Source organism: Haliotis cracherodii, unplaced genomic scaffold (assembly GCF_022045235.1).
Source record: "Haliotis cracherodii isolate W230 unplaced genomic scaffold, xgHalCrac1.p SCAF_7, whole genome shotgun sequence".
In the NCBI taxonomy this organism is placed as follows: domain Eukaryota; kingdom Metazoa; phylum Mollusca; class Gastropoda; order Lepetellida; family Haliotidae; genus Haliotis; species Haliotis cracherodii.
In genome coordinates, this window is record NW_027266330.1 from 26,762,290 (window position 1) to 26,906,468 (window position 144,179).

Sequence of the window (144,179 nt, forward strand, 5' to 3'; positions counted from 1 at the left end):
ATTGATGTCAAGCTGAGAGAAATTCTTAGGGAAAGAGAAAAGTAGTGAGGGGGGACAGACAGGTGATGCCACCCCTGAAACAAAGCTGTGACAAATGGGTCCTGGTTGTTCATAATAGAATGGAAGTACAATTCCTTGATGATGGGGATGTTTGCCTTCACTGTGTGATGTGTGTGGTGATGTCTGAGGCAGGCCAGAGTAGCTACACCCAATACTGACGTACAAGTGCACTTACCATTCACCTGGTTACCATGGTTACATGGCCATGTTCCGCATCCTACACATTTGTTGCACAACAAACAGTTGTGTTTATTGGATACATTTCAACAGCAGTACATCCAGACAAAGTACCATTTACAAACAAGTTATTTTTGTGTCAGAAAAAAACCCATATTTTTTATCTTAGGCATATCCTTAGAAAAGCATTGCAATCTTGCCAAGAGAAAGTCATGACATACTAAATGGGATATACAGTCAAGTCTTGTTAATCCGACACTCGTGAGTCCAACAATTGGCTTTCTCCGACATTAATGATGGGAACCGATTAAATTAGTGCCATTTAGACCCGTTAATCCAACAGACTCACACTCCGACTCTGATGCACCTAATTTGCAACGAATTACCGAAATCACTCATTAATCTGTTTCATTATACTTTGAAATAATGCCTTAAATAAGAAAAACAGGAACAATCACTTGCTTAGATTGCCTCAATCTCAAATTTAGAAGTTGCATGATTAGTGAATTATTCCACTAACATAACAAAATTAATATTTCATTTTATATTTTTTAATACAATATGATTATATTGTTATCTATTGTGTAGTTGTCCGATTTTCGATCACAAACGTTAATACTACCTAATTTCGTCTATCCGACATACACGTTAATCTGACATAATCAGATGCAACCATCCATATCGAGTTTAAGGGACTTGACTACATTTTCATCAATATTCCACTTTGTCTCAACTTTGTTATTCAGGAGTTTTCTGCAAACGCCAGGGGGGCACGGGTGGCCAAGTCGTCCAAGGCACCGCGATTCGCTGTGCAGAGTTGCGTCCCTTGGGCACGCCAGAAACCTATGATTGTGGGTTCGAGTCCCGGTTCGCCCCAATTATGTTTCTAGGTTTGTCAGCACCATACCCGTGCTCGTGGGTTTCACCGAAGTGGTAAACGTCTGAGACCTACATCACTTCGGGCTTTCCTCCCACATTAAGCCAACACGCCGAGATATAACTGTAATACTGTTAAAAGCGGCGTTAAACCCAACTCACTTACACCACTTCTGCAAACGCCATTACAATCACATGTTAAATAAGGATCACAAGATTAATCTATTTTGATACTTAGATAGTTGAATATATGTAGTTAGCTTTGCATTGCAGCACCAAAATAGCCATTTGAAAACCAGAGCACATGCTGTCATGCTTAGTCAGGGTATCAAGGTTCACACTTTTATATATAGCCTTACAGTTTTTTGTACATTTAAGTAATATTTTAACCAAAGTTGTATGTGTCACAGTGAGATATAATGCCACTAATATTTATTTTTTATTACAAAATCAAGGTTAACATGATTGAAAGTAACTTACAATGTAAAACAATGTAAAGGTCAAATTATTTATCAAATATCCACATATTTTCTATGGGATGTTGCATAAATTCATCCGTCAAAAACCATTATTATCTATTTTTACTGTTTGATGTCAAATATTACATGAATCAAACTGTGATGTGGAAGAGGGGTCTCTATTGTTGAATTGTTGGTTGTATTGTTCCCATGAGAGGCACCAATAAACAGTTACATGTAGAACTTGTTGTCTTTTTTTATATAGAAACATATCCAGAACTGCAGATGTTTCATGTGTAATGAGGGGCGGTCACGTAGCCTACTGGTTAAAGCGTTCACTCATCACGCCGAAGATCCAGATTCGATTCCCGACATGGGTACAATGTGTGAAGCCCATTTCTGGTGTCCCACACCGTGATATTGCTGGAATATTGCTAAAAGCTGCGTAAAACCATACTCACTCACTCACTCGTGTGTAATGAGGGGCAGTCGGGTAGCCTGGTGGGTAAAGCATTTGCTCGTCATGCCGAAGATCCGGATTCGATTCCAGACATGGGTACAATGTGTGAAGCCCATTTCTGGTGTCCCCTGCTGTGATATTGCTGGAATATTGCTAAAAGCGGCGTAAAACCATACACACTCACTCATGTTGAATGACAATGGCACAGGTCCTAAGACAGCTTGATGACTTGTTTGTCCACACATGACCTTCGTAATGAACTCAAGCTGGAGGTCAGGGAGTGGATGGGTCACTTTCAGGCTTGTTGCTATTTGCAGTGCAGTTGCATCCATGGCACAATTCTCTCATAACAGAGAAAGTTTGGTCCCGGAGAAATGTGTAACTGTCAAACGTGTAAATTATAATTAAAATGTTTCTTAAAGGGCATTGGCACATCACTATTAATTCTGCGCATCAGTTGTTTATTTTGCAACAGTACTATACTAATATATCTGGAAGCCTTCAGGTCAAGCTCGATGATGACCTTGACAGGGTTTTCGTTGCCCTTGTTAAGAGTGTGAGTGTGAGTGAGTCGCTTTTAGCAATATTCCAGCAATATCATGGCTGGGGACACCAGAAATGGGCTTCACACATTGTACCCATGTCGGGATTCCAACCCGCTTCTTCGGCATGATGAGCGAACGCTTTAAGCACTGGGCTACCCGACCGCCCCCACCTTGTTAAGAACCAGGTTATGAATGTCATGTACTTTTGCATCACTATTCAATGTCATTCCAACTGCATACTGGGAAACTGCTGGAAAAGTATCGTCGACGGCACACAGGTCCTTTGTTTTACACAGTACATGAAGCACAAGATGAGAGATTCCATAGGTTCCAACTTCCAATGCGCAACAAGGAGGATCTGTGAGGTTCCATACCAGTTTCTCCTAGCTGTCTGGAACATTGTCTTTGTTTGTTTGTTTGTTGCTTAACGCCGCACTCAGCAATATTCCAGCTATATGACCGCATTCTGTAAGTAATCGAGTCTGGACCAGACGATCCTGTGATTGACATCATGAGCATCGATCCACGGAATTGGGATATGATGACATGCATCATCCAAGTCAGTGAGCCTGACCATCTGATCCCATTAGTCACCTCTTACGACAAGCATAGTCACCTTTTACGGCAAGCATGGTTTGCTGAAGACCTATTCTACCCCGGATCTTCAGGGCCGTTCATAACCTATAAACCATGATGAAAACAAGTAAACAATTTTATTGTAACAGATGGTTTATTCTGAAGTTTATAGTGAAACATGGATAAAGGAAAAACTCTTTGGAGGGTAGCACTGATATCTATTCTGTAATAAATATGAGCCTGTGTGATACAACCATGAATGTCCCATGGCACTCCGACACAACAACACTTGAATACCTATGACTTCATCGTCAGAAAAGAACAAGTAATTTGAGCGGACGACAACTTCCCTATTTTCACTTTTGTGACATTTTGATGCTGATACCAGCCATTTTATCAAGCATGTGCTGGTATCTGCTACAGTGTAATTAGAGGGAGGGTGAAAAACCCTACTTTCAACAGCCAGGGGCTGTTCCATCGTCTTGTCCAAATAGACTCACAATTCGGAACTTACCACACTTACAATCCTGCCATAATGCACATGAATCAAAATCCCACAAAACCTGCAATGTGAATCACTTCCTAAAACACTTGCCTTCAAATGTGTGTTATGTACTAATATTTTCAGTCATCAAACTTCTAGGTACTTATCGGGGGCACGGGTGGCCCAGTCGTCTAAGGCGCCGCGATTCGCTGTGCAGAGTTGCGTCCCTTAGGCACGCCAGAAACCTATGATTGTGGGTTCGAATCCCGGTTCGCCCCGATTATGTTTCTAGGTTTTTCGGCACCATACCCATGCGCGTGGGTTTCACCGAAGTGGTAAACGTCTGAGACCTGCATCACTTCGGGCTTTCCTCCCACATTAAGCTGACACGCCGCGATACAACTGAAATACTGATAAAAGCGGCATTAAACCCAACTCACTCACTCACTCTAGGTACTTATCGGGTTGGAATCATGGAGAGGGTACAGATGTTTTTTCCAACTCGAAAAGTATAGATGTTGCATGATCTAAAATATAGGTACCGTATTCGACATAATAAGCGCCCGTGGCGATATTTGCTAATATATTGGCTAGTGAACAATCTAGTTAGCATCCCTTCCAATTGATCAATGTACACAACACTTATTTATTCGTGTCGAATACACACTCCTGTGTTATATGGACCCTTAATTATGGGCAATTAAATTCTGGAAAAATATTTCTGTTGTATATAAACATTTCAGGCTGTCAGCATTAACCACGAAATTTACAATCTTTCAACTGTTTTTTTTCATCAAAATAATATTCAAATAACAGCCCCCTATTTCTAATTTTGAGACCGCCCTGGGTGCTTATTACATCAAATACGGTACTTGTATAAAAAGGCGAGTGTCTTCATTGACATCTTCATCTCTTCATTGACATTATGGCAGGGTTATCAGTGCGGTTAGTTCCAAAATGGGAATCCATTAGGAAAACACTATGGGTAAGGCCATGAGGTAAGGTGGGGTGAAATGGGGTTTAACGTCGCGTCCAAGATTATTGCACTTATATAGTCCGGACTGATGCCGATTTATAGTGCTAGCCCACTGAGATACCATGCCGCAGTTTAACATGAATACCCCACTTAGACACAGTATACTGGCTCCGAGCCGACCAGTCTTTGTTTCAGCCCCTTAATGCCGAGCGCCAGACAGGGTAACAACAAGTACCATCTTTTAACATCTTTTGGTAAGACGCTGCCTGGGATCAAGGTATAACACAGAGAAGAACCTACACACTTCAAGGAATCAGGAGATATCTGTCCCGAGAATAGTGCTCCACCTCGACAAGTGAGTGAGTGAGTATGGTTTTATGCCGCTTTTAGCAATCTTTCAGCAATATCACAGCAGGTTACACCAGAAATGGGCTTCACACATTGTACCCATGTCAGGATCTGAACACTTTAACCACTAGACTACCCAACCGCCCTTACCATAAGAAAGAAAATGAGGAAACATTTATCATGTTTATGGAATGTTACCCTGTAAACATGTCAAGTCAACCTGGTATTCAAATGACTATGTTATATTTCATGAAAACTTCAACTAAACAATCCCTAAGATGCACATGTGACAATATCAGAAAGTTATTTCTCTCCATCTTTCTACCCATGTAGGTAATATAACAAAGTGTCTAATACCAAAATATATCAGTAGAAAAATGTAATGAAAGTATGTAAGTGTTGGACAAACTGACCTTGAGCAATACATAATTGTGCAAAAGACCATGCGTATAGAGACATATGAATTGCCATGTGCATCAATCTAACTTTCAGAGAGAATGTGTAACGCTTAGGCTAAAATACATAATAGTCTTGGTTCTCAGGCACAGCCTGCATCATCATTAAGTAGGCCGCATTTTTCGGGGGGTTTTCCCCATTTAAAAAACACAAACAAAATCCTAATCCTAAAAAACATACGACCCAAAATAGCATGCAGTTACTTCCCTTTACATGTGCACTACTTTACTGCACATCTTGTGTTATGGTCATGGCAGCAATAGGAGTTTGTATGCTTGTTCATGTAGGTAGGCCCTTTCCCAGGTTGATGGTACACTGTGTATTTGGTTACATACTAGTTTGAACAAGCAAAAACACCAAAAAACACCAAAAAACACCTCGCGCCCAAGTATATTTTCAAAAGTCATTGCCTGAGAAACAATTCTTTTATTTTTATAAGCCTTCATACCATAACAGGGTTAATGTTAACCATTGTTCATTCTGAGCTTGTGACGTACCGAGAAGACTCTGACAATCACAACCTTAAAGACAAGATCCGTTTTTTGAGGTCACTTTACACATACACATCTTCAAATATGACATCACCGAGGTCCTCCTCGTCACTGCCCTGTGGAATCTCGATTATGTTGGGTTTGCCATTATGATCCTCCAGAGATTCAGGATCACTGATGGATTTACTGTTGTGATCGTCCAGACATTCTGGGTCATTGATGGGTTTGCCGTTGTGATCCTCTACAGATTCTGGGTCAAAGATGGGTTTGCCGTTGTGATTCTCCACAGATTCAGGGTGAGGATTGGATATTGGTGAAACTTTAGTCTTAGGTTTATATTTTTCTGAATTTTTCTTTTTGTGACTTTTATGTTTATGTTTTTTATGCTTTTTGGACTTTTTGTGTTTTGTTTTAGAATCACTACGATGGGACTTGCTTGTTTCTGAATCACTATCACTGGAGCTATCTGTGTTTTTAGCTTTATTTGTTCCGTTTGATTCAAATGCTGACTGGCCATTACTGGAAGATCTAACATTTTCCATGGAATGTGACGGTGATCTCGACCTGTGACTTTTTGATCGTGACGTCCTTTTACTTGATCTTGATGGAGATCTAGAATCTGATTTGTAATGTCTCTTAGTGTTTGCTTCTGGTGAGACTGGAGACCTTGACTTACGAAGTTTTGACCTTCTTGATTGTGGTGACCTTGAGCCAGACCTGTGTCTGATTGATCTAGATGGGGATCTAGATTTGCGACTTCTTGACCTTGACCTCTTTCGACGTGACCTTGATGGAGACCTTGATCTGGATCGGTTTCCTCTTTTAGATTTTGGTGACCTTGACCGTGACCTTGACCTGTCATGCCTTCTACTTTTGTATCTATTGTCATAACTATGATCCCGACCATCATGATCAAACCTGTCTCTGTGTGAATAACGATCCCTTCTGTCAGACCCATACCGATGACGGCTATCCCTTCTGTCTGAACTTCGATGGTCTCTCTCAGACATTTCATAGTCTTTATCCGCCAGCCAGAATTCATTCCCAGGGTTCCTGAATACATGGAGGAAGTTGCAAGATTTTCCCTTTGGACACCTCTTGACAAAAGCCAGACCTGAGGATGAATAGTATATATTCAGTATATATTCCAGTATATATTCATACCAAATAAATGTAAATGTGATATATTTCGTTTTTTTGTTTGTTGAAGGCTGCAGTCAGCAATATTCAAACTATAACACACAAACTATGTCCCACTATCCTGGTGTGACGACAAATAAATCATTAAGTAACTAAGCCTAAGCACCCGATCCAGTTGATCGCCTCTTACGAGTGAGTGAGTAAATATTGCTTTAAGACGATCCAGCAGAATTGCAGCTATTCAAGACTATGCCTCTTACAACAAACATACCTTACTGGGGAGCAATTTTAACCAGGAATCCCTGATGAGGTGAGGTGAGGTGAGGCGGGGTGGGGTGGATTGGGGTGGGGTGGGGTGGGGTGGGGTGGGGTGGGGTGGGGTGGAGTTGGGTTGGGTTGGGTTGGGTGGGGTGGGTTCGGGTAGGGTAGGGTTGGGTGGGTTGGGTTCGGGTAGGGTTGGGTTGGGTTGGGTTGGGTTGGGTTGAGTTGGGTGGGGTTGGGTGGGGTGGGGTGGGGTTAGGTTTGGTTTGGGTGGGGTTTGATATCACCTTCAAGATTATTGCACTTACTGTGTGTGAGTGTGTCTGCTTGTAGTGGTGCGGACATGCCAGTTTGCATAGTGCTAGCCCTCTGAGATACCATACTGTAGTTTAACATGATTACCCCACTCAGCCACAATATACAGAATTCAAGCCGACCAGTCCTTGTGTTAGTCCCTTACTGCGAGCACCGGGCAAGGTAATGGAGCACATGATCTGTACAGCTCCACACAACAAATGCTGGGGAACACTGTGTATCAAGGGTACCCCACAGCTGAAACTGGGGACTATTCTACTATGTCAAATCTAACAAATCAGTGTCTTGTACAGTCACAGTTGAATTGTGAGTAACACTGGTTGAATTTGAACAGGTCACTACTCACGCAAGAACGTAGGTGTTTTATGTGTCTTTATGGTGAAAAATCAAAATGCCATAGCCGTAAAATTGCTAGATAGAGTTTGTTACATGTGTTACATAGCAAAGTAGTTGGGACTATTGAAATAGTTATGTTATGGCCATTGATATGTTAATTCTGTGTTGTTTTGTCTGGCCCAAAACACCTGTTTTGTTTGCTTGTTTGTTTGTTGTTTAACGTCACACTCAATATTTCAGCTATATACCGGCTGTCTGTAAATAATAAAGTCTGGACCAGACAATCCAGTGATTGACATCACAAGCATCAATCCACGCAATTGGGATACCATGATGTGCATCAAGCAAGTCAGCGAGCCTGACCACCCGATCCTGTTAGTCGCCTCTTACGACAAGCATGGTCGCCTTTTACGGCAAGCTTGGGTTGCTAAAGACCAACTGTAACCGGAATCTTCACAGGTCATTAATTCCGTGTTCATCATAACCACGCTCTACTGTAATGACTATCTTGTACGACATGCTGACTGACATACCACATATCGCTGACTTCCACTTGGCAATGTTGATGAAGATACAAGATATCTGACGGCCTCCGTACCACCGGCCATTGAACTTGACAAAGGCCTTCTGAGCATCATCCTCGCTAGGAAATTAACAGCAGTTATCAAGTGATACAATACTACTATACTAACGATCAAAACATTTGTCAGAGCTTGTGTTCAACACAGCTAATGTCCAAAAAATGTAACAAACCAAAAATATATCGAAAACATAGTAAACTGCCTTACCAATTACCATTTTCAACATGTTCCTAATTGTTTCAGCATGTTCAGCAACAGCTTAACAATGGCAGACAAGACAAATTCCTGCTGAAACTACTTAAATTTCATATCTTGCTGTGTTATTCTTGAGTTGCTCAAGTCTACATTGAACAAAGTCATCAATATTTACCACTTAGTCACAGGAGCTGGTGCAGACACACCAAGCATCATGATGGGGACAAATCTGGGATTCAAACCCACCCACTGAGCCTTGTTCCACAGTTGGTTGGTTGGTTTGTTGCTTAACGTCTCACTCAGCAATATTCCAGCTATATGACGGCGGTCTGTAAAATAATCAAGTCTGGACCAGACAATCCAGCGATTGACATCATGAGCATCGATCCACGCAATTGGGATCAATGACATGTATCAACAACCAAGTCAGCGAGCCTGACCACCCGATCCCGTTAGTCGCCTTTTACGACAAGCATAGTCGCCTTTTACGGCAAGTATTGGTTGCTGAAGACCTATTCTACCCGGGAATCTTCAGGGGTCCAGCAATATCATGGCGGGGGACACCAGAAATGGGCTTCACACATCGTACCCATGTCGGAGAAATGGACTGTCAAAGGAGCTGGACAAGCAGCACCTACCGTCTGTACTGGACATAGACATTCCCCCGCAGATGTGGCTCGCAGTTGCAGCTGACCTTGAACTGTATGACCCGACCCATACTGCGGAACTCCGGCAGCACGTCGTTGTAGAACTCCATGAAGTTCTCATACAGCTCACTGTCATCATACTCCAGAGCCAGATCTGTGGAGAAAAGCAGCGGATTATTGTCTAAGTAGACACAATTTATGGTTGGTCGGTTGGTTGGTTGGTTTGTTGTTTAACGCCGCACTCAGCAATATTCCAGCTATATGACGGCGGTCTGTAAATAATCGAGTCTGGACCAGACAATCCAGTGATTGATAGCATTGGGATCAATGACATGTATCAACCAAGTCAGCGAGCCACAATTTATGGATAACAACTTCTTTAACTACTGTAAAGGCGACATTTCAGTATAGATCCTTACAAGGTTGTCAAGCAATTCTGTGCCCTCAAGATTTGTTTGTTGTTCAGCGCTGCACTCAGCAATATTACAGCTGGACCAGACAATCCAGTGATTGATATCATGAGCATCGATCTACGCAATTGGGATACAATGACATCCAACAAAACAAGTCAGTGAGCCTGACCCCCCAGATCCTTTTTGTCACGTCTTATGACAACCATAGTCATCTGTTACAGTTGCTGAAGACCTATTCTAACCCGATTTTCAAGATCTTCGTGCCTTAAGAGAGTTGAGACTATCACAAGGCTATCGACAAAGCTTCCCATGTTATACCTATGAACAGAACAAATGAGAACTCTCACCTGTGTCATTCTCATCCACCAAGCTCTGCTCCAGGCGGAAGTTGGCGAACATCCCGGGCAGCATAATGGTACAGCTGGACTCAGGGTATGTGTGTGACCGCGAGCACCTGGGGCAACAACACACACATAACTCCAGGATTATGAACAATCAGTTACCATTGTCTTGGTATTGTGATGACTAATTTGTGTCTTATTTTTTTTCTGTGATGTAGTTGCTGAGTGTCTGTCTGGAGAGCTGCTTTTAGCAATATTCCAGCAATATCACGGTAGGGGACACCAGAAATGGGCTTACCCTGCTTGGCTCTTGGGATAATGGGGCTAATACAAGGACTCAAACTGCGGCATGGTATTTCAGTGGGTTAGCACTATAAAACGGGCATTGATGATGATGATGGTTTGTTGTTTAACTCCGCACTCAGCAATATTCCAGCTATATGATGGCGGTTTGTAAATAATTCAGTCTGGACCAGACAATCCAGTGATTGATACCATGAGCATCGATCCACGCAATTGGGATCGATGATATGCATTAACCAAGTCAGCGAGCCTGACCACCCGATCCCGATAGTCGCCTTTTACGGCAAGCATGGGTTTGCTGAAGACCTATTCTACCCAGACGTAAAACGGGCATTAGTCCAGACTTGTACAAGCATGCACTTGCACGCACATACACACAGAGACATCTCCAAGTCTACATAAATCTACAGTAATCATTCCACAAGCCAATCTGCAAGTCTACATTAATCTACAGTCTCCAAGTCTACATAAATCTGCAGCAATCACTCCACAAGCCAGTCTGCAAGTCTACATTAATCTACAGTCTCCAAGTCTACATAAATCTGCAGCAATCACTCCACAAGCCAGTCTGCAAGTCTACATAAATCTGCACCAATCACTCCACAAGCCAATCAGCAAGCCTACATCATCTACGGCAGTCATTAACCAGTCAACATCTTCACTAATCATTCTCTAAGTAACTCGCAATCCTCTCCCATCAAATGTCTTCTCTGTAGCAAGCTGTACCGTTCAGCAAATCTGCAAGCCCCTGTCTTCATGAAGAAGGGGCACTCGTCCCGGTCCTTGCCGTACATCATGGGGGCTATAGGGTTGTGCCAGGCATCCTGGAACACAATACACCAGACTTGTCTCAGAAAATGTAGCAACAATGAACAAATAGATATAGTTCCTTATTGATTATACACAAAATTACACAGAAAAAAATAACACTAGTTGCAATATACCGGTAGATACCAACTGAAACAATATGCAACCAAGTTAAAATATTTGTCACAAATCTTTGTCTGCCTTATATCCTATTAGTGTAGGAGTGAGGGAGTGAGTATGGTTTTATGCCGCTTTTAGCAATTATTCCAGCAATATCATGGCGGGGGACACCAGAAATGGGCTTCACACATTGTACCCATGTCGGGAATCGAACCTGGGTCTTCGGCGTGACGAGCGAACGCTTTAACCACTAGGCTACCCGACCGCCCCCTATTAGTGTAGGAAGTATGGCTGTTAATATGGTAAAGCAGACTTAATATGGTTTCAAAATAATCTGTAATAATGTGTCATAAGAGAACAATTTGATAGTCTTCAACTTCATACACCAAATTTAATTATAACAAACACCCAGCAGCACCTGCAACCTCTGACCCATGCTTTGTGAGTGAGTGAGTGAGTATGATTTTACGCCGCTTTCAGCAATATTCCAGCAATATCACGGCGGGGGACACCAGAAATGGGCTTCACACATTGTACCCATGTCGGGAATCGAACCCGGGTCTCCTGCGTGACGAGCGAACGCTTTAACCACAAGGCTACCCGACCGCCCCGACCCATGCTTTGTAACACACACTTTTTCAAGTCTTGGCCTCAACCATTTGTTCTTTTTTGTAGCCACCAGAAAAAGAAAATGAAACTGAATGTGTAAGATCCCAATGGTTTCGGGTTCAAGTAGCATGTTACCTTGTTGTCACTGGCTGTCGCTTGTTGAAGTAGTTGAGCCTGTGGACACCACACACCACGGACAGTGAAACAGAGAGCATGTCATGTCTACATGATACCAGTGTTAAGTCAACTTTCAGCAATGTTTTTTTGTATTGTTTGTTTGTTGTTTAACGTCGCACCCAGCCATATTCCAGCTATATGACTGCGTTCTGTAAATAATCGAGTCTGGGCCAGACAATCCAGTGATTAATATCATGATAATCGATCCAAGCAATTGAGACAATCCAGTGATTGACATTACGAGCACCGATCCACACAACTGGGATATGATGACATGCATCAACCATGTCAGCGAGCCTGGCCATCCGATCCTGTTAGTCGCCAGTTGAGACATGTACAGTCCCATCTTAAGACAAGCATGGGTTGCTGAAGACCGATCTCATTAATGGCAGGTATAATTGGCATCTATCATGGTTGGAGGCGCCAAGATGTCAGGCACTGAACTGTTACACTGATGCCAATGATGGTTGATGAGCTTAATGGGTCAATACGATAATTGATGATCAACAGTAATTACAAAGATTCACATCTATCTGAAGGATCTAACTGTTAGTGCCTTGGAAAAGTTACTGCCAAAACGTGTTTGGAAAACACTTCAAATTTCACTGAAAATTGAATTATAAAAAAAAAGAAGAACTTAATGATGTAATGAACGGTGAACAGTGTTTCCCCCTGTCAGCAATATGACAGCTACATCGTGGAGATATGTCCTGAGCATCAATACTATCATGCACCAAACAATCCAGTGGTCGAAAGTGTGAGCAAAATACCATCTGTTATATCACTAAATGACCCACAATCAGCCATGATGGAGCTGAGTGGTCAGGTCGGCGAGCACTGAAGACATCAACTGTGACCACCCAAATCTGATCGGGGTCAGCTGATACAAGCAGGGTGTGCAGGGGGCGACACTGCCCCCCCCCCCCCCCGAATCCCCACAGTGTCATGGAACATTGTGAGACACAACAAAGTCAACATATGATAAAAGATACAACATTCTTGAGAAGAACTTGAGAGAGATGTGTCCCTGTATAAATGTACTGACGTTAAGGAAATGTTGAAAGCATCTGACACAGAACTACTTCAATATCATGAACATGTATTCATTTTCACACGGTGCTCCACTAAGGATACTCTGGTAGTGAACCCGGGGTTCAGGGACCGTATCACAACACGTGATGACCAAGTATCCGTTCGTGCATACCACTGTGAACGTTTGTATCGGATCCTACACCATGCTACACAGTAAAATAAACATCAATTTCATAAAAAAACATTTTGTGTCAATCTTAATGAAGATTTTGCAAAAGCCCATTTATAACAAGGGTTAGTTTTAAGTAGAATGAGGTGAGGTGAGGTGAAATTGGGTTTAACGTCGCGTCCAAGATTATTGCACTTATATAGCGACGTGCATGCACGTGTATGTGTGTGTGTGGCTGCTTGTACTAGTCCGGACTGATGCCGATTTATAGTGCTAGCTCACTGAGATACCATGCCGCAGTTTAACATGAATACCCCACTCAGACACAGTATACTGACTCCGAGCCGACCAGTCCTTGTTTTAGCCCCTTAATGCCGAGCGCCAGACAGGGTAACAACAAGTACAATCTTTTAACGTCTTTTTGTATGACGCGGCCCGGGATCGAACCCTGGACCTTCCGCTCTCCGGGCGGACGCTCTACCACAGGACCACGGAGGCGGTCTTTAAGTAGAATGACAAAGTTTTCAGATTTAGAAAAACTTCAATAATTGTTCTGAAAATTATTGAAAGGTTTGTGTGTATGAGATAATGCGTTTCTCTTTTCAACAATTTAAAATGTTTGACTTTGTGACGACAAAAGTTCTAAACAGTATATTAAATACTGAAATAGATGTTGTATGCTGGTAACCTAGCCTGGCAAATCTGTTACCCAAATAAACTGATTTGAAAAAATATTTTATTTGATAGACTTTTCGACATTTATATAATATTTCGATTAGTTCTCAATTTGAGTGTGTCTAGAAGACCCTTGTCATACCTCCTTCTTTCACTCCCATTCTAACAGTGGCATAAGAGACATCAGTTAGGCGTAATGCCTTCAAAAGCTGCTTATTGTTTTGCATAACACAAGAGGATAACCGTGGCGATGTACTGTGTGTAGGATATAGAAAGTCCACCAGGGTTTCGCTCCACGTCACCTGTTTCTCCTTCTTCTCTCTATCTATCTTTTCCCTTTCCTCTTCTTCCTCCTTCTCCTTCTTCTGTCGCTCCTCCCACTCCTCACGGATCTTTTGCTGTTGGAAGAATTATGTGAAAAGGAAATATGTCATCAAGAAAAAGACAATTTCAAATATGACACAATAACACAATCACACAGGTAATATGATATTTTCTGTTACTGACCCAGAACTTGCCCCCATTCCACTGAGCAATCGTAGCGTGAAGATGATTGCAATCTCATAGCTTAACATTGACATGGCACGAAGATCGCTAGGTGGAGAGGGGTCCTGGGCCTCAATCTGGAAACTACACAAACTAACCTAGTGCAAAGACTGCCATAAGTACCATAATAAACATATTAAAACATCAGATTTGAAAAAGCTGTATGACAATCATTTAAAAGTGTGACACGAGACTCTGATCAAGCACTTCAACATCCTGTGAATTATCAGCAATAGAAACTAACCGCTTAAGTCCACTAGTCCTTCTGATATTAACATATAGTAAAACCCTTAATAATGGCAAATTTCCACTAGTCCTTATGATACCTTAACTACTGGGCAGTTTGGCAAGGACTACAGGATGTGCCAATTTCTAAAGCTGATTATACCTCCACTTCCAGTCTCCGCTCTACTTCCTTCTTCTCTCTCTCCTTATTGGCCAGCCATTCTTCTTCTGCTTCCTTCTCTCGTTCCAGCCACAGCTGATGCTGCCGTTGCCTCTCCTCCTCCTGGGCCTGTAGTGCTGCCTCGTCCTCCGACTCACTCAAAGATCCAACTGTAACAAACACCCTTCATTAGCCACACGACCCGTGAAGATCCGGGTTAGAATAGGTCTTCAGCAACCCATGTTTGCCGTAAAAGTCGACTCTGCTTGTCGTAAGAGGCGACTAACAGGATCGGGTGGTCAGACTCGCAGACTTGGTTGATGCATGTCATCGTATCCCAATTTCGTGGATCAATGCTCATGATGTCAATCACTGGATTGTCTGGTCCAGACTCAATTAAATACAGACCGCCGTCATATAGCTTGAATATTGCTGAGTGCGGCGTTTGACAACAAACAAACAAAAATCATTAGCCCCACACAAGTCCTGTCCATAACTCAGCCTCACAAACTTACCAATGTGTCCATTGTATTTATTAAGTTCATGTAGCAATTAAAACATGAAAGATATGGAAAGCATGTTCAGCAACATTCAAGATGCAAGGATTTCAAGCTGAATCACAGACAGGGACACCAAGATTTGGTTTCACACCAAGTTGGGAATCAAACCGGGTCTTCAGTGTGATCAGTTGACGCTTCAACCACTGGTCTACATTACCATACCATCATAGAGCTGGAATTATGCGGAGTGCTGTGTTAGTGAATAAACAAAAAGTGCCTTCAATTTAGTGACGCTAGAATATGTAAAAGTTTCAGAAAGGCTCATATTAGAATACACTGAGACCTTGTTGACTCCATCCATTTGATACTGTCCTCAAAGTTGCGACCTAAATTTCAAATTGTCTACTGTCTAAAAATTCAGAGTAGCCAAATGGCTACCACATATGTAAACACAAAAGTAAAGAACAGCTGATCTTCGAAAACATGTCTGCTAATAATTACACTTGCGAATAATTCCTCCTTAAGTCGACAATAAACCGAAATACATTAATATTAATGCAATTAGTATTTTATTTTAGTTGACAATGCTCATCGGATAAGCAAGGATATACCTAGTAACATAATTGCATCCCTGTTCGAGTCAAAAATAACAAACATCAAGTACAGTATCCACTAATATACAATTCCAAAATTAGTGCTATGACTTGTACATATTATAATAGTTATTTGATAAAAGATGATTTCAAATGCTTTTGGCTACCTACAATATTGGCTTGACTTCTTGATCTTACCACTTGCTACCTGGAATAAAAATACTGGTAGCCATACGGCTACTTGACCAAAAATTAAACTTTGAGGCCTGTGATACAGTGCTGAAGATTGTGTAGCTTTATCATGTTTATCGTCCCTGAAAGTTGTTAAGAAGGTCACAAGAACATTGAGTTCACAACGTTCCACCTTTACGTCATGCAGAACATTGGTTAGTGAGAAATATTTTTTATGTGTATACCTTTGTCATGTGATTTCTGCTGATCTTCCTCTTGTCGCTTTGCTCGTCTTTTCTGTTTGCGCATCATGGCTTTCCACTTTCTGTGACTGTAAACATGGTAAACACAAGACAAATGGAAAAAACCACATACCTAAATCTTGTTTAGATTTTTCAAAGCCTGCTTATATTCATTAGACTTAGAGTCAGGCAGTACACTAGACAGCAACGCCTTTTCACAATAAAAATCATAACGTTGGTTGGTTGGTTTGTTGTTTAACGCCTCACTCAGCAATATTCCAGCTATATGACGGCGGTCTGTAAATAATCGAGTCTGAACCAGACAAGCCAGTGATTAATATCATGAGCATCGATCTATGCAATTGGGATCGATGACATGCATCAACCAAGTCAGCGAGTCTGACCACCCGATCCTGTTAGTTGCCTCTTCCGACAAGCACAGTCGCCTTTTACGGCAAGCATGGGTTGCTGAAGACCTATTCTACCCAGGATCTTCATGGGTCACAAAATGAAGATCCTAGTTCAAAATATTTCATTGCTATGAAATATTGCCAATAAGACATCCACTATTTGAACTCTCACCCCCATGACTATAATTTGTACCCAAATTGAAATCAAATAATTTACAAAGATGTTGAAGTGCACTGTAAATTCTAAAGTGAACCTTGACACACTTTTAGTGATACATGAAAAAACTTATGTCATTTGATGAATGAATGAGGGGCACATATCTACATCTACATCACAGGAGCGAGTAAATCATCCAAGTCTGGGCAAACCGGTGATTGACACAATGAGCACCAATAACCATCATCATGCACGGCGATAGTAAATAGCCAAGTCACAGAGCTCAACCACCAGGTAGTGTGTGGGTTCGAACAGGAACCCCTGGTGTCCCCTGCTGTGATATTGCTAAAAGCGGCGTACTCAGTGACTGTAGTCAAATCCGTGGTTCATAAATGATCAACGGGTTATGAAATGAGCCAGGAATACAAAACGACCTATGGGACACACACTAAAAAGCTACAATATGACCAAGGAATACGAAAATATTTGATGTAGAAAATACTGGGATATGAACATGATGAAAAGACCTGATACCATTAACACTAGATCTAGGCTATCTGCCATCTAAAACAGCCGAATTAACAGTCACAGAAGAATCTTCTGATAGTTCTAAATATTACATAAGTTCTAGGCTACCCCATCTCAAAAAGTCAATTGCCTGTCACTACTCTGTTCAAAATTAGAATTTCAAGTGCGTCATCAACATCACCGGAGCATGTATAGGCCTAACCAAAAAGCATTTTTAAAGGGGAAGTGTACACGCAAAAATCACTTTCTTTCTTTTTCTAAACAAAACGCAATTTTAGAATTAGTTAGTATCTGTGTTTGAAAATATACACTCATTTTTTTTCACAGTGAAAGTAGGAAGCTCACAATAGTGTGAAAGTGATATGCCGTTATGAGGCCTTCGTTTTACGAGCGAAATAGGCCTGAGTTATCCCCCTTAGATTATGACGTAATTGGTGCCAATTCAACTGGGTCCCTGTCTATTCTCAACGCAAAAGATATCAAGGACCAGTTTGCGGTAAAACAACATGGTCTACGACACATTCCGGCGCAGTGGTGTCTCAGCATAACACAATTCTGGCTGGCATCTGAGATGCTAGAATCACAAAACTGTACCTACCCCACGTGAAGCGGCTCTAACAAAGCATGATGACGTCATAATGTTTATCAATTGGCACCAATGACGTCATATTGCAAGGGGCATAAGCCATGGTGTTTTTGTTATGGAAATAGAACACTTGGTAAATGTGAAAAATATGAATCGTTTTAGTGCCAAAAATATGTTAATTAAATATGATGTTTTTATATTTTTGTCTATGACACTTCTATGTTAACACTTTTAATGTGGAAAAAGTACAAGAAAAAATGGTTCATTTCCGTGTGAACTTGCCCTTTAACAATATTCTAACATTTCACTGCATCACTCTATCCTAATTTCTAAGAAGTTCCATTAGCATTTGACGATGTATTCCAGTGATCGTTACCAGACACAAGAGCATGATAAGGACAAACTGTCAAGCATATACCTCATCTTCTGAGTTGGACAGATTTCTGTTGTCTTATCGTTTCTGTTTACTAATGCCATGCTGAAAATTTGTTGCCTAACTGTAGCACTTCCGTTTAGGAAGTATCGTTACACACGCGAGTACACAAGGACTGATGACGTTTAGCACAAGAATAGGTCGAGTGACGTTTCTGACATTCACAACCAAAACAAAGTAGACAGCTGATAGATAGTACTATAATTAGCACTGTACACGGAGCCTGGAGACGGTAAGAAATGCGTAGATAATATACTGCATTGTTTGTTTACGCATGTATCGTTATTCCTATCCATTTCGAACTGTTTGTGGCCGAGAGGGCGCCAGGTAAATTAGAAGCTTATTGAAGTTATTGTCTCAAATATTTCTATGGTCACAGGTCGCTGACCTTATCAATCACACGGACGTTCCGAACAAAATTCGAAATATATTCGGTCAGCAATGTCAGGATCGAAAACACGGATAGCAAATTGTCAGCAGTTACGACCAATTAAATGCATGTGTTGATCTTTCGAATTTGAATAATGTTGAAATGTCAGAATTCTTTGTTACAGAAACAAAGAAATAATATCTGTTGACTCAGTTTCAGTTGCTGAGTATTTACGCTTCGAAATCCAATGTTAATTATTAAATAGCTTGACTGTCCTGTATCATGTTTACTGATTGGTGACGTTAATTCTGATATACCATGATTAACAATGTTTTATTAGCGTTTTTGTTTCATATTTATATAGCCATCCTGTCACTGCAATCAACAGCTGACCTGTAGGCCATTTGGCCTAGTTAACAATCAGGTCTGTTATGTGGACAAGACATTTGTCAGGAAGGTTTAACAGAAACTATGTAACAACCATCAAATTTTAACTGATAGTATCAGCTTAAGTTAGACAATACATGATTTAATACCAAGGATTATCATGTGGGATATATTTGAATTAATTATGATATGTAATTCATATATAGTCCTAACTACATGTACTGGAGTGTATTGATTTAAAATGGTGCATTGCAGTTACCAGTTCATGTGGTCGATATGCTTGTGTCATTTCACTTATGTACTGAAGCATATGTGGTCATATTTGTGTTTGATCATGTTCCTATGAAAACCTATTATTCTGGAAGGTAAAAACATTCTAACATGCGTAACTTAACTTTGTTAAACATGTTAAAGGTTGACTGACCCATGGGGATTCCAGGGAAGAATATAGCTCCCTAGCAACCTATGCTCGTAAGAGGTGACTAAATGGATCGGATGGTCAGACTCACTGAATTGATGCTCATGATGTCAATCACTGGATTATGTACATGCCACTGTCTTATCACTACAAATTTGCTGAGTGCAGTGTTAACAACAAACAAACATAATATAGGAAGACTATTCTTGATGGCCTTGTGCCCATTTCAAGGTTTACTCTAGGTCTAGATGTTGTAATTAGTATCTTGTGTGAAACTGTAACTTGTATCTGTGGAATCAGGATCATCATTATTTGTTGGATTAATGTAGATCTCGCAGCAGACATATATCAGCCTTCAAAATTAACAATGATTGTGGGTGGGGGGTGTCCTTGAGGTCCCTGTTATAGTATTTGAATCTAGGGAACCCCTAAATCTTCAATATTTAACTTCAATTTATGATAAGGACCCCTTGACTATCCTACATAATTTAAAACACTATATGTTATCATGATTATGGCATTTGTACAACTTGAATCACTTTTAGACTGACATTTTGCCCAATACGAGTCCCTTTTAATTTACCATGTGGGGAGACTGGTTTACAATAGGCCCCAAACAACCTATGCAATGCTGTACGAGGCAAGAATAAGAATCGGGTGGTCAGACTCAGAGACTTGGTTGATTACGTCTTCATCGTACCCCGACAATATGGGACATTGCTCAATCACTGGTTTGTCTGGTCTAGACTCAATTATGTACAGCTTGCTTTCATATTCCTGAAATATGTCTGAGTGTTGGCATGGCGTTAATCAACAACCAAACAAACAAAAAACAGTCATGTAGGGGAAGGGAAGAGATGTTTGTGGGGAACATCATCAGAAATAGGACAGGTAACATGGTAAAGGACAGGAAGAATTATTGTTATTGTTAAGGTAATTGTTAAATGGGTGCATCTTTTTGCACTGAGTTATATTATAAAATGGTTAAAACAATGTAAAATTGTTTTTTTCTTCTGATAACCATGATAACAAACTACTACACCTATTTTGCATACTGGTGCACACATGGACAAGCAATTTTGGAGGATAAAAAAAGCATACATTTTGTTCACTCTATGATAAATACCTTCATTTCATTTCAATAAATCAATTAATTAATGTCTTATCCTGCATCATGATGTTTACTGATTGTTCATGCTGCTTTAAAATAAGACCTGTCGGCATGTAGTGAATATAGGTATAATATATTATTGCAGTGTGTAAATAATCGAGTCTCGACCAGACAATCCAGTGATTGATACCATGAGCATAAGTCCATACATATGGATACATTACATGCATCAACCAAGTCAGCGAGCCTGACCACCTGATCCTGTTAGTTGCCTCTTACGACAAGCATAGTCACCTTTCATGGCAAGCATGGTTTGCTGAAGACCTGTTCTACCCCAGATCTTCAGGGGTTCATATTTGTTAATGCAAAGCAGGTGAAAGGGCACATGACGAGGCTAAAGCATGGGGCTGATATCCTGGGGACAGCTTTTACAAATATTGATGAATTTGAACAAGTTCAACTTTTCATGTGTCAGCCGAGGTCAAGAACTGCATTGACAACCATTTTGACTTTTTTACATTTACCTTTAGAACCTTCGGTTATGGGTGGTTAGTGGGTGGGTGTGGCCACGTCACAACCAGGAATAGATGTCCACTCCATGTTTTTCAATAAAACGTCTCAAGTGAAAAGGGCTTTAGGTATTTATGTTTGTGGGGTCTGTATGGGATTTTGAAGATGGGTTGACTGGGTTGTGTCCAGCCAGGGCTCGATTTAAGGAAGTCAGGTGCATGTTGACAACCCAGCTGCACCAGACAAAATCAGGTTGCACAACCCAGTTGTCACCAGATGAAACCAGGTTGCACAACCGAGCTGCACCAGACTAAACCAGGTTGCACAACCGAGCTACACCAGACAAAATCAGGTTGCACAACCCAGCTGCACCAGACAAAACCAGGTTGCACAACCCAGCTGCACCAGACAAAACCAGGTTGCACCCTGGTCCCATAAATTTATCAAAGTTGAAACATCGGCTGGTCTGCTGCCTGGGTCACTTTAATTAATTACGTATTGCTGCAAAACGTAATATGAGCAAGTACACAATCTCGAAGTACCCACATGATATCAAGTCTATAAATCATAGCAAGTTACACATAACAGGAATTAGTGATGTAGTATGATAATAAACTTCAGAGGTATTGAATGTGTTCAAAGATCAGTGTCGTGTTGACAATTAAGGGGCAGAAGTATTGCAATAGTCTCTTGGTTTGTTTTGTAGTATGTATGAGTTAAGATAATCCATACATTAACTATATCCTGGAAATTGATTGTGAATAACATGTGATACAAGAGATTTGATTCAGCTTTGAATCAATGTGCTAATTAAGATAATCCATTTCTTAAGATCACTTCGTCTGGTCTCTGTCTGATGACGTCGAACAACTCGGGATGCAAAGTCCACCCTCCCACCTAGGCGAGGGGAAACTACCGGTCTTTGTCTTCCCATCCAGCCTCGCATTCTACTCCGACGACCAGGCTACACACAAACAGGTGCTCACCCTCTACAACCCGTACGATGCTGCTCTCAAGTTCAAAGGTACTGGGTGATAACACAAGGTGGTTGTGTAGGCTAATTCCTTTTATCATAGCACGTCTAAGTGGTATGTACATTCAGTAGGCAGCACAAGGGGTTGACAATTTCAAGCCATAGGTTTATAACTAAGTAAGGATAAGAATTTATGGATGAACAACTTCTTTATTACAATTAAGAGCGACGTTTCGGTGTAGGTTCTAACACCGTTATCAAGCAACTCTAAATTCAACAGACATTGATGGAAAGCACCAAGTTCGGTCCAGCCGTCTCGGAAGTGATTGGAACAGACTGTGTTGTTTTGAGCTGCAGTCAGCCATATTTTGTCTGTTTTGCTGCAGTCTGTTAACAGTCTTGCTAGGCAGACCAGAGGTGGATAGCATGAGCAACAATCCTCACCATCGGGGTGTGACATCCTATCTGTCCTGTAGTCCCGTCTCTCACATAAGAATTTTCTGCACTGATAGTTCTGAACTGTCTTCGAATTATTCAGAAATTATAACACCAGCTGTTAACTCCGTCATCACTCTTTTAAATGTGGATTTTTTGTTTTTAACCACAAACCACATCGTATCCCAATTGATCGTTGCTCATTCACCCTTCATTAGCCACACGACCCGTGAAGATCCGGGGTAGAATAGGTCTTCAGCAACCCATGCTTGCCGTAAAAGGTGACTATACTTGTTGTAAGAGGCGACTAACGGGATCAGGTGGTCAGGCTCGCAGACTTGGTTGATGCATGTCACCGTATCCCAATTGCATGGATCGATGCTCTTGATGTCAATCACTGGATTGTCTGGTCCAGACTCGATTACTTACAGACCACAATCATATAGCTAGAATATTGCTGAGTGCAGCTTTAAACAACAAACAAATCAAGCTAGTTTGCTAAAGACCACAACATACCAGTACCACAGAAGCAATCATAGACATATTATAAATTTAGAAGATCGAATCAATATATTGCCCTGTTATTAATGTTCGTAAGTTCCGATGGACTGTCAGAGTCCTGTGTCAGCATGTGTTCATCATGTATATGACAAGGGAGATTATGTTTCAGTATTTATTAATCCCTGCTGACAAGGATGTCGATGTGAGTTATCTGGGACATAGTTATGGTAGATGAGTTATGGTGTATGACGTTTCCATATTTGTAAAATGTGGTCAGTGACATTCGTGTTGATTGCAGTAAATGTTTCAAAACCGATGTTGTTGTTTCTTTTTATTTGATAACAAATTCCATCCATTTTAGCTATAATAACGGTAACGCTCTTTTTCAGGGCATTATCATTTGCAGAAGCTCTCGGTCTTTTCAACTGCCCTCCTTCGTCGGGCAGTTAATGGAAGACCTCAGGCTTCTACAAATGATACTGCCCTGAAAAATAGCGTTACCCTTATAGTACATAGTGCAGATGAGGCCTTTGAGCTTTGTGAGGCGTTGTATAACTACTGATACCAAACCTACATACAGGAAGTTAATGTTTAGCAGTAAGCAGCAAATGTTCGTGTGCTACAGTAGTTAGTGTTATCGACATGGGCAGATTTCAGTTACAATTGCTCTGGTTTCATTTGGATGGGTCTTCCTAACGCCCTTTCAATACAAATTGCAGTCATCGACTTTATGAAATAAATAACCATTGCTACATCAGTGTCAAATTTTCAACTGATGTACGTTAGATACTTGCTATCTGCAGGCAGATAAGCCATGACCAAATGGATGGCAAGTGTTGTTTTCTGTGGTGAGTTTTATTGGCATCAGAACCCGGACAATTTGACCCAATAAGTTGAATACAAGGCCAAGTACCTGAGGAAAGGTATCAATGATATATTTTTATGTTTATTCTTTGAAACAATGAATCTCCATTTCTATTTATTTCAAAATCATAATTCATGCAAATAGTATGTTATAAATCATATATAGTATATGATAAATGAATATATTTGTGTATTTAGAAATGTAGATTGTGAACAGTCTCTGGTCTTAGATCATGTAGATAGGTGTGTGGGGAGTAGTGTATACATGTGTATACTCAATATGAGTGTTATATTCAGCGCTCCAGGTAAGCTGTGTATTTGAGTCAAATATTTCCCATAATTCACCATAACCCAATTTATTTTGAGTTGCATGCGTACAAATTCGCATTAACTATTTTTAAAATACCACTTGGTGTATTCTTCCTGGAGGCAGTTGCCCTAGAGCTGTTTACTGTTTTATCTTCTGTACCAATCTGCCCAAAAATGTTTTCTTTCAGTCCTGACCTGCTTGAGAGTTATTATTATTTCATTGATAATTACTGACTTAGTAAGAACTAGGTGTGAGGTTGCAGAAACATTTATCCTATATTATATAGGTCCTGTTTTCATGATTGCTTTCCCTTTTCAGTCTTGTCGACGGCACCAAGGAAGTACACTGTAGTTGACTCTGAGGGAACCATCCGTCCACGGTGCTGTGTTGATATGTACGTACATTGTGGTACAGCTTTGTCTTGAAACATGAAGAATACAGTATGGCTCAAAAGCAATGTCCTTTGAACAGCTTAACCTGCAAATGAGTCAAAATATATATACTCATGATAATGCTCTGTACCTGGCTGATGCTGCAAATGTTTGAGACTGAATTTTCTGCCTTCTCATTGTCCATCTTTACCATGGTAACCTTATTAACAAATGTAAATGTTTCTGTGACTGTGAATTACTAATTAAGTATCGATATTCATAAATTTGTGTCAATTTAGTGGCAACATTAAAGATCAACATTGCAATATATGATGGTATCTCTGGTTCAGTTCCTGTTGTGTTGACAGCTGGTAAGAGGGCTGGGATGAGTCCAAATTTATCCACCCTCCTATTACCTTACCCTACCTAGGTACCCACTGCAGGCCTTAAGAGTTGGGAACAAGATGTCTGATTCGGAACTGTTTTACTGCATCCCTGGCAAAAAGTATTTAGATACATGTATCAAACGATCAGATCATGCGTATGCTGAAGTCGACTGAAGCTATATCTTTACTCAAACATATACAAGTCAAAGGAATATGTGCATTGTCAGAAAGAATTGCGAAAAATGACGACTTGTAGTGTAACCACTCAGCTACACAGACTGCTACAGTGAGTTTTTGTCATTAAACAATATATCATGTGACTAACCACGGGTCCTGGTAGTTCTGTGGTACCCAGGTCCTACTTAGGACCCAGCCGGCCCGAATACCCGAGTTGCCCATTCCAGCCCTAGTTGTCATATGTTTTACTTGTGTTTCCGGGGGTAGAACAGGTCTTCAGCAACCCATGCTTGCTGTAAAAGGTGACTATGCTTGTCGTAAGAGGTGATTAATGGGATCGGGTGGTCAAGCTCGCTGACTTGGTTGATGCATGTCATCGTGTCCCAATTGGATCGATGCTCATGATGTCAATCACGGGACTGTCTGGTCTGTATTTACAAACCTCTGTCACATAGCTGGAATATTGCTGAGTGTGGTGTTTAACAACAAACAAACAAACAAACAAACACTTGTCTTTCCCATAGCAACATCTGTCTGTATACATGTCCTGGGTATGCCCCTGTCATGTAGGCTGTACTACATCAGTCTGTGATCCTTGAAGATTCCGGGAGGGAATAGGTCTTCAGCAACCCATGCTTGCCGTAAAAGGTGACTTTGCTTGTCGTAAAAGGCAACTAACGGGATTGGGTGGTCAGGCTCGCTGACTTGGTTGATTCATGTCATCGATCCCAATTGCATAGATCGATGCTCATGATATCAATCACTGGATTGTCTGGCCCAGACTCCACTATTTACAGGCTGTCATATAGCTGGAATATTGCTGAGTGCGGCGTTAAACAACAAACCAACCAACCAACCAACATCAGTCTGTACACTGATGTATGTCAAGTAAGATATGCATGATATCACATGTACTGTCACTAGCAACAGCTTGTCTCTGTGGGCAGTGGGCATTCATGCATACCATGATACTAATAGTTTTTGTTAATGACAAGAGACATTATGAACTGAATAGGAGTGTGTGCTGTAATGTTATTGGCTGAAAAATATGATTCAAATCCTAGAACTCTCCTGGACTATTCACTGTGCATAAATACTTTTCTTGATCAGCATCTTTCTTCCTCATTTCTAAATTTGAAACCACCTGCCATTTGGGAACACATTAAGTCGCTGTTAAATTTAATTGGATCAGTATATATCAGGACAACTTCAATTTTAGTGGGCTCTTTTTTTGCACATTCTGCTATTCTGTGTTATATTTCTCATCATGATTTTTTAGTCAATTTTGAATAATTATGTATTTTCCTAGCTGTATTAAAGTCTTGGGATACATTTCAGTGATTATTTGTTCCAGTTACCATGGTTACACCTGAACTTTTTTTTCACAGGATATGTACTGAATGATCTCTATGATTTTATGGTCACCTTGCTGTGTTGGTGTAAATTCAGACCCACAGCAGCATGTCATATGTTGTTTCTTGAGATTCTTGATCGCCTCCGTGGTCTAGTAAATAGAGCGTCTGCCTGGAGAGTGGAAGGTCTGCGGTTTGATCCCCTGCGACTTCACACCAAAAGACGTTTGGCATGGTATCTCAGTGGACGAGCACTATAAAATCGGCTTTAGTCCGGACTAGTACACGCTCACTCACTCACGTGCATGCACGTCGCTATATAAGAGCACAAATCTTGAACGAGACGGTAAACCCCATTTCACCTCACCTCATGAGATTCTATGCACCCCACATGACACCTAGATCCATGGTTGATGGAAAATTGAAAATCTAACCTTGCCATGTTTGAGATAGAAAAGCTTTGTTGTTGCAAGAACAGGTTTTTAATTCATAGATTATAGCACAGTTTGCTACATATGTATGTGGTGAGTACTGATTTTGCTGTGTCTCTGCGCACCTCTGTAACAGTTGTCTCCCTTTGATTGCAGAGTCATCCGCCACATTGATATTTGCATAAACAATGAGGGGGTCAAGGACAAGTTCCGTATTCAAGTTTCGGAATACGGCCAAAAGAAAATGCTTGGTATGATTAACTTGATTGTTTGTTTGTTCTTAAACACCACACAAAGCAATATTTAAGCTATATGACGGCGGCCTGCAAATAATTGAGTCTGGAATAGACAATCAAGTGTTCGATATCGGGAGCATCGATCCATGCAATTGAGATACGATGACATGCATCAACCAAGTCTGTCACCTCTAACGACAAGCATAGTCACCTTTTACAGCAAGCAGGGGTTGCTGAAGACCTATTCTATCCCGGAACATCTGTATTAAGTTACTCTCAATGATCATGGGGACTAGTGAGTAGTTGAGTTTTCAGGTCTGAACGTGCCCAGTTCCTCATGCTTGTAAGAGATGAGATGATTCAGTGAATGTTGATTAACATCTTTTTTAACAATATTCCTGCTGTAAATAATTTGAATATCAGCCAGTGGTTGAGAGCATGAGCAACTATCAGCTAGCCAAGTCACAAGACTCACGCATTGTCACCCAACTGATCCTCATAAGTCTGGTCCTACAACAATCTCATTAGAATCAGATCTTAGTTCTCGATACCGCTTAACAAAGATCTGAGGACATCCAAATACGGGTCATGTCAGAATGGAATGACCATTCAGAAGGCACTATTTTCAAATTGGCGACCACGCTTCGAAACATATTTTGACAAATTCTTGATTACAAATTTGAAACCTGAACAAAAGAATATTCTGGAATGGCTAATAGATGGTCTAGTTTGTATGGATACAGTCGTTAAACCCGTAACTATTGTTCGGAGTTAAATTTTTCGAGGCTGCATGATCAGAAATCACATTCCGACTGTCACTTTCATAATCTGGTAAGTGATGATCTGATTGGTCGGATGAAGGTCGTTCTGACGTGACCTGTAATGGGATGTCCTCAGATCTTTGTTTAACGGTAGCGAGAACTGAGGTCTGATTTTAATGAGATCGGGTCCTACAACTAACATGGGGACGGGACGTCCCGTCATCTCAGGCACTGCAAGTCTCTATGCAGAGTTACATCCCTTGGGCGTGCTAGAAACTATGATTGTGAGTTTCAATCCTGGTTCACCCAGATTTTGTTTCTAGGTTTGTCTGCACCACTTGTGTCATATCACTGGAATACTGTTCAAAGCAGCGTTAAACCTAACTCACTCACTCACCATAACAAACAGTTATTGACAGTGAACGTGATATAGACAGTGAACGTGATATTTACAATGAACGTGTTATCTACAGATAATGTGATATACAGTGAACATGTTATTGACAGTGAACGTGTTATTGATAGTGAACGTGTTATTGATAGTGAACGTGTTATTGACAGTGAACATGTTATTAACAGTGAACGTGTTATTGATAGTGAATGTGATATTGACAGTGAACATGTTATTGATAGTGAAAATGTTATTGACAGTGAATGTGTTATTAATAGTAAACATGATATTGACAGTGAACATGTTATTGACAGTGATTGTGTTATTGACAGTGAACGTCTTATTGACAGTGAACATGTTATTGATAGTGAACATGTTATTGACAGTGAACATGTTATTGACAGTGAACGTGTTATTGACAGTGAGTGTGTTCTTGACAGCGAGTGTGTTATTAACAGTGCATGTTGTGTGTCGTACAGGGAGGAAGGATGTCTCCTCCATGCTGCTGCCGAGGAAGGACAGTGTTGTGCCCCCGGATGAAGACTTCCAGTCTCTCCCGTCTCACACAACAGAGGGCGCTGACAGTCAACAGTCCCTCTCATCACGACATGGACATGGTCAGTATGCTGCACAGATAAATACTATAGTTCATGCAAGTAACATCTGATGATTGAGACCACTGGCCAGTCAATCAGTGGAGAACCCATGTGTGTCTATTGTTCCCTTTTGTTAGCACATGCATAACACAGTCTCTTAAGGTGCAAAATACACCTAACAAGATGACCACATTACTACTTTAGTCTTGAGACAACAAATAAGACTTGTATGTCACAGAACCTTTCTCCACGCTGCAAACATGTTCTATTCAGAATGGCCAACTCTAGAGTTGACTGTTGTCATTGTTACGTAAGTTAGAACTATTTCAGTTGGGTTGGTGGAGGTGCTATGTTTACCACTGCAGAAATGTTTTTATTATATCTGATAAAAATATGTTGCTTCTTACTCCAAAATAAACAGCTAACGTCTTTGAGGGGAATGACACTTTGCTTTAACACTCAGAATATTAAAGGGCAAGTTCACACGGAAATGAACCATTTTTTCTTGTACTTTTTCCACATTAAAAGTGTTAACATAGAAGTGTCATAGACAAAAATATAAAAACATCATATTTAATTAACATATTTTTTGCACTAAAACGATTCATATTTTTCACATTTACCAAGTGTTATATTTCCATAAAAAAACACCATGGCTTATGCCCCTTGCAACATGACGTCATTGGTGCCAATTGATAAACATTATGATGTCATCATGCTTTGTTAGAGCCGCTTCACGTGGTGTAGGTACAGTTTTGTGATTCTAGCATCTCAGATGCCAGCCAGAATTGTGTTATGCTGAGACACCACTGCGCCGGAGTGTGACCATGTTGTTTTACCGCAAACTGGTCCTTGATATCTTTTGCGTTGAGAATAGACAGGGACCCAGTTGAATTGGCACCAATTACATCATAATCTAAGGGGGATAACTCAGGCCTATTTCGCTTGTAAAACGAAGGCCTCATAACGGCATATCACTTTCACACTATTGTGAGCTTCCTACTTTCACTGTGAAAAAAAATGAGTGTATATTTTCAAACACAGATACTAACTAATTCTAAAATTGCGTTTTGTTTAGAAAAAGAAAGAAAGTGATTTTTGCGTGTACACTCCCCCTTTAAGGCTAAAAAAACCAAAAGTCTTGTACCGCCCCGCGTTTTGTTTTTATTTCCATTCACAAAAAAATAATCTTTAAATATTCAGTGTCCGGAACACACCACCCTTGCAGTTAATTGCTACAATCCTTAGGAACAAAATGATTTCCCCAAAATTATTGTAAACAAAATTTGGATACATGCTAGCTTGAACCCCTCCCCCCCAAAAAAAACAAAAACAACCCGCCTCTCTGCTCAATAATTTCAAAAGCCATTGCCTGAGAACCAATTCTATTATTATATTTTAAGCCGAATGTTGATTGTGCTGCATATTGAGTTATGTGCCTGTTTCCTCCAGCGAGACCGGCGGGCTCGGGGCCGGGCTTCATAGTGATCTGTGCCGCTATTGCCTGCATTGTGGCCCTAGCCATGCCCTCCCAGGGAGAGAAAGAATCACGCCTGCCTGAATACCTTCATGTGTCTCAGCAACAAAAGCTGATAGCTGCATATATACTAGGTGAGTAGTCACATATATACTGGTTAAATACCTGCATATACTAGGTGAGTAGTCACATATATACTGGTTAAATACCTGCATATACTGGGTGAATAGTCACATATATACTGGTTAAATACCTGCATATACTAGATGAGTAGTCACATATATACTGGTTAAATACCTGCATATATACTAGGTGAGTAGTCACATATATATATACTGGTTAAATACCTGCATATATACTAGGTGAGTAGTCACATATATACTGGTTAAATACCTGCATATACTAGGTGAGTAGTCACATATATACTGGTTAAATACCTGCATATACTAGATGAGTAGTCACATATATACTGGTTAAATACCTGCATATATACTAGGTGAGTAGTCACATATATACTGGTTAAATACCTGCATATACTAGGTGAGTAGTCACATAAATACTGGTTAAATACCTGCTTATACTAGGTGAATAGTCATCTATATATACTGGTTAAATACCTGCATATATACTAGGTGAGTAGTCACATATATACTGGTTAAATACCTGCATATCCTAGGTGAGTAGTCACATATATACTGGTTAAATACCTGCATATACTAGGTGAGTAGTCACATACATATACTTGTTAAATACCTGCATATATACTAGGTGAGTAGTCACATATATACTGGTTAAATACCTGCATATACATATGTGAGTAGTCACATATATACTGGTTAAATACCTGCATATACTAGGTGAGTAGTTACATATATACTGGTTAAATAGCCGCATATACTAGCTGATTAGTCATACATATACTGGTTAAATACCTGCATATACTCGGTGATTAGTTACTTATATACTGGTTAAATACCTTCATATGTACTAGGTCAGGTGGGAAGCTGCACATATACTGTAAATCTGAAAAAGTTTTGGGCCATAAAATTATTGCGAGTAACTAACAATAGCCTTTAGTTGCAACCTGAAAGTTTTGCGACACCCTGTTGAAGAGATAACCAAAGATTAAAGCTACTTTTGCCTGTGTTATTTGTTATGAGTAGGAAGCGGCATGATGAAAAGGTAACAGTGTCTGTCAGTGCTATTTATTTAACTATAAGTGAATGTGTTCTGGTTGACAAGGAAGGTTGTAGGGTGTTTTTCCAACACACCCAGCAAACAGACACTTATTCACATGCTTTATATTCTGTGTCAAGTTGCAAGATCAATTAATTATGAAAAGTGCAATTAACAGATTTGAGAAGGACGCTCACCTTGCCTGTACTATTTCTTTTTGACACATAATAATTATGTCAACAAGAAACATACAAGGATCCTTTGATCTTAGTCTTCCTGTAGACACCAACTGGCATGTCAAGTCATGAAAGTATATCTTTATTTTCCTGCAGGTTTAGTTACCATGGTGATCCTGTAGACACCAACTGGCTTGTCAAGTCATAAAAAGTATATTTTTATTTTCCTGCAGGTTTAGTTACCATGGTGATCCTGCGGGTATGACGCTGGCTGAAGTAGGAGCGGTCGTCCCTGCATATCTCACCCCTACATCTCCACACTTCCCCGCCCCTCACGTCTTTCAGTTCATTCTTTTAATTAGTTCACACAGATCAACTTGTAAGTTTTATGGTTTGATATATATGAATGCTTGTGTAAGTTGTGCTCTCAACTGTGTGCAATAAAGATCAATGTGACGTTTCATGCCAATAGTTTGTATGAGTATTATTTAGAGGACATTAACTGAGAACTACGACAACCTTGATTTGCTACTTCAGTTCAGCATCATCTCAGGGGCGGTTGGGTAGCCAAGTGGTTAAAGTGTTTTTTCGTCATGCCAAAGACCCGGTTCGATTCTCGACATGGGTACAATGTATGAAGCCAATTTCTGGTGTCCCCGGTCGTGATATTGCTGGAAAATTGCTAAAAGTGGCGTAAAACAATACTTATTTACTCACTACTTCAGCCAATTCGATCTGTAGGGCCATGGGGATGTATATTTAGCTTATGCAGTGACAAGTACTTCTCCAGAAATCAAAATCAGAGCTCCGGATAAGTTGCCTGTTTGCATCGAGTGTGGAATCAACTTTGATGTAATCCTCTATGACATTCACAATATTGCTAAAATATTGCCAAGAGCAGCTTAAAACCAAAATGACTCGCACACTTTGTTTCTAAGATCCTTGTCTAAAATGGAGTAAGGTTTGCAAAATATCAAAATCAGAAACCCATTTTGCCTACCGGCTGTTCACTGTAGTGGTATAATTCTTCATATTTGATCATGTTAATAAGAGTCCATACACGATGTTGAGAGTAAAATATTGACCATGTGATTGTGAGTGAGTGAGGGAGTATGGTTTTACGCTGCTTTTAGCAATATTCCAGCAATATCGAGCGAGGAACGCGAGAAATGGGCTTCACACATTGTGCCCACGTCGGGAATCAAACACGGGTCGTCGGCGTGATGAGCGAATGCTTTAACCACTAGGCTACCCTACCGCCCCAACAAGTTATTGTTAAAAATGAGACTTGAAATACAACACAACCAACAAAACATATCTGAACTATTACAGTTTCATCTTCTAATTGTATGTTACTTGTTTGGGTTTGACGACCAACATCAGCATCCTCGACTGTCCAGTGTCTTGCATCTCCCACCATTATTATAATCAGTAAATGTGATACACTGGATCATCAAGGATGCTGTTATAGTTACTTTACGACAAACGCTTACCCAGAAATGTATTAAACAGTCACTGTGGTGTAATGGATAGAGCATTTGCCCGGGGAGCGGAGGGTCAGAGGGGGGAGACTATACTATATAGACTCTCTGGTCAGTGGTTCCATGCCTGGACACATCATACCGCAAGACATATAAAAATGGTACTTGTTCTTACCCTGCCTGGTTCATTTCCCCCTACACAACGCTATATATATGTGCAATAATCTACCAGACATTACAGTGCCATAGCCAGCCGGGGGGGGGGGGGGATTTTTTACAGAAAACATTTTTCCTTGTGAAAGTTAACTTGAATAAAAAATTAATAATCTTTTTTGCCGTGATATAACTGGAATAATGTTAAAAGCGGCGTTTAACCCAACTCACTCACTCTCTTTATCCTCAAACACTAATGTATTGATGGTTGGCAGTTGTGGTTTAAACATATTTAGCTTCACAAAAATGTGTAAATGAATTGGTAAACAAGCAAAATGCTTGTTAAGACAGCTCCATTACACATAAGACATGATACAGTTAATACATCAGTGAAGGTTAAATGTAACAAATAAATTATACATGCCAAGCTAGATGTGTTGGCAGTTAAAACACAGGCCCTTGTGTCATTACTTAAATATTTCTATATCAATTAAAATCACAAGTGTTAGAAATGCACTATCCTATATAAGGACATAAGAGGATTGTGCATTTCAGACACTTGTGATATTAATTAATCTAGAAATATGTAAGCAATGTGAGTTGAAACTGTAAACACTTATATTATTTCTGTAGTCATAAGAACTTGGATTCATTACTATACTTCAGTGTAGCATCTTCTCATGCTGATTCTCTGACTAAGACATTCAGATTAAAATATGTGTTATTTTAAATATAATGTCAGATTTGCAATTAACAAAAATGTAAAAACGTAATTGTATTTTCGTTGTAATTTATTGTAAAATCATTATAGTATAACCATTTGAGCATTAAAAAAAAGTGTTAATCACACCTTAATTCTTATTGGTGCTTTTTTCACATGTTGTAATTAGAATTTCCCTCCCAGCTGTTACCAGAGACGAATCTGATATATTTCCCAATCAATATTGTAACACTCCAGTGAACACTGGTGATCTTTTTCGCCCAGAAAACACATTTCCACAGGGCTTTTATAAAGATGTTTGGGGGTGCCTTTTGGGAGCAGAATAATTGTGATCCATCATCAAACTCACTTGTAAGCTTGTGTTTCTCCCCCCCCCCCGTCCCTCCAGTGGGCTGACATAAACACTAAAACAAGTAACATTTGATTGGTCAATAGAACAAACAATCTCAGGCTTCAACTGTTTGTTCCACGGACTCTTGTTTGTTAAACTTAGTTTACCAAAAGATTTTGATTTGAGGACATTGTAACCGCATTGTGTGACATTAATTACGTCAATTGGAATGTTGCTGCACGCTGGAAAGTGAGGAATTATTCGTAAACATGCACATAGCATCCATTTGCTCTGTATTAAAAAAGCAGAGAAAAGAAGCTAGAGAAATAATAATGTTTTTTGCTTATTAAATATTTTTAGGCAAAAATTTCATTTAAAAAAAACATTTGGTCTGGAAGAAATAAAAATATAATTGAAAAACAATATTTTCTAAATGGGTAATTAAATGTTACAGTCGATTGGATAAGCACCAAAACAACATAATGCAGTTTTACAAATATTATGAATACAGCAAACAAATCCTGATCAAACACAATCTGCTTTCAGTTTTAAACCAGTATATAAATGTAACAATTATTAAACATATACCCTCTTTTATAGATGGGCTACAGTCTGCAAACAGAATATATATTCCTTTCAGTAAAATATATTAACTCCCTTAATTCTTTTTTCTCTTGGAAGATAGATTTAATAATGTACAGATCTAAATTGGACAGGTCACTGCAAAAGGTTTAGATTTATATTCTCAATATAGACCAGACCACACCCTCAACATATTTCAGAGGCATGATCTAATTCTACAGTTGACTTTTTGTAAAAGATAAATACCGGGTAAATAAATAATTGTGTTACATTCACATGGGGCCTAGCAAAGTCTGAGTGAAGTAGTATTCACCCACATAATAGATTAACTTATGGTTATCAATAATTCCAACTCTAGCCATTTATATCGAGAATCCATAAAAAAAGGCCTCAAGTAGACAGTTGAATCTAAATGCTGGGCAGAGTAGACAAAGTAATTCCACTTGTAAGTAGACTAGACGGTAGACCTGTCTGGCTGAAAGCGTTAAGCTTGCGGCGCGTACAAAACATAAGAACGAGTATATACTTGGTTACGTCTCTTGTCAAAACTCCCTTTAGGGTCAACATGCAAACTTCGAACACTGCGTTGTACTTTATCAAGGGAAGTAACTGTGTTAAGAAAATAATATGTGTGTTGTGCGCATGTCCGTACTAAGTTGTGACGTCATTCGGCCTTGTCACTAGGGAGATAACCAGTAATTTCTGAGCTCCGTTCCAGTGCGTGAATAGACTATCGTTGTAAGGAGCTTGAATTTCCTTATAGAACTCGGACCATTTCACACGGTGTAAGGAGTTTAAATAAAGACACGTTTCCGGAGCTCTCTATACTGGAAAACATGGTCAGTCGTAAACCTTTTCAAATTGAAATATGATGGCATTCCCAAAGACACAAACAAAAGTATAAACGTTACTACATATGGGGTTGGAGGGCAAATTTCAAGATTCTTGTAATGGCCGCGCCCACACTGGTGGCAGCGATGTGTCACGCACTGGAAAGGAGCTTGTATGGAGCTGATGCAAGGGAACCTACTCTTACTTTCTTATTAGCTCCAATTATCTCCCTTAGACCATTAATTGCTTTGATGGCGCGGCACGGCTTGCCGCCTTCACAATTCCACGACTGGTCGTGTCACAGGGTAAATCTTTCAACAACGTTTACAAAACGTCTATATTAGAGCACGTACCACTATATTGAGTCATTGTTCGTTATTTCTGTACATCTATTGGGATCATGCGATATTATATGTCACACAATCAGACCAACCGGAAATATCCTTGGCGTCTGATGCGTTCTTTGCAAAAATGATTCATCTTTCAGAATATTCTGGTTACTGGCTTACGCAAAAAAACAAATTTGCAAAACCCCACATCAGATTAGATGTAACATCAAAACGTTAACGTCATAATGTATTGTTTATAATGGCAAGTATTGGCATGGGACACATGCATGAAGTGTATTTTAGGATTGACTGGTCTAAAGCCATGCATTTAGTAGCAGTAAGTTGGCCTATCTGTAGATGTATCTGGTGGGGCCTTTACACAGGATGACGACCTTTGTGCTTCCCGCATGCGACCATAAAATTTGCCAGGTCGTCGTTGGAGGCTCAAAGGAGGCAGAAGGGTTTGTACACAGGAGGTTCAGACTTCGCCATGGACGCCACGCCACGACCCCACGGCAACCCTTGAGACGCCAAGGCAATGCTTCTGCTATCGCGAGAGCCCTTGCCTCGGCGTGTATAAGAGACCTGGCTGGTATTAGAGACCCTGCGTGTATTAGAGGAAATATAGATAAGTTTTACAGTTTATATGGGGTGATCGATCGGCAGCCATTTTCTATGAATCGATATGTAGGCTATCTATGTACTCATGCGCACGTTTTTTGTGTGAAAAGGCTTAATATATTTGAAAGGTGTTTCCGTAGCAAAAAAGGAAACCCCTTTTTAACCAATCAGAATCAAGCATTCATCGATGTCATAGTTGAATATGAGTTAACAATAAAGAATATTGTCAAGAATGTTACATTGGGATTGAATTTAAATGTACATTGTGGAGGTAGCATTTAACATATTGCGAATTGATTGTCATAGAGTATTAACCAAGTGTTACATAAAAAGAAAATGCTACAATTAAAAAAGAATGAATATTTTTTAACACAATCGCAGCAGCATCCTGAAGGGGGACAAACATGCACTGCATGGAGTACAGGGGATATACTCTGCAGCAGCATCCTGAAGGGGGACAAACATGCACTGCACAGAGTACAGGGGACATACTCTGCAGCAGCATCCTGAAGGGGGACAAACATGCACTGCATGGAGTACAGGGGACACACTCTACAGCAGCATCCTGAAGGGGGACAAACATGCACTGCATGGAGTACAGGGGACATACTCTGCAGCAGCATCCTGAAGGGGGACAAACATGCACTGCATGGAGTACAGGGGACATATACTCTGCAGCAGCATCCTGAAGGGGGACAAACATGCACTGCATGGAGTACAGGGGACATATACTCTGCAGCAGCATCCTGAAGGGGGACAAACATGCACTGCATGGAGTACAGGGGATATACTCTGCAGCAGCATCCTGAAGGGGGACAAACATGCACTGCATGGAGTACAGGGGACACACTCTACAGCAGCATCCTGAAGGGGGACAAACATGCACTGCATGGAGTACAGGGGACATATACTCTGCAGCAGCATCCTGAAGGGGGACAAACATGCACTGCATGGAACATCGGGGACATACTCTGCAGCAGCATCCTGAAGGGGAACAAACATGCACTGCATGGTGTACAGGGGATATACTCTACAGCAGCATCCTGAAGGGGGACAAACATGCACTGCATGGAGTACAGGGGACATACTCTGCAGCAGCATCCTGAAGGGGAACAAACATGCACTGCATGGAGTACAGGGGAAATACTCTGCAGCAGCATCCTGAAGGGGAACAAACATGCACTGCATGGAGTACAGGGGACATACTCTATAGCAGCATCCTGAAGGGGGACAAACATGCACTGCATGGAGTACAGGGGACATACTCTGCAGCAGCATCCTGAAGGGGGACAAACATGCACTGCATGGAGTACAGGGAACATACTCTGCAGCAGCATCCTGAACGGGAACAAACATACACTGCATGGAGTACAGGGGACATACTCTGCAGCAGCATCCTGAAGGGGGACAAACATGCACTGCATGGAGTACAGGGGAAATACTCTGCAGCAGCATCCTGAAGGGGGACAAACATGCACTGCATGGAGTACAGGGGACATACTCTGCTGAAGCATCCTGAAGGGGAACAAACATGCACTGCATGGAGTACAGGGGACACACTCTGCAGCAGCATCCTGAAGAGGGACAAACATGCACTGCATGGAGTACAGGGGAAATACTCTGCAGCAGCATCCTGAAGAGGGACAAACATGCACTGCATGGAGTACAGGGGACACACTCTGCAGCAGCATCCTGAAGGGGAACAAACATGCACTAGAGGGAGTACAGGGGACATACTCTGCAGCAGCATCCTGAAGGGGAACAAACATGCACTGCATGGAGTACAGGGGACATACTCTGCTGAAGCATCCTGAAGGGGAACAAACATGCACTGCATGGAGTACAGGGGACATACTCTGCAGCAGCATCCTGAAGGGGGACAAACATGCACTGCATGGAGTACAGGGGACACACTCTGCAGCAGCATCCTGAAGGGGAACAAACATGCACTGGAGGGAGTACAGGGGACACACTCTGCAGCAGCATCCTGAAGAGGAACAAACATGCACTGGAGGGAGTACAGGGGAAATACTCTGCAGCAGCATCCTGAAGGGGAACAAACATGCACTGGAGGGAGTACAGGGGACATACTCTGCAGCAGCATCCTGAATGGGAACAAACATGCACTGCATGGAGTACAGGGGACACACTCTGCAGCAGCATCCTGAAGGGGAACAAACATGCACTGGAGGGAGTACAGGGGACATACTCTGCAGCAGCATCCTGAAGGGGAACAAACATGCACTGGAGGGAGTACAGGGGACACACTCTGCAGCAGCATCCTGAAGAGGAACAAACATGCACTGGAGGGAGTACAGGGGACATACTCTGCAGCAGCATCCTGAAGGGGAACAAACATGCACTGCATGGAGTACAGGGGACATACTCTGCTGAAGCATCCTGAAGGGGAACAAACATGCACTGGAGGGAGTACAGGGGACATACTCTGCAGCAGCATCCTGAATGGGAACAAACATGCACTGCATGGAGTACAGGGGACATACTCTGCAGCAGCATCCTGAAGGGGAACAAACATGCACTGGAGGGAGTACAGGGGACATACTCTGCAGCAGCATCCTGAAGGGGGACAAACATGCACTGCATGGAGTACAGGGGACACACTCTGCAGCAGCATCCTGAAGGGGAACAAACATGCACTGGAGGGAGTACAGGGGACATACTCTGCAGCAGCATCCTGAAGGGGAACAAACATGCACTGGAGGGAGTACAGGGGACACACTCTGCAGCAGCATCCTGAAGAGGAACAAACATGCACTGGAGGGAGTACAGGGGACATACTCTGCAGCAGCATCCTGAATGGGAACAAACATGCACTGCATGGAGTACAGGGGACATACTCTGCAGCAGCATCCTGAAGGGGAACAAACATGCACTGCATGGAGTACAGGGGACATACTCTATAGCAGCATCCTGAATGGGGACAATCATGCACATGGTACATGGGACAAAGAAACAATGTCACGTGTCTTTGTAACAATCAAATATTTTAAAATCAAGTAAGTTCGTTTCAGGTGTTTCCCATAAGTGTCAAGTTTCATTGGTCAGATGAGATAGCACACGTGACATGTATTTTCATTATGTACACAGTTCTTTAAAATTAATCCACTGAATTAGATAAAAATGAGTAATCAGTCCACGTATTATCGGTTAATCCGTACTTACATAAATTAGGAATTTATCGTGCGCTTTCCGACATATGCGTATTTCGCGCACGGTTAATCCTTTGAGCAATGTTGCTTTTATATCGGCACGTCACGCCCAGATATAGGTATATTCCGTCTGCCTTAGTAAATCTACACCGACAGACAGACAGACAGACAGATTGTAAGCCACCCGCTGAGGGTTACGAGAGACTTAAAATATATCACTGTATATACAGCATAAATATATTAGTGTAAAAGGGACATATAAAAAGAATGAAAAATTAAAATAACTTTATCAATATTACATAAGACTAGGAAGTTGGGATAGCTAAAACTGACCTTTTCGTATAAACTTTCACATACATCCTTTCTAATCTTCTAAACTTTCAATCCAGCCATACATGACATTCATTCTCAATACTCTTTTACACTGAAAACACACTCTTTCATTCACATTCATGTTCGTATATCTTGGAGCGTTTACATTTCTAAAGTGTACAATCTTGGATTTGTCACTTTTAATAAGGATATTATTACCTACACACCAAGTATTCACAACATGTAATAGACGATTCAAATCATCTGCTGATTCTGAAGGGGAATAAGATCATGAGCATCAGCTAATGCTGCAATAGTAAATCATCAACACAAATACCAATATCAGTTTCAATTAGCTTGTCAAACAAATCATTGATAAAAAAAAGTTAAACAGAATTGGCGAGAGTAAACATCCTTGTTTTAAACCCCGATTAACATTAAACCAGGGTGTAAGCATACCATTTATACGTACACTGCATTTCACATTATCATATAAAGATTGAAGTGCTAGGAACATTTTCCCTTTCACACTAATGTTACATAATTTCTCCCACAGCACACATTTGGTAATGCTATCATACGCTTTAATGATGCCTTTTCTAAAACATGTTCTTGTTTCAATAAAATAACAAACAGGGTGAATATGATCCGTAGTTGATCTACGCTTCCGGAACCCAGTTTGCGCATCATTAAGAGCTCCTGTACTTTCAGCCCAAGATTACAGACGGTTGTTTAAAATATTACAATATAATTTGTACATAGGATTGATGAGGGTCAAACCTCTTTACGATAATGGATCCGACGGATCTAAAGTAGAACACTTTGGTATGGGGTTAATAATGCCCTTTAATCATTATGCAGGGATTTTCCCTGTGCTAAAGCAGATATTAAAAATATTGTGCATAGCCAAAATAACATTTTGTGATTTACGACATTCCATCGGGATACCGTCAACACCAGGAGCCTTGCCACAGTGGCTTCTATGAACCGCTCTAGTTACTTCAAAGAGAGTAAGTTTAGCGTCGAACAACAAATGGATGTCACCAGTGTCACTGTCAGTTGCGTTTGCGTGCAAATCGACTCACGTCAGCTTGTGAGACCCAGCGGGCAGTGTTAGACAGCAGGAAAGAGCATTCACATTCCCTCGATAATGACACATGGCTTCTGTATAGCATCTTCTTATGGTTATTCAAAGTCTGAGACAATCAGAAAACTACATGATTCTCAGAAACTGACAAATTTTCAATTGACAAAAATGTCAAAATAGTTTTATTTTCAAAACACAATATTTTCATATTAAAAACTAAACAATTTAGCAGTACAAAACCCTGAAAATCAAACCTTAATTCTTATTGGCCTCTTTGTTTCTACAGTTTAGAAATATAATCATAATTAGAATGTCCCTCCTAGCTCTTACCACAGACAAATCTGATATATTTTCCAATCAATATTGTAACAACGCCTCCAATGAACACTAGTGATCTTTTTTGTCCAGAAAATACATTTCCACAGGGCTGTCGTAAAGATGTTTAGTTGTGCCTTTGAGGGGGGGGGGGGGGGGGGGGATTTATAATACCCTTTATCATTTCTGAATACCCCAATACATGTAGTGAATCCTACTGTGCATTATATGTGTTCCCGTGTTTGTCAGAAGGGAGGGAACCTGTTGTAGCCTTATGGGTGTGAGTGAGTGAGACACCGCTTTTAGGAATATTCCAGCAATATCACGGCGGGGACACCAGGTATGGCTTTGTTCAAATTTATTTTAAAGGCTCGAAATTTCGATTTGTTTCTAGTTACTTCGATTATTTTCTCTTTATTTCGAAGATGTATAGTTATTTGAAGTTTATTAAAAAAGAATCGAAATTTTAAAAGAAATTGAAATTACGAGAAAGTTATTAAAATTATGTATATATATAAATTGACGAGAAAAAGCCTCGAAATTTCGAGAAAATAATTGAAATAACGTGAAAATAATCGAACCAACGAGAATAAAACAAATTTTCGAGGGTGAGAGAGAGAGAGGTTTTCTTCAATAGAAATTCTTCATTTAGTCATATTGTCACTTTCAAAAACAGATATTGTTTTATAAAAAAGATAAACTATATATAAACATAGTTTCATAAAATTGCAAGCAATATTAATTATTGTTATATGGTCTCCGACAATAAATACTGATCCATCACCTCTTAGAAAGATAAGTAGTTATAGACGGCAAATTATTTAGTTGCAGTTTAATATTTGTTTGCGTATTTGTTGGTTATATTTGCTCGCGAAGTTGTATCCATTTTCTATACATTTAGCCGTTTCTATGCCTTGCCCTCCCACAAAACTGCAAATTGGAACTAAGAAGTACACAGATCCAGGTTAGAATAGGTCTTCGGCAACCCATGCTTGTCGTAAGAGGCGACTAACGGGATCGGGTGGTCAGGTTCGTTGACGTGGTTGATGCATGGCATCGTATCCCAGTTGGGTAGATCGATGTTCATGATATCAGTCACTGGATTGTCTGGTCCACACTCGATTACTTACAGACCGCCGTCATATAGCTGGAGTGCGGTGTTAAACAAAACAAAGATGTAAACAATCTGCAAGCGTTGAACGATAGAATACATTACGTCCCCATAGATCTAGGAAGGCTGCGTTAAACTCCGGCCTGTGCCGGATCTAAAATGCGATAGCTCACCATTGAAATAGAAATATCAGTAGACGCTGTGGCTCGATTGACAATGTCAGTCAAGAAAAGAGAGGAGCTTGATAAAGACTAGACATCTACAATGACATATTTCTCAGCGTGTATAAAGTAGATGAGTGAGTGAGTAAAGTTTTACGCCGCTTTTAGCAATATCACGTCGGGGGACCCCAGAAATGGGCTTCACACATTGTACCCATGTCGGGAAGCGAACCCGGGTCTTCGGCGTGACGAGGGATACCTTTAAGCACTAGGCTACCCGACCGCCCCCTATAAAGTAGGGAAATATTTCCTGAAACTGGATTTTCTATACAAACACCTCCATAGAAATGCGTGTGTATGAAATGTTCTACAGGATTATTTCTAACTTACATGAAAGGTTCGTTTACAATTTTGCAGTTGTAGTTAAAATTCGAATCCAAGGTTTATGTTGAAAGTGTAGCGTCTAAATGCGAAAAATGCCAGAAGTAAAAGAAAACATTAATATGTCTTATAGTGAAACAATACTGTAGTCGTGGTATATACCTACTTCTGGGAGAGGAATTCCAGGTGCAGCATGCAGACAGCTGAAGTCATGACTTGTAAGTTTGAACAGGATTTTATCACCTGCCCCCTTGGCTCAGTGGAGAAAAAGTGGGTTGCCATATTAAACATGATATGTGAGACTGCAAGTTCGATTGTGAAGTTGTGAAACAAGTTGTGACTTTTAACCAATGAAAATTCAACATTACATGCATATTAAAAGGCTGCTTAGGCAAGTCAACTGTGCAACCTCAAAGCAGGTCTTACAATTCAAATGTAAAACATCTCAGCAGGTTTCACACGAAAGTAGTACCCCTTACAAGGTTGCATGGGGTGGCAAGAAACCTACAACAATATGGGCAAAAGTGGCAGTAGGTTCATAAGCAAACATTAGATGTTTCTAAAACTTCTTAAAAACTAGGCCTGTCTAAATCCTTAACAAGTCTCCCAAACAGCAGCCCGTGTCCATATGAGATGCAGGGACATGAAGAAGCCTTTAGCGTCGAACAACAAATGGATGTCACCAGTGTCACTGTCAGTTGCGTTTGCGTGCAAATCGACTCACGTCAGCTTGTGAGACCCAGCGGGCAGTGTTAGACAGCAGGAAAGAGCATTTACATTCCCTCGATAATGACACATGGCTTCTGTATAGCATCTTCTTATGATTATTCAAAGTCTGAGACAATCAGAAAACTACATGATTCTCAGAAACTGACAAATTTTCAATTGACAAAAATGTCAAAATAGTTTTATTTTCAAAACACAATATTTTCATATTAAAAACTAAACATTTTAGCAGTACAAAACCCTGAAAATCAAACCTTAATTCCAGCAATATCACGGCGGGGACACCAGGTATGGCTTTGTTCAAATTTATTTTAAAGGCTCGAAATTTCGATTTGTTTCTAGTTACTTCGATTATTTTCTCTTTATTTCGAAGATGTATTGTTATTTGAAGTATATTAAAAAAGAATCGAAATTTTAAAAGAAATTGAAATTACGAGAAAGTTATTAAAATTATGTATATATATAAATTGACGAGAAAAAGCCTCGAAATTTCGAGAAAATAATTGAAATAACGTGAAAATAATCGAACCAACGAGAATAAAACAAATTTTCGAGGGTGAGAGAGAGAGAGGTTTTCTTCAATAGAAATTCTTCATTTAGTCATATTGTCACTTTCAAAAACAGATATTGTTTTATAAAAAAGATAAACTATATATAAACATAGTTTCATAAAATTGCAAGCAATATTAATTATTGTTATATGGTCTCCGACAATAAATACTGATCCATCACCTCTTAGAAAGATAAGTAGTTATAGACGGCAAATTATTTAGTTGCAGTTTAATATTTGTTTGCGTATTTGTTGGTTATATTTGCTCGCGAAGTTGTATCCATTTTCTATACATTTAGCCGTTTCTATGCCTTGCCCTCCCACAAAACTGCAAATTGGAACTAAGAAGTACACAGATCCAGGTTAGAATAGGTCTTCGGCAACCCATGCTTGTCGTAAGAGGCGACTAACGGGATCGGGTGGTCAGGTTCGTTGACGTGGTTGATGCATGGCATCGTATCCCAGTTGGGTAGATCGATGTTCATGATATCAGTCACTGGATTGTCTGGTCCACACTCGATTACTTACAGACCGCCGTCATATAGCTGGAGTGCGGTGTTAAACAAAACAAAGATGTAAACAATCTGCAAGCGTTGAACGATAGAATACATTACGTCCCCATAGATCTAGGAAGGCTGCGTTAAACTCCGGCCTGTGCCGGATCTAAAATGCGATAGCTCACCATTGAAATAGAAATATCGGTAGACGCTGTGGCTCGATTGACAATGTCAGTCAAGAAAAGAGAGGAGCTTGATAAAGACTAGACATCTACAATGACATATTTCTCAGCGTGTATAAAGTAGGTGAGTGAGTGAGTAAAGTTTTACGCCGCTTTTAGCAATATCACGTCGGGGGACCCCAGAAATGGGCTTCACACATTGTACCCATGTCGGGAAGCGAACCCGGGTCTTCGGCGTGACGAGGGATACCTTTAAGCACTAGGCTACCCGACCGCCCCCTATAAAGTAGGGAAATATTTCCTGAAACTGGATTTTCTATACAAACACCTCCATAGAAATGCGTGTGTATGAAATGTTCTACAGGATTATTTCTAACTTACATGAAAGGTTCGTTTACAATTTTGCAGTTGTAGTTAAAATTCGAATCCAAGGTTTATGTTGAAAGTGCAGCGTCTAAATGCGAAAAATGCCAGAAGTAAAAGAAAACATTAATATGTCTTATAGTGAAACAATACTGTAGTCGTGGTATATACCTACTTCTGGGAGAGGAATTCCAGGTGCAGCATGCAGACAGCTGAAGTCATGACTTGTAAGTTTGAACAGGATTTTATCACCTGCCCCCTTGGCTCAGTGGAGAAAAAGTGGGTTGCCATATTAAACATGATATGTGAGACTGCAAGTTCGATTGTGAAGTTGTGAAACAAGTTGTGACTTTTAACCAGTGAAAATTCAACATTACATGCATATTAAAAGGCTGCTTAGGCAAGTCAACTGTGCAACCTCAAAGCAGGTTTTACAATTCAAATGCAAAACATCTCAGCAGGTTTCACACGAAAGTAGTACCCCTTACAAGGTTGCATGGGATGGCAAGAAACCTACAACAATATGGGCAAAAGTGGCAGTAGGTTCATAAGCAAACATTAGATGTTTCTAAAACTTCTTAAAAACTAGGCCTGTCTAAATCCTTAACAAGTCTCCCAAACAGCAGCCCGTGTCCATATGAGATGCAGGGACATGAAGAAGCCTTTAAACGCCGTTACACAGAATAAAGAAGTTCTTATCCAGAACAAGCTTGATGCCTGCACGTTAGGGGTGGTCTCTTCTCTTGGTCTGAACTATGTGAAATCTATTGATATACCTCATGCTCCCTGGGCAACGATATTCAGAGGTCGAGGGCGGCCGGCTGCTACCTACAGAAACAATGCAGGGGGGGGGGGGGGGGGGGGGTCTTCTCAGGTGACGACTTGTTCACCTACTACATGTCGACATTGTCATGAAAGGAATGGGTGATATTCCATTTAATGATTATAATTATACTTTGTCTATAAACAAATGAATCTACCCCGACTGCGCCCAGGGGCTTCCACGACATGTCTCCCCCTCGGGAGTCACGGCTCAGGCCGTAGGAAGCCCTTCCTTATATGTTAATGTATTACTATCCCTTGTTCTCCCTCCATCAAAGCCGTGAGGACCCGGGATAGAATGGGTCTTCAGCAAACCATGCTTGTCTCACCGTGAAGATCCGGGGAAGAATAGGTCTTCAGAATAGGTCACGCTTGCCTTAAAAGGCGAATATGCTTGTCGTAAGAGGCGACTATCGTGATCGGGTGGTCAGGCTTGCGGACTTGCTTGATGCTTGTCATCGTATCCAAATTGTGTATATCGAAACATTTACCGGTCGTACCGGTCATACTAAATTCAAGGATATTTAAATCCGTGCCATATATGGGCAGCGTTTGCAATTGATTCACACAGGTTAGTAAACATGTGAAAACACTGAGCATATTTATACTCCTCTGTAATGTATGACAAAATGACTTGAATGTTGGTTTATTTCATTCCCACGGAATATGTGCAAATTGGCGGCCAAACGTTTTTTTTATGTGGACCTCGTATCACGCATTCATTACCTATTATTAACACATTTGGGAAAGATTGTGCCTTCTTGCACTGTTCGCTGACATAGTGACATTCACATCTCCTGTGGTGGGCTTGTAACAAACATATGATAACCTGTACCCACGCTGAGGTCTGTGTTCATAAACGGCACCATAAGCTGACACCGACTGTAATGGTTTACTTGTTATTAAGTTAAGCAACATTAATAATCTAAACGATATTGATCCCGGCTTTGGGCACTTCAAACACAGGTTACGTTCTTACTCGTGTACCACTTTTTTTAAACCAAATATTAATGAAATCATATTTGTCATGTTTTCTCTATGAGGATACCGGTCACGTCATTTAACCGGGGCGTGCAATATAGTTTGTTTCGGTTTAAAGACACACATTCAAGTATTCATTTTTTTATTCATCCACGCTGGGTTGAATAAACGGGCATTGATGAACTGTTTGACTTCATGCACCATATAACGTTTTACATAAACGATAGCTGTGCTATAAAAAGCCTCGAGCCTCGAGACCCGGCCTTTTCATTCAGTTCGATCCCTTCACACTTCGAGCTGTAGGCAAGCATGCAGTCACGTGGTGCTGGGTTCAGTTATATCCAAGTCACTGATAGGTTGACGTAAGGTGTCCAGTGCAAGCCCAACAACGTACAACTTGGGACGGATTTCCTACTAACATGACACTTGAAGATCTCATCGAAGATATTGGGTCCTTTGGGCGTTTCCAGATCCTGATAACTCTGATGGTTGGTTCCCCAAAGATGTTATTTGGGTGGAGCATGGTTATCCCCGTGGTGGCCGGGGTGGTCCCTGACTGGTGGTGCGTGCCGGAGGGTCAGGATCTCAACACCACCATGGGGAACTCGTCGGTGTACAAGCAGTGTCCCGTCGCCAACACTACCTGTATCAGGGTGTACTCGGATTCCATGGTAACAGCTGTCTCACAGGTACGTAAGGTCTAATGGGGTGAATGTGTGAACATGATTTATGTTAAATGTGAACCATTTATTTTAATCCCTTTTACTCCTCTCCCAACTGAAACGATGCCTAGATTATTCCCTGATTAACTTAATGCTAGTTCCCGGTGTTAACCAATACTACTTCATCCATCTATCCATCCATCCACATCCGTCCATCCATCCATCAAATCAATTTATTCATTCGGGGAGCTAATGGCCCACTTGTGTGAAGCGAGGCAACTCGCAGCCCAAATCCTATGATCGTTAGTTGGATTTCAGGAATCGCCCTGAACATGATTCATTGTTGTCAGTATCACCCGGGCGTTCATCGGTATCAAGGGGGCACGGGTGGCCCAGTCGTCTAAGGCGCCGCGATTCGCTGTGCAGAGTTGCGTCTCTTGGGCATGCCAGAAACCTATGTTTGCGGGTTCGAATCCCAGTTCGCCCCGATTATGTTTCTAGGTTTGTCAGCACCATACCCGTGCTCGTGGGTTTCACCGAAGTGGTTAACGTCTAAGACCTGCATCACTTCGGGCTTTCCTCCCACATTAAGCTGACACGCCGTGATATAACTGGAATAGTGTTAAAAGCGGCGTTAAAGCCAACTCAATCACTCACTCACTCATGGGTATCAAAAACTCATAAACGTATAAGAGATATAACATTGGGCTTTCCTCCAAATATCAGCAGACGTACCGTGACATAACCGAAAAACCGTGGAATGAAACTCAAATCACCCATCCAGTTTTAAGTTACCCATATTATATGAAAACTCGTATTACCTCACAAGGTTATGGTAGTGACTGTAAATGTAAAAGTTTAGTCAATTATTAATTTATTTTTTAGCATTAGGATTTGAGTTTGCTTTTAATAAGTTGCTTTGAGGATGCATATCAAGATACGTTCTCATCCCCACGGCTGTTGCACAAAGCCCTTTGTATCAACATTCTTGATCTGCCTGATATTATTCCAGACAGCTTTTTCACCACACGCTATGTATGTCCTTCCAGTGGGACCTTGTCTGTGAGAAGGGACAGGTCAGCAAGACCATCATATCCCTCCAGATGACCGGTGTCATGGTGGGCGTGGCCTTGGCGGGACAGATCTCGGACACATTTGGACGAAAGAAAATCTTCTTCCTGAACATTGGACTTCATTCAGTCTTTTGTTTCATCGGAGCACTTTCTGTATCCTGGCAGATGTACGCCGCCGTACGTTTCCTGGTTGGCATGACTATTGGGGCCTTTTTAGGAACTAGCATCCCCCATTTGATGGAGTTCATGGGTTGCAAATGGAGAGCGGTTGTGACTGCTTTACCGTTTTGGCCTGTCGGTGTGACCTTGTTTGCCTGCTTTGGATATCTGATTCCTAACTGGAGATACCTTCATGTCGCCAGTGGAGTTTTATCTGCACCATATTTATTAGGATGGTTGTAAGTATAATGTTATTAATTGTTAAATGCTCTGTCCTGGGTAACAACTCATGCTTGCACATTTGACTTACCACATCTACATTGCTGTACACTACGATCTATGTTTACATGTTAAAAGTAAACTGAGACATTATCGCACCATGCAAGAACACAGTATTTCTCACATTTATGCATGCCATGTAATAAACGTGAAATTCTAGGTCCATATGTCAAACGTTTGAAATATACGTATCATTGACATCAACCTCGCACATATTGCGCGGGACTAAAATAAAGTAAAAGCGAGAGAATGTGTTCACGAATCACTATCAAATAGTTATGATGTTCCCGAAAAGGCGAGCGTATCCTGCCCCACCAGTGGCACCTGTGACACACACACACACGCAAAGGAAAGTCAATTGTTCACCTGAATAAACACATATGATACAAGCCAAAGAAGGGAAATGATCGGACATCATTTTTGTCATTCATGCGTCAAATTTGGAAATTTGAAAGTTTTACAATGTCGTAACCTTCATCAAACAACTTCTGAGTAAGAGTCGTATGACGCATTTTGAAATTTTGGAAGAAAGAGCATTCTCGAATGTATCCAAAAGTTTTCACAACTGCACTCGAGCATGCTATTTCTATCAAAATTACATGCCCTGTCTACCAAGGTGTTAAAGAGCGTTGTACGACTCTTGTTCAAAAGTTGTTTGATAATGGTTACAACACTGAAGGCCTCAGTAAAGCTTTCAAAATGTTTTACGGTAGACATGTGGAGAACAAATTTGACGCTTCAGTGACAAAATGATGTCGGATGCAATCCTATATTTTGACTTGTACCATATGTTCCCGTCATAGTGATTCATAACACATAATCAGCGTTTATTTATGAATAGTTTCCTCAAGCCTCTCTATAACATCTGTGTGAAATTTGGGGATCAGGCATTTAGGCAAGAAGTGGGCATCTCCATTGTCTCCAATTAATGGCTCCCCTCTTTGAACATGAAAGAGGTTAGTCGGTCTCTTATACTTTTAGTTCAGGTTGGTAGATCAATGGATTGGAATAGACTTAAAATTGTTAACGATGTGATCCACAATTTTGTTTTAAAATAGCTTCTATTTCAATCATTTGAGAAAAAAAAACCATTTTCTCTGCAGCATATCGGTTTCAAAGGAATCTATTGACATTAAGCTATGGAACTGTTATATGAACTTATATTGTTTCAAATTGTATAACGTTTCAGGGCTACTCCTTGTACCCTCATCAGGTGTTATAGTGTTGAGTTAATATACAAGCAGATAAGAGTAAATTTTAAAAATAAATTGTATTTTTTGTTTGTTTCAGCTTTGTCCCTGAGAGCATGCGCTGGTTGACTGTAAAAGGTCGTTTGGATGAGGCTGAGGCTGTTGTCGATCTCATTGCTCGACACAACCGACGTCCGAAACCAGATAACACCAGGACGAGGCTTGAAGAGGTGGCTAAGAAAGAGTTGGCTCAACAGGAGAAACAAAAAAAATACACATATCTAGATACCTTTCACGGATGGAAGATGGCAAAAAAGTCCATACTATGTGCATTCATTTGGTACGGACAAAACACCTTAACTGTAAAGTTTTGGAAATATTTCATTTTGTGCGTAATATAGGATACTGACGGTAGTATGAAATAAAAGGAAACACTTAAATGAGACTTTATAAAGATTTTAGTGAGTGAGGTTTTACGCCGCTTTTAGCAATATTCCAGCAATATCACGGCGGGGGACACCAGAAATGGGCTTCACACATTGTACCCATGTCGGGAATCGAACCCGGATCTCAGGCGTGACGAGCTAACGCTTTAACCACTAGGCTACCCGACCGCCCCTATAAAGATTTTAAGAAACCAACATTTAAAAGTTTAGTAGGTCATAATCACAGTAAACCCTGTATAACTGGAACTCCACTAACACTATTTTCGACGTTTTGTGGCTTTGAAATGTATATATAAAATTTCTCAAAATCGAGTTGTTGATGGTTGGTTGGTTGTTGTTTAACGCCGCGCTCAGCAATAATCAAGCTATCTGACGGCGGTCTGTATATAACCGAGTCTGAACCAGACAATCCAGTGATTGAGCATCGATCCACACAATTCAGATACGATGACATGCATCAACCAAGTCCGCGAGCCTGACCACCCGATCCCCTAAGTCGCCTTTTAGGGCAAGCCTGGGTTACTGAAGACCAATTGTATACCCCGGATGTTCACAGGTCCCATATCAATCAACAGTGATTAAGCGAGTGGCCCATTTGATTCTTTAATTCGATATAAATAACAAGCACACAATCGATTCATGTAACAGGTAACAGTTCACTGGGTTTTTTTCACCCAAGCAGCCATTGTAACCATCCCATCCACAATTTGGTCACCGCTTATTGCTGCCTTATGGTACAGATCACCCATTTATATAATGGAGAATGTGTAAGCTGAACTAAACAATTCAATACGTTCGTTTGTATTACATGTTAACAGCGGTAAACTAACAAACCATGGCGTCTTTGTTGTCCTCTGTAAGATCATTAGCGTGTGACTTGTTTACTGTGTATGACACACACAATGGGAAAATGTATCTCGAATAGTGACAGTATTGTGGAATAGAAGGAAACATTTATCACCGCTTAAATGAGATATTGCAAAGATTTTAAGAAACCAACGTTCATGAGAATAGTATGTTATAATCACAGTAAAACCTGTATAATTTGAACTGCACTAACTCGGTATGCTTTTGTACGACCTTTTGGCTCGTGCGAAGATGATTTTATTTTTGATGGAGCGAGGTTGCTTTTACCGCATAAAGTCTCTCCTCCCTCCCCCCCTCCCTCCTCAACCAGAAATTGTCACCATCCAATCCACAGTTTGGTCCCGCTTATGGCTGCTTTTAGGTGAAAATTGCCCATTTGGACAAGGGAGAATATGTAAAACTGAACCATTCAGATCAATGCGTACGTTTGCTTTACATCTTAACTGCGGTAACTCAACGCTGTATTGTGTATCTGTTGTCATTTTAATATCATTAGTGTAATGGAGAATGTGTAAGCTGAACTAAACAATTCAATACGTATTACAAGTTAACAGCGGTAAACTAACAAACCATGGCGTATTTGTTGTCCTCTATAAGATCATAAGCGTGTGACTTGTTTACTGTGTATGACACACACAATGGGAAAATGTATCTCGTACGCAGGTTAACCTGTTCTGTGACGTACTATGGAGTGACGTTCGGCGTCCACAGTCTTTCCGGTAACCTTTTCCTCAACATCGTTCTCCTCGAACTGGTGGAAATTCCAGGCTACGTCTCAGCCTTCTGGCTCAACAACAAGTAAGACACGACGATTACATCTTAATGTGGGGGACCGCCTCCGTGGTCTAGTGGTAGAGCGTCCGCCCGGAGAGCGGAAGGTCCGGGGTTCGATCCCCGGCCGCGTCATACCAAGAGACATTAAAAGATGGTACTTGTTGTTACCCTGTCTGGCACTCGGCATTAAGGGGCTAAAACAAGGACTGGTCGGCTCGGAGTCAGTATACTGTGTCTGTGTGGGATATTCATGTTAAACTTCGGCATGGTATCTCAATGAGCCTGCATTATAAATCGGCATCAGTCCGGAATAGTACAAGCAGCCACACGCACACATACACGTACATGCACGTCGCTATATAAGTGCAATAATCTTGGACGCGACGTTAAACCCCATTTCACCTTAATATGGGGAGGTGAATTTCACCAGAATGATAAAGGTCAATAAAAGAGAATACCACCCTCCTGTCTTTTGATATCAAATACGTATATCAAGACGAGTTGATAAAAGTGGAAAAATTCCGAGGCTTCCACTTTTATCAACGAGTGTTATTTGATATCAAGATACACCAGGGTGAGATTTTATATATCTTCCAACATCATTCTTCCAAATTATTCAGTTTGTAGACAATAAAAAGCAGTGTCTAAGTGTAATAAGTACTGCTAACAGCTTCAATAGCCATAAGTGATGTCATTTGATTGTGACGTCATGGTCATTACAGCAATATCTACATTGTAGATATAGCTTGATCACACCCAAGCGATATCTCTTGTGGGAGCCAGTTTTGGATGATAAACGTCAATGTCATTTGTGGCTTTTTCTCTACTGTTATATATGAAACTATACTGTCCAAAGCAGAGTTAATCACGACTAACTCCCTACCACCTCTCTTAGTATACTGCATTATTGGATGATATGAAGTCAGCCTGTACAGTGTTACTGGGTTATATGAGTCTCCAAGAGCACCGGTTGGTGCCCTGGGTTTGGTAGCTCTGCCACGTCCAGTTTTGTAGGGAGGTTATTACATAACGTACATAAGCTCCATTGCCGCCGTGAGGTGGCTCATAAGCTCGTCCTTCGGGACACGGATTCTGGCATCGACGTTAACGTATCTGCTGCATTGTCCAGGTTCCTCCTTCTTATTGAGACAATACTTCTACTTGTCTAAATCATGAACACGCTCTCTCTTATGAAACTAGCGCGTATCTGAGCAGCTGCCATACTTGTGCAAGTAAATAATGACAGTTGTTGATGTAGATCTTTAAGAGGTCGACTTCTGCATTAGCAATTTTGGCAGAGCTGCCCCTGTTTGTGACATATTTGTGTGAGTAGAGTGCACATAATCTACTGGGATTTTAAGCATTGATAAGCTTTCTGTTTGGGGAGGGATAAGATTTCGATCTTCGTATTGACAATGTTTGATTTATGATTTTGAAAGAATTTCTTTGGCTGCTGTTTATATACCTTCTTCCCTACATCTTTCTGAAATAGAGGAAGCTTGGCCTCCGCTATGGGATCTTTGGCTTTAGGACATCTAGGACAGATATTGTATCTTATTGCAATTCTTGTTTTAACTGAGCCCGGGTCATGGTCTTGACATTCCAGTAACCAGAGGGCAATGGATTCCGACTGATTGGGAGGTAATGGGGTTATACGCCGAATGTTCGCTGAAGCTGAATAGAGAACATTAGGTATTAGATGTTAGATAAATAAAGTTTACAGAAAAGTCTTGATGTAGTTTCAACTATGATGTGTGTTAGATTAAACCATTGGGTAATTGACCTGGAATTTGCAGGTTTCAAAAATGTAGTTTCATCCAGCTGACCAAACTGGTCACATCAACTTTCCTTACCATCTCTAATTATAACAACCACTCACTGTTTTGTGACTCCGCCTACCACAAACTAGACCCACATTATGGGTTAGTTAATCAAGATGTCTAAGAACACATTATATATCTGTAAACGACAATTACATGGGTAGATACGGGTTGCTTCTCGATAGAGGATAAAATAGTAATACACAATTCTTTATCCAGCTGATTTAATATAAGAAAATGGATATCCATTATTGTCAGATTAGTGAGTGAATTGGGTTTAACGCCGCTTTTAAAATTAGTCAAGTTATATCACGGCGTGTCAGCTTAATGTGAGAGGAAAGCCCGAAGTGATGCAGGTCTCAGACGTTTACCACTTCGGTGAAACCCACGAGTCAAACCACGAGCACGGGTATGGTGCTGACAAACCTAGAAACATAATCGGGGCGAACCGGGATTCGAACCCACAATCATAGGTTTTTGGCGTGCCCAAGGGACACAACTCTGCACAGCGAATCGCGGCGTCTTAGGCGACTGGGCCAGCCACGGCCCCTTGTCAGAGTAGTTTAAGCATATTATTTATATGAAAGTAATGCATTCATGTTAACCCTGGCGTTAACAAAAGTAACAGAGTAGTCAGAGTGTCGTTTCGTGTTATGTGGAAATTGAGATAGTTGTAAGTGTATTTGTAGTGATTGTCAGTGGCGGCAAATGTCTGAAACGCTAATAAAATGTCGATTGCTGTAACAAGATTGAAACCGAAAGTGTGACATTGGTTGTTGATAAACATCATCGTCTTGATCATTTGAGTGAGTGAGTGAGTGAGTTTGGTTTAACGCCGCTTTTAACATTATTCCAGTTATATCGCGGCGTGTCAGCTTAATGTGGGAGGAAAGCCCGAAGTGATGCAGGTCCCATGATCATTTGAGACGTTTGGGGAAGGTTGGTTGGTTGGTTTGTTGTTTAACGCCGCACTCAGCAGTATTCCAGCTATATGACGGCTTTCTGTAAATAATCGAGTCTGGACCAGACAATCCAGTGATTGACATCATAAGCATCGACCCACGCAATTGGGATCGATTTCATGCATCAGCGAAGTCAGCGAGCCTGACCACCCGATCCCGTTAGTCGCCTTTTACGACAAGCATATTCGCCTTTTACGGCAAGCATGGGTTGCTGAAGACCTATTCTACCCCAGGTCTTCACTTGTCGTTTGGGGAAGGTACAGTTTCCTGATGGCTGGCTGTATTTATATAAGAGCGACAAGATGGCAATTGGAGGGCTTCACGACGTAACTTGCGCCTTATCTACCTGCGGTCGGGATGCCTGTCTCAAAACACCAAATTCCCGCCAGCTTACTACACTCGCCCAGATTCACCATCAACAGTTACAATATTCGGGACATTTGTGAGTGTTCTAACATATAATAGGGCTTGTTCCTTATTGCTGCTGCCATTGCTTGGACCCATTGTGTTGCCTTTTGCGTTTGTAAAACTAAAACTGTACTATACCTATATATAACCTATATCTTGGTTAATCTTTTCCATCTGAGTTTGGAAATCACCTCGTTACTTTAGCCCTAATGGCTAAATGGTAATAGAAATTCCATAGCAACAACGACTACCATTATTTCGAGACGTTATATTACAACATTTACACTCTACAGGCTCGGCAGAAAATGGTCGGCTTTCGGCTTCTTGTTGCTAGCAGGAGTTGCAATGTGCGGGTCCCTCGGGGTCTATTTGGCTTGTAAGTAGACCCTTCCTCATCCCGCACATGATGGTACGGATTGATGCGGATGCTTGTAATCGCAGATTTAATATTAGAATTAATTTTATGTTAAGAGTGAGTGAGTGGGTTGGGTTTAACGCCGCTTTTAACAGTATTCCAGTTACATCACGGCGTGTCAGCTAAATGTGGGAGGAAACATCGAAGTGATGAAGGTCTCAGACGTTTACCACTTCGGTGAAACCCACGAACACGGGTATGGTGCTGACAAACCATAAACATAATCAGGGCAACCGGGATTCGAACCCACAATCATAGGTTTCTGGCGTGCCCAAGGGACGCAACTCTGCACAGCGAATCGCGGCGCCTAGGACGATTGGGCCACCCGTGCCCTCAATTTTATTTTATGAAAAACCCTCTTATTCTGGTTAAAGATGACTTTTCAAAGTAATGAACAGCAAATTGTAACGTCAACTTAATGTGGGTAGACAAACACAATTGATGCAGGTCTTAGCCCTAAACAGGTAGGGGGCAACAGTAAGTTTACAGCTATTTCATCCTGACAAAATTGATTACATCATATATCATATCCCATTCCAGATTTCTTCAGAGCTGCAGACCTGCAAGTTAATCCAATGTGTATCATGTGAAAATCATATGTACACAGGCATATCTTCTTTCATCACTTCCGACTTTCCTCCAACATGTGCCGCCTCGCCGTTATACATCGGAACAACTGTGCATACCTCCAACTAATTCATCCATTTTATCATTTAAGCCGAGAGAGGAATTATAGTCAATGTTTTGGCCCTGGTTGGAAGATTCGGAATTGGCGGCGGATGGGTGGTCATGTACCTATTCACTAACGAGATATACCCAACTGTTATCAGGTATGTGAATTTTGTTTTCTTTAATTAGGAGAACTACATCATCAGTGCAAGTCCTGTGAGAAGAGCATGATATTAAGTGAGAGTTGTTCATTCATGCTTCAAGGCGTTACATTTCGTTTTTAGACCCGTGAAGATTCCGGGGTAGAAGAGTTCTTCAGCAACCCATGCTTGCCGTAAAAGGTGATTATGCTTGTCGTAAAAGGCGATAAATGGATCGGGTGGTCAGGCTCGCTGACTTGGTTGATGCATGAAATCGATCCCAAGTGCGTTGATCGATGCTCATGATATTAATCAATGGATTGTCTGGTCCAGACTCGATTATTTCCCAGACCGCCGTCATATAGCTGGAATATTGCTGAGTGCGGCGTTAAATAACAAACCAGCCAACCAACATTTCGTTTTTAAATGTGAACTAAATTTCTATACAGGGTGAGGCGGAAAGGTTATCTGACAATAGTAATCTGGTCACTCGTCATACAGGAAGAGATAATCTGTGTTTTCACATATGCACAGCAGTTGCTTGGATACTCCTTTAATAACATCTCCATATAGAAGTCTATGATATTATTTGTTAACGGATCCAACATTTCAAAGATGGGTAGTCTAATTTGAACTTTTTTCATCATGCGGTATTTGTGTGGGAATTTATTTTCCCATGTTATTTTGGAAACATGGTGAATCATATTGTCTCCTCCAATTGACAGGTCTCTTGGATTCGGCGTGTGTCAGATAGCATCAAGGATAGGAGGAGTTGTTGCGCCAATGTTGCTGCTGATGGTAATACACCCGACCACATCGTCAACACAAGGCGAACTGTGGTACTCCCCGGTTATATAAACACGTAAAAAAATGTCAGACAGTGTTTTCCTGTTAACAATAAAAGTAAAAACAAAACGATCAAATTACGATTTTAATTATAAACTGCACGGAGAGCGTTTTGAAATCTAATTCAAGAGTTTGTCCCAGGAGATATTAGCATTCCATGGATTGCTTTTAAAAAGGCAGTACCAATTTATTCTGCCATTTTCAGGTTGCTGTTTGGGATAGAATATCCGCAAAATAACGAATCAATGAACCAAAGTGTATTTCGTATGTCAAACATTGGCACTTTTCTGAATAATCATTCGTTCTTGAGATGACCATTAACATGAAAGGTTTAATTCTATTATACCAACAGTGCTGCATAGGACGTGCATGTATGTAATAGATGATGATGAAACATACATTTCTCAGATAAATATTCGTTTGACAGGATGAAAACAACATATTGGTACCATTTATCGTGATGGGAGGCATGCTAATGATCAGCTGTGTATGTCTTGTCTTACTTCCGGAAACTAAAGACATGCCCCTCCAGGACTCACTTCGACATCCGGGTACCCGAGATCAAAGGTCGGACGCAGAGACCTTTGACGTAACAGGGGCCCAGTGTAGAGACAACAGCGAAAGGGAGAAATCTGACGTAACAGTGATATAATTCCTAACTTGTTAATTCCTAACTCTCCTATTAGGGAAGGTTGACTGAACACGAGTTCATTCGTGTTTGTATCTCTATATTAAAATTATTTCCTTCTTTATATTGTTTTATTTGTCGGAATTGCCATTTCGATATTAACATTCACATATAAGGAAGTCAAATATAGATTTGAGTGAGTGACTATGGTTTTACGCCGCTTTTAGCAATTTTCCAGCAATATCACGGCGGGGGACACCAGAAATGGGCTTCACACATTGTACCCATGTCGGGAATCGTACCCGGGTCTTCGGCGTGACGAACGAACGCTTAAACCACTAGGCTACCCGAAAGGTACAAATAGTATATAACACTTATACTTGACGCGGACTAAGTATATATAATTTTAAAATATTATATATCTATGATCAAGGGACAAGGAAATACAAACAGTAACAAGGCTTTGAAATATATGCAAAATCAGGAACAAACCCAAATTTAAAGTAGCTACCCAGTGTAGTCAGTGTTGTGAGACCCGTGAAGGTCCGGGGTAGAATAGGTCTTCAGCAACCCACGCTTGCTGTAAAAGGCGACTAACGGGATCGGGTGGTCAGGCTGGCTGACTTGGTTGATGCATGTCATCGATCCAAATTACGTGGATCAATGCTCATTATGTCAATCACTGGATTGTCTGGTCCAGACTCAATTATTTACAGACCGCCGCCATATACCTGTAATATTGCGGCGTTAAACAACAAACAAACAAACAGTGTTGTGAAGGTAGAAAAAAGGTCATTATGAACAGAAACGTAATCTGATAATACCAGAACCCAACATGGTTTCAAGACCATGAAAGATATATGAAGTGCGTTTAATATTGACAGGTCTTCACTTTACTCATCGGCTTTGGTCCTGCTCAAACCGGAAGTGGCTATAATGTACGCAGTGGAATATCATAATGAAAATGTAACACCTTCTCGTGCCTTACTTGTAGTTTGGATTGTTTTGTTTAATGCACATTCAATCGTTCTCCGTGGAACAGATTATTTAAAACAACGGATGCTGATTATCTGATCTACATGGGGTATTATTGCAGCTTGTGGGAGAAGTCGCGCCAGGATGGGCCCCCAGTACCGTTCAGTCTCTGGTTCGCTTGACCCAGACAAATGTATTTCAGGCAGATGTGATATAACATATATGTAGCTGACCGCGTCCTCCAACAACATGTATTCATACTATTTGTGTATCATATATAGACTGTGATTTCGTTCTGTGGTAGGTATTTTTATACAGAGCCCCCAAAAGGAAAGTTTCTCTCCTAAACCTGTTATGTGTTGATTGTAGGGACTATATTTTTCAGAAGTAAACGTCTATACATATGAACATGATCTCAAACGATGTAGTCCTGATAGCGTATCAAATTGACATTAACAATGATGAGTCGTGTTCTGCCATTAGTTAATAATAATAAGTCCATTTATATTGCGCCAGATTCCATTCACCGAGTTAATGCTCATGGCGCTACAAAGTTGTAGCAAGTAATGCTAATGAAAGGGGGAGTAGTGTTGTGTGAAAAGGTGTGTTTTCAGATGAGCCTTAAAAGATGAAAGCGGTGGCGACAGCTTAAGGTCAGATGGTAGTCTGTTCCATAGCGAGGAAGCGCAGAACTGGAAAGATCTCTGACCAAAGGTTTTGAGACGGGTTTCCAGGACTTGTAACAGTTGTGATGCCACCCCATACGGTTTTACATCCTCTTTATCTCCAGGGCTCGCAATACACTTCGATCCCCAAAGTGACGACGTTGAGTATCGTTGAGTAACCACCCGAGCAATCCAGATGAAACCTGAACTCATATGTGAAGGGTATACTGTCTTATGAACTTGATATGCTGTCTACAGCAAACTAGGTATGCCTGAGGGTAACATGGTAGCCTCATTGGGCGTATCGCTGGACGTCGGGCGGATGTAATGCTCCCTCGAAGGGTTGCGCATGCTTCTGCCACTAAATGGTCTAAACCCAGGAATTGCCCGACCTGTTTATGTTTGATGTTGGTATCGATTCTGATGATGCGCCAGCTGAATATCGTTGTCTTGTTGACAGTGGACCACCTGCCCGTGGCAAGTCACGAATGTTTCCCTGCTGTAGATAATGTCACCAAACAGATACTGTTGTGTTTCGATGAACATTCAAATGTCTTGCAACGTAGCATACCCACGGTGCGCAAACGTTATTTTCAGCTGGTCGCGGCATTGCTTAAGCCTTTTTCTTGGTGAAACAAACGTGTTAATATGAGCACCCGATAGCTAAACATTCATTGTGTGCTGTTTACATTGAAATTCCACGCGTGTGATTATCATGCTCCTAACAAACACGCAAACAAATAAAGGTACGTGCAAATTGTGAATCACACCAAGTCGAGAAGATATCCTCATTAATATGTATTGAAAGATTTCAGAATGAATTAAATTTATTTAGATAATTAAATGAACTGAAGTACAGTTACTTTTTTTCCGTCAGTAAAATTGGTTTATTCATGTTTACAATTTTCCAAGAGTGCGTTGGGTTGCTTGAGTGAGTGAGTGAGTGAGTGAGTGAGTATGGTTTTATTCCAGCAATATCACGGCAGAAGACCCCAGAAATGGGCTTCACATATTGAACCCATGTGGGGAATCGAACCCGGGTCTTAGGCGTAACGAGCGAACGCTTTAACCACAAGGCTACCCGAACGCCCCTGGGTTGCTTGAGGTACATCTGTCACAGTCGCAGAGTCAGCAGTTCATGGGAACGATCAAGTTCAAACGGTTTCGATATTTCATATTTAGTGGAGCACGCAGCATATATAAATGTTCAAATGGTCATGCAGGAACAGAGAGGTGCACGGTCAGTGGCTGTCGGGTAACAAAGAGGAAAATAACGTTAGTCACGGAAAATCCGGTATGACTGCCAACTTCCCTTTCAAAAGTCCGTATCACGCCTGTAACGTAATAGTTGTACATATACTGACCATTACGTGCACACACACACACACACACACACACACACACACACACACACACACACACACACACACACACACACACACATACATAGTTTGAACCAAATATTCAACCAATTCTGTACTTACTTCTTTATCCAAGTGTACATGTGTAGATCAATATAACTATATTTTGTCCATAATATTCATACATGTATGATTGCAGCTATGTTGAACTATCTCAACAGTATTCCGACAACGTTGACTATAACATAATGTATAACAGGCCTGGGTGCAACGCGATCTACAAGCTCCTCACAGCGATAGTACGTTCCCGGAGCTCTCTATACTATCGCTGCCACCAGTCAAAACTCCCTCCCCACTGTGAATAGGTGGCCACAACCATGCTTGGAGTTGAACTCGTAATCGAATGACCGTTATGTTTACAAACAAGTGACGACTGTCGTGACGCCGAATACACTTATCGCTGCTAAATTACTTTCTTCTTTTGTCAATTTGAATTTCTGTTTCATTAAAACTATCGTGTTATTGATATAGTAAGAATGTAAGGGAGAAGTTGGTTGATTTTCCGTTAGTCTGCAATCTCGAACCAATATGATTATCAAAACAACAAAGTAAATTCATCTGAAAAACATGGTCAGTCGTAAACCTTTTCAAACACATGAACCAAAGTATAAACGTTACTACATATGGGGTTGGAGGGGCAAATTTCAAGATTCTTGAAATGGCCGCGCCCACACTGGTGGCAGCGATGTTACCGAGAGTGTAACGAAGGTGTCACGCGCTGGGAAGGAGCTTGCGCGATCTAGGGTGATCCTAATTCCCATACCTTAACATGCTGACGGCAGCTGAAGCACAAAGGATGCCCTGTAAATTTATCTAATGTTTATCATGTGACAATCATATGCATACATGTATATCTTTGATCTATCATCACTTCAGACTTGATATAACTGAAATAATGTCCAAAACCGTGTTGACCTTCAACAATTTCACTCATTTTATCATTTAAGCTGACAGAGGAATTATAGTCAATGTTCTGGCCCTTGTTGGAAAGTTCGGAATAGGAGGCGGATGGATGGTCATGCACCTGTTCACTAACGAGATATACCCAACTGTTATCAGGTAGGTGAATTTAGCATGAGAGTCTGTGCTTTGGGAAGGGCACAATATTCAACGGGGGTTGTTCGTTTTTGCTTTAAGGTGGGACACTTCCAGGACATGAAAATATATTTTTAATTGTGAAATTGAATTTCTAAATAGGTCGAGGCGAAAAGGGTTACCTTCAAGAGTCATCTGGTCACCCGTCATACAGGAAAAAGCCGTGCTATAACTGGATTAAACCCAACTCACTCACTCACTAATACAGGAAAAGCTCATCAACTGTGTTCTCACTTGTGCACTAGAGATGCGTCCACTGAGAATACATGTGTAATACATTCAGTGTCTCGGGGGTTCCTTTCAATGTAATCCCACAATAGAAGATACTTTGGAAACACGGTGTATCACATTGTCTCCTCCAATTGACAGGTCTCTTGGATTCGGCGTGTGCCAGACAGCATCAAGGATAGGAGGAGTTGTTGCGCCAATGTTGCTGCTGATGGTAATTCACCAGACCACATCGTCAACACAAGGCGAACTGTGGTACCTTCCACCTATATAAATGCATGGAACAATGCCAGTCAGGGTCTTCCTGCTTACAACAATAATGAGGGGGCACGTGTGGACCAGTCGTCTAAGGCGCCGCGATTCGGTGTGCAGAGTTGCGTCCCTTGGCCACGCCAGAAACCTATGATTGTGGGTTCGAATCCCGGTTCGCCCCGATTATGTTTCTAGGTTTGTCAGCTCCATACCCGTGCTCGTGGGTTTCATGGAAGTGGTAAACGTCTAAGACCTGCATCACTTCGGGCTTTCCTCTCACATTAAGCTGACACGCCGCGATATAACTGGAATACTGTTAAAAGCGGCGTTAAACCCCACTCACTCACTCACTCACTACAACAATAATGAAAACAAAACGAACTAAATACGGTTTTCTTGGTAAAAACATGGTACAGGTTAGGTATCTAATTCAAGAGTTGTTCCAGGATGTATAAACATTCCATGGATTGCTTTTAGAAAACCAGTACAAATTTATATTGACATCTACAGAGGGCTGTTTTGGGAAAGAATGTCCGCAATATAACGAATCAGATGAGCCAAAGTGTATTTCGAACCTTAAACAGTTGCACTTTCCTGAATAATCATTCCTTCTTGAGAAGAGCATTAAATAACATGGAAGTTTAAATTTTATTATACCAACAGTGCTACATAGGACGTGCACACATTATACAATAGTTGATGATGAAACATTCATTTCTCATATATGTATTCGTTTGACAGGATGAAAACAACATATTGGTACCATTTATCGTGATGGGAGGGATGCAAATGATCGGCTGTGTATGTCTTGTCTTACTTCCGGAAACCAAAGACATGCCCCTCCAGGACTCCCTTCAACATCCGGGTACCCGAGATCAAAGGTCGGAGGCAGAGACCTTTGACGTAACAGGGGCCCAGTGTAGAGACAACAGCGAAAGGGAGAAATCTGACGTAACAGTGATATAATTCCTAACTTGTTAATTCCTAACTCTCCTATTAGGGAAGGTTGACTGAACACGAGTTCATTCGTGTTTGTATCTCTATATTAAAATTATTTCCTTCTTTATATTGTTTTATTTGTCGGAATTGCCATTTCGATATTAACATTCACATATAAGGAAGTCAAATATAGATTTGAGTGAGTGACTATGATTTTACGCGGCTTTTAGCAATTTTCCAGCAATATCACGGCGGGGGACACCAGAAATGGGCTTCACACATTGTAGCTATGTCGGGAATCGAACCTGGGTCTTCTGTGTGACGAGCGAACGCTTTAACCACTAGGCTACCCGACCGCCGCAATATAGATTTGAAAGGTACAAACCTGGACTCACCGGGAGAAAAGTAAACATAATTTTAAAATATTATATATCTGTGATCAAGGGACAATGAAATAAAACAATAAGAAGGCTTTGAAATATATGCAAAATCAGAAACAGACCCAAACTTAAACTAGCTACCCAGTGAACTCAGTGTTGTGAGACCCGTGAAGGTCCGGGGTAGAATAGGTCTTCAGCAACCCACGCTTGCTGTAAAAAGCGACTCTGCTTGTCGTAAGAGGCGAATAACGGGGTCGGGTGTTCAGGCTCGCTGACTTGGTTGATGCATGAAATCGATCCCAATTGCGTGGATCAATGCTCATGATGTCAATCACTGAGTTGCCTGGCCCAGACTCGATTATTTACTGACCGCCGTCATATAGATGTAATATTGCGGCGTTAAACTACAGACAAGCAAACAGTGTCGTGAAGGTAGAAAAAATCTGATAATACCAGAACCCAACATGGTTTCAAGACCATGAAAGATATATGAAGTGCGTTTAATATTGACAGGTCTTCACTTTACTCCTTGGCTTTGGTACTGCTCAAACCGGAAGTGCCTATAATGTACGCAGTGGAATATCATAATGAAAATGTAACACCTTCTTGTGCCTTACTGGTAGTTTGGATTGTATACTCCAAGAGTGCAGTGGAGAATACATTCAATCGTTGACCGTGGAACTGATTATTTAAAACAACGGATGCTCATTCATCTGATTATAGTTGAGTGGAAAACGAATAACTACATGGGGAATTATTACAGCTTGTGGGAGAAGTCGCGCCAGGATGGGTACCCAGTACCTTTCAATCACTGGTTCGCCTGACCCAGACAAATATATTGCAGGCAGATGTGATTCAACACAAATGTAGCTGACCGCGTCCTCAAACAACGTTTATTTAAACTATTTGTGTATTATATATAGATTGTGATATCTTGTTTCAAAGGGACTGATAAAAATGACACGAAATTTAATATTTAATATCGTTATGTTGAGCGCTTCGTTCTGTGGTAGGTATTTTTATACAGAGACCCCAGAAATGTGTTGATTGTAGGGACTATATCTTTCAGGAGTAAACGTCTATACATATACGGCTGATAGAACGTATTTCTACTTCTTCCTTACTTTCATGAAGCATGTCGGGCGATGGGGTAGCTTAGTGGTTAATGCGCTCGTTCGTCACGCTGAAGGCCGGATTCGACAGAGAGACACGCCCTTAGAGAGGATGCTGTAACAACCCAATTAACAATATCAACATCGGGTGTGACCACCATTTGCGTTGATACAGGCGAGGCAGCGGCGGCGCTTTGAAGACACAGTCTGATGATTGAAAATAGCCTGGGGGATATTTTGAAAATACTAATAGTCTGGGTGATGTTGTTCCAATTGTCAACCGAAGATTTTTCCAAAAGAGCCAGTGTTACCGACTGATTCTGGTCCTGTCGTACGCGTCATTCAGTCTCATCCCAGACATGTTCTATTGTGGACAGCTCTGGAGAAGGAAACGGCCATGGCAGTACAGCAATGTTATGCTGCCTGAAAAAGTCTGTTACGTCCCTGCAAAGGGTAGATCATGATCTCGAACGATGTCGTCCTGATAGCGTATGTCATTCAAATTGACATTAACATTGATGAGTCGTGTTCTGTCTACCATTAATTGTGATGCCACCCCATACGGTTTCACATCCTCTATATATCCAGGGCTCGCATTACACTTCGATCCCCAAACTGACGACGTTGAGTATCGTTGAGTAACCATCCGAGCAATCCAGATGAAACCTGAACTCATATGTGAAGGGCATAATGTCTTATGAACTTGAGATGCTGTCTACAGCAAACTAGGTATGCCTGAGGGTAACATGGTAGCCTCATTGGGCGTATCGCTGGACGTCGGGCGGATGTAATGCTCCCTCAAAGGGTTGCGCATGCTTCTGCCACTACATGGTCTAAACCCAGGAATTGCCCGACCTGTTTATGTTTGATGTTGGTATCGATTCCGATGATGCACCAGCCGAATATCGTTGTCTTGATGACGCGAAGTCTCAAGTGGACCACCGGCCCGTGGCAAGTCATGCAGATAATGTCACCAAACAGATACTGTTGTGTTTCGATGAACATTCAAATGTCTTGCAACGTAGCATACACAAGGTGCGCAAACGTTATTTTCAGCTGGTCGCGGCATTGCTTAAGCCTTATATTTGGTGAATCAAACGTGTTAATATGAGCACCCGATAGCTAAACATTCATTGTGTGCTGTTTACATTGAAATTCCACGCGTGTGATTATCATGCTCCTAACAAACACGCAAACAAATAAAGGTACGTGCAAATTGTGAATCACGACCTTAAAGTCGAGAAGATATCCTCATTAATATGTATTGAAAGATTTCAGAATGAATTAAATTTATTTAGATAATTTATTGAACTGAAGTACAGTTACTTTTTTTCCGTCAGTAAAATTGGTTTATTCATGTTTACAATTTTCCAAGAGTGCGTTGGGTTGCTTGAGTGAGTGAGTATGGTTTTACGCCGCTCTTAGCAATATTCTAGCAATATCACGGCGGAGGACCCCAGAAATGGGCTTCACACATTGAACCCATGTGGGGAATCGAACCCGGCTCTTAGGCGTAACGAGCGAACGCTTTAACCACAAGGCTACCCGAACGCCCCTGGGTTGCTTGAGGTACATCTGTCACAGTCGCAGAGTCAGCAGTTCATGGGAACGATCAAGTTCAAACGGTTTCGATATTTCATATTTAGTGGAGCACGCAGCATATATAAATGTTCAAATGGTCATGCAGGAACAGAGAGGTGCACGGTCAGTGGCTGTCGGGTAACAAAGAGGAAAATAACGTTAGTCACGGAAAATCCAATATGACTGCCAACTTCCCTTTCAAAAGTCCGTATTACGCCTGTAACGTAATAGTTGTACATATACTGACCATTACGTGCACACACACACACACACACACACACACACACACACACACACACACACGCATACATAGTTTGAACCAAATATTCAACCAATTCTGTACTTACTTCTTTATCCAAGTGTACATGTGTAGATCAAAATAACTATATTTTGTCCATAATATTCATACATGTATGATTGCAGCTATGTTGAACTATCTCAACAGTATTCCGACAACGTTGACTATAACATAATGTATAACAGGCCTGGGTGCAACGCGATCTACAAGCTCCTCACAGCGATAGTACGTTCCCGGAGCTCTCTATACTATCGCTGCCACCAGTCAAAACTCCCCACTGTGAATAGGTGGCCACAACTATGCTTGGAGTTGAACTCGTAACCGAATGACCGTTATGTTTACAAACAAGTGACGACTGTCGTAATGCCGAATACACTTATCGCTGCTTAATTACTTTCTTCTTTTGTCAATTTGAATTTCTGATTCATTAAAACTATCGTGTTATTGATATAGTAAGAATGTAAGGGAGAAGTTGGTTGATTTTCCGTTAGTCTGCAATCTCGAACCAATCTGATTATCAAAACAACAAAGTAAATTCATCTGAAAAACATGGTCAGTCGTAAACCTTTTCAAACACATGAACCAAAGTATAAACGTTACTACATATGGGGTTGGAGGGGCAAATTTCAAGATTCTTGAAATGGCCGCGCCCACACTGGTGGCAGCGATGTTACCGAGAGTGTAACGAAGGTGTCACGCGCTGGGAAGGAGCTTGCGCGATCTAAGGTGATCCTAATTCCCATACCTTAACATGCTGACGGCAGCTGAAGCACAAAGGATGCCCTGTAAATTTATCTAATGTTTATCATGTGACAATCATATGCATACATGTATATCTTTGATCTATCATCACTTCAGACTTGATATAACTGAAATAATGTTCAAAACCGTGTTGACCTTCAACAATTTCACTCATTTTATCATTTAAGCTGACAGAGGAATTATAGTCAATGTTCTGGCCCTTGTTGGAAAGTTCGGAATAGGAGGCGGATGGATGGTCATGCACCTGTTCACTAACGAGATATACCCAACTGTTATCAGGTAGGTGAATTTAGCATGAGAGTCTGTGCTTTGGGAAGGGCACACTATTCAACGGGAGTTGTTCGTTCATGCTTTAAGGTGGGACACTTCCAGGACATGAAAATATATTTTTAATTGTGAAATTGAATTTCTAAATAGGTCGAGCCGAAAAGGGTTACCTTCAAGAGTCACCTGGTCACCCGTCATACAGGAAAAAGCCGTGCTATAACTGGATTAAAACCAACTCACTCACTCACTCAAACAGGAAAAGCTCATCAACCGTGTTCTCACTTGTGCACCAGAGATGCGTCCACTGAGAATACATTTGTAATACATTCAGTGTCTCGGGGGTTCCTTTCAATGAAATCCCACAATAGAGGATACTTTGGAAACATGGTGAATCATATTGTCTCCTCCAATTGACAGGTCTCTTGGATTCGGCGTGTGCCAGACAGCATCAAGGATAGGAGGAGTTGTTGCGCCAATGTTGCTGCTGATGGTAATTCACCAGACCACATCGTCAACACAAGGCGAACTGTGGTACCTTCCACCTATATAGACGCATGAAACAATGTCAGTCAGGGTCTTCCCGCTTACAACAGTAATGAGGGGGCACGGGTGGCCCAGTCATCTAAGGCGCCGCGATTCGCTGTGCAGAGTTGCGTCCCTTGGCCACGCCAGAAACCTATGATTGTGGGTTCGAATCCCGGTTCGCCCCGATTATGTTTCTAGGTTTGTCAGCACCATACCCGTGCTCGTGGGTTTCACCGAAGTGGTAAACGTCTAAGACCTGCATCACTTCGGGCTTTCCTCTCACATTAAGCTGACACGCCGCGATATAACTGGAATACTGTTAAAAGCGGCGTTAAACCCCACTCACTCACTCACTCACTACAACAATAATGAAAACAAAACGAACTAAATACGGTTTTCTTGGTAAAAACATGGTACAGGTTAGGTATCTAATTCAAGAGTTGTTCCAGGATGTATAAACATTCCATGGATTGCTTTTAGAAAACCAGTACAAATTTATATTGACATCTACAGAGGGCTGTTTTGGGAAAGAATGTCCGCAATATAACGAATCAGATGAGCCAAAGTGTATTTCAACCTTAAACAGTTGCACTTTCCTGAATAATCATTCCTTCTTGAGAAGAGCATTAAATAACACGGAAGTTTAAATTTTATTATACCAACAGTGTTACATTGGACGTGCACACATTATACAATAGTTGATGATGAAACATTCATTTCTCATATATATATTCGTTTGACAGGATGAAAACAACATATTGGTACCATTTATCGTGATGGGAGGAATGCTAATGATCGGCTGTGTATGTCTGGCCCCACTTCCGGAAACTAAAGACATGCCCCTCCAGGACTCACTTCGACATCCGGGTACCCTGGGTCATAGGTCAGAGTCAAAGACCTTTGACTTACCAGAAAGGTGCAACAGCGAAACGGAACAGATCTGACCAAACAGTGTATTACGATCCTTTGCTCGTGTGGGAAGGTTGACTTAACATAAAATCATTCGTGTTTGTATCTTGATATTAAAAGGATTTCTTACGTTATATTGTTTTAGTTTTCAAAATTGCCAGTTTCGATAATTAACAGTTATAAGGAATAGAAGCAAAGATATACCATACGTATACCATTTCACTTGACACGGACTGGCCGGGAGGGAAGTAAACACAATTTGTAAAATATAATCTTTCTGTGATCAAGGGACAATGAAATACAAACAATAACAATAAAAGGCTTTGGAACATGTTCACAACCAGAAACAGACCCAAACTAAACGTTTGGATCCAGACGGTGTATATACGTTATTATGAACAGACACGCAAACTTCGATAACATTACAGTACTGAATATACATATGATTTCATTTCAAGGCCACGAAAGATATACAGAGTGCCTTCAGTAGTTTATAGCTATAACTTTACTCCCTGATTCTAGGGCTTCAGTCGTGCTGAAAGCTGAAGTGTAAAGACAATGAAACACCTTCTAGCGCCTTACTGGCAGTTTGAGTTGTGTAGTTCCGGGGAGCAGCTGGGAATGCTCTTTTGAATTGCACATTCAACCGATTACTCCAAACGCCGGATTCTGATTAATCTGATAATTATTGAGTGGAAAACGAATAACTGCCAATCGTATTAAAATCAGATCTTAGTGCTCGCTACCTCTAAACAAAGATCTGAGGACATACCATTAGGGGTCTCGTCAGAACGACCTCTCATCCGACCAATCAGAGCGTCGCTTACCAGATATTATCAATATCTTATGATTATCCGTTCTGAAGAGGCAGGTTTTCTGTGTCAGAGAAGGCATTGTTAAGGGGCTCCACAAGATATTTGTATTGCTTCAAGTCTTACAATGGATAACAAACAAAACCAGTTTCATAGGTTCAGTGTAGAAGTATAAAATGTGTTACAAGAGAATCGGGGATATATAACTTCATAACAGAATCAAACAATGTCTTTTCAAGGTGGGGTGAGGTGAGGTGAAGTTAAACGTCGAATTCATGTGCTACCCCACTGAGACACCATGCCGCAGTTTAACATAGATACCCAACGCAGACAAAGTATACTCCGAGCCGACCAGTCTTGTTTTCCAGAGCGACTCGTTTAACGTTATTATTTGTTAAGTAGTTAAGGAAGAATACAATTAAACCTTTTTTTTATATTACAGATTACCAGTTGTAGCCATAGCTACCAACTAAACAAACATAATACAAGAGAGCCAAGGTCAAGTGTTTTTAATGTCATCAACCTGACAACATGGCTAACAGGTAATCTTTCATGAAATGGAGGGTGGGTATAAAACTACTTAAAACACATTCTGTAGCCTTTGCAGCTGCTAACACGGCGGTTATCAACACGATGCCAGCTACAACTAATACCAAATATGACAGTGCCCCCTGTAGACCCGGAGTTATCTCCCCTTATTGTAGGTTACACAAATTACTTTCAAAAACAAGTAATGGGATTATTTTCCCCTTATATTTTAATCCGTGTATTTCACTATTTCGATGCAAGGGTCAAACGAAAACAGTTGCATCTGACCTGGTATCAAGCATTGGCAGCGTTGAACTGTGTCAGTGCCGTTTTTATTTGAGCCTCCGGTCACGTGACTGTCACTTTTGCAGGATACCTTGCGATGGGCCAAAATAAACAATAAGTGTTTACATATAGGTTCCTGGCATGGACCTAGACAGGGCAAATAAATCTGTAAGCACATAAAGCACATGTTGTAATAAACTAGGCGACAAAAGAAAGTATAGGTTGGCAATTTGTAATTTTCATAAAAACAGCGATAACTAGTGGAAAGTTGGTATTGGGAATATGACTGACCAGGAACAGGTACCAAAAAACACCTCACCCGAACGCGCCACCTTTGACGGCGACATGCGGTGACAGAAAAAGGATGAAACAGGTTTCCCGCCTATGGCATAAACTGCACGTGCATGTTAGCTGTATAAATGCGTTCGTCTGCAGGGTATAACCATAGGTGATGAAAGCACACAAAAGAAATGCCAAAAAAGTCACAGGAGCAGAGAGAGAGAGAGACATCGGTATGGCCGAAAAGGGGGCAACACAGGTCCAAATTGCCAGAAGGTTTGGTTGTACACCATTGACAGTAGCCAGGCTGATTCAACGGTACAGGCAGACAGGGAGGACACAGGACAGGCCTAGAACCGGACGACCCCGAGTGACAACACCACTGGAAGACGGTCAGATACGGCTCATTCACCTGCGAAACAGATTCGTAACGGCGACGGCGACGGCAGCAACAGATATATAGAGAACCTCACCCTTGTGTCTTTTGATATCAAATATATCAACGAGTGTTGAATTTGAAATTGAATAAAATTGAATTTTGATTATTTTACGCTTGAGGTTGGTTTGTGTGGATGGCCGTTACTTTTATGACGTTATTACACACCAAATCAAGAGACCCGTTAAGATCGGGGTTAGAATTGATCTTCAGCAACCCATGTTTGTCGTATAAGAGGTGACTAAGAGGATTTGGGGGTCAGGCTCACAGACTTGGTTAATGTATGTCAGTGTAACCCAAACGCATAGATCGATGCCATGATGGCAATCACTGGACTGTCAGGTCTAGACTCTGTTATTTACAGACCGTCGCCGTATAGCTGGAATATTGTTGAGTGTGGCGTTACGCAATAAACAAACAAAATCAACAATGATGTCTTATGCCGTATGGCTCTTGCAATCTTGTTTAAACTCCTTTGGCGCCACGGGACCATATACGGTTCCTGACTTTTCACACCCGATTAGTGCCACGGAACCATATATGGTCCCATGAAAATGCCCCCTTATCAACTGTGAATTTAGATTTCAAACATTGAGTGCGCTCCATAATCATCTCAGCTTTAACATCGTGTATCTCATATTTTATACAGTGCTACGGATTGCGAAATATGGTGAGATTAGTGAGGTTACCACGTAGGGCTGGGTCGGGTAACTCGGGTACTGAGTAGAACCCGGGTACCCACAGGACCCGTGGTTAGCCACGTGATATATTGTTAAATGGCAAAAAGTATCCCAAACTCTATGGTTACACTACAAGTCACTAATGTTCGCATTTCTTTCTGAATAGGCACCTAATCCTTCTGACCTTTATAGGCTTGAATAAAGATAAAACTCCAGACCAGATCCTTTTAAACGTCTATCTAAATACATATTAACAGGGCTACCGCCAAACTACTCCCAATCGGACAATTAACACCCAAGTCTTGAGACATATAGCGGTTACCAGGGTAGGGTCGGGTAAAAGTGTGGTGGGTACCCGGGTAGTAAATCTGGACTCGTTCCAGCCCTATTAACACGCTCCTCGACCTTTTTCTGTCATATGTTTGATGGACTTCAAGCGAATGACGGCGAATTTTGATTATGCACCCATGTCTCATACAAGTAACTGGTCAAAACGATTTACTTTTCCCCACTGTATTGTTACTGGCATAACACTATTGACGTTTAGACTCTGCAACATAGGTTTTTTGTTCAAGTATTGCATATTTTAATGGACTGTGTGTCATGTGGATTTAGCACGACGAAACAACAGAGCAGATTGTCGTTCTGTATATAATGTTGATTGACAGAAAATATTAAAATCTAAGATATGAAAGACAGTTATGATCGTTATGAAGGTTTGATGAAATAGTATTTGTCCGTGTGTCTAATTAACATGTAACATGCTGTGATTGTACAAGATAATCTGATAACCAATTATGTATGTAGATATTATCAAATACACATTGGGAATCTCCTCAGATAATGAAATTTATTATCGTAACACGACAGGGTTCTTATTTCCAACATTCTGCAATGGATATTACACCTAATTAATTTAAGATTTAAAACATGTTTGATGTAGATTGTAAACCTATAGAAAGTGTGTTCTGTGTTGTGATTGGCTAATTTGGGTCACATGACCAAATGTCAAAGGGTGAAAATATGATTTGCATTCCCTGAAGCAAGCGACCGAATCACTGTGTAGGAATACATAATTACTCAGCATTTTTTGCATACTAATTAAGATGGACGCCATGGCTCAACTGACTCAGGAAATTAATTTCTCGTTGCCTTCAGCAGAAGAAATATTTGCATAAATGGATGAATCTGTTTTGCAACAACTCCTATCGGATGATTGTGAGTAAAATTCATATTTTATTTTTCACTTTTAAAAGCCTATTTGGATTTTTTCACAAAATCATGATTGACACCTGTCAAAAGTCATCATCTTGCTGTGCTAGCATTTTCTTAAACAATTTTAATCATAATGGTTCGTTTCCACATGATAAAAATTCTTTTCAAAGATAATGAAAATTTTATTCTATTAAAACATGAATATATTTACAGACTCTGAAGGTCTTGACAACGTCTTGAACGCCGCGTCTGATGATGCTACGTTGCCCGGTTCAGCCTCTCGTCAGCCAGATGTTCCCTTGGCTCTTCCAAAATGTGAAGCCCCCAGTGGACGATTTTGCCAAACTGATGAAATCAAACTGCAAGACTTAATGACAGAAACAACTGCAAAAAGCACATCAAGAAGTACTATTTGGGCCGTGAAAATCTTCCGGCGTAAGATTGTTTACAATTACAGTGATGAAAACGAATTAGAGTTATGCCCCTTCCCGTTTGCAAAAAAATAACTAAAAATGACCTCAAATCCTTTTTAAAAATTAATTGCAATACAATTCAAAAAATGAGATAAATTACTCTGTAATAATAAGTTGGATTAAATATATATATACATGAATAATATGCTAAACAAAATTTAAAAAACCCAACATTACCTATAGGTGCGTTCGTAAAATATACTGCAGAATGTACTGTCAATATTGAATTGTTTATGCCTAAATATTTACGAATGCAAATAAGGCTAATAAAGGCTAACGCTTTCGGGTCGCGAGATGAATTTCCAAGATGCAAATACTCGATAAAATCCCGGAAATATACACACACATAGTATTCATCTTCTAATTGTACTCTCGATTATCGTATGATAATCTGACGCAAGTCGTTAACTTTTATAAATATGTTATCTGCAGTGTCAGCAATAAGAAAATGCTTTGTTTCATTTCGTTCAATGACGTGACAATGTGAAAATGTATAACAGACGGTCGGTGAATTTGTCGTCTGGACTGGTACGCGTGATTTGACCTCGCGTGTTGTGACGTGGATGACGTAACGTCAAACAGCTGACCTAATGTTGTGGTCGTATAATGGACACACGTGGTATCAGTTTCTTAATGATAATAATATTCTCTTTGACTGAAGTGATCTGAACGTTAGTCACACTTACTACATCACGATTGGGAAGATTTTTTTTCACAATCTTAAATCATATATGTTCCCTCCATGCTCCCGTTTAGCTAGGCTAGAATATAATTTTAAAAATATGAAAATTAAGACATAATTACTGAAAATTATTTTTATTATCTATTTTTCAAGATTGATTTAGTTCAATGCTAAAAAAACTGTATAATATTCTGCTATTCCTTTTATGACAAAAAATACACTTGTTTCATGAAATGGGAAACATTACTTGAAATGACAGTGTGTTCAGAAGCAGTTCTATACTCTTTTGTGCAGTGAGATGTTTGAATGTAATGAATATTGAACCTGTGTTAACAGTCTGTGAACCTGAGATCACAAAACAATCTGTAACTGATATTTTTTTACTGTGAGATAAATTAAGCTATTGGAACAGTCAATTTCTGTAGTCTTATCGAACGTGTAATATTTTAATGTCCAGACAGTTTATTTTGACATAGGTGTGTGCCCAATTGCCTACATAAAACGTGTATGCATATTGAAGCGTAGGCGATATGGGAGTAGTGAGTGAGTGAGTGAGTATGGTTTGACGCCGCTTTTAGCAATATTCCAGCAATATCACGGCGGGGGACACCAGAAATGGGCTTCACACATTGTACCCACGATATGGGAGTAACCCTGAAAAGTCGGATTTATGAAACTAAATTTGAAAGAAAAGATTATATTTATGGACTAGCCATACAAGTATATTTTGAGCAAAGGTCTTAGTAACGCAGTAAAGTGCGAAATGCAAGGTGAGACGAGGATGTATGTTTTCTCGTGGTCATGTGAAATAACGTTGTTCAGATTTTAAGCACATATACAGTATATACATTGAACGACTCGTTAATCAAAGTAATTAATATTTTCGTAATTGTTTCTTTCATTTAATCTAGATATCATTTTGTGTGCTGTAAAAAACAATATTTCCTTCTTCCACCTGCGAAAGTTTTCGTTTCCTTGTATACCTTAAAGACTACTCAACACTTTTGAGCTTTTAACTTCACGTATTAAAAGTGTCCAATTATTTAAGTTTCAAGTTTTTTAATTAATTAGATATAAACTATTTACAACACATCATATAACACCCGAAGTATAATCGGTCTGGATGATTTAAAAACCAATCTCATTAAAATCAGATCTTAGTTTTCGCTACCGCTAGTAGCAAACCTATACGCAAACAATAGATGATTGGGACATATTCTTCCCTATAATCTCCACGGTATCAAATGATTCAAAACTTCATGTAAACTATACCTTTGGTCCCCGGTCGCGTCATACTAACATTAAAAGAAGGCATTTGTTTTAAAAAAAATGTTACCTTGTCTGGCGGTCGGCATTAAGGGGCTAAAACAAGGACTGGTCGGCTCGGAGTCAGTATATTGTGTCTGAGTGGGGTATTCATGTCAAACTGCGGCATGGTATCTCAGTGGGCTAGCACTATAAAATCGGGAAGAGTCCAGACGAGTACAAGCAGCCACACACACGTACATTCCCGTCGCTATTAGTGCCATTATCATGAACGCGGCGTTTAAACCTATTTCGCCCCCCGATATCTTTAAAAATATAACTTTGTTATGTGCAATTTAAAGTTTTGTACATGATATAATTTAATATAGATGTAGTGTAACACAAATTAAGTATTCTCTATATCTCCAGTATACCGGGAAGTGAAATGCACTTACCTTGAGGCCATGGCTATATGTTAATTGTAGCCTGTTTTGTCAATGACATGATGTCAACATGCATCACGGTTCTGTCGCCGAGTTGTCACATGTCCGGTGATGTAGGAAGGTACGGTAAGGAACCGATATCTTTGAACTTATATCTTTGTAATGTGCAAAGTTTTGTACAGGATATAATTATGGGGGACACGGGTGGCCCACTCGTCTGAGGCGCCGCGATTCACTGTGCAGTGTTGCGTCCCTTGGGCATGCCAGAAACCTATGATTGTGGGTTCGAATCCCAGTTCGCATCGACTATGTTTCTAAGTTTGTCAGCACCATACCCATTCACCGAGGTGGTTAACGTCTGACGGCTGCATCACTTCGGGCTTTCCTGCCACATTAAGCTGACATGCCATATAACTAGAATACTGATAAAAGCGGCGTTAAATCCAACTTACTCACTCACTATAACATTATACAAATTAAGTATTCTCTGTATGTCCAGTATACGGGGAAGTGAAAGGCACTTGTCTTGAGGCCACGTTGCCTTGGCTATATGTTAATTGTATCCTGTTGTGTCAATGACGTCAACTGGTGTCGCCGAGTTGTTACGTATCCGCTTGCGGTAGGAAGGTACGGTGAGGTAAGTTAATCCAGTGATATAGTCTATATAATCTCAAACGCTTGTTAATCATATTAATATAGTGTCGGTGCTAGTGCTACCATCGTGTGTGTTTGCACATGTTGGAAGCATATAAAGACTCCCTAGTACAGGCGGGAGAAAGCTGTGTGCTTAATCTAACACGTTTGAGTTCTGCACAATATAGTTAACGTTAACGCCTCAATTCATGCTTATGCTGATACAATCAAGGATTTGTCTATCCGGTGAAATACAACGACCCTATTAAGATCAGAAAGTTTAACAAATGCAAGAAAAGCAAGATAAATATTCTTCTATCATCTGGTTTATTTGAAATAGGCGTGTCTCGAAAACAGAAGTCACGTGTGTGTCTATCTCAATACCAAGGCACATCATCAATTCTTAGATTTTCATGCAATTTGGGAATCTACCTACACTCTAAACCCAGGTGTTCAACTTCTGAACACTAAACAGAACACATAGATGTAACACTTTTAGAACTCGTCCATGTGTTCTGAAAATATTCTGAACGCTGATGTTCTCGACCCAGAACAGAAGTGTTCTACAAGTATATTAAGAACGTTTCAACGTGTTCTGACAATGTAACACTTTTAGAACGCCTGTGGAGGGATCTTGACCGAGATTCAGACACTATTCAGACACAGATACTACGTTCTCAGACACTTGCTTCTAAGTCACTGAAATGAGAAGTCGTCGTAGGTGTGTACTACAATTTACCCGGTGGTTTTTCAAGGCCTAAGAATGCAAATATAGCTACACATCCATACATATTCTCTGGATAAATCACACAGACGACATTCTGAACTGTAACCATTAATTATTTATTATCTTTATTATTTCAAGTCACGTATATATGTCAGTCAGAGTTCTTGCACAAAGCAATATCCCAGCTACATGACGGCGGTCTGTCTGGACCAGACAGTCCAGTGATTGACATCATGAGCATCGATCCACGCAATACGATGAAATGCATCAACCAAGTCAACGAGTCCGATCACGTTAGTCGCCTCTTACGACAAACAGTCTCCTTTTACGGCAAACATGGGTTGCTTAAGACCTATTCTACCCCGGATCTTTACAGTTCTCCTTAGAATTAAATCAACATCGACATGTGATGTACATTGTAAAACAAAGTCAAGCTATTTACAATGCCACCGAATGTTCCAGGCGAAAATGGCCACTATACCGTGTATTGAACAGGACAACATATCATACCAAAACACATTTTTTTATAGTATAGAGAAAACAAACAATGTCATAGCAACATCGGTTAACTGTTCGATTGGAATTCAAAACGTGGGTGTATAAAAGAAGAAAACATACAACATAATGGATAACAAGATGATGATATCTATAAAATTGTATGTTTTTTTGTGGTACCGGTTAAGTATATGTGCCGTTTTCGCTGGATGAACTTTTAGTAGTAACCTGCGAAAGTCCACTCAAACTGTAATGACACGACTGGATTGTATGAAGCAAAAAAATGCCATATACTAGAATTTTGTTTCACAAATAATAAAGATTTTGTTTCTTTTTTATCAATAACAATGGCACCCATTAAAACGCAATACATTAGGGCATATCTGAAATATGACCGTGCATTGTTCGTGTCCGTTTACAGACAGGTGCGCGTTTTTGCACAAACCATGTAAACATGGCCCGGTATGTTTGTGAGAGTGATGGAACGTGATTTTGAGCTAAGGTGGTAAAGCTAGGTCAATAAAACATATGAACGGAAAAAAAGAAGTGCTCAAGGAACAATTATGTACAATGAGGTATAGACTGATATAATACGCGTGATCTTAGCCCAGGAATGTGCTTCTTCAGTTCTTGTCCGAAAGTATACGCATACATGACAGTGGTTTCGGCGGTTAGATACTGCAATGACGTATAATTTAAGTCTTTGGATACCTTAGCCTCGTGTTGGGGTTTTTCGTACACTCAAGATACATTCGTAGTTTTCTCGCCAATCAACTGCGCAACATATCACTCACCTATAACGTTATCTTAAAAATTACAATGTCTATGTGTGACGTCACACCCCTCGCTATAACGTATAAGGCTATATGGCATCGGCATCGCCAGGTTGTGATGGGTTATACAAAATATGACAACTACGTTAAAGCGGAGACAGTGACACTGCAGCAGCTGGCTGCTGACAACTTTCAGTGTGTGTTAGTTTTTGCAAGTTTTATGTCCTGTAGCTGTCAACATATTCGTGCAAGACATACGTTGTTACATCGTGACATGGATCTTTTGCCAAAGCACTATGTTGGTTTTTAAAAACATTACATAACTGTTGAATTTGATTCTAGATGATATTTGAAACATTTTCTTTAATATTTACTAAATCTCCATATCAATTTAATTCAAATTCGATTTGGAACAAATACTAAAGGCATAACAGTTGTGACTTCACACAAAGACATATCTATACACGTCTTTGCTTCACAGTAGTAAGTCTGTCTGATTAAATGAGAAATGTAAGTTCCTGGACTTCATTAAAACTATAAGAATGTAGCCTTGCTTTATTCTGACACAGTACATATATAATACCACAGGGTTTGATTAACATTTTTACAGGTAGCCAATAGATACAGCGCTTCTTAAAGAACACTGGTCCCAGGTAGATAGCAGACAACAACACATCAGCGTAAGTATTAAAATCTTCTTCATGTTTATATCACAAATATTCCACCAATGTCTGTCCTTTTCGTTGATTAATTAACAAAATATGATAAGTAACATTTCACATGATTTCGACCAACCAGTCGATTTGAAAGTTAATGGTGCTGATTAATCGTAAGTGGAATATTTGTCCAGTGGACCAGAATACTGTAAATCTTGAAATGTGTCCTTAATTGGAGGGCGAATTGGGGAAAAAAAGGTTTATTGTGTTAATATTTGGAATTATAATTTGTTTTCTTTCTTTCATTCAGAAATATTTTAACACTACATACACTGCAATAATACAAAACTTAGCATTTAAACCTCTTCCTCTGTGTTGTCCCATTATTAGTGAAGTACAAATAATCTCTACATAGCCTTATCATAATTTACATATAATCTCTACATAGCCTTATCATTATTTACAAATAATCCTTACATAGCTGGGGGGCACGGGTGGCCCAGTCGTCTCAGGCGCCGCGATTCACTGTGCAGAGTTGCGTCCCTTGGGCACCCCAGAAACCTATAATTGTGGGTTTGAATCCTGGTTCGCCCCGATTATGTTTCTAGGTTTGTCAGCACCATACCCGTGCTCGTGGGTTTCACCGAAGTGGTAAACGTCATAGACCTGCATCACTTTGGGCTTTTCTCCCACATTAAGCTGACACGCCACGATATAACTGGAATACTGTTAAAAGCGGCGTTAAACCCAACTCACTCACTCACCTTACATAGCTGTGTCATTGGTTACAAATAAATTTACATGAACTGTATTACCAATCTGGGAATTGTTACTGACAGCATTGACAGTTGCCAAAGACTTTTGGCCAATATTGGCCTCTGATTGAGTCTAAATAAATTCCTGGGTACCTTCCAGATTAACCAGGACTTCTATTTGTTTCATATTTATTATTTGTTTCATCTCTTATTGTTTCAGGATGTTTCTGTCCCTCCAAGTTTCGCGTGCAGTTGTGAGTCAGCTGCAGGCAAGATGTTATTCAGCAGCTGCACCCATCATGACAATCAAAGAAGGTACTTCTACATCCAAAATACCACAATTGATTATGCCCTGCAGTAGGGCTGGGACGGGTAACTCGGGTACTCGGTTCAGGTGGGTACTGAGCAGGACCAGGGTACCCACAGGACTACCCGGACCCGTGGTTAGTCACATAATATATTTAGCGGCCATAAAAGTTTCGAGTCCCATGATGGGATTCGAACCACAGACCTTCTGATCCGAGGTCGGACGCCTTGTCCACATGACCAAAGAGGTTAACCCCGTCAGCAAGCTGACAAGGTAAGGATGTCATCTGTGGGATGACTCCACGCCCTGCTAGATATATGTTTAATGACTAAAGTTATCTAAAACTCTATGGTTACACAACTAATAACTAGAGTTTGCATTTCTGTTTGACTATGAACCCAATGTTAAATGTTATTAGTGCTGATTAACATGTTTGAGTAATAGGATGTCGTGTTTAAGAATTAACAGTTCGACATGCTATTGCGGGCTATGTGGGCCATCGTATCCCTTACCGGGACCCTTTCATTAAAACAGAACAGCCCCTAGTTTCACTATGGTTGCTATGGTAAAATCTTGATTGTCTCAACTAAACATGTTTAACTCTTGATTAACTTCAGTGATGACTATTTTTTCAGCTCGAAATATTCTCCTGAAGATGGTAGGAACATCAACAGATTATGGGTAAGCAAAACAATAATTTAGAACTTTAAGTGAGTGAGTGAGTTGTGTTAAACGCCGCTTTTAACAGAATTCCAGTTATATCACGGCGTGTCAGCTTCATGTGGGAGGACAGCCCAAAGTGATGCAGGTCTCAGACGTTTACCACTTCGGTGAAACCCGTGAGCATGGGTATGGTGCTGACAAACCTAGAAACATAACTTGGGCGAACCAGGATTCGAACCCACAATCCTAGGTTTCTGGCGTGCCCAAGGGACGCAACTCTGCACAGCGAATCGCGGCGCCTTAGACGACTGGGCCACCCGTGCCCCCTAGAACTTTAAGACAAATTGATTTACTGCCCTGAATTTGAACAGGTTGTAGCTTTATTGGTCCAGGGTATAGTATAGTAGTTACCATGCTTATACAACATCATATCAGATGGTCGTCCTTGGTGACTCTCTCGGTTACCTGTTCCCTGATGACCTCGTGACACTGCTCATGATATCAACCACTGGCTTGTCTGACACCGACTCAGATTATAGACAAGCTGCCATGAATAGCTGTTATATTCCTGTGGTGTAAAACAATCAAATGCTATTATTGTAGCCATTATTTTCTTGGTATTAATTCAAAGTTCTTCCTCACAGGCCAAATTCCATGCCCAAGGTGTCGCGAGTGCGGAAGTCCCAAGATGAGCTGGCGGACCGAGGGATGCAGGACAGCTACTGGGAGGCCATCATTCCCCTGGAGACGGACCTGGCTGTGCGGGAGCGCTACATCACCTTCCAGAAGGGGATCCGCTTCGGTCGGATAATGGAGGATCTCGATACTCTCGCAGGTTGTTTTCTAACCTTGGTGTTCAGTCTTCTGTCTGCTGTTTGTTGTTTGTTCGGGCGGATCATGGAGGATCTCGATACTCTTGCATGTTGTTCTCTAACCTAGGTGTTCAGTCTGCTGTGTGTTGTTTGTTCGGGCGGATCATGGAGGATCTCGATACTCTTGCATGTTGTTCTCTAACCTAGGTGTTCAGTCTGCTGTGTGTTGTTTGTTCGGGCGGATCATGGAGGATCTCGATACTCTTGCATGTTGTTCTCTAACCTATGTGTTCAGTCTGCTGTGTGTTGTTTGTTCGGGCGGATCATGGAGGATCTCGATACTCTTGCATGTTCTTCTCTAACCTAGGTGTTCAGTCTGCTGTGTGTTGTTTGTTCGGGCGGATCATGGAGGATCTCGATACTCTTGCATGTTGTTCTCTAACCTAGGTGTTCAGTCTGCTGTGTGTTGTTTGTTGTTTGTTCGGGCGGATCATGGAGGATCTCGATACTCTTGCATGTTGTTCTCTAACCTAGGTGTTCAGTCTGCTGTGTGTTGTTTGTTCGGGCGGATCATGGAGGATCTCGATACTCTTGCATGTTGTTCTCTAACCTAGGTGTTCAGTCTGCTGTGTGTTGTTTGTTCGGGCGGATCATGGAGGATCTCGATACTCTTGCATGTTGTTCTCTAACCTAGGTGTTCAGTCTGCTGTGTGTTGTTTGTTCGGGCGGATCATGGAGGATCTCGATACTCTTGCATGTTGTTCTCTAACCTAGGTGTTCAGTCTGCTGTGTGTTGTTTGTTCGGGCGGATCATGGAGGATCTCGATACTCTTGCATGTTGTTCTCTAACCTAGGTGTTCAGTCTGCTGTGTGTTGTTTGTTGTTTGTTCGGGCGGATCATGGAGGATCTCGATACTCTTGCATGTTGTTCTCTAACCTAGGTGTTCAGTCTGCTGTGTGTTGTTTGTTCGGGCGGATCATGGAGGATCTCGATACTCTTGCATGTTGTTCTCTAACCTAGGTGTTCAGTCTGCTGTGTGTTGTTTGTTCAGGCGGATCATGGAGGATCTCAATACTCTTGCATGTTGTTCTCTAACCTAGGTGTTCAGTCTGCTGTGTGTTGTTTGTTCAGGCGGATCATGGAGGATCTCGATACTCTTGCATGTTGTTCTCTAACTTAGGTGTTCAGTCTGCTGTGTGTTGTTTGTTCAGGCGGATCATGGAGGATCTCGATACTCTTGCATGTTGTTCTCTAACCTAGGTGTTCAGTCTGCTGTGTGTTGTTTGTTCGGGCGGATAATGGAGGATCTGGATACACTTGAACGTTGTTCTCTAACCTAGGTGTTCAGTCTGCTGTGTGTTGTTTGTTCAGGCGGATCATGGAGGATCTCGATACTCTTGCATGTTGTTCTCTAACCTAGGTGTTCAGTCTGCTGTGTGTTGTTTGTTCGGGCGGATCTTGGAGGATCTCGATACTCTTGCATGTTGTTCTCTAACCTAGGTGTTCAGTCTGCTGTGTGTTGTTTGTTGTTTGTTCAGGCGGATCATGGAGGATCTCGATACTCTTGCATGTTGTTCTCTAACCTAGGTGTTCAGTCTGCTGTGTGTTGTTTGTTGTTTGTTCGGGCGGATCATGGAGGATCTCGATACTCTTGCATGTTGTTCTCTAACCTAGGTGTTCAGTCTGCTGTGTGTTGTTTGTTCGGGCGGATCTTGGAGGATCTCGATACTCTTGCATGTTGTTCTCTAACCTAGGTGTTCAGTCTGCTGTGTGTTGTTTGTTCAGGCGGATCTTGGAGGATCTCGATACTCTTGCACGTTGTTCTCTAACCTAGGTGTTCAGTCTGCTGTGTGTTGTTTGTTCGGGCGGATCATGGAGGATCTCGATACTCTTGCATGTTGTTCTCTAACCTAGGTGTTCAGTCTGCTGTGTGTTGTTTGTTCGGGCGGATCTTGGAGGATCTCAATACTCTTGCATGTTGTTCTCTAACCTAGGTGTTCAGTCTGCTGTGTGTTGTTTGTTCGGGCGGATCATGGAGGATCTCGATACTCTTGCATGTTGTTCTCTAACCTAGGTGTTCAGTCTGCTGTGTGTTGTTTGTTCGGGCGGATCATGGAGGATCTCGATACTCTTGCATGTTGTTCTCTAACCTAGGTGTTCAGTCTGCTGTGTGTTGTTTGTTCGGGCGGATCATGGAGGATCTCGATACGCTTGCACGTTGTTCTCTAACCTAGATGTTCAGTCTGCTGTTTGTTGTTTGTTCGGGCGGATCATGGAGGATCTCGATACTCTTGCATGTTGTTCTCTAACCTAGGTGTTCAGTCTGCTGTGTGTTGTTTGTTCGGGCGGATCATGGAGGATCTCGATACTCTTGCATGTTGTTCTCTAACCTAGGTGTTCAGTCTGCTGTGTGTTGTTTGTTCGGGCGGATCATGGAGGATCTCGATACTCTTGCAGGTTGTTCTCTAACCTAGGTGTTCAGTCTGCTGTGTGTTGTTTGTTCGGGCAGATCATGGAGGATCTCGATACTCTTGCACGTTGTTCTCTAACCTAGGTGTTCAGTCTGCTGTGTGTTGTTTGTTCAGGCGGATCTTGGAGGATCTCGATACTCTTGCATGTTGTTCTCTAACCTAGGTGTTCAGTCTGCTGTGTGTTGTTTGTTCGGGCGGATCATGGAGGATCTCAATACTCTTGCATGTTGTTCTCTAACCTAGGTGTTCAGTCTGCTGTGTGTTGTTTGTTCGGGCGGATCATGGAGGATCTCGATACTCTTGCATGTTGTTCTCTAACCTAGGTGTTCAGTCTGCTGTGTGTTGTTTGTTGTTTGTTCGGGCGGATCATGGAGGATCTCGATACTCTTGCATGTTGTTCTCTAACCTAGGTGTTCAGTCTGCTGTGTGTTGTTTGTTCAGGCGGATCATGGAGGATCTCGATACTCTTGCATGTTGTTCTCTAACCTAGGTGTTCAGTCTGCTGTGTGTTGTTTGTTCAGGCGGATCATGGAGGATCTCGATACTCTTGCATGTTGTTCTCTAACCTAGGTGTTCAGTCTTCTGTCTGCTGTTTGTTGTTTGTTCGGGCGGATCATGGAGGATCTCGATACTCTTGCATGTTGTTCTCTAACCTAGGTGTTCAGTCTGCTGTGTGTTGTTTGTTCGGGCGGATCATGGAGGATCTCGATACTCTTGCATGTTGTTCTCTAACCTAGGTGTTCAGTCTTCTGTCTGCTGTTTGTTGTTTGTTCGGGCGGATCATGGAGGATCTCGATACTCTTGCATGTTGTTCTCTAACCTAGGTGTTCAGTCTGCTGTGTGTTGTTTGTTCGGGCGGATCATGGAGGATCTCGATACTCTTGCATGTTGTTCTCTAACCTAGGTGTTCAGTCTTCTGTCTGCTGTTTGTTGTTTGTTCGGGCGGATCATGGAGGATCTCGATACTCTTGCATGTTGTTCTCTAACCTAGGTGTTCAGTCTGCTGTGTGTTGTTTGTTCGGGCGGATCATGGAGGATCTCGATACTCTTGCACGTTGTTCTCTAACCTAGGTGTTCAGTCTGCTGTGTGTTGTTTGTTCGGGCGGATCATGGAGGATCTCAATACTCTTGCATGTTGTTCTCTAACCTAGGTGTTCAGTCTGCTGTGTGTTGTTTGTTGTTTGTTCAGGCGGATCATGGAGGATCTCGATACTCTTGCACGTTGTTCTCTAACCTAGGTGTTCAGGCTGCTGTGTGTTGTTTGTTCGGGCGGATCATGGAGGATCTCGATACTCTTGCATGTTGTTCTCTAACCTAGGTGTTCAGTCTGCTGTGTGTTGTTTGTTCGGGCGGATCATGGAGGATCTCGATACTCTTGCATGTTGTTCTCTAACCTAGGTGTTCAGTCTTCTGTCTGCTGTTTGTTGTTTGTTCGGGCGGATCATGGAGGATCTCGATACTCTTGCATGTTGTTCTCTAACCTAGGTGTTCAGTCTGCTGTGTGTTGTTTGTTGTTTGTTCAGGCGGATCATGGAGGATCTCGATACGCTTGCATGTTGTTCTCTAACCTAGGTGTTCAGTCTGCTGTGTGTTGTTTGTTCGGGCGGATCATGGAGGATCTCGATACGCTTGCACGTTGTTCTCTAACCTAGGTGTTCAGTCTGCTGTGTGTTGTTTGTTCGGGCGGATCATGGAGGATCTCGATACGCTTGCATGTTGTTCTCTAACCTAGGTGTTCAGTCTGCTGTGTGTTGTTTGTTCGGGCGGATCATGGAGGATCTCGATACTCTTGCATGTTGTTCTCTAACCTAGGTGTTCAGGCTGCTGTGTGTTGTTTGTTCGGGCGGATCATGGAGGATCTCGATACTCTTGCATGTTGTTCTCTAACCTAGGTGTTCAGTCTGCTGTGTGTTGTTTGTTCGGGCGGATCTTGGAGGATCTCGATACTCTTGCATGTTGTTCTCTAACCTAGGTGTTCAGTCTGCTGTGTGTTGTTTGTTCGGGTGGATCATGGAGGATCTCGATACTCTTGCATGTTGTTCTCTAACCTAGGTGTTCAGTCTGCTGTGTGTTGTTTGTTCGGGCGGATCATGGAGGATCTCGATACTCTTGCATGTTGTTCTCTAACCTAGGTGTTCAGTCTGCTGTGTGTTGTTTGTTCGGGTGGATCATGGAGGATCTCGATACTCTTGCATGTTGTTCTCTAACCTAGGTGTTCAGTCTGCTGTGTGTTGTTTGTTGTTTGTTCAGGCGGATCATGGAGGATCTCGATACTCTTGCATGTTGTTCTCTAACCTAGGTGTTCAGTCTGCTGTGTGTTGTTTGTTCGGGTGGATCATGGAGGATCTCGATACTCTTGCACGTTCTTCTCTAACCTAGGTGTTCAGTCTGCTGTGTGTTGTTTGTTGTTTGTTCAGGCGGATCATGGAGGATCTCGATACTCTTGCATGTTGTTCTCTAACCTAGGTGTTCAGTCTTCTGTCTGCTGTTTGTTGTTTGTTCAGGCGGATCATGGAGGATCTCGATACGCTTGCACGTTCTTCTCTAACCTAGGTGTTCAGTCTGCTGTGTGTTGTTTGTTGTTTGTTCAGGCGGATCATGGAGGATCTCGATACTCTTGCATGTTGTTCTCTAACCTAGGTGTTCAGTCTGCTGTGTGTTGTTTGTTGTTTGTTCAGGCGGATCATGGAGGATCTCGATACTCTTGCATGTTGTTCTCTAACCTAGGTGTTCAGTCTGCTGTGTGTTGTTTATTGTTTGTTCAGGCGGATCATGGAGGATCTCGATACTCTTGCATGTTGTTCTCTAACCTAGGTGTTCAGTCTTCTGTCTGCTGTTTGTTGTTTGTTCAGGCGGATCATGGAGGATCTCGATACGCTTGCACGTTGTTCTCTAACCTAGGTGTTCAGTCTGCTGTGTGTTGTTTGTTGTTTGTTCAGGCGGATCATGGAGGATCTCGATACTCTTGCATGTTGTTCTCTAACCTAGGTGTTCAGTCTGCTGTGTGTTGTTTGTTGTTTCTTCAGGCGGATCATGGAGGATCTCGATACTCTTGCATGTTGTTCTCTAACCTAGGTGTTCAGTCTGCTGTGTGTTGTTTGTTGTTTGTTCAGGCGGATCATGGAGGATCTCGATACGCTTGCACGTTCTTCTCTAACCTAGGTGTTCAGTCTGCTGTGTGTTGTTTGTTCGGGCGGATCATGGAGGATCTTGATACGCTTGAACGTTGTTCTCTAACCTAGGTGTTCAGTCTGCTGTGTGTTGTTTGTTGTTTGTTCAGGCGGATCATGGAGGATCTCGATACTCTTGCATGTTGTTCTCTAACCTAGGTGTTCAGTCTGCTGTGTGTTGTTTGTTCGGGTGGATCATGGAGGATCTCGATACTCTTGCATGTTGTTCTCTAACCTAGGTGTTCAGTCTGCTGTGTGTTGTTTGTTCAGGCGGATCATGGAGGATCTCAATACTCTTGCATGTTGTTCTCTAACCTAGGTGTTCAGTCTGCTGTGTGTTGTTTGTTCGGGTGGATCATGGAGGATCTCGATACTCTTGCATGTTGTTCTCTAACCTAGGTGTTCAGTCTGCTGTGTGTTGTTTGTTGTTTGTTCGGGCGGATCATGGAGGATCTCGATACTCTTGCATGTTGTTCTCTAACCTAGGTGTTCAGTCTGCTGTGTGTTGTTTGTTCGGGCGGATCATGGAGGATCTCAATACTCTTGCACGTTGTTCTCTAACCTAGGTGTTCAGTCTGCTGTGTGTTGTTTGTTCGGGTGGATCATGGAGGATCTCGATACTCTTGCATGTTGTTCTCTAACCTAGGTGTTCAGTCTGCTGTGTGTTGTTTGTTGTTTGTTCGGGCGGATCATGGAGGATCTCGATACTCTTGCATGTTGTTCTCTAACCTAGGTGTTCAGTCTGCTGTGTGTTGTTTGTTCAGGCGGATCATGGAGGATCTCAATACTCTTGCACGTTGTTCTCTAACCTAGGTGTTCAGTCTGCTGTGTGTTGTTTGTTCAGGCGGATCATGGAGGATCTCGATACGCTTGCACGTTCTTCTCTAACCTAGGTGTTCAGTCTGCTGTGTGTTGTTTGTTCGGGTGGATCATGGAGGATCTCGATACTCTTGCATGTTGTTCTCTAACCTAGGTGTTCAGTCTGCTGTGTGTTGTTTGTTGTTTGTTCGGGCGGATCATGGAGGATCTCGATACTCTTGCATGTTGTTCTCTAACCTAGGTGTTCAGTCTGCTGTGTGTTGTTTGTTCGGGTGGATCATGGAGGATCTAGATACTCTTGCACGTTCTTCTCTAACCTAGGTGTTCAGTCTGCTGTGTGTTGTTTGTTCGGGCGGATCATGGAGGATCTCGATACGCTTGAACGTTGTTCTCTAACCTAGATGTTTAGTCTGCTGTTTGTTGTTTTAGGATGCAGTCATGGATACTCAAGCTCTGTCCTGGAATTCTATAAACAATTACTGCAAACTTTACACTTGGTAGACAAACCAATCATTGATATTACATGCAACTTTTGGTGAATATATATCATTTATTGGTAGAGCTGTGTCTTGTCCTGCAATGCAATATATTGTATATTGCCATTGCAATTTGAATGAATTGCTTTATTTTCGAAGTTTGTCTGTGATTGATATTTGTAATAAGGTCTGAGGCCATTTTGTTAAAAAACATTGATGTTTGATACGCATGTAGTTAGCTGTGGAACTCAACACATACATATTTGACTGTACTTTTCCTATGCTTTTGAGATATAATCATATTTATATAAACTTCTGAAATTGCCTGACTGCGGAAGCTGAGCTTTGGCATGTATTTTTCTTTTATGATGGGAAGGCGGTTGGGTAGCCTAGTGGCTAAAGCGTTCGCTCGTCACGCCGAAGACCCGGGTTCGATTCACGACATGGGTACAATGTGTGAAGCCCATTTCTGGTGTCCCTTGCCGTGATATTGCTGGAATATTGGTAAAAGTGGCGTAAAACCATACTCACTCACTCTTATGATGGCTTCCTTTGCATGGGGATTCTGGGTTAAAATAGGTCCCCAGCAACCGGTGTAAGTCATATTGTGTCTCTCTAAATTGGTCTTGTGATGTTAGTCACAGGGGTGATGATAGTGAGATATATCTCCTTTGAAAGTTTAGAAGGAACTTAACATAATGAAATCTGTTTGTGAACAAATGTGTTGTTTCACACTTGACCTTTGCCCAGTAAACTTCATGGAAATGTTTTGTTGTTTTCAGGGTGTATATGCTACACACACTACAGTGACCCTGACATTGACCCTGAGGAGACGTCCCCAGTAGGCATTGTCACAGCCCTCGTGGACAGGATAGGTGAGTCAGTACCATGTCACAGCCCTCGTAGACAGGATAGGTGAGTCAGTACCATGTCACAGCCCTCGTGGACAGGATAGGTGAGTCAGTACCATGTCACAGCCCTCGTAGACAGGATAGGTGAGTCAGTACCATGTCACAGCCCTCGTAGACAGGATAGGTGAGTCAGTACCATGTTACAGCCCTCTTAGACAGGATAGGTGAGTCAGTACCATGTTACAGCCCTCTTAGACAGGATAGGTGAGTCAGTACCATGTTACAGCCCTCTTAGACAGGATAGGTGAGTCAGTACCATGTCACAGCCCTAGTGGATAGTATAGGTGAGTCAGTACCATGTCACAGCCCTCGTGGACAGGATAGGTGAGTCAGTACCATGTCACAGCCCTCGTGGACAGGATAGGTGAGTCAGTACCATGTCACAGCCCTCGTAGACAGGATAGGTGAGTCAGTACCATGTTACAGCCCTCTTAGACAGGATAGGTGAGTCAGTACCATGTCACAGCCCTCGTGGACAGGATAGGTGAGTCAGTACCATGTCACAGCCCTCGTAGACAGGATAGATGAGTCAGCACCATGTTACAGCCCTCGTGGACAGGATAGGTGAGTCAGTACCATGTCACAGCCCTCTTAGACAGGATAGGTGAGTCAGTACCATGTCACAGCCCTAGTGGATAGTATAGGTGAGTCAGTACCATGTCACAGCCCTCGTGGACAGGATATGTGAGTCAATACCATGTCGCAGTCCTCGTGGACAGGATAGGTGAGTCAGTACCATGTCACAGCCCTCGTAGACAGGATAGGTGAGTCAGTACCATGTCATAGCCCTCGTAGACAGGATAGGTGAGTCAGTACCATGTCACAGACCTCGTGGACAGGATAGGTGAGTCAGTACCATGTCACAGCCCTCGTAGACAGGACAGGTGAGTCAGTACCATGTCACAGCCCATGTCTACAGGATAGGTGCGCAGTACCATGTCACAGCGCTCGTGGACAGGATAGGTGAGTCAGTACCATGTCACAGCCCTCGTGGACAGGATATGTGAGTCAATACCATGTCGCAGTCCTCGTGGACAGGATAGGTGAGTCAGTACCATGTCACAGCCCTCGTAGACAGGATAGGTGAGTCAGTACCATGTCATAGCCCTCGTAGACAGGATAGGTGAGTCAGTACCATGTCACAGACCTCGTGGACAGGATAGGTGAGTCAGTACCATGTCACAGCCCTCGTAGACAGGACAGGTGAGTCAGTACCATGTCACAGCCCATGTCTACAGGATAGGTGCGCAGTACCATGTCACAGCGCTCGTGGACAGGATAGGTGAGTCAGTGCCATGTCACAGCCCTCGTGGACAGGATATGTGAGTCAATACCATGTCGCAGTCCTCGTGGACAGGATAGGTGAGTCAGTACCATGTCACAGACCTCGTGTACAGGATAGGTGAGTCAGTACCATGTCGTAGCCCTCGTGGACAGGATAGGTGAGTCAGTACCATGTCACAGACCTCGTGTACAGGATAGGTGAGTCAGTACCATGTCACAGCCCTCGTGGACAGGATAGGTGAGTCAGTACCATGTCACAGACCTCGTGGACAGGAACGGTGAGTCAGTACCATGTAACAGACCTCGTGGACAGGATAGGTGAGTCAGTACCATGTCACAGCCCTCGTAGACAGGATAGGCGAGTCAATGCAGTTGCTTTATGAAATGGTGAGGTGATCAGATGGTTAAATTTGAGTGCCTCCAGACAAACACATACTGACATAGTCAGTAGTCAGACAGTCAGTTGACAGGGGATAGGAATTGAGATGCCACAACTATTTAAGACATAGCAACATCGGTCAGATGTAGAAAGAGTTGACCTCATAGAATTGTTTACTGAAATCTTCAGGGATGCTTCAAGTCAACGTGATGGTAGGTGTATTTAATTGTTTGTGTCCTGGTTTGAAGAGTGGATAGAGTTAGGTTTCTGATGATAAAATCAGTTTCTGGACATGTGGAAGTAAACAACAATAAAATTGTCAGAAAAAGACAAGATACAGTTATCGATATTCAGTGGTAGTGAGTGTGATTTGAAGAGTTGTCTTCCCTTTCTGCTAAATCTCCACAAATTCAGGACTTTATTTTTCACTTTTGAGTAGATTGTGATCCCTAGCTAGTCAGCAACTTTGTCAATATAGAAGTGGTAAATATTTGTGAAATGCTTCCTACAAGGTATTACATTGATAAGACAGACAAATACAGATGTAAAACCCATATCTCTCACTCACCTGTTTGTGTTTTTAGTGATAGCTATGAGTGAGTGAGTGTGTTTGGTTTAACCCCACTTTTAACAGTATTCCAGTTATATCATGGCGTGTCAGCTTAATGTGGGAGGAAAGCCCGAAGTGATGCAGGTCTCAGACGTTTACCACTTCGGTGAAACCCACGAGCACGGGTATGGTGCTGACAAACCTAGAAACATAATTGAGGCAAACCGGGATTCGAACCCACAATCCTAGGTTTCTGGTGTGCCCAAGGGAGGCAACTCTGCACAGTGAATCGCATGGCCTTAGACGACTGGGCCACCCATGCCCCCTGAAAGCTATAAACATGAGTATGGTCCTGAGAAACAAAAAGACACATAAGATCATAGGATTCTGACGTTGCTAACTGTAGCCATACTATATGATAAATCAAGTGCAGCACCTTAGACGATTGAGTTGTACAAGCCCCCCCCTCATTTGTGATATAGATTAACTCCATTGTGTTCATGTTGCAGAGCTACACAACTATGTTGTGTCCCCCTATCATGACATCAAGATGACAGGTCACATGGCATGGGTTGGAACGTCGTCTATGGAGGTCACGATGAACCTGGAGCAGGTCGGTACACCGTGTTGGTGTTGTTGTTTGGTGTAGGAGGTCAGTACACCATGTTGGTGTTGCTGTCTGGTGTAGCAGGTTGGTACACCATGTTGGTGTTGTTGTCTGGTGAAGCCGGTCGGTACACCATGTTGGTGTTGTTGTCTGGTGTAGGAGGTCGGTACACCATGTTGGTGTTGTTGTCTGGTGTATGAGGTCAGTACACCATGTTGGTGTTGTTGTCTGGTGTAGCAGGTCGGAACACCATGTTGGTGTTGTTGTCTGGTGTAGCAGGTCAGTACACCATGTTGGTGTTGTCTGGTGTAGGAGGTCAGTACACCATGTTGGTGTTGGTATCTGGTGTAGGAGGTCGGTACACCATGTTGGTGTTGTTGTCTGGTGTAGGAGGTCGGTACACCATGTTGGTGTTATTGTCTGGTGTAGGAGGTCGGTACACCATGTTGGTGTTGTTGTCTGGTGTAGGAGGTCAGTACACCATGTTGGTGTTGTTGTCTGGTGTAGCATGTCGGTACACTATGTTGGTGTTGTTGTCTGGTGTAGGAGGTCAGTACACCATGTTGGTGTTATTGTCTGGTGTAGGAGGTCGGTACACCATGTTGGTGTTGTTGTCTGGTGTAGGAGGTCAGTACACTATGTTGGTGTTGGTATCTGGTGTAGGAGGTCGGTACACCATGTTGGTGTTGTTGTCTGGTGTAGGAGGTCGGTACACCATGTTGGTGTTATTGTCTGGTGTAGGAGGTCGGTACACCATGTTGGTGTTGTTGTCTGGTGTAGGAGGTCAGTACACCATGTTGGTGTTGGTATCTGGTGTAGGAGGTCGGTACACCATGTTGGTGTTGTTGTCTGGTGTAGGAGGTCGGTACACCATGTTGGTGTTATTGTCTGGTGTAGGAGGTCAGTACACCATGTTGGTGTTGTTGTCTGGTGTAGCATGTCGGTACACTATGTTGGTGTTGTTGTCTGGTGTAGGAGGTCAGTACACTATGTTGGTGTTGGTATCTGGTGTAGGAGGTCGGTACACCATGTTGGTGTTGTTGTCTGGTGTAGGAGGTCGGTACACCATGTTGGTGTTATTGTCTGGTGTAGGAGGTCGGTACACCATGTTGGTGTTGTTGTCTGGTGTAGCATGTCGGTACACTATGTTGGTGTTGTTGTCTGGTGTAGGAGGTCGGTACACCATGTTGGTGTTATTGTCTGGTGTAGGAGGTCGGTACACCATGTTGGTGTTATTGTCTGGTGTAGCATGTCGGTACACTATGTTGGTGTTGTTGTCTGGTGTAGGAGGTCGGTACACCATGTTGGTGTTATTTTCTGGTGTAGGAGGTCAGTACACCATGTTGGTGTTGTTGTCTGGTGTAGGAGGTCGGTACACCATGTTGGTGTTGTTGTCTGGTGTAGCAGGTCAGTACACCATGTTGGTGTTGTTGTCTGGTGAAGCCGGTCGATACACCATGTTGGTGTTGTTGTCTGGTGTAGGAGGTCAGTACACCATGTTGGTGTTGTTGTCTGGTGAAGCCGGTCGATACACCATGTTGGTGTTATTGTCTGGTGTAGGAGGTCAGTACACCATGTTGGTGTTATTGTCTGGTGTAGGAGGTCGGTACACCATGTTGGTGTTATTGTCTGGTGTAGGAGGTCGGTACACCATGTTGGTGTTGTTGTCTGGTGTAGGAGGTCAGTACACTATGTTGGTGTTGGTATCTGGTGTAGGAGGTCGGTACACCATGTTGGTGTTGTTGTCTGGTGTAGGAGGTCGGTACACCATGTTGGTGTTATTGTCTGGTGTAGGAGGTCGGTACACCATGTTGGTGTTGTTGTCTGGTGTAGCATGTCGGTACACTATGTTGGTGTTGTTGTCTGGTGTAGGAGGTCGGTACACCATGTTGGTGTTATTGTCTGGTGTAGGAGGTCGGTACACCATGTTGGTGTTATTGTCTGGTGTAGCATGTCGGTACACTATGTTGGTGTTGTTGTCTGGTGTAGGAGGTCGGTACACCATGTTGGTGTTATTGTCTGGTGTAGGAGGTCAGTACACCATGTTGGTGTTGTTGTCTGGTGTAGGAGGTCGGTACACCATGTTGGTGTTGTTGTCTGGTGTAGCAGGTCAGTACACCATGTTGGTGTTGTTGTCTGGTGAAGCCGGTCGATACACCATGTTGGTGTTGTTGTCTGGTGTAGGAGGTCAGTACACCATGTTGGTGTTGTTGTCTGGTGAAGCCGGTCGATACACCATGTTGGTGTTATTGTCTGGTGTAGGAGGTCAGTACACCATGTTGGTGTTATTGTCTGGTGTAGGAGGTCGGTACACCATGTTGGTGTTATTGTCTGGTGTAGGAGGTCAGTACACCATGTTGGTGTTGTTGTCTGGTGTAGGAGGTCAGTACACCATGTTGGTGTTGTTGTCTGGTGTAGGAGGTCAGTACACCATGTTGGTGTTGTTGTCTGGTGTATGAGGTCAGTACACCATGTTGGTGTTGTTGTCTGGTGTAGCAGGTCGGAACACCATGTTGGTGTCATTGTCTGGTGTAGGAGGTCGGAACACCATGTTGGTGTTGTTGTCTGGTGTAGCAGGTCAGTACACCATGTTGGTGTTATTGTCTGGTGTAGGAGGTCGGTACACCATGTTTGTGTTATTGTCTGGTGTAGGAGGTCAGTACACCATGTTGGTGTTGTCTGGTGTAGGAGGTCAGTACACCATGTTGGTGTTGGTATCTGGTGTAGGAGGTCGGTACACCATGTTGGTGTTGTTGTCTGGTGTAGGAGGTCGGTACACCATGTTGGTGTTATTGTCTGGTGTAGGAGGTCAGTACACCATGTTGGTGTTATTGTCTGGTGTAGGAGGTCGGTACACCATGTTGGTGTTATTGTCTGGTGTAGGAGGTCAGTACACCATGTTGGTGTTGTTGTCTGGTGTAGGAGGTCGGTACACCATGTTGGTGTTATTGTCTGGTGTAGGAGGTCAGTACACCATGTTGGTGTTGTTGTTTGGTGTAGGAGGTCGGTACACCATGTTGGTGTTATTGTCTGGTGTAGGAGGTCGGTACACCATGTTGGTGTTATTGTCTGGTGTAGGAGGTCGGTACACCATGTTGGTGTTATTGTCTGGTGTAGGAGGTCAGTACGCCATGTTGGTGTTATTGTCTGGTGTAGGAGGTCGGTACACCATGTTGGTGTTGTTGTCTGGTGTAGGAGGTCGGTACACCATGTTGGTGTTGTTGTCTGGTGTAGGAGGTCGGTACACCATGTTGGTGTTATTGTCTGGTGTAGGAGGTCGGTACACCATGTTGGTGTTATTGTCTGGTGTAGGAGGTCGGTACACCATGATGGTGTTATTGTCTGGTGTAGGAGGTCGGTACACCATGTTGGTGTTATTGTCTGGTGTAGGAGGTCAGTACACCATGTTGGTGTTATTGTCTGGTGTAGGAGGTCGGTACACCATGTTGGTGTTATTGTCTGGTGTAGGAGGTCGGTACACCATGTTGGTGTTATTGTCTGGTGGAGCATGTCGGTACACCATGTTGGTGTTATTGTCTGGTGTAGGAGGTCGGTACACCATGTTGGTGTTATTGTCTGGTGGAGCATGTCGGTACACCATGATGGAGTAGGTGTCTGGTGGAGCATGTCGGTACACCATGATGGAGTAGGTGTCTGGTGGAGCATGTCGGTACACCAATGTTGGTGTTATTGTCTGGTGTAGGAGGTCAGTACACCATGTTGGTGTTGTTGTCTGGTGTAGGAGGTCGGTACACCATGTTGGTGTTATTGTCTGGTGTAGGAGGTCAGTACACCATGTTGGTGTTATTGTCTGGTGTAGGAGGTCGGTACACCATGTTGGTGTTATTGTCTGGTGTAGGAGGTCGGTACACCATGTTGGTGTTATTGTCTGGTGTAGGAGGTCAGTACACCATGTTGGTGTTATTGTCTTGTGTAGGAGGTCAGTACACCATGTTGGTGTTATTGTCTGGTGTAGGAGGTCGGTACACCATGTTGGTGTTATTGTCTTGTGTAGGAGGTCGGTACACCATGTTGGTGTTATTGTCTGGTGTAGGAGGTCGGTACACCATGTTGGTGTTATTGTCTGGTGTAGGAGGTCGGTACACCATGTTGGTGTTATTGTCTGGTGTAGGAGGTCAGTACACCATGTTGGTGTTATTGTCTGGTGTAGAAGGTCGGTACACCATGTTGGTGTTATTGTCTGGTGTAGGAGGTCAGTACACCATGTTGGTGTTATTGTCTGGTGTAGGAGGTCAGTACAACAGGTTGGTGTTATTGTCTGGTGGAGCATGTCGGTACACCATGATGGAGTAGGTGTCTGGTGGAGCATGTCGGTACACCATGATGGAGTAGGTGTCTGGTGGAGCAGGTCGGTACACCAATGTTGGTGTTATTGTCTGGTGTAGGAGGTCAGTACACCATGTTGGTGTTATTGTCTGGTGTAGGAGGTCGGTACACCATGTTGGTGTTATTGTCTGGTGTAGGAGGTCAGTACACCATGTTGGTGTTATTGTCTGGTGTAGGAGGTCGGTACACCATGTTGGTGTTATTGTCTGGTGTAGGAGGTCAGTACACCATGTTGGTGTTATTGTCTGGTGGGGGCGGTCGGGTAGCCTAGTGGTTAAAGCGTTCGCTCGTCACGCCAAAGACCCGGGTTCGATTCCCAACATGGGTACAATGTGTGAAGCCCATTTCTGGTGTCCCCCGCCGTGATATTACTGGAATATTGCTAAAAGCGGAGTAAAACCACTCACTCACTCACTATTGTCTGGTGTAGGAGGTCAGTACAACAGGTTGGTGTTATTGTCTGGTGGAGCATGTCGGTACACCATGATGGAGTAGGTGTCTGGTGGAGCAGGTTGGTACACCAATGTTGGTGTTATTGCCTGGTGTAGCAGGTCGGCACATACATCTTGGTGGTACTATCTGGTGGAGCAGGTCGGTACACTAACGGCTGGCTACCAAACAAGTAGTGAAAACCATTTTCTGTTGTTCCCCAAAAGGGCAATAAATAGTCATTCATCATTACAGATAGTTACAGGTACAAACATGCTTCAAATTGGTACAGGGACTTTTCATATGAATTATTTATTGTCACTGGTAACACTGACAGCTTCATCCTGCCTGATGTTATTTCATTACAGGAAATACACAGCACGTGGAAGAAGATACTCAATGCAAGGTTCATCATGGTTGCAAGAGACCCAGTCACAAACAGGTAGGCCTTGGTACAAAGCTTAACAGGTACGTAATGTTAACAGTACCATGATTATGTCAAGGGGTATCAGTTAGACTGTGAGAGGTTAACCACGTTCAACTCTTTCTTTCTTTGTTTTGTTAGTTTGCTGTTTAAAGCCGCACTCAGCAATATTCCAGCTATAAGTCAGCGAGTCTTGCCACCCAATCCTAATTGTCGCTTTGGCGATACATTAGCATGGGTATGGTGCTGACCATCCCATAATCATTAACTGGGATTTGAACCCAGAATCAGCAGATACTAAAGGCACAACTATACCGACCAAGTTGTGGTACCTTAGGTAAGAGTCAAACCTAGACCACCTGAGCTTTGCATATTGTGATGCATCATGATAAGATAATGATGCAGGCTGCAGTTGTCATTCTGGATTTATAGGCCTACAGTCATTGTTCCTGCATGTGGGCTTTTACAAGATTCTAATGGATCATCACTCAAAAACACAATCCCAGTGAATACATTGTAGGGTTGTAAGGTTTCCAATTATGAATCAAATTGCATGACTTCTGTTCAGATGAATGACTGTGCACCACCACTTCTTGTTATAATGGACAGCCTCCGTGGTATAGTGGTAGAGCGTCCGCCCAGAGAGCGAAAGGTCCAGGGTTCGTTCCTGGGCCGTGGCATACCAAGAGACGTTAAAGGATGGTACTTGTTGTTACCCAGTCTGGTGCTTGGCATTAAGGAGCTGAAACTAAGACTTTTTATATTATTATTAGCTCGGAGTCAGTATAGTGTGTCTGAGTGGGGTATTCATATTAAACTGTGGCATGGTATCTCAGCTGGCTAGCACTATAAATCAGCATCAGTCCAGACTAGTACAAGCACCCACAGACTCACAAACTCGTGCATGCAAGTCGCTATATAAGTGCAATAATCTTGGACGCGACATTAAACCCCTTTTCACCTCACCTCTTGTTATATAATGTGCATCACAAAGTCTATACCTAGCCAGTGATGGATGTTCCAGGGCTGCTGTTGTCAACAGGCTTGTACCAAAGGGTGCGGAGGAGGAGGCTCTGTTCAGGAAAGGAGAAGGTGAGTGGGGGACTGCAGTGCTGGGTAGTGTTGGGGCTACAGTGGGGATTACAATGGTGTGGGCTACAGTGGGGGCTACAATGGTGGGGGCTACAATGGTAGGGGTTACAATGGTGGGGGCTACAATGGTGGGGGCTACAGTGGTGGGGGCTACAATGGTGGTGCCTGCAGTGGTGGGTACTGTGGGGGCTACAATGGTGGGGGCTACAATGGTGATGGCTACAATGGTGGGGGCAACAATGGTGGTGGCTACAGTGGTGGGTACAGTGGGGGCTTAAATGGTGGGTGCTACAATGGTGGGGGCTACAATGGTGGTGGCTACAATGGTGGGGGCTACAGTGGTGGGGGCTACAATGGTGGGGGCTACAATGGTGGTGGCTACAATGGTGGTGGCTACAATGGTGGGGGCTACAATGGTGGGGGCTACAATGGAGGGCTACAATGGTGGGGGCTACAATGGTGGTGGCTACAGTTGTGGGGGCTACAATGGTGGGGGCTACAGTTGTGGAGGCTACAATGGTAGGGGCCACAGTGGGGGCTACAATGGTGGTGGCTACAGTGGGGGCTACAATTGTAGGGGCTACAATGGTGGGGGCTACAATGGTGGGGGCTACAATGGTAGGGGTTACAATGGTGGGGGCTACAATGGTGGTGGCTACAATGGTGGGGGCTACAATGGTGGTGGCTACAGTGGGGGCTACAGTGGGGGCTACAATGGTGGGGGCTACAATGGTGGGGGCTACAGTGGTGGGGGCTACAATGGTGGGGGCTACAATGGTGGGTGCTACAATGGTGGGGGCTACAATGGTGGGGGCTACAGTGGTGGGTACTGTGGGGGCTACAGTGGGGGCTACAATGGTGGTGGCTACAGTGGTGGGTACTGTGGGGGCTACAATGGTGGTGGTTACAATGGTGGGGGCAACAATGGTGGCTCTGTGGGGTCTACAGTGGTGGCTACAATGGTGGGGGCTACAATGGTAGGGGCTACAGTGGGGGCTACAATGGTGGGGGCTACAATGATGGTGGCTACAATGGTGGTGGCTACAATGGTGGGGGCTACAGTGGGGGCTACAATGGTGGTGGCTACAGTGGGGGCTACAGTGGGGGCTACAATGGTGGTGGCTACAATGGTGGGGGCTACAGTGGTGGTGGCTACAATGGTGGGGGCTACAATGGTGGTGGCTACAATGGAGGGCTACAATGGTGGGGGCTACAATGGTGGTGGCTACAGTTGTGGGGGCTACAATGGTGGGGGCTACAATGGTGGGGGCTACAATGGAGGGCTACAATGGTGGGGGCTACAATGGTGGTGGCTACAGTTGTGGGGGCTACAATGGTGGGGGCTACAGTTGTGGAGGCTACAATGGTGGTTGCTACAATGGTAGGGGCCACAGTGGGGGCTACAATGGTGGTGGCTACAGTGGGGGCTACAATTGTAGGGGCTACAATGGTGGGGGCTACAATGGTGGGGGCTACAATGGTAGGGGTTACAATGGTGGGGGCTACAATGGTGGGGGCTACAATGGTGGTGGCTACAGTGGGGGCTACAGTGGGGGCTACAATGGTGGGGGCTACAATGGTGGGGGCTACAATGGTGGTGGCTACAGTTGTGGGGGCTACAATGGTGGGGGCTACAGTTGTGGAGGCTACAATGGTGGTTGCTACAATGGTAGGGGCCACAGTGGGGGCTACAATGGTGGTGGCTACAGTGGGGGCTACAATTGTAGGGGCTACAATGGTGGGGGCTACAATGGTGGGGGCTACAATGGTAGGGGTTACAATGGTGGGGGCTACAATGGTGGGGGCTACAATGGTGGTGGCTACAGTGGGGGCTACAGTGGGGGCTACAATGGTGGGGGCTACAATGGTGGGGGCTACAGTGGTGGGGGCTACAATGGTGGGGGCTACAATGGTGGGTGCTACAATGGTGGGGGCTACAATGGTGGGGGCTACAGTGGTGGGTACTGTGGGGGCTACAGTGGGGGCTACAATGGTGGTGGCTACAGTGGTGGGTACTGTGGGGGCTACAATGGTGGTGGTTACAATGGTGGGGGCAACAATGGTGGCTCTGTGGGGTCTACAGTGGTGGCTACAATGGTGGGGGCTACAATGGTAGGGGCTACAGTGGGGGCTACAATGGTGGGGGCTACAATGATGGTGGCTACAATGGTGGTGGCTACAATGGTGGGGGCTACAGTGGGGGCTACAATGGTGGTGGCTACAGTGGGGGCTACAGTGGGGGCTACAATGGTGGTGGCTACAATGGTGGGGGCTACAGTGGTGGTGGCTACAATGGTGGGGGCTACAATGGTGGTGGCTACAGTGGTGGGGGTTACAGTGGTGGGGGCTACAATGGTGGGGGCTACAATGGTGGGGGCTACAATGGTGGTGGCTACAGTGGGGGCTACAGTGGAGGCAACAATGGTGGGGGCTACAGTGGTGGGGGCTACAATGGTGGGGGCTACAATGGTGGTGGCTACAATGGTGGTGGCTACAATGGTGGGGGCTACAATGGTGGTGGCTACAATGGTGGTGGCTACAGTGGGGGCTACAATGGTGGTGGCTACAATGGTGGGGGCTACAATGGTGGTGGCTACAATGGTGGGGGTTACAATGGTGGGGGCTACAATGGTGGTGGCTACAGTGGTGGGGGCTACAATGGTGGGGGCTACAGTGGTTGGGGCTACAATGGTGGTGGCTACAGTGGTGGGGGCTACAATGGTGGGGGCTACAATGGTGGTGGCTACAGTGGTGGGGGCTACAGTGGTGGGGGCTACAGTGGAAGGGGCTACAATGGTGGGGGCTACAATGGTGAGGACTACAATGGTGGGGGCTACATTGGTGGTGGCTACAGTGGTGGGGGCTACAATGGTGGGGGCTACAGTGGGGACTACAATGGAGGGCTACAATGGTGGGGCTACAGTGGTGGGGGTACAGTGGTGGGGGCTACAATGGTGGAGACTACAATGGTGGGGGCTACAGTGGTGGGGGCTACAATGGTGGGGGCTACAGTGGTGGGGGTTTCACTGGTGGGGGCTACACTGGTGGGGACTATAGTGGTGGTGGTGGCTACAATGATGGCTCTGTGGGGGCTACAGTGGTGGCTCTGTGGGGCTACAGTGGAGGGCTACAGTGGAACCTACAGTATTTACTCTCATTAAAATCAAATGTTTGTGCACGGTACCCCTACACAAAGATCTGAGACTCACCATTACAGGTCGCATCAGAATGGCCTTTCGCAAGCTTTGAAATGAGCAATGCAATGACTAACTGGAGGTCAACATTAACCAATCAGAAAGAAGCTTTCTCAAGCTTTACGCACGAGTTTCAAAGGCGTGATGCAGACTATGCTTTGAAAAACATTTTGACAAAGTTCTCAATTAATATTTTGAGAACTGAACAAAAAAGTCCTGGTACAGGGGTGGATGGGCTACAGGGGTGGTGTTTCTGTTGGTGGGCTGCTACAGGGGTGGTCTTATTGTTGGTGGGTGGACGACAGCAGTGGGCTGGTACAGGGGTGGGTGGGCTACAGGGGTGGTCTTACTGTTGGTGGGTGGACGACAGCAGTGGGCTGGTACAGGGGTGGGTGGGCTACAGGGGTGGTCGTGCTGTTGGTGGGTGGATGACAGAAGTAGGCTGGTACAGGGGTGGATGGGCTACAGGGGTGGTCTTACTGTTGGTTGGTGGCCGACAGCAGTGGGCTGGTACAGGGGTGGATGGGCTACAGGGGTGGTCTTACTGATGGTGGGTGAACAACATCAGTGGGTTCGTACAGGGGTGGGTGGGCTACAGGGGTTGTCTTACTGTTGGTGGGTGAACAACATCAGTGGGCTGGTACAGGGGTGGGTGGGCTACAGGGGTTGTCTTACTGTTGGTGGGTGAACAACATCAGTGGGCTGGTACAGGGGTGGGTGGGCTACAGGGGTGGTCTTACTGTTGGTGGGTGGATGACAGCAATGGGCTCGTACAGGGGTGGGTGGGCTACAGGGGTGGTCTTACTGTTGTGGGTGAACGACAGAAGTGGGCTGGTACAGGGGTGGGTGGGCTACAGGGGTGGTCTTACTGTTGGTGGGTGGATGACAGCAGTGGGCTGGTACAGGGGTGGATGGGCTACAGGGGTGGTCTTACTGTTGGTGGGTGGACGACAGCAGTGGGCTGGTACAGGGGTGGGTGGGCTACAGGGGTGGTCTTACTGTTGGTGGGTGGACGACAGCAGTTGGCTGGTACAGGGGTGGGTGGGCTACAGGGGTTGTCTCACTGTTGGTGGGTGGACGACAGCAGTGGGCTGGTACAGGGGTGGATGGGCTACAGGGGTGGTCGTGCTGTTGGCTGGCTGCTCCAGGGGTGGTCCTTTATATTCACATAGTTTCCATCTCCTTGCAGACCGAACTCTAAAAGCTGAAAGGGAGAAAGTATATTTTTTCTATATATCGTTCTTCCAGCCAGCAAGCTGCTTCGCCAAGAGGAGGCCAGGAAGATGTTGTTAAAGACACCTCCAAGCAACGATGAGATTCTTATAGTTCATGACTTGTTTCTACAAACTATTGATACTAAGTAAGTCTTTTGACACTCTCACACAACAGGAGCTTGTTCTATTTTGCAGTTAAAAAATTATGGGTCTGTGTTGCGGCCCAAACTATTTTGTATCCCAGATTCACCCTAGATGATCTAAGATCAATGATTTCATGACACCAGAATAGGGCTTGTGTCAGATTTAGACAGACGTGAATTAATCCTTAAAGGCTTAAAAAAAGGGCATCCTTACATAAATGTATTCCTTGATAAGTAAAATGCTTGGATACAGAAATTGACTACTGTTGGATGTTGGACTTGGATTATTTAAGGATTTTTGGTTGTTTTGTTTTATTAAAATGGAAATAAAAATTAAAATCACAATTTTTAACAGCAAATTTCTCCTATGTGCAGGTTAGAATAGGTCTTCAGTAACCCATGCTTGTTGTTGGAAGAGGCGACTAAGAGGATCAGGGGGTCAGGCTTGCTGACTTAGTTGATTCATGTCATCGTATCCCAATTGCGTAGATCAATGCTCATGATGTCAATCACTGTATTATCTGGTCTAGACTTGATTATTTACAGACCACCGTCATGTAGCTGGAATATTGCTGAGTGCAGAGTTAAAAACAACAAACACACAAATTCTATGTGCATATTTTTCAGTTCAGTTACGAAATAATATGTCATTTTTCAGGCACATGAATGCACATATGTTTGCTATTATTTTTTACTTTCTTCAAAACTCCATTGATCCACCTTGCGTCCACTTGACTGGTGAGCATGCCACTAAGGGGAGGTAACCGAAGCATGACTAACTTGTTCAATCGGAACATACGTCTTGTTACTCTAAAGCCTGTCTGAATGGTGCATACATAAAGTGTGATTTAGTGTGTAGTTTCGAGTTGCTTCATCATAGTTAGAACAAAGAGGAAATAGAGGTGTAGAATGGCGTAGCCACGAGTGAAAATATTACCTTTTCCCCTGTCACAAGATGAGAGAAACATGATATTTCATGAGACATATGGAATATCCTATTTATTATATACATTTTGTGCAGTTGTCTACTGGAAATTAAATTAGTTCATTACAAATGTAAAACCTTGAAACGTAAATTCTCCCTACCTGACACACAGGGACGGACCACCCCTTGTATTTGTGACTTAAAAAGTAGTTTCGTGCAAAATCTTAAAAAATATAATCAGAAGTATCAAAGATATTTAGAGTCACAATGATTCTTTATCATACATATATTTTACTCCCGTATTTGGATAACAATTTGCAATCTTGACATCCACTGATTTTCAAACAACATGCCTTGGATTTTATTTTGATAAGATTGTAGTCATATTATTTCGGTCACCTATTCATTTGCACATTATCTTCTCATAATAGAGGTATTCAGGCAGCACTAAGTAATTAATCTTCCTTAATATTTTCTACAACAAAAAACAATGAATATCAGTACTTATCTTTTCAACCTTTTAAACCATAGCTAGGGACATGATCTTGAAGACCATATTGCGTTACCAGCATCAGAATCTCGTTGTACGGCTCTCAGATGCAAGTGCAGGACTGCCTGAGAGAGAGGGTCTCTTGTAGGTGTGACTGTCTGTCTACACGTTTCAGTATTACACCTTTCAGTATTACACCTTTCAGTATTACACCTTTCAGTATTAAACCTTTCAGTATTACACCTTTCAGTATTACACCTTTCAGTATTACACCTTTCAGTATTACACCTTTCAGTATTACACCTTTCAGTATTGTATAAATGTTCCAGGGGAGGGACGTTCAAAGTTCGTATCAAGCCCCCTGGCAGTGTCTGGATGGAGAAAACTTTGCTGAAAAACATGATCATGTGTCATCCCGAGGTATGTCGAACTGATATATACGGCAATATACTAGGATGCACCTTCTGGTGTCATGAGCTTTCTGTAAATATCATAAAAATCACACTCAAATGAACGTGATAATTAGTACTGTCCATGATTGCTTCTGGCAAATACAAAACAGAATTGCCAGTGGACACACAATGCCATTTAGAAAGTAGTCAAATGTCATAAATGTTATATTTGGTATAACACTTTCTTAGTAAAGAACAGATTCTTGTTCATTTTGTTTGGTTGAGTACCATTCAGGAACTACCAGTTGCCGAACTTCCCGACATGGGTATGATGTGTGAAGCCCATTTCTGGTGTCTCCCGCCGTGATAGTGTGGAATATTGCTAAAAGCGGCATAAAACCAAACTCATTCACTGTATGTAACTGATGATACGTTTATGTATCAATAAAATGCATCATGTATACAATTTTCATTCAATGAATAAACCTACATTATGAGGTATCCATTATTGTTTACACTTTTAATCAAACTTATGAATGACTAAATGAATGAATCAATGAATCAAAAGTAGTACCAGAAAGATCAAAGTTTTCATCAGCAAATCAAATTCCATGCAAGCGTTTTAACACATGTGTTTCATCACAGTTAGCTATACATGTGTATTATCTGTTTACATAGTACCAGATGTGCAATAATCACAATAATGCCTGTTTCAGAGTATGAAACATGAAAATAGAAATAGCATACACGTACACTGACACATTGTTAACTCATAGTGATAGAATGATACAACTGAGAACCCAGCTCAGCAACCTCTCACTTGACCCCTAGTGAATGCTTACTTGTTTTAGCAAAGGAATGTCCACTACAAGATATTTGGAGGCTTCCTGATGAGACAGGCCATGGAGGTGGCGTGGACTAATGCAGCTATGTACAGGTGATACGCCTAGTATGGCAAGGAGTCAGATAATGCTTCGAGTCATTGGCTATTTAGTTCGGGTTAGAGTAGGTCCACAGCAACCCAGGATTGTCGTAAGAGGCGACAAATTGCTTGTACCGATGCTCATGATATGAATCACTGGATTGTCTGGTCCAGACTTGATTATTTACAGACCGCTATCATGTAGCTGGAATATTGCTGAGTGTGGTGTTAAACAACAAACAAAGTTATTTTTCATATTGGGTATGGATATGGATTGCTTTCTTTTGGTATTCATCATATTTTAACTCCATTGAGTCCAGGCCATTGGGTATTTCTAAGCCGATAGCAACCAATTTATAACATAATACTGTATAAATTGCTATTTCAGGTGATATTTTGTGCATTATTCACTGCTGCAGAGTTTATTTAAATGTAATGCCTGAACTCAATCTGTAAATAAGGATCTGTAAGGAGGTGAGGTGAAATGGGGTTAAATGTCGCATCCAAGATTAATGCACTTATATAGCGACGTGCATGCTCGTGTGTGTGTTTGTGTGGCTGCTTGTACTAGTCAGGACTGATGCCGATTTATAATGCTAGCTCACTGAGATACCATGCCGCAGTTTAACATGAATACCCCGCTCAGACACAGTATACTGACTCCGAGTCGACCAGTCCTTGTTTTAGCCCCTTAATGCTGAGGGCCAGACAGGGTAACAACAAGTACCATCTTTTAACGTCTTTTGGTATGGATTGAACCCCGGACCTTCCGCTCTCCAGGCGTACGCTCTACGGAGGCGGGCGGATCTGTAAGGAGACAGGCAGCAGGCTGAGAAGGCTACAGTGGTAGTTACCATAGTAGGCCTGGCACGATACACCAACTGAGCGATCTGATATGTATCATGATACCTTGCTCACGATCAGATACGTATCACGATACTGGCATGTGCCCTTTTCTGTGGTGCGTAAGTCATCTTTTACATTAATAGGATGGCACACTAACGATTTACAGTTGACTGTGTCAAGTATGGCACAATGGATGAAAATATTTACGTTTTCACTACTCATTTTCACTAGGAATTAGTGTTTGGTGTAACATTTATTAAAAAATATATTTATATATTGCAACTTGTATCAAGAAGTAAAAAATTGCAATCCACCAATGTATCATTGTATCGTCCCACTACTATCAGTTACTCATAGGGTTGGTTTCCTCCATATTGTAGACAAGCAACTCAAGATACATTGGTAATGGTTATTTATTTTCAGTATTTTACTCTGATAGGCAGCTTATCTCGATAAACCAAGTCAGTATTCTTTAGTGGTGACTGTCAAGATGAATTGTGACATTGTTGCAATATAGATTCAACTATTGTGACACTGTTGAAATATAGCTTCAACTATTGTGACAAAGATACAATATAGGTTCACCTATTGTGACACTGATACGATATAGGTTCACCTATTGTGACATTGTTGCAATGTAGCTTCAACTATTGTGACACTGTAGCAATATAGATTCAATTATTGTGACACTGTTGAAATATAGCTTCAACTATTGTGACACTGTTACAATATAGCTTCAACTATTGTGACATTGTTGCAATATAGATTCAACTATTGTGACACTGTTGCAATATAGGTTCTACTATTGTGACATTGTTGCAGTATAGGTTCACCTATTGTGTCACTGTTGCAATATAGATTCAACTATTGCAGTACTTTTGCAATATAGGTTCAACTATTGAGACACTGTTGAAATATAGGTTCAACTATTGTGACACTGTTGCAATATAGGTTCAACTATTGCTGTGAATTGGCTTGTAGTTCAATTGATATCCATGCTATATTGTACATGATCATAAACAAGTCCTTGATTTAGAAGATTTCGAGAGAAAATTGTGAAGTAGTTAAGGGAGGTAGTTATCAAAAATGAATATTTCCATTCTAGCTGCAAGCGGCCAGTGCTAAAGGTGGTTGATGATATTGTGTTCAAGAAACCAGTGGAGATTGGCTCACTACTCCTGCTGTCGTCCCAGGTAACAGAACAGTTCAGTGCACAAATTGTCTGTCCCAAGTGAATCCGTAACCATCTTTCCACAATTATTCAAGAGAGAGTGCCAGAGGGCAGGTGGCCGTCCTGTGTACAGTGCACAGGTCACAAATTAAAGATAGGCAACATTGGTCACAGAGAGTGGAGGGAAGGCCGTCCCGCCTATTTCTAGGCTTGTCACCACCTATGCTCATGGGTTTCACCATTAAAAGTCTCAGACCGGCATCACTTCAGGCTTTCCTCCCACAAAAAGCAGACACACCATGACATAAATTGAAATACTGTTCAAAGCAGCGTTAAACCCATCTCACTCACTCACGCATACTCAAGACGGAATGCTCTGTTGTGTTTCACTGGGTACAATGTGTGAAGCCCATTTCTGGTGTCCCCCACTGTGATATTACTGAAATATTTGTAAAAGCGGCTTAAAACACTCACTCACTCACTCACTCACTCCAATCGGGATCGGCCGGTCAGGCTTGCTAACATGGTGGATAGATGTCATCGTATCCCAGTTGCGTGGATCGATGCTCATGATATCAATCACTGGATTGTCTGGTCCAGACTCGATTATTTACAGACCGCCGTCATATAGCTGGAATATTGCTGAGTGCAGCGTTGAACAACAAACCAACCAACCAATATTTAATGTACATAAAAAAAACCCCAAAAATAAACAATTCTAAAAACATAGTCCTTAATTACACATTCGTGATGTGAATATGTTGATGAAATAGGACCCTTTGTCTTTGGCAGGTGGTGTATACTCACAAGTCTCTCATGCAGGTCAAAGTTCATGCTGAAGTTTTGGATGTTGACACTGGAGTAAGGGAGACAACAAATGACTTTCATTTCACGTTTGACTCTCAGGATGAAAATCTGCCGAGAGTTATTCCCAAATCCTATGCTGGTGTGTACAATATGTTCATTTATTGAGTGTATTTATTTATGTATTGAGAAGTGTATGCTTCCTACTTTTCAGGCCTAAAAATGCACCAAACCTTTTCTAACTGAAGAAACCAATTTACAACTTCAAGCATCTCATTGATATATAGGGGGGCACGGGTGTCCCAGTTGTCTAAGGCGCCGCGATTCGCTGTGCAGAGTTGCGTCCCTTGGGCACGCCAGAAACCTAGGATTGTGGGTTTGAATCCCGGTTCGCCCCGATTATGTTGCTAGGTTTGTCAGCACCATACCCGTGCCCATGGGTTTCACCGAAGTGGTAAACATCTGATACCTGCATCACCTCGGGGTTTCTTGCCACATTAAGCTGACACGCCGTGATATAACTGTCATACTGTTAAAAGAGACGTTAAACCCAACTCACTCACTCACTCACTCACTCATTGATATATAAATGGATATATGGACATAGTAAATGTTTGTAAACAGCTAGGAATCAGATACGTGACTGATTCTGAGATCTATATAAGGTTTATAGAAATAAAAGGTTCTCAGGCAATGACTTTTGAAAAATATAGTGCGGACACGTGTTATTGTTTTTTTGCTTGTTTACCTAGTATGTAGCCAGATAAACAGTGTACAATTAACCTGGGAAACGGCCTCCCTACATAAACAAGCATAAAAACCCCTATTGCCGCCATTACCATAACACAAGATGCGCAGTAAAGCAGTGCACATGTAAAGGGAAGTAACTGCATGGTATATTGGATTGCATTGTTTTAAGGCTTAGGATTTTTTTTTTTAAAAGGAAATAAAAACAAAATGTGAGGCAGACTTAATGATGATGCGGCTGGTGCCTGATAACCAAGACTGTTATTTGTTTTAGCCTAATCTACGCATACCCTACTGATTAACATGGCCACAAAATTATTGAGGAGGGTAGTAAAGGATGCCTCAGTTCTACCAGTCACTGGAAACACATGTAACATGAGGGGCGGTTGGGTAGCCCAGTGGTTAAAGCGTTCCAAAGACCTGGGTTCGATTCCCGACATGGGTACAATGTGTGAAGCCCGTTTCTGGTGTCCCCCGCCGTGATATTGCTGGAATATTGCTAAAAGCGGCGTAAAACCATACTCACTCACTCAAACACATGTAACATGTGGTGTCTCCTTAGGCAACTTTGTTAGAATCATGCCTCTGTTCACCCAGCATTAAATGGGTACCCGGTAGGAGGAGAAGGTAATATGACTTATATATTAACCTTGTAGCACCTCACAGGCACTTTGGGTTGTATACTCCCCAGGGGATGAAAATCGAGTGCAATCATACACTGCCTTTGGTAATAATGTAGGGCTTTGAGCATGCTTTAGGGTATGGATTTAAATAAATATGCACGCTATTATTATTATCTAGAATTCTGAGGTACTAGTAGTAGTAGTACGTAAAATGTATGAATTCCTCATTAATAGTGAGTTGGGTTTAATGCCGCTTTTAACAGTATTCCAGTTATATCGCAGCATATCAGCTTAATGTGGGAGGAAAGCTCGAAGTGATGTAGATCTTAGACGTTTACCACTTTGGTGAAAGCCACGGACACAGGTATGGTGCTGACAAACCTAGAAACATAATCGTGGCAAACCGGGATTCGAATCCACCATCCTAGGTTTCGGGCATGCCAAGGGGACGCAACTCTGCACAGCGAATCGCTTCGCCTTAGACGACTAGGCCACCCGTGCCCCCTCTTCATTAATAGACGTTATGATGTATGATTTTATGCTACAGATTAGAAACCCTGCTTTAACATATGTATAATGACTTAAATACTCATTAGGTTAATTCACCTAGGATTAGAACAGGTCCCCAGCAAGTTATGCTTGTCATGAGAGGTAGCTGAATAGTAAGCGAGTGAGTGATTGAGTGAGTGAGTGAGTGAGTATGGTTTAACTCCGCTATTAGCAATATTCCAGCAATATCACGGCAGGGGACACCAGAAATGGGCTTCACACATTGTACCCATGTCAGGAATCAAACCCAGGTCTTCGGCGTGACGAGCTAATGCTTTAACCACAAGGCTACCCGACCGCCCCTCGCTGAATAGTTCAGGTGGTCAGACTTGGGTGATTTTGTGTCAACGTACCCTGAGGGTGTGGGATGTTGCTCATGACATCAGTCATTAGTTTGTCTGGTCCAGGTGAGATAATTTACCTGCCAATGTGATTACCTGGATAATTGCTCATTATGCTGTTATATAACTAACAAACAGACAAACACAACTTTCATTTCTTTCTTTTCTTTTCAGAGTTTATGCTATATCTTGATGGAAAACGACATTTTGAAAGCTGATAACATAGACGGACTTGAAATGACAACTCCCAATGACTCCCAATGACCCAATGACTCCCATCTATGTCACTCTGCTGGACACTGCTTGGACTAAAGTTATCAGGAGCCACTGAAACAATGGAAGAAGACTGCTAGCAAGTCCACATCAGCTCTGGTACATCCAGGAGTTACCAAGGATGGCCATGTGATCAACAGGAAATGTAGATAACTGCTTGGTATATGATGGGATGCCAAGACACATTCTTCGTTAAATCTATGTTTTTGATATTGGCCCTGAAATGAATAACTCCGAAATATCATAGAAGCGGAAGGATTTTAATGACGCTTCAAACAGTTCATAAATTAAATTAAATTTAATTAAATTGAGACTTTGTTAATCCGCTTAGACCATGATTAATTTAGTTAAAGTTTCTTGAAGAGACAATTTGTAAACACTATTTTATATATATATATACATACAGTAAATTCTGGTATTAGGGTAGTGCGCAGTGATGCTCAACACACACATGTACAGTCAAACACTGTTGTGTCAAAGTTGAAGGGACTGATGTAAATACTTTGAGTTATCCGAGGCTCGACACAACCAAAAATGATGAATAAAGAATGAATATGCAGGGGCCAAGCTTTTACATTGAGACAACCACAAGTTCGACACATCAAGGTTCAACACACCAGTGTTTGACTGTATGGTGTGACAATGACTTTTGGTGTTTTATTTTCATGATTAAGAAACCATTATTAATTGGGAAGCCATTCTTTACTTATAGTTTGTTATCAATGGTCCACTCACATTGAAGATATTCCTCGAACTCTGTTACTTGGGTACCAAGCTTGTCTTGATTTGTCCTACGCCTAGTCAACTGTAGAGGGAGCAAGACATATAACCCAGGACACTTTGTGTATAGTTCAGTTGTGTAGATTTTAGGGCTGGGACGGTAACTCGGGTACTCGGGTCGGGTGGGTACTGAGTAGGACCCGGGTACCCACAGGACTACCCGGACCCGTGGTTAGAACTCCTTATCTAGAACTCCATGGTTACACTACTAATCACTGATGTTCGCATTTCTTTCTGACTATCCACACATTCCTTCTGACTATATATGTTTGAATAAAGATATCGATAAAACTTCCGTCAACTTCAGTGTATGCATGACAAGTTCGTTTTATACGTGTATCTAAATACATTTTACCAGGGCTACGGTCAAACTATTCCCAATCGGACATTTGGACCTATCTCTTGATACCTACAGCTGATACCCAGGTAGAGTCGGGTAATAGGGGGTGAATATGCGGGTAGTAAATTTGGCCTCGTCCCAGCCCTAGTAGATTTCACAAATTCTTTGATCTGGGGTAGAATAGGTCCTCAGCAACTCATGCTGTCCGTAAAATGCGACTACTTAGTATGCTTGTCCTAAGAGGCGACTTTTTTTTATGAAAGTCTAAGACCAAAATAGTTTTGTGTATCACTGAATTGTCACAACTGATAAAGATGATTACTTCAATACATATGTGGTATATGTAAATACTGGTCTATCTGCAGCCAGTGACCTTACTACCAACTGAGTGTACAGCTGCTCAGGTTAAAGAGCATCCTCGGTGATCCAGTTACAGCTCCATTCCTTTAGGATATATACCCTGGACCTAGTCCTCTGATAGCTTCTGTCAGGAAGTGACATCACACTTTCCTATCAGTAACTTCACACACAGTTTTACTCTGTCATGATTTCTCTTACTTTCATTGGGGGCACGGGTGGCCCAGTCGTCTAAGGCGCCGTGATTCGCTGTGCAGAGTTGCGTCCCTTGGGCACGCTAGAAACCTATGATTGTGGGTTCGAATCCCGGTTCGTCGATTATGTTTCTAGGTTTGTCAGCACCATACCCGTGCTCGTGGGTTTCACCGAAGTGGTACACGTCTGAGACCTGCATCACTTAAGGTTTTCCTCCCACATTAAGCTGACACGTCGTGATATAACTGGAATACTGTTAAAAGCGGCGTTAAACCCAACTCACTCACTCACTCTCACTTTAATTGGATGAAGCTATGGTGATGAATAAGTTCAGGTCATTATCAGAATAGAATGGAGATATGATACTCTGGATAATCAAGTACTGGTATGGTTGAAACGAATGCATGGTTCTTGTTTTGCATAATATGTTAATGTATGTGATATATCTGATATACTTCTTATTATCGCTTTCAAATAAATCATACTTTGAAGTTTGTCTTGTTCATATTGTGTGAAGCATTAGCTTGTCATGCTGAAAGTTCAAATTCGATTCCCCACATGGGTAAATTGTGTGATGCCCATTTATGGAGTTCCACAGGTGGATTATTGCTAAAAGCGGCATTAAACCATACTCACTCATATGGTGTGTGCTAAGAGCCATAAGTGTCATGTGCATATGGCTTAAGATCAGCTTTGTAGGCTTTCTACATCTATCTATCTTTGGGTCTGACATGGCTGTGATTAAACCTGAGACCCTTATCTCTCTGGGTAGATGTCCTATCCACTAGGCCACTGAGTCTTATGAGAGGAATACCTCTCAAGATGTGACTACATGTATGTCTTCAAAAGGACAAGCTTTGGTATGAGTACAGAGCATCGGCGGATACAGAGGGGTGCGCCACCCCCCCCCCCCCCCCCTTTTAAAAAAAGCTGTATCCGCCCATGCAGGGTATGGTTATGTGTTATTTACGCACTGTTTTGTCTAAACATCTATCGAATTTCGAATTCTTCAAAAATGAATTGATTGCAGATGGTTGGCAGAACATCCTGATCACTATATTCCCAAACACGACCTATTCCCACCACATGAGAGCAAGTCCAATTATACCGCATTGTATCTGTCACTTACCCGATATTCATATCTCTTTTTGTGACAGATCTTATTATATCTGTGTTACACTGACAAGCTGACATCAATTGTTTGTAACTGCAGGTATGTGCGGAATATAAATTATTAATCAAGTACAGGTAATTTGAGGTAAACCTTGTTACTCCAGGTGCTGCCCTTCCCAGTGAAGCCGTCAGGGTGAACAGATTGTCCGACAAAAGCTATATGCCTTGGAAAGTTCATGTTCATCCCCAAAGGCCTCCCAACCAAACATCAGGTGGTCAGGCTCGCTGACTTGGTTGATGCAAGTCATCAATCCCAATTGCGTGGATCGATACTTATGATGTCAATCACTAGATTGTCTGGTCCATACTTGATTATTTACAAACGGCAGTCATAAACCGCAGTCAAATTGCTGGAATATTACTGTGGAGTGCTGGAGTGCTGTGTTAAACAACCAACCACTCAACTCAACCAAACACCCCACCTCACATCATTTTGACCCCATGTAACTACAGATAAAGAAAATGTCTGATGTATTGCCTTCTTTCTTGGTGAAATACACCAAGTACCCAATCCTACCATGTATTCATGTTTCACAGCAGTTCATAAACAATGATGCCTTGAACAGTTGGAAACAAATACAATTCAAACATAATACTTCATGCCTAACTCTTCAAAGAAATTATTATGGACACAATCTGATAATCCGTTTATTTTTGCCTAATGTAACTGAGATAATGTCAGGGCATTCGAGTTGTGAAACAAGTAGCATTTGACTCTACCTGTAAAGGAGGGTCGCTGGGATTTGTTCAAGAAAAGTCGCGTACGTACCTTCGGGGTTTACAAAACTGGAAAAATTGTTTGGCACCTCCATTCAGAGGGAAAAAATGTGTCATGAAGCACTGTCATCTCCACAGAAACCCCAGCGTATATGACACTTCCTGTTTTATTAATACAAATACCTGCATGCTAGACCCGTGAAGATCCGGCGTAGAATATGTCTTCATCAGCCCATGCTTGCCATAAAAGGCGACTGTGGTTGTCGTAAGAGGGTGGTCAGGCTTGCTGACTTGGCTGATACATGTCATCGTATCTCAATTGCGTGGATCGATGCTCATGATGTCAATAACGTGTGTGTGTGTGTGCGTGCGTGTGTGTGTGTGTGCGTGTGCGTGCGTGCGTGCGTGCGTGCGTGCGCGCGTGTGTGTGTTACTGTTAGAAACATAAAAGGTCATTATTTCAAGAGGATATTCTGACAATCGGCTGAGTTTGGGTAATATTAGGTTGATTAGTTGTGGGCTGCAATGGATGCAGTGTGGCATTTAATTAATGTCGAGTTGGTCTTTTGGAACATTCCGTGTATTTTTTAAGATTTTTCTTCCGTTTGTAGTTTAACACCGAACTCAGCAATAGACCAGCTATGTGACGGCAGTCTGTAAATAATCGAGTGTGAACCAGACAATCCAGTGACTGACATCATGGGCATCGATCAACACAATTGGGATACAATGCATCAACCAAGTCAGCAAGCCTGACCACCCTATCCCGTTAGTTGCCTCTTACGACAAGCATAGTCACCTTTTACGGCAAGCATGGGTTGCTGAAGACCTATTCTATCACGGATCTTCACTGGTCGTATTTTTTAAGAGCAATTAATAATGTTCAGGTTGTACCTCATCCATTATGCCTGTGTGTTAAGGAGGAAACTACTTGTTTGGCTCCATCCATCTGTGCATCTTGTTGCCGGGGAGGTATCTCCAGAACATCTGCATTGACTGGTTCAGAGGACGAGGCAGGATAAAGGCCCTACTAAACCAACTGAACATGTCAAATTTAAAAGTTACGAAATATTGGTATGAAAACGACCAAACGTTCAATTGTGTACATATTTGCTCAACTGATGCTAATGGGATATATCGACCAAACATGGTACAACCATGGTACCATGGTTCCATTGCTTGAGCCTGGGTGTTTGTCTCAGCAGATTATTTCAAATATTTCAAAAATATATCCTTTAAATTTGTCAGTTGGTCATTAACATCATTTGAGGATGAATAGGGTTAACATTAATATAAGTTTTGTGATTCAATAAAGCTTGCCAACATTTATTCAGTTTAAAATCACATGATCAGAATACTGTACTCTTATCAATGATTGAGGGGGTCAGAAAGTGGTGTGAGTGTTAATCTGGAGGCTGACAAGATAACGACAATGACAATATTACATATATATGGATCATTGTTCAACATGCCTCCCTTACAGATAGCATCCATCTTCATCCTCTGTCTGGTACTGTGCACACATGCTGTTCAAAATGACATTTGGTCAAAATTAGAGAAAAGGGTTAGAAAGTTAGCTCGACGATTCAAACAGGAAAGGGAAAGCATCAAATTGGAGATTCTGTCTGAGCTGAGACACAACAACGTAGAGGAAGTGAATGGTGATGCGGGGCTATGGAAACAAGCTTACGCTGAATTGAAGACCTCACTGACAGAGACACAAAGACGCCTCGTGGACGTTGAGAAAGAGAATGCTGGATTCAGAAGGACAATGGATACATTGTCCACTGATTGTGAACAGAGATGGAAGACTGCGGAAACATCCCAGGATGAGTTAAACAGAGAATTAAATATGACTAAAGCTGTGATTAAAAATGTAGTGGATGGAAATGTTGCTCCTTGGCTCAAAATAGGCAACGTTTCACAACAGTCTGGAGGTGAGGTGAGGTGAAATGGGGTTTAACGTCGCGTCCAAGATTATTGCACTTATATAGCGACGTGCATGAACGTGTGTGTGTTTGTGTGGCTGCTTGTTCGGACTGATGCCGATTTATAGTGCTAGCTCACTGAGATACCATGCCGCAGTTTAACATGAATACCCCACTCAGACACAGTATACTGACTCCGAGCCGACCAGTCCTTGCTTTAGCCCCTTAATGCAGAGCGCCAGACAGGGTAACAACAAGTACCATCTTTTAACGTCTTTTGGTATGACGCGGTCGGGGATCGAACCCCGGACCTTCCGCTCTCCGGGCGAACGCTCTACCACTAGACCACGGAGGCGGTCACACAACAGTCCGGAACAGATGGACAGGTAATGTTTGCGTCCATAACGGACCAGATCGTGACAGACAGACAAGTACAGAAAACACTGACAGACTATTTTAAGTAGATGAAGCAAGTTGTTAAGACAGTAGCACTTGCATTTACACGAGGAAACGTGTGTCGTTGATGTGATAAATTCAGTGAGTAATGTCTCTATTGTCATGTATATATGGGAAAATTATTATTATTATTGCACTGGCATTAATTATAAATTAAGGAAGGAATGAATGAATAAACAACATAACAATATTAATATTTCGTTTTTAATGATTTTATTACAAGGAACACACGGTTAATATCTTTCGTGAAGACGTCCGATTTTCGATCACAAATCAATTAATTTCGTTAATCCGACATACTCGTTAATCCGACACAATCATGTGTAACCAACGATGTCGGATTAACGAGACTTGACTGTACTGATAACGTCAGTCAGAAAAGACAATGACAGGACACGGAAGGAATTAATGCAAGCTATTCAAGCCAGCGCTGATTTCAACAAAGATTTGTATTCGACTATGTCCAAGGTACTCCAACACATCTGGGGAACAGCAACAGGGAATATAAGTAGTTCACTGGAATCTGAAGATGCCCCGGACTCGAAAATTGTGGGTGTCATGATTGCCCCAAACTTGAGGGAAAATATTGTGAAGGAGTGCAAGGTAATTACAGAGACATGTCAACAAACAATCAAGCCGGAGTCATCTCCCCTACAGCCATGGAACCTTAACGAAGGTCCCATAATGGTCACTGCCACACAGTGTGGATTTATGTTCACAGACTTACACAACAGTGTTGCAAGAGGCAACTTATATTTTGTGACACGTTGTCCAGACTCAGACTTTACATATGACAGTTTATCCTTCCACCTATGGACCAATTACGTCAGTTGAGATACGATACGGCATTTGCCAACCTGGTAGGTCTGCAAAGGGTTTGGGTCATTGATTCAAAGAGGGGTTTGCTGTTTTACAGCCAAACCTCAAATTCTGTATATGAGCTCTGGTCAATTAAAACCAATGGCGTTGGAAAACTAAAATCAAAACCATCACACACTCTTGGACAGTTGTGAAACTAATATATTAACAAGCAGTTTATTTACTATCTAGAGTCAGACAGGATAATGAAAATGACATATGATGGGTTAGATGAGGAGGTTTTAGTGTTGGTGCCGGAGATAATTAACAACTTTGTTCTAAGTCAGCCAGGAGACATGCTGTACTACAACCTCAAGAAGAAGGTCATGAGTATGTCGTTGTCTGATAGACAATCCCATTTTGTGGTAGATTTGCAAAGCCAAACTTTGCAATTGGTGAATCATTACAAAGATAAATTGTATTTTCGCTTTGGTTTCAATTTGTATTATCTAGACCTTACAAATACCAGTAATATTGTCCAGATCTCCAGCAATATCTGATTTCTCTATGAAGAGAAAAGAAAATTGTGGATAGGAAAGTCAAGCAACCTTGGTCAGTCTAAACATTTTGTTGTGTACACACATAAAATTCATCGATCGGTAAAGCCATATAATCCTAAAGTTTTATACTCCTTTTAGAGGGACTATATTTGTTCTCATGACCAGCCTAATTTTCAACTCACATTTTGTTTTCTCCCCGCATTTTGGGTGTTTCTGGCACATATCGTGTGATTTATAGTGGGCCTATTTCGCAAGGGAACCTAGCCACGGTGACCATGGCCTCGGCCCAGATGCCGTCATATGGTATAGATTTTTCTTTCAAACATAAAAAAATAAATTGCAAGTGATTCTGTAGCAGTTGGGTAGCGAAGCAAATAGTTTGCGTTTATGTTTCCTTAAACCGAAAATGAATAGGCCTCGGCCACTGACTGACAGATGTTTTGATGAATAATGGGTCATGCTCCCACGATTGGTCAAACATTCCTATTTGTCTGTAGGGCGTGGTCCGAATCAATCTCTCCATGGCTATTTGAGGGACTCTTGTTCACTCCTCTTGCAACGGCTGGCCCAGTTCAGCTGATGTACCGGGTGGCCTTCGGCGGACACGTCTCCCGATCATGTCCCGGACATGCTCTAAGGGGGAAAGGTCAGGACACTTGGCTGGCATTGCATTCAGGTCATTTTTGCTGCTAGACGTTGGCAATTACGATAACGTTAACATCGTGAAGGACGAAACGTGGACCAGAATGACTCGCAAACGGCACAACTGTTGGCGTCTGTATGTTGTCTCAGTAGTACTGCCAAGTGACCCTACCATGGACATTGAGCAGTGGCCTTCTGGCAGTCATAGAGACCCCGCCTCATATAATTTCACTCCCACCCTCAAATCTGTCATGTTGCCTCACGTTGCCGTTCGTTAGGACGCCTCCAGACATTCCCAGGGCTATCCAGAAAGTCCGGAGTGAACATTACAAGAGACCACCGACGATTCCATCAGTTTCTACACTCTACACTCCACAGGCGTCTGGCTAGAATGTGTCAGTTTGTTAATGCTGCATACAACACTTGGTCGCTGAGCATGCAGACGCTTTCTAATTGTCTAGTCAGTAACTTGAATAAGTGAACAGTGATTTGACTGGCTGTTTGCTGATTAAGCGATTTTGGACTTGTATTGTTGATCTAGGGTGCCCTGTGCGGGGCCGATCAATAATATTTTGTGTCTGCAATAACCTGTTTCAAATTCTGCATGTCCCAGACTGAGACACATTCAACAAATTGGCCACCTTTCGCTGAGATCTACCAGTTCTACCAGTCTGAAGCATGGCGTTCATCACGTTGTAGACGACGCATTCCCGATCCGATCACAAATACTGCATTAAACCTGAGTAGAGAGCTTACGTGTTACTGTGGATAATGAAAGTCAACAATACTAACATGGCTTAGAGCAATTTGACGTCCGTTCACTGAAGTGTCAAGCTCAAACTCCTACCAACCTGCACGGAGCAATTGCACGGTCCACGTGAAATGTTTCGGGTGTGTTGGGCGTAAGGTTTTGGCTCCGAAACTCTGTGTTAAACAACCAACCAATCAACTCAACCAAACACCCCACTTCACATCATTTTGACCCCATGTAACTACAGATAAAGAAAATGTCTGATGTATTTCCTTTTTTTGGTGAAATACACCAAGTACCCAATCCTACCATGTATTCATGTTTCACAGCAGTTCATAAACAATGATGCCTTGAACAGTTGGAAACAAATACAATTCAAACATAATACTTCATGCCTTACTCTTTCAAAGAATTAATTATGGACACAATCTGATAATCCGTTTATTTTGGCCTAATGTAACTGAGATAATGTCAGGTCATTAGAGATGTGAAACAAGTAGCATTTGACTCTACCTGTAAAGGAGGGTCGCTGGGATTTGTTCAAGAAAAGTCGAGTACCTACCTTCGGGGTTTACAAAACTGGATAAATTGTTTGGCACCTCCATTCAGAGGGAAAAAATGTGTCATGAAGCAGTGTCATCTCCACAGAAACCCCAGCGTATATGACACTTCCTGTTTTATCAATACAAATACCAGCAGGCTAGACCCGTGAAGATCCGGCGTAGAATATGTCTTCAGCAACACATGCTTGCCATAAAAGGCGACTATGCTTGTCGTAAGGGTGGTCAGGCTTGCTGTCTTGGCTGATGCATGTCATCGTATCTCAATTGCGTGGATCGATGTTCATGATGTCAATAACGTGTGTGTGTGTGTGTGTGTGTGTGTGTGTGTGTGTGTGTGTTACTGTTAGAAACATAAAAGGTCATTATTTCAAGAGGAAATTCTGACAATCGGCTGAGTTTGGGTAATATTAGGTGGCATTTAATTAATGTCGAGTTGGTCTTTTGGAACATTCCGTGTATTTTTTAAGATTTTTCTTCCGCTTGTAGTTTAACACCGCACTCAGCAATAGACCAGCTACACAGAACACAATTGGGATACAATGCATCAACCAAGTCAGCAAGCCTGAGCACCCTATCCCGTTAGTCGCCTCTTACGACAAGCATAGTCACCTTTTACGGCAAGCATGGGTTGCTGAAGACCTATTCTATCCCGGATCTTCACGGGTCGTATTTTACAAGAGCAATTAATAATGCTCAGGTTGTACCTCATCTATTATGCCTGTGTGTTAAGGAGGAAACTACTTGTTTGGCTCCATCCATCTGTGCATCTTGTTGCCGGGGAGGTATCTCCAGAACATCTGCATTGACTGGTTCAGAGGACGAGGCAGGATAAAGGCCCTACTTAACCAACTGAACATGTCAAATTTAAAAGTTGCGAAATATTGGTATGAAAACGACTAAACGTTCAATTGTGTACATGTTTGTTCAACTGATGCTGATCCACCAAGCATGTTACAACTATGGTACCATGGTTCCATTGCTTGAGCCTGGGTGTTTGTTTCTCAGCAGCATATTTCAAATATTTCAAAAATATATCCTTTAAATTTGTCAGTTGGTCATTAACATCCTTTGAGGATGAATAGGGTTAACATTAATATAAGCTTGGTGATTCAATAAAGCTTGCCAACATTTATTCAGTTTAAAATCACATGATCAGAATACTGTACTTTTATCAATGATTGATGGGGTCAGAAAGTGCTGTGAGTACTAATCTGGAGGCTGACAAGATAACGACAATGACAATATTACATATATATAGATCATTGTTCAACATGCCTCCCTTACAGATAGCATCCATCTTCATCCTCTGTCTCGTACTGTGCACACATGATGTTCAAAATGGCATTTGGTCTAAATTGGACAAAAGGGTTAGAAAGTTAGCTTGACGATTCAAACAGGAAAGGGAAAGCATCAAATTGGAGATTCTGTCTGAGCTGAGACACAACAACGTAGAGGAAGTGAATGGTGATGCGGGGCTATGGAAACAAGCTTACGCTGAATTGAAGACCTCACTGACAGAGACACAAAGACGACCCGTGGACGTTGAGAAAGAGAATGCTGGATTCAGAAGGACAATGGATACATTGTCCACTGATTGTGAACAGAGATGGAAGACTGCGGAAACATCCCAGGATGAGTTAAACAGAATTAAATGTGACCAAAGCTATGATTAAAACTGTAGTGGATGGAAATGTTGCTCCTTGGCTCAAAATAGGCAACGTTACACAACAGTCTGGAGGTGAGGTGAGGTGAGGTGAAATGGGGTTTAAAGTCGCCTCCAAGATTATTGCACTCATATAGCGACGTGCATGAACGTGTGTGTGTTTGTGTGGCTGCTTGTACTAGTCCGGACTGATGCCGATTTATAGTGCTAGCTCACTGAGATACCATGCCGCAGTTTAACATGAATACCCCACTCAGACACAGTATACTGACTCCGAGCCGACCAGTCCTTGTTTTAGCCCCTTAATGCCGAGCGTCAGACAGGGTAACAACAAGTACCATCTTTTAACGTCTTTTGGTATGACGCGGTCGGGGATCGAACCCCGGACCTTCAGCTCTCCGGGCGAACGCTCCACCACTAGACCACGGAGCCGGTCACACAACAGACCGGAACAGAATGACAGGTGATGTATGCGTCCATAACGGACCAGCTCGTGACAGACAGACAAGTACTGATAACGTCAATCAGAAAAGACAATGACTGGACACGGAAGGAATAAATGCAAGCTATTCAAGCCAGCGCTGATTTCAACAAAGATTTGTATTCGACTATGTCCAAGGTACTCCAACACATCTGGGGAACAGCAACAGGGAATATAAGTAGTTCACTGGAATCTGAAGATGCCCCGGACTCGAAAATTGTGGGTGTCATGATTGCCCCAAACTTGAGGGAAAATATTGTGAAGGAGTGCAATTTAATTACAGAGACATGTCAACAAACAATCAAGCCGGAGTCATCTCCCCTACAGCCATGGAACCTCAAAACGAAGGTCCCATAATGGTCACTGCCACACAGTGTGGATTTGTGTTCACAGACTTAGACAACAGTGTTGTAAGAGGCAACTTGTACTTTGTATTTTGTGACACGTTGTCCAGACTCAGACTTTGCATATGACAGTTTATCTGGACGTATATTTTATACGTTTCCTTCCACCTATGGACCAATTACGCCAGGTGAGATACGATACGGCATTTGCCAACCTGGTAGGTCTGCAAAGGGTTTGGGTCATTGATTCAAAGTGGGGTTTGCTATTTTACAGCCAAACCTCAAATTCTGTATATGAGCTCTGGTCAATTAAAACCAATGGCGTTGGCAAAACTAAAATCAAAACCATCACACACTCTAGGACAGGTGTGAATCTAGATTTTAACAAGCAGTTTATTTACTATCTAGAGTCAGACAGGATAATGAAAATGACATATGATGGGTTAGATGAAGAGGTTTTAGTGTTGGTGCCGGAGATAATTAACAGCTTTGTTCTAAGTCAGCCAGGAGACATGCTGTACTACAACCTCAAGAAGAAGGTCATGAGGATGTCGCTGTCTGATAGACAATCCCATTTTGTGGTAGATTTGCATAACACTTTGAAATCTGAGGATCATTACAAGGATAGACTGTATTTTACTATTCGTTTCAATTTGTATTATCTAGACTTTACAAATGCCAGTAATATTGTCCAGATCTCCAGCAATATCTGATTTCTCTATGAAGAGAAAAGAAAATTGTGGATAGGAAAGTCAAGCAACCTTGGTCAGTCTAAACATTTTGTTGTGTACACACATAAAATTCATCGATCGGTAAAGCCATATAATCCTAAAGTTTTATACTCCTTTTAGAGGGACTATATTTGTTCTCATGACCAGCCTAATTTTCAACTCACATTTTGTTTTTTCCCCGCATTTTGGGTGTTTCTGGCACATATCGTGTGATTTATAGTGGGCCTATTTCGCAAGGGAACCTAGCCACGGTGACCATGGCCTCGGCCCAGATGCCGTCATATGGTATAGATTTTTCTTTCAAACATAAAAAAATAAATTGCAAGTGATTCTGTAGCAGTTGGGTAGCGAAGCAAATAGTTTGCGTTTATGTTTCCTTAAACCGAAAATGAATAGGCCTCGGCCACTGACTGACAGATGTTTTGATGAATAATGGGTCATGCTCCCACGATTGGTCAAACATTCCTATTTGTCTGTAGGGCGTGGTCCGAATCAATCTCTCCATGGCTATTTGAGGGACTCTTGTTCACTCCTCTTGCAACGGCTGGCCCAGTTCAGCTGATGTACCGGGTGGCCTTCGGCGGACACGTCTCCCGATCATGTCCCGGACATGCTCTAAGGGGGAAAGGTCAGGACACTTGGCTGGCATTGCATTCAGGTCATTTTTGCTGCTAGACGTTGGCAATTACGATAACGTTAACATCGTGAAGGACGAAACGTGGACCAGAATGACTCGCAAACGGCACAACTGTTGGCGTCTGTATGTTGTCTCAGTAGTACTGCCAAGTGACCCTACCATGGACATTGAGCACTGGCCTTCTGGCAGTCATAGAGACCCCGCCTCATATAATTTCACTCCCACCCTCAAATCTGTCATGTTGCCTCACGTTGCCGTTCGTTAGGACGCCTCCAGACATTCCCAGGGCTATCCAGAAAGTCCGGAGTGAACATTACAAGAGACCACCGACGATTCCATCAGTTTCTACACTCTACACTCCACAGGCGTCTGGCTAGAATGTGTCAGTTTGTTAATGCTGCATACAACACTTGGTCGCTGAGCATGCAGACGCTTTCTAATTGTCTAGTCAGTAACTTGAATAAGTGAACAGTGATTTGACTGGCTGTTTGCTGATTAAGCGATTTTGGACTTGTATTGTTGATCTAGGGTGCCCTGTGCGGGGCCGATCAATAATATTTTGTGTCTGCAATAACCTGTTTCAAATTCTGCATGTCCCAGACTGAGACACATTCAACAAATTGGCCACCTTTCGCTGAGATCTACCAGTTCTACCAGTCTGAAGCATGGCGTTCATCACGTTGTAGACGACGCATTCCCGATCCGATCACAAATACTGCATTAAACCTGAGTAGAGAGCTTACGTGTTACTGTGGATAATGAAAGTCAACAATACTAACATGGCTTAGAGCAATTTGACGTCCGTTCACTGAAGTGTCAAGCTCAAACTCCTACCAACCTGCACGGAGCAATTGCACGGTCCACGTGAAATGTTTCGGGTGTGTTGGGCGTAAGGTTTTGGCTCCGAAACTCTTACGTCCGATCTTAACATCATTATTTCAGAATCCCCTACTTTTCTAAAAGAGTATAATGAGTTTCTTTTACCAATGAACATATAACCTGCACCTAGCCTAACCTAAAATAGGCCAAACAAACAGATCAAAGTGGAGGGTCACGTCAGATCGACCTTTCGCGAACTTTGACCGAGAACTTACATGACGAATAAGTCGACAGCAGCCAATTAGAAAGCAGCTTTCTCGAGCTTTACGGCACTCGTTCAGGCGACTTCCATTTAAGACTGCGCTTGACAAACATGTTGGCGCAGTTCTCGATTAAAATTTTGAAAACTGAACAAACGAACATTCCGGAATGTCTGATATATGGTTGATATTGTATGGCAGTGCTTCCTACATACTGTGCAACGCCTCCTCCGTTCAAACGTTTATCCCATGGAAGTGTGAGATAGACAATAATCTTGACGGAATCAGTCGTACGGGCCGTAACTGTCGTTCGGAATATCCCGTGTTAACGTTTTCGAGGTTGCATGATTAGAAAACACATTCCGGATGTCACTTTCATGATCTGGTAAGTGACGCCTTGATTAGTTGGATGAAAGGTCGTTCTGACGTGACCCGCAATGGGAGGTCCTCAGATCTTTGTTTAGCGATAACGAGAACTAAGATTTGATATTAATGAGATTGCATGTTGACCTGCTAGTATTAAACCGGAACATAACAGATACTAGTTAGATTGGCTGCAAATGGATAATGATACATTTTAAGAGATATGTGTATAATGTGAAATATCCTCTTCAAAATGAATTGGTTATTTCTTCATGAATTTGGATTGATTTGTGTGAAAAGAATGAGGTACTGCAGAAATTTAGTGAAAAGATGAAAAAGTCGCAAAAACACAACCACGTGCGAGCATGGCGCCGAAACATACCCAAATGACATGCACGTGCAACATCACATGTTGGGCTATACACAAGTTACGTTTTCAGTTGCAAGCCATCACAATCTTACAAAAAGTGAACAGGAAAAATATGCCACTGACGGAAGCCCAACGCAACAACGCCATCGGCTGACTGCAAACAAGAGAATCATCTTCAGCTGTAGCCAGATCTTTCCACGTAGTACCAAACATCATAACAAGACTGTGGAAGCTTTATCAGACAACGCGGGACCTTCCCAGATCCGGTCGACCACGTATCAGTACTAGGGCACATGACAGATTCATACCGCTACGTTACTCACGTGAACGGACCACCACGAACACAACTACGGCAATACCAGGATTCCGTAGGATATCAGCCCAGACAGTGAGGAACCGTTTACGCGCATAGGGATTCACGACAGATGACCAGTTCGAGCTGTCATTTTGACGGAACTGCGTCGTCGGCTGCGGCGTCAAAGGAAACAAGTTCAAAGAGTATGGCCACAACTGCGATGGAGACAAGTTTGGTTTAGTGACGAGTCACGTTTTATGCTTCACCGAGCGCATGGTAGACGTCGTGTTTACAGGCGTCGCGGGGAACGTTATGCACGAAACTGTATACAGTAAGTCGACAGATTTGATGGTGGTAGTGTAATGATGTGGGCAGCCATCTCCTATACTGGTAGAATAGACTTACTGCAAGTTCTGGAGAATTTAACCGTATCAACGTTACACGGATGAGATTTTCGGCCAAGTCATTTTCCAAGATGACAACACCCGACCTCACACAACAATGCTAACAACAGACTTTTTCAGGAACCACAACATCCAGGCCGTGCCATGGCCCTTCAGGTCTCCAGATTTAAACCAAATCGAACATTTATGGGATGCACTGGTTCAACGACTGCGCGCACCTCAGCAACAGCCACAGAACATCCGTCAGTTGGCACAAGCACTGCAGGCAGAGTGGGTGAACATTTCCTAGGCCACAATTCGGGATCTGATTGCTTCCATTGGACGACGATACCAGTCAGTTTTGGACTCTGATTGTGGTCAAGCATATATTGAGAACAGATGAGAACAGATGACCTTCACCTTGAAAATCATCTACTTTCCATGTGTGCCATATGGAACCTGGATACACTTTGAACAATCAATTACTATATGTTGATTATTTATATGATATATAAAATATACATCTAACATCACTTTGCGTTTCTTTTTTTTGCAATGTATATAAAATCAGAATTGACATTCAGTACTTGTGAGAGTGCAACCACTTTTTCAGTCAAGATGGTTATTGATTGGAGATCGAACCTTTTATTGTTTAATAACTAACATTCATTCTCAGCATTAAATGTCCTCTCATTAAACGCCTCCTAGCAACTTCTAGATCAAGCGGATTCTGAGAAGATGTGTTGGGTTGATGCAGGTGAATATTCTAATCAGCCAATCGGCGTCAAAGCTTCTAGATTCTCACTATGAGCGATCGAAACATTCACATAAGCATATCTAACTTTTGTATCTCGAAACCGAATATAATCGAGAAAATCCGAATGCGAAAAAATGTTGCGCTCTGATATTTTATACATCATGTTTGCGAACGCCATGGCGTCTTCACCCCAAGGGTTACCATGAAGAATCTGGGACAGTTTTCTGTGGCAGCGACTGACATTTACGAATCGAGGCAGTAAAGAAATGAAGCTTAATCGTATTATAAAGCTGAGACCTGATTGCTTCAGGAACCCATGCTCTTTTTTTCGCTCAAGGTCATCTGACGTGACCCCAGATGTTCCCAGATCTGGGAGCAGAGAAATGTTGTATCGCAGCACAAAATCTGATATTAATGAGATTTTCAGGTGAGGTAAGAAAAATGTTGAACGACACAAACATAACTCTTAATATTATTTAGTTCTTTATTCAGAAATTAACAGGCAATAGGTTCATGGCATCAACCGACTTGAACCCGAGGAGCTTATACTCAAATGTTAGGCAGTTCACGGAGTTTCTAGGAATCTGCGACATTAGCCACTAGTCCGAAACGCGAGTCTTGTAAAATTATGTTGGTCTGGTAACCTCTGCTAATAGTAGTCTATACGATAACACTAAACTCCACTGAAAAATAATGCTTAGAGCCAGGAGAGGGGTCTCAAAATATTTTGGCGCAGGGTGAGTCTGCTTAAAAGGACCATAGGTCCAGTGTTGTTTAATACACTGATTGAACCTCTCTGCATTATTGGAATCTGACTACGCCTCCTTCTATAAACGACTGAATCCCTCGATCCACAATCTCTGTTGTCATCAGGCATTCCTCTTTCGTAATGAGGGGAGATTCCGTGCCTGTAAATATAACAAGTGTCCACACTCATGTGTTTGCATAACAGAACGTGACATTCTGACCCCCTTTCCATTGCTAACTGTCGGTAAAGGATGCACAAAGAAAAAGCGAGTGTTTGGTTTTTAATGCCTGACTCATCAATATTCAAGCTACATCACGGGGCCTGTAAGTAATCGAGTTTTGAACGAACAAACCAGTGATATTATGCGCAACAATGACATAGAAAAAAACAAGTCACCGAGTCTCACCATCAGGTCCAGCTATAGGTGCCTGTGTGCCAACATGCACAACTACTTAAATATCACAGTGTTCTTGACCTCAAAAGAAGCTTACACGACACTATCAATTTAAAGGCCCAGGGTGATATCATAGTGTAGATTTGGTTGGACAGAATAAGTATCTTGACACCATTATTGATTCGAAACTCACTTGGAATGCCAACACGGAGCATATTTATAAAGACGTCCAAAAGCGAATGTTTTTCTTACGGCGTTTTAGGTATTTGAAACTTGATAATACAATACTCTCTCTGTTTCATAGAACATTTAATCAAGGCACTATGGTTTGTAATGTCCACTGCTGGTATTGGAGCCTGTCTGCCCAAAATAAATCTAAAAGATAAACAATTTTAAATACTCGTGCAGCACGCAAAATCTCAGGTACCTAAGAAAGGCTCGTAAAATACTAAACGACAGTCGTCATATACATCATTCCGAATATCAGTTTCGACCACCTGGTCGCCGACTTCGCAAGCCGACGCTGAAAACAAACATATATAGATACCAATTTTCTTCATTTCCTCACTTGTGGTTATATTAGTGAGTGTTTTTTTGTCTTTTGTACATTTAATGTCATATATTTTCTTTTTTTTCATATTGTAGTGCTAATCAACTGTGCAATATGAATTTCCCTTTGGATAGTAAAGTCTTATCTGAACTTATCTCATCACTTATTTGTCATTCTTTTCGCAAGATACATTGACATATTGGCATCTGCGTAAAAATTTCAAGGCATCTAGCTTACCATCCTACGGCATCCGGAATAGCACGTAACAGTGCTTGGCATCTGGCATTCAAAAGGGGGTTGGCACCCTCAAAGAGGTATTGTCTCAGAATACAGATCTGATCTTAATGTGATTGATGTTCCCCTGATAGTGGCGGTCGGGAAGCCTTGTGGTTAAAGCGTTCGCTCGTCACACCGAAGACCCGGGTTCGATTCTCGACATGTGACAATGTGTGAAGCCCATTTCTATATTGCTGGAATATTGTTAAAAGCGGCGTAAAACCATACTCACCCATTCAACCACCTTTCCAACATGTACCAATATTTAATTATCAATGTATTGTGTATTCGATTAAACTAATTGTGTTCTTACCATCGATGCAGTTTATAAAGTGTTGCAGTTCATTTTGAAAGGCTGTCCTGAACCTATCTGGAAAGGAAGTACAGAGACGAGGGCTTCTCAAACCACTGCTTAGCTCCAGCGTGGCACTCGACAGGCGTGGGTTGGCCATCTGCGCCATCCCCCCTGAACCAAACACCTGGGGATCACAATAGTGAGTGAGTGAGTGAGTGAGTGAGTGTTTGAGTGAGTGAGTGAGTGAGTGAGTGAGTGAGTGTTTGAGTGAGTGTTTGAGTGAGTGAGTGAGAGGGTGAGTGTTTGAGTGAGTGAGTGAGAGGGTGAGTGTTTGAGTGATTGTTTGAGTGACTGAGTGAGTGAGCATACATCATAAAGCGTTTGTGATTCGATGTGACATAACATTTTAAACAGGTCTACATAATGTGTTATTTTTTCAGTTATAAGGAGGGGGCAAATATTGTCCATTCGACTCAGTTCTTTAGGCATTTTGAGGCTAACATATATTTTTCACCTACAATATCAATCCGGTGAGCGCTACAAAGCTTTTAGATGTATGAATGAATGTTATTCAACAATATATGCACTCATGGGGATTCCGAGTTAGAATTGATTGATCTCTAACAACCTATGTTGGCCATGGATCGTTGCTCCTAATATCAATCACTGTAAGTCTCCATGATCCCCTGCGAGGTGGCCAAGCTTTGGTTACTGGTGGCCCAGAGCCCGTGTTTTAAAACTATATACATGATATTGTTATGCTTAAATATGTTTAATAAATTATTTTTTTAAAATTTTACTTAGCACAAAATTTCTAAATTGTAAATATATTATCTTGTTCTCGTCGCTATATGGCTGAAATAATGCCGATGCGACGTTACATTTTAACTCACTCACTCACTGGAATGACTGTCCATGACTCGATTATTTACAGGCTGTCTTCATACCGATGGAATATTGATGGAGTGCTCCGTTAGACAACAAACACAAATATAGTTAGCTATAATCCAGCTATATTCCAGTCTGTAATCAGGCAAGCCGATGGCTGAAAGCATGAGACACTTTCCACACCACTGGGGCTTGACGACACACAATCAGCCAAGTTACATAGCCCGACCATCTGATCCCTTCGAGTCTTTTTACAAGTGCGGTGTACTGGGGCCCGGAATCCCAATGAGGTGAATAGTATCATAAACCAGAGAAATTAATTCATTCAATATGTGTTGAGCTTCATGTGTGAAATGGCTCTAGACACGTTTACAGATGATGCATATTGGTGAGAGAGAGAGAGAGAGAGAAAGAGAGAGAGAGAGAGAGAGACAGACAGACAGACAGACAGACAGACAGACAGAGAAAGACAGGCAGACAGACAGAGAAAGACAGACAAACATGCTGTGACATAAGCTCACTTGAACTTCCTCAGGTGATCCATTTATAAAATGATTTTCCAACTCACCTCAAACCTAATATCATATCCATACACCGAATCAAGAACATTGTGGATGGATGCCATGATACCGGTCCTGTACTTGAGGACGGCAGTGACAGTATCAGCTTCCCCGCACTCCTTCATCACAGGGTCATGGGCGTGACCGGTCACGTAGATGCTCTCGGGACGCGCGGCTCCTGTCAGCCACACCATCAAGTCTATGTCGTGCGGACAGAGATCAGAGTAGATGTTGCATCCACTCTTTGCTGTAATACAATCACAAAATCACATTTCATAGCTGTCTCGTATCAATCATATGTTGAGATAGTGATGTGGTACATTGTCTATCCACTGTTAACGTTTACTTTATAACACATCTCTTAAATCACAAGGCTGTATGATGCTAAATATATGCAGGGTCGACACCAGATATGGTTTTCCAAAAGCTATTTTCCGATATTTTTGCATGTATCATTATGATAAACTCACATGTCCTATGCAAAATATAATAACACTTTTAAATTGTTCGATAGACATTACTTAGAAGATGACGGATGACAAAATAGGCACAACTTATGGATAACTACTTCTGTATTTTACTTGAAGGCGACGTTTCAGCATAGATCCCTATACCCTTGTTAAGCAAGATATGTTGCCCTTGCTTGACAATGGTATAAAGGACCAATAACGAAACGTTGCATTTACAGTAAAAAAGAAGTTATCCATAAGTTGTGTCTACAATAACACTTTTGTTTGCATATTTGGATTTTTGACCTAGCTAGTAGGTGCTTCATTACATCCGTTTTCCTAGTTCAAGTACAAGTTTAACATATCCTTTGAAACTTCTTGCGCAATGATTTGTTAATTTGCTGATGATAATTGTGTATAAGATACCAGCTAGTTCTGATCCTAATATAAACATCGCCGCACTATGTTCCAAATGCCATTTTTGCCCATTACTAAGCCATTTCTGCATGTATCAAGATGTGCAAGGAGTGTTAGAAAAGCCTTGCAACATTGATAGTGACATTACAGCAAGTGGGGAAGAATTTCCGACATTTGGTTTGCCGACAAGTATATAGCTGCACTTCAAATACAGACAGACAGACAGACAGACAGTTTATTCAGTAAGAAGGCCATAGGCCCATAATACAGACAATGATTGATTGCATGAACTACGCATGCCAGTAGTCGATTTAAGTTTCTCTTAGCCGTTGGACTTTATATAGATATAAACATGTGTTATATACAACATCAAAGTTTTCTGATGAAATAATTTCAGTAAAAGATGTTACAGTTTGAAACTTGATATACTGTTTAAGATACATATTTCTTAGTGCTGAATAACGCTCACATACAAGTAAAACATGAAATTCATCTTCAATAAAAGATATACCATTTTCTATACAATATTACATAATCGTTCAGTGTATGGGACATTTGTGTATCTCACCAAGTCAATTGCAAGTTTAAACTTGCTACATCTAAAAAGGAGTCATACATATTCTCAGATGTACTGGTATGGGGAGTGAAAGATATTTTTCTACATTCAACAGGGATTTAAAATGTTTATAATAAAAGGTATCAGATATACTATTGATAGAACTACACCATGATTGTTGAAGGTTATCAAATAATCTTTGCTTAAAAGGATGAATAAATACCTTCACATTGCCAACATCTTGTGTTAACCATACATATCCAAAACCTAATTTAAACAAAATATTCTTAATGTGAGTAGCCCATGTGGTGCGACCAGAATGGTCCAGTGATTTGAGCATTAAATAACATTGGCGAGGCAGTCTGCGCTCGTCCAAACGCAGTAGCTTGCATACTTCAAATAATACACGAGAGATAGTTCACCATTTGAAGCAGGGTGCCTCCATAATGGATTTCAATAAATTGGAGTAAAGGGCATTCATGAAGGTTTTGAGTGTGAGTGAGTGAATTGGGTTTAGCGCCGCTTTTAACAGCTTGCCACTTATATCACGGCGTGTCAGCTTATTGTAGGAGGAAAGCCCGAAGTGATGCAGGTCTTAGACGTTTACCACTTCGATGAAACCCACGAGCACGGGTATGGTGCTGACAAACCTAGAAACATAATCGGGGCGAACCGGGATTCGAACCCACAATCATAGGTTTCTGGCGTGCCCAAGGGACGCGACTCTGCACAGCGAATCGCGGCGCCTTAGACGATTGGGCCACCCGTGCCCCCTTAAGGTTTAGAAGAATGAAGGTTTATAGATGATCGAATGGTGAGAGTGTGACGATGCCCCTCATTACTGTAGCTCGATAGAAACAAGGCAGAGACTCATTCGAAGATTATCATCAATAGACATCTTGGTATGGCTAAGGTGTCAGCAAGATGGGTACCCCGGAACCTTAGTTCCCAGGATCTCAGTCAAAGGAGTCAGGAGCTCCTTGAACTGTACAAGGATACCTCATATAAACCAATGCAATGAAAACATCCATCTCAGTGAGGTTTCCGACTTAACCCAGAGTTGGGAGGATAATGGCAGCAGTATTCTGGGATTTGAATGTGGTGTTATGGGTTGATTATCTACCCGCAAAACTAAATGTCAGGTCATTATTATTCCAACATGTTGACTGAAATGCTAAAAACAATATCCACAAAGTGATGTTCGCATTTGGGTTCTGCGGCTGCATGACAATGCTCCACTTCCCTGGTCGAGAGTGGCAAAGACTTCATGCTTTAAGGGGATGTGGCTTTGAACAGATAAGTCACCCCCCTACAATCCAGAGGATCCTGCTGAGGAACGGTTTTAGTGCGAGTCAAAAGAGTTAAATAATAAAAGGATAATAAGTCGGAAGGACAAATGGATCAAATGTCAGTATATTAAAAAATAAAACAAAATCCAACTGTCTTCCTCACTTTTGTACATGAATTGCATACCATTTGAGCGCCCCTCGTATGTATGCTCTGCCCCAAAACACATTGATGTTTTGCCAATCACAGTAATGCTTACCACATTTTGTGAGATACTCATAGGATGGGCGTGGCGAGTCCCGCGTGACCAGCGTCATTACATGGACGTTGCCTATGTCTCCTTGCTGTACGGCATGCACTGTTGCCTCAACTGCTGGATCAAACCGTCTGTAGAGATAGTCACAAAACATTCAGTACCATGTTCAGCCTAGTATCGACCCATTCTACTCTACAGCTACACAAAGCTTCTTGTTAGAACCGTGTGCGTAATCGTGTATGATGGAACATCATCCTAACTCATCAATTGTTAGAGCTGATACCCGTTAAGAGGTAGAATAGGTCTTCAGCAACCTATATGGGCTTGCGGAAAAAGGCGACTATGCTTGTCGTAATAGGCGACTAACGGGAACGGCTGGTCAGGTTCGCTGATTTGGTTGATGCATGTCATCGATCCCAATTGCGTGGATCGATGCTCATGATATCAATCACTGGATTGTTTGGTCCAGACTCGATTATTTACAGACCGCCGTCATATAGCTGAAATATTGCCGAGTGCGGCGTTAAACAACAAATCAACGTTAGAGCTGAATGAAATAGGTAATTTTGTGACACAGCGTACAATGGTATATGGCCTGGCTGACTGTGTTGTCATGGTGCCCTGATAAGGTGAGTCAAACAAATATGTTTCTCATAACATGTTTCAAATCTGACTGGGTAGGGAGGGAATGCGTAAGGTGGTATGTTTCAGAAAACTATGAAAGTAAACTGGACTGGACACTAATGAATCACATCCTGTGGCAGCACCCCGGTGCTGATGTAAATCAATTCCTCGTGCACTTCACTGCCCCACATTACAGATAGAGACAGCGTGAACACTCACCGTAGAAAGGCATTAATAGAGTTTTGACATTGCCACGCGTCAGCAAATCTGAGACAAGTGAACGATAGAAGGACGACGTTTTACATAAACATCTGTCCGAACTGCATTGTAGCTGGAAATACACCAACATGTCTACCCATCATTTATTCTTGTCACCTTGAGAAGAGAGATGTCTGGTGTTTATAAACATATAGATAGGGATGTAGCTAATGAAGCTAGCGAGGAGAGGTGTATCGGTGTTTATATACATATATATAGGGTTGTACCTCGTGAAGCCAGTGAGGAGAGGTGTCTGGTGTTTATATACATTTTGAGAGGGTTGTACCTCGTGAAGCTAGCGAGGAGAAGTGTCTGGTGTTTATATACATTTTGAGAGCGGTGTACCTCGTGAAGCTAGCGACGAGAAGTGTCTGGTATTTATATACATATAGAGAGGGGAGTACCTCGTGAAGCTAGCGAGGAGAGGTGTCTGGTGTTTATATACATATAGATAGGGGAGTACCTCGAGAAGCCAGCGAGGAGAGGTGTCTGGTGTTTATATACATATAGAGAGGGGAGTACCTCGTGAAGCCAGCGATGAGAGGTGTCTGGTGTTTATATAAATATAGAGAGGGGAGTACCTCGTGAAGCTAGCGAGGAGAGGCGTCTGGTGTTTATATACATATAGATAGGGGAGTACCTCGAGAAGCCAGCGAGGAGAGGTGTCTGGTGTTCATATACATATAGAGAGGGGAGTACCTCGTGAAGCCAGTGAGGAGAGGTGTCTGGTGTTTATATACATATAGATAGGGGAGTACCTCGAGAAGCCAGCGAGGAGAGGTGTCTGGTGTTCATATACATATAGAGAGGGGAGTACCTCGAGAAGCCGGCGAGGAGAGGTGTCTGGTGTTTATATACATATAGAGAGGGGAGTACCTCGTGAAGCCAGTGAGGAGAGGTGTCTGGTGTTTATATACATATAGATAGGGGAGTACCTCGTGAAGCCAGCGAGGAGAGGGGTCCGAATTTGATATAGAGAGGGGGTCACCCCATGAAGCCAGTGTGGCGAGGGTTCTGGTATTTATGTACATATACAGAGGGGTGTACACCATGAAGTCAGTCCGGAGAGTTTGGTATTTATACAGTGAGATACCTCATGAAGCCAGTGAGGAGAGGTGTCTGGTATTTCTCGGCAGTGTCGTAACCATGTTTTACGTCAGTGTAGTTCACACCTGTCGGCTTCTCAACAAACACGGGCTTCCCTGGAACCAAATACACAACATAAGCATTCATCATGCGGCAGAAAATGGTTACCATCTCAGTTGTAATCACTAGCTCTGTCAAGTTTATTACCCATAGAGGCACTGACAGTTGTGAATATATTACCAGTAAATCTCATTGAACACTGCTGATTTATTGGCTAGTGCATGCAAAATTTTCTATTGTTTTTATTGTTTGTGAAATGCCACGTAACAATGTAATATCATAGCTTGCTTTTTTGCAAATAATCGAAGATGATGGCAGCCATTGTTCGTGACGTCACACATGGTTTTATGTGATGTCGTTCAAACAATATATTGACTGAGCTTAATCTCTACTTGTGACTGTAAAACCTACAGTTTCGTTTATTTTCTCAGACAAAAGGCTATGGGTATTACGTTAAATATAGAGGAGCTACTGGCCATTCGGAATGACCCGTTTGAATTATCTGTCCCTCAAGACATAATGGTGGATATTTCTTGCCAAGGCTTGCGACTTACAAAATGCACTCAGGACATCCTAATTTTTCATAACTGGGTAGGTTTTGTCCCATTAATCTTGAAACTAAGCTTCAAGATGCTGGCAGCAATGAAGGGAGGACTTTTGATATCATTTAACCAGCTTCACAATTTTAAAAAATATCATCTCCTCAACCTGTGGTTAAATTGAAATGTTGAGATCACTCTTTAGGAAATACGCATACCAACAACATAGAACCCACATTCCTTGATTTTGTGATATGATAATCCTATGACCTCTAATCCAGGCTCCCAGGACAGACTTTGGTTAGCCTTTTCGCAAGGTCATCTTCACCAAATGATTAAATACTAAAAGAATCACATTAGAAAATGTATGTGGGGATCTTTGTGCTTGTCCTTTGAGCCAGATAAAATGTCTATCAGATGGTCAGGTGTGATCCGTTTTGAAAATGGTCAAAGAGCCATAAAATGCATTTTGGGAATATTTACGAGTATGGTCATATCAAGGCTATATCTAAAAAAACACAAGAATAGCCTTTCAACGTTGTTGCTGCAGTGATGCGGTATATTCAACTCGCCTTATCTCACTCTTTCATACAAGCCTTCATCTGTGACATTACAGAAACTAATGTTTGTGGTTGGTGAATCTAAGAAAGGTTTTTGTCTATATCTGCTTGGTACCCCCTTATGATGTTCACAGACAGATTCGGGGCGGTCGGGTAGCCTAGTGGTTAAAGCGTTCGCTCGTCACGTCGAAGACCCGGGTTCGATACCCAACATGGGTACAATGTGTGAAGCCCATTTCTGATGTCCCCCGCCGTGATATTGCTAAACGCGGCGTAAAACCATACTCACTCACTCACAGACAGATTCTTTTTATGATCTATGTTGATGGTGTGTTTGTAAGTGACAGCCCTGGAATCGGGGTGTAGTTACTTTTCAGCCCAAGGCGATCGCAGTGGACCGACAGTCGTAAGTCTAAAAACACCTGTTTCACAGTGACATAGTAAGAAAACAGTAACCTCTCTGTAAGGCATCACAGGAATACTCGGTGTGAGTGTCGACAGGTGTCAGTACAAATACTGCATCCAGGCTGAAACAAAAAAGGAACAGTGTTTGACTTTAAAAAAAACCCATCACAATACCGGTAAATGACTAGATCAGAATTGTAATATTGAGTAACACAGCTAGAGCTTCACAGGTTACATATTTCTGTGATTCATTGTGATATGATGCTTGCCGCATCACAATGATTTGACATCCCATCTGCATAACTGTCAATATTAAAAGAGCTAATGAAACAAGGGAGACACTTACCTTTGTGGCTATTTCCTAAAACCACTTCACAGGCTACTATTTTTAGTGATGACATGTCGTAATATGTGATTGGAACCCCACCGTGTTATCACTTGAATCCCATGGGGATTCTAGGTTAGATTCGGACCCAAGAAACCTATGCTTACTTAATGGATTTGGCGGTCAGAATCATAGATTGTGTGACATCGTATTTTGAGACCTGGTCACGTGGTCCACATTGGTATCATTTACAGGACACAATCACAAATATCTGGAACATTGTTGAGTGCGGTAGTGCATATATTTAAGCATATGGCCTAAAACTCGGGTTTAATCACATTTTAGGACCTGCAATTTCATCCAAATTATGTAAGCCCTCTGCATAAAAACGGAAGCCTTTATAGCTAAAACAAATGGTACCCATTTGGAATTTCGGGCAAGAATAAGTCCCAAGTTACTTTGCTTGCCGTTAGAGTAAGTGGATCAGGTGGTCAGACTCTGTGACTTGGCTGGATGCAAGTCATCGTACCCAGAGGTGCAAAACGTTGTCCATTGTATCATTAAATTGTTTATCTGCCCCATACCTGTAATTTACAGTTTCTACCATATAGCTGAAATAGTGCCGACTGCTACGTAAAACAAACACACACAAAAACCCGATGGCCTTGTTATCATTAGCCGAGAGCAGCGATGGCACCCGACAGTCACGACAGGATGAGGGTCCGACACCATCGCGGCTCTCGGTACCTACCTTTTATCATCCAGCAGCTTGAATCTGTCGCTGGACGTGAAGAAAGGAAATTCGTCTCCTAACATGAGTTCGTCTCGGACAAAGCGTTGCCTCGCCACATCATTTTCAATGATCCACTTCAGGTCTAAACGGACATGTTGCAGAATGTTGCGCAGATGGACAGACGTTGCAATCCTCCCTGCTCCAATAACACCAACAGATAGTTTTCTGGGCCTGCCCTGCCCGGAAGTGTTGGTTGAACTGGATGTTGCTGGTTTTCCTCTGGTGGAAGAGGTATGGATGTTCTGCCTTGTAAGAATCTTCGAACATACTGAAAGCTACGAGAACGTTGTTGTCAAAGTGATTGGACAATAAAAGGTGAAAGTTCAAAACCCAATACGTTTTTCAAATTGTTTTTATAATGCTCTGTCATTTTGATTGTATACATAATGCGATTAAATCATGCATATCAATTGACCAATAACAGTAACAAGTCCGTGGCAAGTGTGAGTGAGTGAGTTAGGTTTTAACGCCGCATTTAACAGTATTCCAGTTACATCGCGGCGTGTCAGCTTAATGTAGGAGGAAAGCCTCAGACGTTTATCACTTCGGTGAAACCCACGAGCATGGGTATGGTGCTGACAAACCTAGACACATAATTGGGGCGAACCGGGATTCGAACCCACAATCCTAGGTTTCTGGCGTGCCCAAGGGACGCAACTCTGCGCCTTAGACGACTGGGTCATCATGACAAGAGTAACAAAGACATATAAATATATGTTCTGCTAGATTTCTATTGGCCACATTATTATGTGCAACGTTACACACATTTGTTTTTAAAATGTAAGTTGTTATGTCTCAAGCACAAGTGCATCTGTCATTAACCTTATACACATCTTCTTTTTTGCCCTGGTGAGATTTCCTAGGCTGATTACACAACGCTGGTTTAGTGGGTTTCCTTTCGTCACAACTATAGACAGGTTAACAGGTTTATATCGGCTGAAGAATAACATTTACAATAAACTGTTTCCATTCGATGCACACCTCTTTAAGGTTTTCCTTTCCAAATTAAAATCTACTTGTGCAGTGCATTCACTGATGAGACATGATCAGGCCGAATTTAGGTTTCGAATATACGATCATAGGATTCTGGCACGCCTAAGGGAGGCAACCGAGTGCGCGGATTACAGTATCTTATACAACGGGGCCACTCGTACCCCTCTCACTTGATCAAGTCACAGCTAGAAGTCGACATAGCGTGACGCTTATGAGTACACCGCATGCTAGGGCTTATACTTGGGCTATTTAAATTGTCAATTTTCAAGTTTAGTTTATAACTACAGTGAAGAACAGTTTCATATATAATTAGCAATATTGATCTCGAGTAAATGTACCGTAGTGAAAAACCAATGGAACACATACAATGAAGGATAAGCTATGAATAACGCACAAAATTGCATAAATTTGTTAGCAGACAGACATCGATTAGTTTTAACATCCAGCCTTGAACTTACCCATCTCCCATCCCCCATACCTCACAATACGTCCGCTTCCATCCGTACCCATTCACACCTATACACCCTGCAACCCACCTCGGGACCCCCCATTCTGTTCCCATCCCCCCTCCTCCCCTACCTTCGCCGGGCGTCTAACTTATCAGCCCCATACCCGTCATCCCCCATATTATCTCGAAACAACACTGTGTACACCGTTATTTGAGCTCAGTGACCAGCTCCGTTCAAAGAGACCCCGGTGTCCCATGTCTTAACACAGACTTGCGATAGTGGAAACGCTGAGGTTGTTCTTCTACAACGGCACACGTGTCGGTATGTTATTACGTCGACAAACTAGGCTATACAAACTGTGTCAACTCACCAGCTGTGCGCGTTTCCCACTGTACAGCTTGTACCAGACCGACGTAGCTGACATACTTATCTGTGTTGGCGACCTTTCGAAGACTCGAGTTCGAAATACCTGAAGGGAAAATACATATCCCTTCTACTTATGTATTCAACAATCACCGATAAGTGTCTTTATGCATCAACTTACGACCCGCTAAACAAACTTGTCGGATTTAAAAATATCTGTTTCGTAGACTTGGCAATAATGTTCCACCCACCTGTTGTCGCTGCGTTCCAGATCGAGAGGTCATATACTATGGCACGCCGTCAAGTGCATAATCTGGGTAGTTTGTAAATAGAGAATATAAAATGAATCGTGACGTCACTCGATGAGAGAAACATGATATTTCACTGGACACGTGGAATATGCTATTTATATTATACTTTTCTACCGATTTTTTTTTTATTACAAATGTTAAAACCTTGAAACGTATATTCTCTCTACTTAACAATGGGGGACATTTCACCACCCCTTGTAATTGAGACTTAAAAAGTTGTTCCGATTTTGCGAAATCTTAAAAATATATAAACAAAAGTAATAAAAAATATTTGAGGTCACTACAATTCTTGTCCATATATATGGATATAATTATACACAAAATCAACTTTAATAAAAAAAAATATTCTTGAAAGCTACGAAACCGCTGTTGGAAACGAAGGAATACACCAGTTAAATGAGAAATTTACGGTTTAAAGTGAAACATTTTCAAGAGAACAACAAACGCCAAGAAGCGATAGTAACACCATAAATGACCATCTGTCATTATTTTGCCTTGTCAATGTGGAACTATCTTAAAAAGGAAGTCAACAGTTTGTGTACGGGCCAGACACTTTCGATGAAGGGTGAGGTAACTCTTGTATGACAATAATTCCGACGAGTCCCATATCGTGTGTTATGTTCACGGCAATAACAATATCAATTTTCTCAACCTCGGAAAACTCAGTCTTTCACACTGAATTAAAAATAATTTCTTTATAACCCATTATTTTTTCATTCTTTTGAGGTCCCCTTTGGAAAAATGCATTGATCACGGTTATCAGCTATGACTTCTTTTTTAGTGTGACGTCAATCCGGCCTTACGTCACAATTAAGAATTGAATTGACATTTTGTATGCTTTCATTGGACATGAACCTTCATAGAGTGAGGGTCATAGGGTCAACCCTGAGCAAACAGTAAGGTATGAAGCAACTGCGACATGTTATATCAGTTATTTATAGCGTTATAAAAGCGGCATTTTAGTCCGCACTAATACCAGTACTCGTACAACGTGTGGGCGGGCACTATCCTGCTGCAACGTGACGTTACGTCCCTGCATGTGCACACAGAACAGAACATGATCTCGAACGATGTCGTCCCAGCAGCGTACCCCATTCAAATGTACCTTAACAATGAAGACTTGTGTTCTGCCATGAGTTGATGCCACCCCATACCATTACGAGTCCTTAAACTGACAACTTTGAGTAACGCAAGCGTCGCTGAAACGTTCTTCTTGACACCTGCAGACCCTTGCACGACCATGAGAGCTGTCCAGATGAAATCTGGACTCTTCAGGTTCCACTTGCACAAAACGATCTTAGCGCTAAAACTATCGTAAGGCTTTGTTAAATAATGGGAATTACGATCATCTTAGTGCTAAGATCGCTTTGTGCAAGTGGACCCTGTAAACAATGTGCTGTCCCAGTTGTCCCACAAAATTTGGCGTATCGCTGGCAGCG

The 144,179-nt window shown here is 42.1% G+C and overlaps 5 protein-coding genes across 7 annotated transcripts; 3 read left to right on the forward strand and 2 right to left on the reverse strand.

Moving 5' to 3' along the window:
- Positions 1–5,774: 5,774 nt before the first annotated feature.
- On the reverse strand, positions 5,775–18,654 carry LOC139447087 (U2 small nuclear ribonucleoprotein auxiliary factor 35 kDa subunit-related protein 2-like). Its single transcript, XM_071228245.1, has 10 exons — positions 18,565–18,654; positions 16,469–16,554; positions 14,963–15,129; positions 14,331–14,426; positions 12,111–12,149; positions 11,166–11,263; positions 10,143–10,249; positions 9,374–9,536; positions 8,493–8,602; positions 5,775–7,021 (listed from the first exon to the last, which is right to left on the reverse strand). Exons 1-10 carry the CDS (start codon positions 18,621–18,623, stop codon positions 5,970–5,972), a joined length of 1,977 nt encoding a protein of 658 aa, XP_071084346.1. The 5' UTR covers positions 18,624–18,654; the 3' UTR covers positions 5,775–5,969.
- A 49-nt stretch (positions 18,655–18,703) lies between these two features.
- Positions 18,704–32,755, forward strand: LOC139447088 (motile sperm domain-containing protein 1-like). 3 transcript variants are annotated; one of them, XM_071228248.1, is made up of 8 exons: positions 18,724–18,811; positions 19,314–19,373; positions 22,208–22,399; positions 24,777–24,852; positions 27,332–27,426; positions 29,043–29,180; positions 30,612–30,770; positions 32,222–32,755. In XM_071228248.1, the coding sequence occupies exons 3-8, from the start codon at positions 22,252–22,254 to the stop codon at positions 32,251–32,253; spliced, it is 648 nt and encodes a 215-aa protein (XP_071084349.1). In that variant the 5' UTR covers positions 18,724–18,811; positions 19,314–19,373; positions 22,208–22,251; the 3' UTR covers positions 32,254–32,755. The 3 variants fall into 3 exon arrangements, with proteins under 3 accessions (XP_071084348.1, XP_071084349.1, XP_071084347.1); XM_071228246.1 differs by lacking the exon at positions 18,724–18,811 and adding an exon at positions 19,751–19,814 and having other exon boundaries at positions 19,358–19,373; XM_071228247.1 differs by lacking the exon at positions 19,314–19,373 and having other exon boundaries at positions 18,704–18,811; positions 32,222–32,754.
- Positions 32,756–48,108: 15,353 nt separating this feature from the next.
- LOC139448615 (organic cation transporter protein-like) lies at positions 48,109–70,477 on the forward strand. Its single transcript, XM_071230180.1, has 8 exons — positions 48,109–48,384; positions 49,407–49,828; positions 51,159–51,398; positions 53,035–53,169; positions 56,629–56,711; positions 63,042–63,153; positions 63,559–63,631; positions 70,277–70,477. The coding sequence occupies exons 1-8, from the start codon at positions 48,115–48,117 to the stop codon at positions 70,475–70,477; spliced, it is 1,536 nt and encodes a 511-aa protein (XP_071086281.1). The 5' UTR covers positions 48,109–48,114.
- A 9,339-nt stretch (positions 70,478–79,816) lies between these two features.
- Positions 79,817–113,640, forward strand: LOC139447638 (acyl-coenzyme A thioesterase 9, mitochondrial-like). The gene is made up of 15 exons (XM_071229049.1): positions 79,817–79,837; positions 80,759–80,828; positions 81,780–81,874; positions 82,502–82,547; positions 83,174–83,364; positions 91,061–91,153; positions 93,912–94,015; positions 99,154–99,227; positions 100,234–100,301; positions 104,744–104,855; positions 106,597–106,687; positions 107,511–107,596; positions 109,533–109,620; positions 110,391–110,544; positions 112,837–113,640. Exons 3-15 carry the CDS (start codon positions 81,781–81,783, stop codon positions 112,878–112,880), a joined length of 1,245 nt encoding a protein of 414 aa, XP_071085150.1. The 5' UTR covers positions 79,817–79,837; positions 80,759–80,828; position 81,780; the 3' UTR covers positions 112,881–113,640.
- Positions 113,641–129,906: 16,266 nt separating this feature from the next.
- Positions 129,907–140,737, reverse strand: LOC139448308 (myo-inositol 2-dehydrogenase-like). The gene is made up of 7 exons (XM_071229858.1): positions 140,583–140,737; positions 139,558–139,628; positions 137,950–138,058; positions 135,978–136,105; positions 133,018–133,256; positions 131,580–131,745; positions 129,907–130,206 (listed from the first exon to the last, which is right to left on the reverse strand). Exons 1-7 carry the CDS (start codon positions 140,645–140,647, stop codon positions 130,100–130,102), a joined length of 885 nt encoding a protein of 294 aa, XP_071085959.1. The 5' UTR covers positions 140,648–140,737; the 3' UTR covers positions 129,907–130,099.
- Positions 140,738–144,179: the final 3,442 nt, after the last annotated feature.

Bases quoted from the DNA above. Each gene is read 5' to 3' on its own strand.
- LOC139447087 (XM_071228245.1), bottom strand. From the start codon at position 18,623: ATGGCATTAGTAAACAGAAACGATAAGACAACAGAAATCTGTCCAACT. The intron at 8,603-9,373 runs GTAGGTGCTGCT...TTAATTTCCTAG, and splicing joins GTCTATGTCCAGTACAGACG to CGAGGATGATGCTCAGAAGG. The intron at 7,022-8,492 runs GTATGTCAGTCA...ATTCATCCTCAG, and splicing joins GTGGAAGTCAGCGATATGTG to GTCTGGCTTTTGTCAAGAGG.
- LOC139447088 (XM_071228246.1), top strand. The intron at 27,427-29,042 runs GTATGATTAACT...TGTGTCGTACAG, and splicing joins CGGCCAAAAGAAAATGCTTG to GGAGGAAGGATGTCTCCTCC. The intron at 29,181-30,611 runs GTCAGTATGCTG...TGTTTCCTCCAG, and splicing joins CTCATCACGACATGGACATG to CGAGACCGGCGGGCTCGGGG.
- LOC139448615 (XM_071230180.1), top strand. From the start codon at position 48,115: ATGACACTTGAAGATCTCATCGAAGATATTGGGTCCTTTGGGCGTTTC. The intron at 48,385-49,406 runs GTACGTAAGGTC...ATGTCCTTCCAG, and splicing joins TGGTAACAGCTGTCTCACAG to TGGGACCTTGTCTGTGAGAA. The intron at 49,829-51,158 runs GTAAGTATAATG...TGTTTGTTTCAG, and splicing joins CCATATTTATTAGGATGGTT to CTTTGTCCCTGAGAGCATGC.
- LOC139447638 (XM_071229049.1), top strand. From the start codon at position 81,781: ATGTTTCTGTCCCTCCAAGTTTCGCGTGCAGTTGTGAGTCAGCTGCAG. The intron at 91,154-93,911 runs GTGAGTCAGTAC...TTCATGTTGCAG, and splicing joins AGCCCTCGTGGACAGGATAG to AGCTACACAACTATGTTGTG. The intron at 106,688-107,510 runs GTATGTCGAACT...TACTTGTTTTAG, and splicing joins TGATCATGTGTCATCCCGAG to CAAAGGAATGTCCACTACAA.
- LOC139448308 (XM_071229858.1), bottom strand. From the start codon at position 140,647: ATGTTAGGAGACGAATTTCCTTTCTTCACGTCCAGCGACAGATTCAAG. The intron at 133,257-135,977 runs GTAAGCATTACT...ATTGTATTACAG, and splicing joins TGAGTATCTCACAAAATGTG to CAAAGAGTGGATGCAACATC. The intron at 131,746-133,017 runs GTGAGTTGGAAA...TGTGATCCCCAG, and splicing joins GATATGATATTAGGTTTGAG to GTGTTTGGTTCAGGGGGGAT.